Consider the following 120,920-nt stretch of genomic DNA (forward strand, 5'->3'; position numbering starts at 1 on the left):
CAGGGAACTGACAGGATCAGAAACATACTTTTGGAAGATTAATCAGTCCATCTTAGGAGGAATGACTCAGATATGGGAGAAACTAGAAACTTTAGTTTGAAGTAAGTGGAAGAAGCAACTGGAAAATCCAGCTGGATGCCAGCAGACAGTGCCCTTTGGGTGGCAGAAACTTTTTTGTTTGCATGTTTGTTTGAGACAGGTTCTCACTATGTTGCCCAGGCTAGCCTCAAACTCCTGGGCTCAAATGATCCTTCTGCCTCAATCTCCTGAGGAGCTGCTACTAGGGGTACATGTCACTGCACCTGACTTAAAGTGGTTTTCAAGGTCTAGATCTTCAAGATTCTAGATTCAAAGAGTTGATTGTGAATCAGCCAGCAGGACTGACCTTGGGCACTGACCAAGCAAAACTGCTAAACTGGACACATGACTTAGGTGCTACAAACCCAGTCAACTTTGTCCCTGTCCTGACATTTTTTTTTTTTTTTAAGAGAGAGAGAGAGAATTTTTTTAATATTTATTTTTTAGTTCTCGGTGGACACATCTTTGTTTGTACGTGGTGCTGAGGATCGAACCCGGGCCGCACGCATGCCAGGCGAGCGGGCTACCGCTTGAGCCACATCCCCAGCCCCTGATGGTTTTCTATAATCAAGGTCCCCTAGAATTCACAAGTGATTTTTTGTTCTGTTTTGTTTTTTGTTTTTGCAGTGCTGGGAATCAAACCCAGTGCCTGGTCCATATTGGGCACTCTACCACTGAATATCATATCACCAACTCCACAAGTGATTTTGGAGTGGTGTTTGGGCCCACATTGGAATGATACCTTATCATTTCTACACATAGGTATACCCTTCCTTTACAGTTTTGTTTTTGTTTGTTTGTTTATTCCAGCAGTGGGGACTGAACCTGGGGCGCTTTATCTTTACCACTGAACTACATCCTCAGCCCTTTTTAGTTTTTGAGACAAGATCTCACTAAATTGCCCAAGATGGCCTCAAACTTGGCAATTCTTCTGCCTCATTTTCTTGGCTGGAATTATAGTCATGTGCCACAATGCCAGGCCCCTTCCTTTACATTTCAATTTGCATTTCTTGAGTTATCTGAACATCCTTTAAAGGAAATTGGGTGATTTGGCTATACCAACTACCCACTGATGAAGTTCATGAGGCATGGAGGTGTGGAAGAAGTGAAATGAGAGAGCAAATGGGGAGAAGAGGCAGACATGGGTGCCTGGTCCTGGGGCAGAGGGACAGGGAAGACACCCAGGGGGTCTTAGTTCTAAGACTGCTAGGGCCCTAATGCCTGGGAAAATACATTATAACCTCTTTTCATGTATAAGGTGGATAAAATCCCTGCCTGCCTTTTTGGCTGAGTTGGCTTATCAGAAGAGTCCCGAGGATTCCTGTCACCTTAAATCAAGACACAATCTTGTGTTTATAATAGTCTGGCTTTCTCGGAAACCATAAAACTGACTGACAAAGTGGATTCATAGGAGTTAAGGAAAGTAAAGCACAGTCTTCCTCCCCCATCGTTTTATGCAACCAGGACACTAGGAGTCACCTGCTATACCCAGAGAAGAAAAATATGAGCTGCACCTGGTTTGGCCTATACAGACAGGGTAGGAAAAAAAGAATTGTGCTCAATTTTGTTTATGAGAGTTCTGGGGCCAGAGGCAGCTGGACTGAACTTTGTGGCCAAGGGTCTGGGTAAAGCACAGAATCCATTTCCCTGGTCTTTAACCCTACCCCTTTTATCATCATTTGGACATTTTCCCCATGACCTAAATTTGATTTAGGGAAATAACAGTTGCCCGTGACCCATCATAAGAGAATCAGATGAGAGGGACATCAGGGACCTATGTGACCTGCCTGTCATCACATGGAGAACCCAAATCTCCCAAACCCAGTGAAGGAAGTGTCTGCTGTCCTCTTTGTGCAGTGCTCTCTCTTCCACAATGAAGATTCTAAACTAACAACCTGAAGGGCAATCTAACATACAGGTGTGTTTCATTTGGCCTACATGGTATTTTAAAAGGTTTTTGTTTTGTTTATGGTACTGGGAATTGAACTAAGGGTTCTCTACCACTGAGCTACATCTCTATCCCTATTTATTTTTGAGAGTTTCTTGCTCAGTTGCCCCAGCTGGTCTCAGATTTGCAATCCTCCTGACTCAGCCTCCAGAGTCACTGGGATTACAGGTTTGTGCCACTATGCTCAGTTTAAAGTTTTTTTGTTACCAACATTTTAAAAAGTGGGAATTTTGCCAGGTATGGTGGCACACATCTGTAATCCTAGAGACCCTGGAGGCTGAGGCAGGAGGATCATAAGTTCAAAGCCAGCCTTGGCAACTTAGCTTACTTCTGTCTTGGCAAATAAAGGGCTGAGGGTGTAGCTTAGTGGTAGACTGCCCCAGGTTTCAATTCCTGATGCTGCAAAAATAACAATAAATAAATAAGTAAACAAAAATAAAAAGTAGGAACTTTAACTTAAATACCTGGATTTTGGGGCGTGTTTTGAAACTGAAGACCTGGCAATAGCAGGTCAGCATTCCAGCAGAGCACTGCTCTTCTTCCAATGGGGGCATGAATACTGCCACATTATGCTGAGCTCTTTTTTTGTGAGGGGTGATTACTAGGGATAGAACTGAGGGGCACTCAACCACTGAGCCCCAGCCCCAGCCCTTATTTAGAGACAAGATCTCACTGAATTGCTTAGCACCTCACCTTTGCTGAGGCTGGCTTTGAACTCAGGATTCTCGTGCCTCAGCCTCCAAGCTGCTAGGATTACAGGCATGTGCCACTGCACTTAGCAAGCTCATTTATATACAGTCTATCCTCTGTATTTATGGTTCCACATCAATAGATTCAATCAAGGCAGGATCAAAAATATTCAGGAAAAAACTATGCCTTTACTGAACATGTACAGGTTTTTTCCTTGTCATGATTCCCTAAACAACACAGTATAACAGCTATTTTATAGCATGTACATTGTATTAGGTTTTATAAATAGAGATGATTTGAAGAACATGGGAATTGTGCATAGGTTATATGCAAACACTATGCCATTTTATATCGGGTCTTGAGCATCCAGTGATTTTGGTATCCGGGAGAGTCTGGGAACAAATCCCCTACAAATACAATGGAAGACTATAACTACTTGGTCTTGCTGAAGATCTCCTCCTGGAATGTTTATTAGGCCACCTCTATACTGCCTTTATCCTAGAAATTACTATGTCAGCTTAGGATGGTACAGAGAAGTGGTTTCTCTGAGCTAGAAGTTTCTAAAGAAGTCAACCCTCAACCTCCTCCCACAAAGCTATTTCTGGTTTAGACCTGACTTCCCCATATTCATATTCCTGATTCCAAATCCTCTACTGGAAAGAGCATCCGTTCCACTGCGAACCAAGTGAACTGGATTCCCATCCAAGCTGTGCACCTAATGAATGGAGCCATTCTGAAATAGTTGAACTTGTCATTTCTGATCCTCAGCTTTCCCCATCTGTAAAATGGAGAAGCTGGACCACACAAGCATTGAGAGACTTCCGAGTTGAGATTTCGGACCTATGCAGATCACCCTAGGCAACTGGAGCATCTAGAAAGGGCGTCGCTCGCACTAGGGGACGCCAGAGATGCAGCCCAGCTCGAGTCAAGGGGCAGGGCCTGGCCTCGAGGCGGGGCGTCGGCAGGCGGGCCCCAGTGCCAGGTGGGGTTTGGTCCTCCCCGGGAGCCGTAGGCGGTGCATCTTGCTCCCGCCTGGGGCAGAGATCCTCCCTCGCCCAAGGTGGCGGTGGGAGTTGAGGGGATCTACTGCAGCGCCAGCCTCCTCTTCATTTCCGCGCCCTCGGGACCATGGCTACGCTGGCGGGTAAGGAAGGGCTACGCCGCCCCATCCTGCCGATCTCTCTGAAGCCTGGGCCCAAGGCGCCTGAGGGTAACCAGCAACCTCGGGGGGGGGGGGGGGTTCGGACTGATGAAATCCTCGTGGTTCCGAGGTTCTCAGGATGACTTGGGAGGTGGGCACAGCGCTCCCTGGGGACTTGGAGGTCTGGGGTTCCGGCAGTTGAGGGTTGGGGATCCCGGAAGACTGAGGACTAGGAGCGGCGGGCGGGTTGGGCAGCTTCCTGCAATGTGAAGTCCACGGAGGAAGGGATTCTGGCTATGCTAGGGGTCTAGCTGTTTTGTGGGCATTTGGCGGGGTCAGGTCACCAAATCAAAACCCTTCCCAAGGAAGTTAAGGGGCCAAGGGTTCCCTTGGAATGGGGACTTCGTGGAATATGAGGACAGGATCCTCTAGGTTTCAGTACAATTAGGAGAGGCAGAGTTATCCCGGGTTCTGGGTTTTCTGTGGAAAATGTGGGAGGGTATGACTTCCCCTCCAAGACCTAAGACTTCTAGAGGCTGCCTTGGTTCCTGGGATCTCTTGGATCCTAGAACTCTTTGCAGGAAATAGAGGTGTGTGAATTTCACAGACCAGGGGCAGAGACAGATTGGACCATTCTTCCTGGCTTCTCTGCTTCAGGCGGTGGGGAAAGCAACCCCCTGGGGTTCCAAGTCCTCCTTTGGACTCACCAAGTCTCTAGAAGGATGTGGCCAGACACCTCCTGGAAGGAAGAGTTGTCTAAGGGTAAAGGGTAGCATCAGAGTTGGGTTAGCTGATCCTGCATCCTCCTCTCAGCCACCTCACACATCACCCTGTAGCTTCCTGCCCTCTCGGCTTGCCCGTTGGCACCAGAAACCTTTTGTTGCCTGTTTCCCAGCTACCTGTGGGTGGCCCAGCCTCTGCAGTCTATGAGGGTTAGCTTCCAAAAGCTTCCTGGAGAGAATGGGGTGGTTGGGGGGACTGAATATCTGCCCCTGCTTCCTGGCTTTTGGCCTGTGGACAGTCACTTCCTCCATCCTGAATACAAGGACCAGGCCATCAGTGGGTCACTTCCTGACCATGGGAACATTGGATTTTCTCCTCATTGGTGATAATGGGCTTCTGGAGAAAGAGAGCTGGGGTAGAAATGCCTACTGTCCCTTCCTTTAATTTTTTTTTTTTTCTTTTAAATCTTCCAGAGTTCTTCAGCTTAAATAATTTCCAGTGACTTTTTAAAAACCATTATGTAATGTAGGTTCCTGATTTTGAACTTTGATTCTCAGAAACTTGTAAAAGATTTGAGCACAATAATTTTTGTTGTTGCTTTGTGGTGCTGGAGATTGAATCCAGGGCCTTGCTCATACAAGACATGCTCCACCACTGAACTACCCCCAGTGTGTGAGAGCAGTCTTTCCCCACCTCCAGATTGAACTCAGGGATGCTCTATCACTGAGCTACACCCACCAGGCCTTTGGGGTTTTGTTTGCTTTTTGTTGTTGTTAAATTTTGAGACAGGGTCTCACTAAATTGCTCAGGATGGTCTCCAACTTGCAGTCCTCCTGCCTCAGCCTCTCAAGTAGATAGGATTACAGTCATGCACCACTGCTCCTGGTTCCTGAGTATAGTATCTTTATCAGATTTCCTCTGAGAGAATCAAAAGGCTGTCTAGAGATTTTATGTATCAGTTTATATATTATTTTATTCATTCAAATAATATTTGTTAATATACTTCTTTGGCATACATTTGGTTAAGTGCCGAGGAATGTGGTGATGAATGGAAAGGATATAGTCCTTGTCTTTGTAATACTTCTATTCCTAGAAGTGGACAATAAATAACTATGGTAATAATTGAGATAAGTACAATAGTTGAGAAAAACAATTGAAATGAATTCTATACAAGTGCATCAGCGCCAGGAGCAGTGGCACACGCCTTATAGTCCCAGTGGCTCTGAAGGAAAAAAAAAACAAAACATGTCTGGGACATGGCTCAGTGACTTAGTGTCCCTGATACCAAAACATAAATTAATTAAATTAAATAAAGGGTGCATCAAAGCCTAGGGGTGTGAGTAGGGAAAACTTTAATTAAAGCAAGTATATGCTGACCCCTGAGGATAAGTAAAAGTCTGAAAAAGAAAGGGCCAAGAACATTCCAGGCAGCCAGAACAGCATGAAACACCCCTTAGATGAAACTGTACAAGATGTCTTTGAGGAGCTAGAAGAAGTCCAAAATGAATTTTTGGGGGAAGGAGCTGGGAATTGAACCTCAGGACTTCACACATGCCAAGCAAGAATTCTACCATTGGACTATAGCCTTAACCCTAAAAGTGACTTTTTTATGAGTGAGGAGACTAAGACCCTGAAATTATTTTTCAAAGTTCCATAAGCCAAATACATGATCAGAGTTCATATTTCCTGAACTTCATATAACTTCAGGTTTAGTGCTTCATCTTCTTGATATTACAAACAGCAGAATGAGGTTGCCTAGAGAGTCAGAGAGGAAGTGGGGTTTAAATTTTTACCTGTTACTCTGTTCAAACAATGCTCCAAGACACCTTAGATTCCTCTTGTGTAACAGGAGACTCAACAACAAAGAAATCAAATATTTACTGAGTGTCTGTGATGTCTACCAGACTGGGTTAGGCCAAATTTTACCTCATAAATTTTAACAAATGCCAGAGCCAGGAGAGACTTTTGAGATATTGTAGTCTCTTTGTTTTACATTTGAAGAAACTGAAGCTGTGGGGAAAATGGACTTGTCCAGGGTCACTCAACTAATGGTAGAGCCAGGACTAATATAGGTCTTCTCCAGTGCTCTTTATGCTGCTTGTGTTCAGTGCTGCTTGAGACATATGAATTCTGGCACATAGTATGCCCTTAATAAATATTTGTGAAAATTGTATAATATATGTTTTTTGCCTTTGAGAAATTCACTGTCGAGTTAAAGTAATTAAAAAAAAAAAAAAAAAAAAACAGACAAATCAAGACAAGGTATTGTAAGGCCGGTATGGGATAACATTATTGAGTTTCAAAAGTGAGGGAGAATTCAGTTCATATATTTATTCCACAAATATATATTGAGTATCTACTAGGTGCCAAGCACTTCTGACCCTGGGAGATACAGCTGGGAACAGATCCAGTCCCTATGGAATATGTGTTCTGGTGGGGAAAGTAAGTAGTTACAGAATATGTTTGATGCTTATATTTTTACAGTAGTAGAGATTGAGCCCAGCGGTTCTGTACCACTAAACTGTATCCCCACCCATTTATTTATTTATTTACTTACTTATTTAAAATTTTTTTTTAGTTGTAGATGAACATAATATTTTTATTTATTCATTTTTATGTGGTGCTGAGGATCAAACCCAGTGCCTCACACATGCGAGGTAGGTGCTCTACCACTGAGCTACCACCCCAGCCCCGTTTTCATTTATTTTTAAGATAAGGTCTCACTAAGTTGCTGAAGCTGGCCTTGAATTTGGGTTTCTCCTTCCTAGGCCTCCTGAGTAGGTTGGATTACAAGGCATGAGCCATCACACCCCGCCTTATGCTTGACATTTTTTTAAGAATAGCAAGGTATCCAGCGTGGCTCCAATTTCAATTAGGGAATAGTTCTCTTTTTTTTCTTTCTTTCCTTCCTTCCTTTGCTTCCCTTCCTCGCTCCCCAGTGCCTCAGTTATTCTGAGTACATGCTATATCCCCAACCCTATGAATCTGAGAAGTCAAATAGGTTTTAAAAAGTGGGAGGGAAGATAATTTAGTAAAGAAACTGTAAGAGTAGGATGAAAGGTAGTCAAGTTTCAGCCACCTCATTTGAATTGATATATGTGATAGAGTCAAGGATTAGGAGTTGGGGGAGTTGTAGGAAACAGAACGTAAGGCTGAAAGGGTGGGTAAAGTAACACTGTAGAGGGTTTAATGCCAGGCTGAGGACTGTGTAATTTTCCAGTCTGCATTAGACACCACAGGTTTAGTAAGGAAGTCATGATGTGGGCCTAGGGTACCAATCTGGAGATGGGTACAGTGGACCCTTAGGTACATTGTTAGTGGTAGCAGTAGAGAAGGTAACATAGGAGATGCCCCATGATATGGACAGGGCAGGGTAACTTGGATGGATCTGTATAGGATGGAGGGACCATAATATGATCCAAGAGAACTATAAAGTTTCAAAGCTCAAAGGGCTCTATTAGGCTTTCCATATTCGTAGTAGATTCTCTGGATCTTCTGGACACTGAGCTAATTCCCAGCTTAGGGCTGGCTTCTGATCTGGGAAGGAAACTTTAGAGGGCTAGGTTTAAGGGGCATACTAGGGAGGGGTAGGACAACATCCCCAGGCATCACTTTGGCATTTCAGTGAGAGGACCTAGAACTATAGTAGTCTTATGCAAGTCCATCTTCTTTCTTACCTTTGGCCTTTCTTATATGGTAGCAGGAATTACTCTTTTGTCTACCAATTTATATCCAATAATGGCTAAAACATGAAACCATTGCCTGCTTATATTAAAGTATTTATTGAACACCTTACCTTGTGTGATCTACTTTTAATTTGTTTGATCAAAAAAGAAAGTTTTTTTTTAAATTTTTTAGTTGTAGATGGACACAATACCTTTATTTTGTTTATTTTTTATGTGGTGCTGAGGATCGAACCCAGTGCCTCTCACATGCCCAGTGAGCACTCTGCCACTGAGCTACAACCTCATCCCCAGAAAAGAAAGTTTAATCTGTAAAGACATAGACTTTGGAGTCTAACTAATATTACTAATCCTTATCTCATGGGATCTTTGTATTCAATTAATTTATACTTGAATAGTGCTTAAAATATCATCTGGCACATAGTAAGGATTCAAAGTAGTTTTTAATCATGGACAACAGGTAGAGAAATGCTATATGAGAATGTACGAATTGAGCAAATAGTTTTATGATAAACAGATTCTTTGCAGGCCTTCCCCCAGATAAGAAAGTGCCTACTCATTCCTAGCAAAGTCCGCTTATGGTTAGAAGTAGGAGCCTGAAAGACACAGGAACTTCTGTCTCATTTGTCTCTCTGAGTATAGAGTTTGCCCTTCTCCTGACACCACTCTAACTTTTCATTTCTCTACATGTCCTTGTCCCTCAAGCCTGATAAATATTCACCAGGGCCTCAGTAGATCCTGGCCTAGTCTGTACCTTGCACATGTGCACACAGAAGAAGGTTGCCAGGCTGGGTACAGTGGTACATGCGTGTTATCCCAGCAACTCAGGAGGCTGAGATGGGAGGATCGTAAGTTTGAGGACAGCCTCAACAACTTCGTGAAACCCTGTCTCAAAATAAAAAATAAAAAGGGATGAGAATGTAGCTTGGTGGTAAAGTACCCCTGGGTTCAATCCCTAGTACACCTACCACCACACATACACACATAAAAGGTTCGTGGATTTGTTTTGAAAATATTCCCTTCAGATTTCAGAAGTTAGTCTGTTCCGTTCATTCTTTCCCTGACTAACCTCCTAGATATACATGCAAGAAGGAAGAGAAATAATTCACAGATTGGTCCAACCAAATGCCAAGCATTGTAGGGGGTGTTTTCACATCTATTACATTATTTCTTTTTAATTTGCTGGATAATCCCATAAGGTAGGTAGTATTATCCTCTTTTTCAAGATTAGGAGACAAGTTCAGAGAGGGTAGATAAATTATCTAAGGCAAAGGACACAGGTTTCAAACCCAGCTCTTACCTCCAGTTCTGCATAGTTTTTTTTTCTAATAAAGAGTTAAGGAAAGAAAAAAAAAAAAAAACAGGTAAACTAAGGAGTTAAGGGAAGAAGAAAACAGCAAGAATGAAACTTCTGAGAATCCCCATGTCTGTGCCTTAACCTGAAAAATGAAAGGCCCCTGGTTTGGTGTCACAGACTCAGAACTATAAGGAACTATTTGATTCTTCCTTTCATAAACAAAAAACTAAGTTCCAATAAACTTAGAAACTGAGTTTCTAATTATTTTTCCTGAGACACTCCCTTTAGTAATATTTGGTAAACTAGTGAGGATGAAAACCCTTTGGGATATAGGGGACAGAGTATCGTTAATCATTACTCTTAGCCTTTTTGGTAGTCACTTGATTAAAATGTGATCTTTTTCTTTTGGCTATTTACCAGAGCTGCTGCCCTACCCTTCTGTTTCCTGTTTTGTCCTGAAACAAGTGGGATTTATACACCTGACCTGCTAGTTCTCAGGGGGCCCAGCAGTTAACACACTTGTTGTTTTACGCTCTGCTGAATTGACTGGGTTTTGTTCCTGGTTCTCATTGTCTGCTGAAACATGAGAAGCTTTAAAGAATTTGCGCAAATGAAAGGACAGGATCTGAACGTGTTGGTTCAGGCTAGGCATTAGGGTCTTCGGAGCGCTCAGTGCTTGCGAATTTCTTACCACTTTGATGTCTGAAAAGGACTAGTTTGTAGAAACCCAGTTTAGACCAAGATAAAGGTGAGTGTTAAGCACTGGCTCTGAGCTGGGGCACCAAGCTGACCCTTCTACCAAATTGCTGTAGGGTCTTCAACAAGTCTTAACTTGTCTGAGGTTACAAAGGATAATACAAACACAACTGGCTATGGATCTGAGTTGCTGCAAGATCAGCTTTCACGGGCTGGGGATGTGGCTCAAGCGGTAGCGCGCTTACCTGGCATACGTGCGGCCCAGGTTCGATCCTCAGCACCACATACAAAACAAAGATGTTGTGTCCGCCAATAACTAAAAAATGAATATTAAAAAATTCTCTCTCTCTCTCTCTCTCTCTCTCTCACTCACTCTCTCTTTAAAAAAAAAAAAAAAAGATTAGCTTTCACTAGCTTTGTGATGGTTAGGCAACTTTCTTCTCCAAACCCATTTTTCTTTAAACAAAACAAAATACTGAAAGACTATATTAGATTAGATTTAATTTTTTTTTTAATTTTTGTAGTGCTGGGATCAAATCCAGGGTTGGGGATGCTAAGCTGCACTAAATGCCCAACTCCAAGATTAGATTATTTTAGAGGCTCTGCATCTTTTTTTTTTTAATTTTTTTTAGTTATACATGGACACAATATCTTTATTTGTTTATTTATTTTTATGTGGTGCTGAGTTCCAGCCCCAGCTCCTTTCCCCCTTCTTAAAAGCAACACAAGGTCTCTCACGTGTGAGGAGAGCACTCTACCACTGAGTCACAACCTCAGCCCTGAGGCTCTGCATCTTTACCATCCTGTCCTACTAGTGCCTACCCTAGTGAGTTCACAAAGCCATTTGCGGCAGTTGTTGTTTGTGTTGCACACTTACCACTTTTTTTTTTTTTTTTTTTTGTGGTGCTGGAGATTGAACCCAGGATGAGGCAAGCACTCTACCAACTGAGCTATATCCCCAGCCCCCACTACTACTACTACTATTACTACTACTACTATTATTATTGTACTGGAGATTGAACCCAGGGGCATTCTGCAATGAGCTAAATCCCTGGCTCTTTTCATTTTTTGTTTTGAGACAAGGTCTCACTAAGTTCTTCAGGGTCCTGCTTAATTGCTGAGGCTGGCCTCAAACTTGGGATCCTCCTGCCTCAACCTTCTAGTCTCTGATATTACAGTATATGCCACTTTTGGACACAATACCTTTATTTTATTTACTTATTTATTTATATGTGGTGCTGAGGATCAAACTCACTGCCTCACACGTGCCAGGAAAGCACTATACCACTGAGTTACAGCCCCAGCTCCTTTCCCCCTTCTTAAAAGCAACACATTATAATAATAATTGGAGGAACAACTTGCTGTTTATTAAACACGTAATAAAGACCCCTTATTGTTGGCGACTGCTGTGATATTTCATTGGGCTCCCTTACTGGACTCCAACAATCAGTAACTGTTGATAAGTCTGCAAATATAAGAGGTAAATACTATAGAGGGAGAGGGTGAACAACTTGGTAGAATGGGGTACTTTTCTAGAGGAAGAACTTCCTGCATAGACTCAATTCTGGATTGGTCTTTCATTGGACTTCGCAGAAAATCCCTAAGACTTCACACCATTATATTTCTCTTGCATTTCCTGGAATAGAGGTTGTAAGAGAATCAGGATTATTGACTTCTAAGATTGTAAGGGAGCTCAAGAAGCCAAAAGTATTGTTTTTAAATTTTTTTTTAGTTGTCAATGGCCCTTTATTTTCTTTATTTATATGTGGTGCTGAGAATCAAACCCAGTGCCTCACATATGCTATATCAATACTTTGCTGCTGAGCCCCAGCCCTTTTTGTTTGTTTTTTAAGAGCCTTCTCTTGAAAAAGGTCTGGGCTAAGAAGGCTGAGGGTTCTGGGTGAATATCCTTGCCCTGGTACTTTGTAATAGATAAGCAATGTGAATGCATCACAGAGAAACAAGCTTAGAACTTGCCACCCCTCTTGATTCAGCCACCCTAGTTGTTGGGATTACAGGCATGTGCCACTGTACCTGGCTAGATTATCTGGGAAATTACTTCTTTTGTTGTTGTTGTTCTTTGAGACAGGGGTTCCCTATATGGCCCACATTGGACTCAAATGATCTTCTGCCTCAGCCTTCTGCCTGCTGGGACTGTAGGTGCATGCTACTGTATCTGACTAGAAATTACTTTCATAGCTTGCAGTAGTATATAACCTTTCAGTTGGATTTGCCTTTAAGGAGTGTCTGTTCTGTACCAGCTCTACCCTAGGCCCTGGAGATAAGAAGATGTTGAAGTAGCAAGTCTTGCCCCTTAGAACTGGGAGTGAGGGAGTCAGGGAGAAAAGCTGAGCAAGGGTGATTGAAAGAGACAGAAAAATACAGGGTGAATTATATCTTATTTCACTATATAATCATCACAGATTTATGTTTTTGGGTGTTTTTTTTTTGTTTTTTGCAAAAAAAGTGGAATGCAACCATTATTCAAAGCTTTTTCTTTAAAAAAAAAATGTAGCTGGGCACAGTAGCACACACCTATAATCCCAATGACTTAGAGGTTGAGGCAGGAAGATAGCAACTTCAAGATCAGCCTCAGCAACTTGGACCCTCAGCAACCTAGTTACACCCATTGCAAAATAAAAGGACTGGAAATGTAGCTTGGTGGTAAAGCACCTCTGGGTTCAATCCCCAGCAACCCCCCCCCAAAAAAAATTGTGCCAGTATTACTTAAAAATTAGTTGTTATGGGGCTGGGGATGTGGCTCAAGTGGTAGCGCACTCGCCTGGCATGCGTGCGGCCTGGGTTCGATTCTCAGCACCACGTACAGACAAAGATGTTGTGTCCGCCGAGAACTAAAAAATAAAATATTAAAAAAAAAAATTAGTTGTTATTAAACTGTCTTTGGTATAAGATTAGGATGCATGGAATACTTATGAATATGCATTAAAATTGAATAATCCAAACTGATTATCACTTCTTCATGGCAGTTTAGCAAACACTTTTCTGGTCTGAAAAAACAAAAGGATAACACATTAGTTGTTACTGATTTATGCATTGTTGAGAAAATTTACTATAGTGTTGTGAAGTATACTTATAAAATGTAATCTGAGATTCTACACTGCTATCATTGGTTTCATTATCTGACAGCACCATCCTCAGCACCACTCCTTTAAGATGTGTTTACTATTAGTATATTGCACTGCTCTAAACCACGAGTCGGCTTATAGTGACCATGTGTGCACCAAGAATTCTAGGTTCACTGTAGTGTTTGAGAAGAAAAATGTGCCTCTATATGCTACTGGTGAATACATTGCTGCTCTGTTCTTTTTTTCTTTTTCTTTCTTTTTTTTTTTTTTTTTTTTAATATATATCAGGAATTGATCCCAGGGGTGCTTAACCACTGAGCCACATCTCCAGCCCTTTTTATTTTTTGAGAAAAGGCCGGTTAGGTTGCTTAGGGCTTGCTTATTTGCTGAGGCTGGTTTTGAACTTGTGGTCTTTCTGCCTTAGCCTCCTGAGTCACTGGGATTACAGGTGTGCAACCCCTGCACCAAGCCATTTTCTTTTAAGTAGCATGATGAACAGAATTATACTATGCAACAATTATGTGATAAAAGGTTATAAACCAATTCTGAAATGAAAAAAATATAACAGTGGGGCTGGGGTTGTGACTCAGTGGTAGAGCGCTTGCCTTGCATGTGTGGGGCACTGGGTTTGATCCTCAGCACCACATAAATAAATAAAATAATAAAAGTATTGTGCTCATCTACAACTAAAAAAAAAAAAAGTCTTAAAAAAAAAGTAATGCAGTGAAATACAGTAACTAAAGAACAAACAAGCCAGGTACTGTGCACAGACCTGTAATCCCAGTGATTTAGGAACCTGGCGCAGGAAGATCACAAGTTCGAGACCAGCCTCAGCAATTTAATGAGACCCTGTCTCAAAATAGGGCCTGGGGATGTAACTCAGTGGTAAAGTACCCCTGGGTTTAATTCCCAGCACCACAAACACACAAACACAGACACACACACACACAAATGATATAAAACAGGTGTAGACAAAATGGAACAAATACTGCCTGTCTTTGGGGGACAGTCAAGAAAGAAACCTAATTAAGGGCAAGAGATGGAGGAAAGTATGCTAAACATAATGAATAACTTGAGGTGTGAATGTCAGGGTGCAAGAACATTAATGTGTATGGCAGTAATACAAAACAGATGAAATATAACTAGAGCATTTCTTTGTAAGGGATGATGAGAAGTCAAGGTTTGGGGGAGCTTACCTTGTGAGAGCTATTCACTCCTTTAAGGACTGTAGTAGGCCAGGGGCCAGATGTGGTTCCCTTAGTCCTTTCAAGGTAACTATAGCCATCTTTATTGGAAGTGTGAGGAGCTTTTTGTTCTTGCCTCAGAGCCTTTGCAGCTACCCCTCCAGTGTTGTCCTTCCCTTCCCCTTTTTTGCCCAGTTAATTTATATTCATCTTTTAGAACTCAGTTTGGAAATTAGTTCTTCAAGGAATATTTTGCCTCAGCCCTGTTTTCCTAGTTATGAACTTGATAACTCCTTCATTCCACTTGCCCCAATTATAATTATATTATTGTTTAATATTTGCCCTGTGTCTAATCTCTCTCTTGTTTGATGCTCTTCCCCCAACACAGTGTTAGACGCATAGTTGGCCTACAGTAAATATTTGTTGAAAGAATGACTGAAGCATGTCCATTGAATTTAGCAATAAGTGGTTACTGTTGACCTTGGTGAGACAGCTTCAGAGAAATGGTGGGGGTGGAAACCAGATTGCAATAGATTGTGTAGTAAGTGGGAAATGAGGAAATGAGGGCATTGATATGTAGACAACTTTTTATAGGTGTGGCTATGAAGCAGATAAATCAAGGTGGTAGCTAGAGAAGAAAATGGGGTCCAGAATTGTTTTTGATGGGAAAGACTTGAGCTTATTTGACTGATAAAAAGGAGCCAGTGAAAAATGGGGGTGGTGGTGGAGATAACTGAAAGTTTGCATTTTCTAAGAGGTGAGATAGAATGGAATTCAGTAGTGCCAAGCTAAATAGTCCAGCCTTTGTTCTGTAGACATTGGGGAGTAGGACCTGGAATTGAGATAACTTGGAGTCTTGAGTGAGCCAGCTAATATTGTACAGTAGACAAGGAAAAGCAGCCAAAGATCTGCAGTAGGACCAGGGCAAGGAACAGGGACCAGCTAGAGAGGCATAAGGTGGAACCAGGTGGCTGTGGGGGGGGGGGGTCTATATTTTGTGTCCCTCGTGCTTAATACAGAACAGGTACTAAAATAAAGGGTAGATTGAATGATTTTGAGGTTTCTCAGGACTAGAGAAAACAGGGAAGTCTCTAGAGGGTGTGGCAACAACAAGCTGTCTTTAATATCCTCATAATGAAAGTCCTGATCCTCTTTAAATTTTGGAAGCAGTCAGAAGTTATTCAGAGCCAAAATGTTGAGTTGTTGAGTAAGTGGGTGGTCAGCTTAGACACTATTACTTTTGGGTTGAAATTTTAAAAAGGAGAAACAAGGTGTGGCTCCAAGTTAATGAGATTACTGGGAGTGGGGTAAGACATGCTCATAAACTGACTGGAAAAGTCTTTCCATGTAAGGTTCTAAAATGTTTCAAGAAGGTACTTCAGAAATTAGAAGATTCATTTGGATGCAGTGTTTATTAAAAACCCTTATAGCGGGGTGTGGTAGCACACCATAGTAATCCCAGGGACTTGGGGGGCTAAGGCAGAAGGGTGTAGCTCAGTGGTAAAGCACCCCTAGGTTCAATCCCAGTACAAAAAAAAAAAAAAAAAGAAAGAAAGAAAGAAAGAAAGAAAGAAAGAAAAAGAAACAGCCCTCTCACTGGGGCTAGGGGTCTAGCTTAATGGTAGAGCACTTGCCTAGTGTAAAGAACAGTAGAAAAGCTCTGTAAACTCAACAAGTCAAAACAATCCTTTACCTGTTCAGAGATTTTATTAGCAGGACTGTAGCGGCCAGTCGCAGAAGAGAAGGGGGGAGAGGGAGGGAGGGAGGGAGAGAGAGAGAGAGAGAGAGAGAGAAGAGGGGGAGAGAAGAGGGGGAGAGAGAGAAGAGAGGGAAAAGAGAGAGGAAGGGGGAGAGAGAGGCGGGGGAAGAGTAAGAGAGAGAGGGAGAGTAAAAGAGAGTGAGAGTAAGAGAGTGAACATGAACAGGGTGTTGATATTTATGGGCTTAACACAGGATGAGGAGGACCAAGGCGAGTGAGCTGTTACTTCTTCATTGGCCGAGAGTTCCTGCCACTTCAGGGATTGGAGGTGCGCCATTCAAAGTTTGCGCCATTCACAGGGATTGGAGATGACGGTTCGCTTGCCATTCAGTGCGTCATGGACCTGAGCTCCCGGAAGAGAAGCACTCTGGGCACCATCTTTACCAACACCTAGTGCCTGTGAATCCATGGCTTCAAGCCCCAGAACTGTGTGCATGCCCTTGTGTAAACACACACACACACACACACACACACACACACACACATCTCTCACTAATTAGTCATCTTGCTCAGTGTCTAATCTGACCTGAGTCTGATTCAAGTGAGTCTTTCAGATTTTCTACCCTGGATTTTTTAGAATGTTGGTGTACTCTCTAACTACTGCCATTCTGCCACTCAGAAAGTTTTGTCCTCTCTTAAGAGTCAGAGTTTTAGATCTTGGAAGAACTACTGGTAGGCATATGTATGTCCCATCACTAAGGAACTAAAGGAGAGGAGTGGATTTTAAAATTTGCCAACTTGTTTAACTGCTCTGGGTTACAAAGAGGACAACTGTCTGTACACTGACTGCCCCCAAATGGTGCTGAGCAATCTTGGAGTGCCTAGAGCTATGCTTTGTCTATTCATAGTCCCTGTGCCTGTGAAACAGGGTTCAGTGACCGTCATTGTTGGCAGTCTGGAGTCACCGTAAGAGAACAAAGCTGCATACACAGAGTGCACAAGAGAGTCTTGTAACAACCTTGTCCCTCTTTCTAGGGCCAAGTCAGGTACCACAGCTTGATCTCAGCTACCCACTTTATTTTAAAAAGTTGGTATCTGAGCTACATCAAGAATATTGTGTTTTGTTTGGGGTACCTCCCTTTCATAAGAACATGGATTACCTGTGCTTTTTGTCCATGCTGATCTTAGCCCACACAGCCCTGGGGTACCCTTTCTCAGCCTTTGGTAAATCTTCTCCATCTTTCAAGTCTCAGCTCATGTTTTCATTTTCTCTACAGAGACTTTCCTAGCCCCTTTTTCCAATGAACAGGAGTTAGTATGGTGAAGTGGAAAGAACAGATGCTTTCAGATAAGCCAGAACTACGAGTCTGAATGCTTGATCTGCTGTTTGGCCCATCATGCCCCCCGCCCCCCCTTGAACATCGATTCTCCCATCCATTAAATAAGGATGATACTATTTGTGACATAGGAAGGATTATTTTGAGGATTAAATGAGATTGGGTCTATGAAAGCACTTAGGAGAGTTCTTAGCAAATAAGAAACATTTATTACATGTTTATTCTTTTTATACCCAAACTTTTCTTTCAATGAACTTAAATAGTAATTCTACTTCTGAAATAATGTCCAAGTGAAAAGTTACATTGTGGAAGAGTTTGTCTTTTTCCAAAGGATTTTCTGCTTGAGGAACAGAGGCAATATTATCCAACAGTCTCTAACATAGAACTTTTTATCAGAAAGATCAGTGTTGTTGGTTGAATGAATAAGCTATTTGACTAATTGATAGAAAATTGGAGCAATAGTAAAAGGCAATAACATATTTAACCCAGAGAGGAATGGTTTCTGGGTATGAACCAGGAATAGTCATAAGACAGGCTGACACTGAAAGCAGGGAGACCCTCACATTTCTTATACTCAGAACTGTAAGTGAAGGCTTAAATTCTGGTTTTGTTTTTGTACAGAGAGAGAGAGTGTTTTACTGGAATTGAACACAGAGCACTCTAGCCCTGAGCTATATCCTCAACCTTTTCTTTTTTTTTTTTTTTTTTTTTTTGGTGCTGGGGCCTGGACTCAGGGGCTCTTGACCACTGAGCCACATCCCCAGCCCTATTTTGTATTTTATTTAGAGACAGGGTCTCACTGAGTTGCTTAGTACCTCACTTTTGCTGAGGCTGGCTTTGAACTTGCCATCCTCCTGTTTCAGTCTTCCAAGCCATTGGGATTATAGGATGTGATACTGCGACCAGCTTCTCCTCAACCCTTTTTATTTTTTATTTTGAGACAAGGTCTTGCTAAATTTCTGAGGCTGACCTCAAACTTGTGATCCATGTGCATCACTACACCTGGCAATCAGAGCTGCTTTTTTTTTTTTTTTTTTTTTTTTTTTTGATGTTGGGGATCAAACACAAGGCTAGGCAAATGCTCTTTCCCTGAGCTACATTTTCCAGTCAGAACCATTTTTATGAAATTATGTTTGAGGCCATGAGTTCCTTGTCCCTGAAGAAATGAGCTGAGAATTGCCAAGTGCTTTCCAGAGAGATTTTTTTTAAATATATTTATTTAGTTGTAGATGAGCACATAGTATCTTTATTTATTTTTATGTGGTGCTGGTGATTGAACACAGTGCCTTGTACATGTGAGGGAAGGACTTTACCACTGAGCTACAGCCTCAACCCCTACCAGAGAGATCTTATGGAGAGGAAACTGGATGTTGAGCCAAACCTTGGCTTAATCTTTCAGTATGAGATTCTGTTAACTCACTCTATTCTGCACGGTAGAAATCCTGTCTCTTTGTTTCCTGATACTTCAGGCCTTTGACCTTCTTGGTTTTATGTGTAGGTGAGGATGCCTGGAGGTGTCACGGCTGTGGGGACCATGTTGCTCCAAGTCAGAGGTTGTACAGGACTGTCAATGAAGCCTGGCACAGTTCTTGCTTCCGGTAAGTATGCTGTCCTCCTTTCTTTACTAGCATACAATGGGCTAGGCTCTGTTTTATTTACTGGAAAACAGAAAAACAAGCTTCTGACTTGAGAATTTGAATTTTTCCTGACAGGCAGGGGGGGCAGGGAGAGAAGTGTGCCAAAGAAGAACACCCCTGAAGCTAGTTAAAGTGGAAGAACCACAAATGAGCAGTTAGAGGTGGGGTTGGAGAATGAGAGGAGTCCTTCCCAGGGTTTCTCCCAGCACCCTCACCTTATGGATAAGGAACCTGAGACCCAGAAAGAACGACTTTCCCATGTCTGCACTACTGATTCTACAAGTGTCTCAATAGTTGTTTTTAGGGTTGGGGATATGGCTCAAGTAGTAACGTGCTCGCCCCGCATGTGCGGGGCGCTGGGTTCGATCCTCAGCGCTACATAAAAATAAAATAAAGATGTTGTGTCCACCAAAAACTGAAAAATAAATATTAAAAAAAAAAAAAAAGAGTTGTTTTTAGTGCCAATGGTGATACTGGCTCTTTTACATCACAGCATGCCTCCATAGGTTCCCACTTTTACGTGTGTGTGTGTGTGTGTGTGTGTGTGTGTGTGTGTGTACACATATATATCAGTTGTAGATGGACACAATACCTTTTTTTTATTTGTTTATTTTTATGTGGTGCTGAGGATCAAACCCATTGTCTCAAATGTGCTAAGCAAGCACTCTACCATTGAGCTACAGCTACAGCCCCGATTCCTAATTTTGTTAACTTCATTATAGCTTTTAGATTATTGCTTGAAGGCAGCCCAGTGTCTTGATAGTTACACACATTTTGAAGTCAGATTTGTATTTGTTCCTGCTTTTATTTTTTGTACTGGGTTTGAACCAGGGGTGCTTTCTTTACTATTTCTGAGCCATTGTGCTATATTCCCAGCCCTTCTTAATTTTGAGACAGGGTCACCCTAAGTTGCTCAAAGCCTCACTAAATTGCTGAGATTGGCCTCAAACTTGTGATACTCCTGCCTCAGGCATTCCAAGTCACTGAGATTACAGGTGTGCACCACCACACCCAGCTTGTTCCTGCTTTCTATGGCTCAGTTTCCACAATTAGAAAACAGGGTTAGACAGGCCCAGTGACACGTGCCTATAATCCCAGCAACTCAGGAGTTTAAGACAGGAGGATTTCTAGTTTGGGGCCAGTTTTAGCAATTTAGCAGGTCCTTAAGCAACTTAATAAGACCCTGTCTCAAAATTAAAATAAAATAAAAATTAAAAAGGAAAGAAGAAAAAAGAAAATAGGGGTGTTAGATTTATTGAATAAAATGATGTATACAAAGCACTCAGTACATAGTAGGCACTCCCTGAATGGTTCTTCCTTTTTCCCATCAGATTGGAATCCTCAAGGGTGAGAGTTAGTCTTTGTCTTCCCCAGAACCCTAAAATAGTGCCTGGCCCACAGTCATTCCACATTGTTGGAATGAGGAGCTGTCCTCTCTGGAGGCTGGGTGGGCATGTCTGGCCCTATGGTCTCAAGTGATAGGACTGTGCTCAGTCCTGAAAAAGATAGCCTGTAGACAGGCACCATGTGCTATAAATTCCAGCTCCCACACACTGCTCTTGTTGCAAAGCATCCCCTGTGTTGATGTCAAATAATTTAGTTGACCTTTAAGCACTTGCCTCCCTGCCAGGAACTACGTGGGGGGTTGGTCTGGAGAGGTCTGGCCTCTGAAAGAACTGGAGAGAATCCAGCGTTTTCCTGCCCTTTAGCTCTAACTCAGAGCTCTCATTTTCTTTGTGGTTCTGATTGCCTTAGTTCCTCCTCTCTTTACCCCAGGGATATCAATGTTAACTTCTCTGTGATGTTTAGTATGATAGGAGCAGAGTGTCAGAGCTTTGAGTTACCTTATATATAAAGCCTTTAGCCAGCTCCTTCATTTTATAGCTGAGGCTTATAAGCAGCATCAGAACTCAGTGAGTTCCCATACTAGGTCTTATCTGGGCATCTAACCCACATTGGTCAAATTTATTTCTGCTGTTTTCCTATTTGTGTGAATGTTTTCTATTCAAAATAAGCAAGACAGGGTAGAATAAACTAATCATTGAAATTCTGGATTTTTCTGGGGCCAAAGGACTTTAAAACTTAGTGGGACCACCTACTATATTAATATAACCTTTTCATATCAAAGATGAAACCAAAAGGATGGGCTCAGTATCACTCAGACAGGCCATGGACGACAAGATCTGGACTTAGAACTGAGGTCTTGGCTCATTTATAGGTCTAGTCAGATGTTATCCTTGTTTGAGAACTCCTTGTGTATGTGTGAGAGAGAAAAACATACATACAAATGCATGTACATAAAAAGTAACGCATATTTGGGCTGGGGTTGTAGCTCAGTGGTAAAGTGCTTGCCAGACATGTGTGAGAGGAACTGGGTTTGATCCTCAGCACCACATAAAAAAAAAATAAAATAAAATAAAGGTATTGTGTCCATCTACAACTAAAAATATTTTTTAAAAAAGTAACACATATTAGCACAATGGATAATCGTATAAGAACATAGGCTACAGAATAAAACTGTCTGGTTTTAAATTCTGGCTTTGCAAGTTATTAACTGGCCTTGCATGGGTGACTTCCCTAAGCTTCAGGTACCTCATCTATAAAATGAGGATAAGAATGTTACTCATCCCATGTACTTGTTAGGAAGGATTAAATGTGATGATCTATCTAAAGTGCCTAGCAGATGATCTGTCACATAGAAAGCTCTTAATAATCAGTACTTGCCACTTCATATTATGTTATAAGTGTGTTGTCTACATACATGTGTATTTTTACATTTATTTCCCTCTCTCCCATGTGTTTCTCTGTGTATGTATGGTAGTGATCAAACCCCTGGCTATGTGTTTGTGTGTATGGGTGTGGGTGTGGGTGTGGGTGTGTGGGTGTGTGGTGATTGTGCTGGAGATCAAACCCCTGATCTTGCATATGCAAGGCAAACACTTTACCCCGTCCCTATTGCCCCTATTTCTCTCTCTCTCTCTCTCTCTCTCTCTTCTCCCAGGGATTGAACCCAGGGTGCTTAATCACTAAGCCACATCCCCAGTCCTTTTTATTTTTTATTTTGAGACAGGGTCTTGCTAGGTTGCTTAGGGCTTGCTAAGTTGCTGAGGCTGACTTTGAACTTGCCATCCTCCTTTGCCACTGGGATTACAGGTGTACACCAATACACCCGGCTTCCTATTTCTCTTACTACACATTCATTGGTTACCTGATGTGTAGCCACAGGAAATAAGGGCAATTTTGAACTACCTTGGTACATTAAACCAAAAATCATGATTGTGGGGGGAAGTAAAGCATATAGGTTTAGTCTCCTAGAGTTGCCACTCATCTTGAAGACAGAGCCAGCTCTGTCCAAGGAATATATCTCCCAACTCCTGAGCTTTCCCATGGTAAATTCAATGACATGGTGCCCTCCAATATAGTCTGATAGTTTGCTCTGGGGAGAGTGACTATGTTATGGAGTCAGTTTGACTTTTGCCCAGATTGTTTCATTTATAGGTCTAGTATATAGTCTGATAGTTTGCTCTGGGGAGAGTGACTATGTTATGGAGTCAGTTTGACTTTTGCCCAGATTGTTTCATTTATAGGTCTAGTCAGATGTTATCCTTGTTTTGAGAACTCCTTGTGTATGTGTGAGAGAGAAAAATTGGGGGAAATATCTTTAGAATTGAGAATAACTATGTGTGTCTAACCCCAGAGGTAATTGAATTATAATAAACATGGACATCAACTTAAGTGATATCTTTTTTAGTACTGGGGATTGAACTCAGGGGCACTTTACTAGTGAGTTATATCCTCAGTTCTTTTTAAAATTTTTAAGTTTGAGATAGTCTCACTAAATTGCCGAGGCTCCTGCTGAGTTGCTGAGAACTGGCCTCAAACTTATGATCCGCCTGCCTCAGCCTCCCAAATTGCTGGAATTACTGGAATTACAGGTATGTGCCACTGTGCCTGGCTGTGAGTGATCTTTTAAGATCTCTTCCACCCCATTTGCCTGTGCTTTTGATGAACTTGTGTCTGAGTACAGGCCTGCTGGAATCGAGAATTTCCCTCTGTGCTACTTAGAGAAATTTATTGTTCTTTCTCTCAACTGTGGTCTGACCCAGATTGCCTACTGTTACAATAAAAGGAATTACTTTTCTTCTTCCCTTCCCAGACACCTTTGTTTTCCTAGTCACTGGGTGGGGCTGGATTTTGAATGGAGAAATTGCTGGAGTTGGTCTAAATTCCTCTCCTCACCTCCCTCTTATACTATCCCATCCCCCTATCTGCAGCCATATCTGTAATCCTGCCTCTGACAGCCTTCCTTCAGATCCTCAGGTGTCTCGCACAATAGGAAGCCACTTAAGGCTGGAACCAGGGACTGTACAGTAGAGGCCAGCTGAGGAAACTTCCGAAAATAGCCCAGTTGGCAATTGTGCTGGTGTAGTTGGGCACCTCGCCAGGATCCTTCCCATCTCCTGAACACATAGCTGACCAGCCCTCCTTCCTCTCCCCCACTTTCCCAACAGGTCTGTTTAAACTCTGAGTGACTCTGACTTCCTTTCCTTGAACAATGCCATTGATTCTCAGTCATACTCTCTGAAGCTCTCTGGGCCTGGCTCCCACTCTCAGGGAAGGCCCGGAAAGCAACCAGAGTGTACATCATGGCCCAGGTTAAAATGTGGAGTTTTGAATAGCTTTTAGCAAGTTGGCAAGCTAAAGAAACTTGACAAGTTTTCTGATCATTTTCTTTTCCCCTTCATCAGGGGTGTTTGGCCAAGGAGCAGGGATACTACTGGGTCTCTATTGTTTAACCTGGTTCCTACAGTATTATCCAAGGAAAATCCAATTCTTAAGGCTCCTGGGAACTGTCAAGGCCTCATTTCTCAGGATCATGAGCACAGACTATGTGTGCTTTCTCTTGTAAGAAATGATTAGTATTGTTTATGCTCTGGAAAAGGGCTAATGTTGATAGAAGAATTTGATCACTTTATCAGGCAACAAACTATTTCTGCTAAATTTGTAACTACAGGAAGGCCAGTGTGTAATTGGCTGGCAGACAAGGTATTTTTCATGTTGCTTATGTTACATTCATTTTCCCACCTTCACCTCCATCTAAACAGATTTAATGGAATTATAATAATAGAAATCATTTATTGAGTCTTTTGTGTCGGACATTGTCCTTTACATTTCACAGTTATGGTTTCATTTAATTCTTTTTTTAAAAATATTTTTTAATTGTAGATCGACATAATATCTTTATTTATTTTTATGTGGTGCTGAGGATTGAACACAGTGCCTCATACGTGTAAGGCACGGGCTCTACCACTGAGCTACAGCCCCAGCCCTTATTTATTCTTAAGACAACCCAATAAAAACGGTGGACTTGAGTCTGACTTCCATTCTTTCTACCCTGAAACAAAGTCTTATCTATTTTAAAAATGGACAAGCTGTGTTTGGTGACACATACCTGTAATCCCTATGACTCTGGAGGCTAAGGTCCAAGGATCCTAAATTTAAAACCAGCTTCAGCAATTTAGCAAGGCCCTAAGCAACTTAGTGAGACCCTATCTCAAATACAAAAATAAAAAGGGCTGGAGATTTGGCTTAGTGGTTAAGTGCCCCTGGGTTTAATCCCTTGTATTTTTTTAAATTAATTTTTTTAAATTTATATATGACAGCAGAATGCATTATAATTCTTATTACACATATAGAGCATAATTTGTCATATCTCTGGTTGTATACAAAGTATACCCAATTGTCTTCATACATGTACTTTGGATAATAATGTTCATCACATTCCACCATCATTTCTAACCCCGTGCCCCGTCCCTTCCCCTCCCACTCCACTGCTCTATCTAGAGTTCGTCTATTCCTCCCATGTTCCCTCTTCCTACCCCACTATGAATCAACCTCCTTATATCAGAGAAAACATTCAGCATTTGTTTTCTTGGGATTGGCTAACTTCACTTAGCATTATCTTCCCCACCGCCATCCATTTACCTGCAACTGCCAAGATTTTATTCTCTTTTATTGCTGAGTAATATTCCATTGTGTATAAATGCCACATTTTTTTTTTTTTTATCCTGGACAAATAGCTGAAATCTACATCTACTGAAGGGCATCTAGGTTGGTTCCACAGTTTAGCTATTGTGAATTGTGCTGCTAAAATCATTGATGTGGCTGTGTCCCTGTAGTATTCTGTTTTTAGGTCCTTTAGGTATAGACCGGGGAGAGGGATAGCTGGGTCAAATGGTGGGTGGTTCCATTCCCAATTTTCCAAGAAATCGCCATACTGCTTTCCATATTGACTGCATCAATATGCAGTCCCACCAGCAGTGTATTAGAGTACCTTTTCCCCACATCCTCACCAAACTTATTGTTGTTTGTATTCATAATAGCTGCCATTCTGACTGCAATGAGATGAAATCTTAGAGTAGTTTTGATTTGCATTAATTCCTGGTATCTTAAAAAAAAAAAAAAAGAAGTAAGGCTGGGCACAGTGGTACATGCCTATAATTCTAGTGACTTGGGAAGCTGAGACAGGAGGATCATGTATTTGAGGCCAACCATGGCAATATAGTGAGATCTTATCTCAAAATAAAAAATATGTACTAAAGTTTTCTATTTAATTAATGCAAATTAGTTGTTTCATATTGATTTTATTTTTTTTTAAATTTTTTAGTTGTAGTTGGACATAATACCTTTATTTTTATTTGTTTTTATTTTTTTTAATGTGATGCTCAGGATCAAACCCAGAGCCTCACACATGCTAGGCAAGCACTTTACCACTGAGCCACAACCTCAGCCCCTGATTCTATTTTTTGACTTGGCATATCTTTTAAAAACAGAAATCAGATGGTGTTATACATAAAAAAGATAAAAATAAAAAAATGGTTGTGTAAATCAGTGGTAGAGGACTTCTGGGTTTAATCCCCAGTACCACCCCAAAATAAAAATAAATAAATAAATAAATGGGGGGGAATGAATGAGAGTTGCTTGCTTAAAGTTATAGAGCTAGTAAATAGTTTATTTGGAATTTGAACCTAGGCATTCTGACTCCTTGCTTTCAAGTCCTGGCATTCCTTTTTTTTTTTTTTTGGCGGGGTGGGGCTACTGAGGATTGAACCCAGGGGTACTTTACCACTGAGCCATATTCCCAGTCCCCCTTTTTAATTTTGAGACAGGGTCCTGCTAAGTTGCTTAGGACCTCACTAAGTTGCTGAATCTGGTCTTTTGCCATCCTCCTGCCTCAGCCTCCCGAAATCACTGGGATTACAAGCATGCACCACCACATTTGGTGAGTTTTGGCATTCCTGAATATGGACATGCATTTAACTTCACTGAGGTTATTTCCTCAGCCTGCCTGCCATCCACTAATAGTGTTAGATAATATTGAAGGGCATTTGTTCAAAGTGAATTCTAAAGTATCAACCAAAGTGCTGTTAACCCTCTCTGATTAATATTGTGTTCCTGATGTGGGAACCCTGCCCTCTGCTGTTGTACTGTTGTCATTACATTTATTGGTCTGAGCCTTTGATTCTGGCAGTGGCCTTCTCCAGAAAGTGTTGCTTGTTTGTTCAGTTTATTTCTAAGGAAACAGTAACATTAAGGCTGGCTGTTGCCATGGTGGAATGGAACCAACAGAGAAAGGAAGGCTAGACATCTGAGTTTTCGTAATATTGACTTCCATTCTGTCTCCATTCTGTCTGACTTCCATTCTTTCTCCCCTGAAGCAAAGTTCCTTAGTAATGTTGCAGAGGATGACCTCATCAGTTTGTCCACTGGCCACTCTTCAGTCTTCCTCCTATATGACTTCACAAATTGTACTAGAGGCACAAGGTGAGCATTCCTAATCCAAAATGCTCTAAATCTAAAGCTTTTTAATTGCCAACATGATATCACTAGTAGAAAATTCCATACCCAATTTCATACGACTGGTCATCGTCAAGATGCAGACACACTAAAAATATTGTATAAAACTACCTGCAGGCTTTGTTATAAGGGTGAAACATAAGCGAATTTCATGTTTCAACTCAGTTCACATACCCCAAATACCCATCATGCATGTGCAAATGGTCAAATACAAAATGCTTCTGCTCCCAAGTGTTTTAGATAAGCAACACTCAATCTGGAATAGTTGAAAAAAGTGAATCAAAGTCAGGCTGCTTGAGCTTACATCCCAGCTTCACTTACCAGCCACCTGAACATGAGTCAGCAGTGTAATCTCTCTTTGCCGCAGTTTGCTCATCTGTGAAAGGGGAAATATTTTCTGCCTCCAAATGATGTAGATTAAATTCAATCATCTATCTATTCACAGTCTAAGGTCATGGTTAGGACTTGATAGATATTAGCATTTGTCATAGTGTCTCTCCCTCTTAAAATATTCTCTTCCCTTGACTTCCAGAACATTACGCACTTCTTGTTTTCTCCCATCTCTTTAGTAATTCCAGTTTGCTTATCCTCCTTTGATATTACTCTTCCTTCAGGTGCACTCTGTTTTCTCCCTAGAAGTTCTTCTGAACACCCATTGCTTTCACTGTCTTTCGTACACAGATGACCCTGAAAGCAATATCTCCAGCCCCAGCCCTTCTATAGAGCTTTAGACCCATATGTCTGTCTTGACTGTCAATCTGTCATGTCCATTTTAATGTTTTCTGGGCAGCTTAGACTTAGCTGGACTTATGACCATCCCCCTAAAACTGGCTGTTTGTCCACTGTAACCTATCTCATTGAATGGTACTACCATTGCCTAAGCTAGAGACCTAGGACTCCTTAATATTGCTTATCTTTTATCCTCCATAGCCAAGTATATCAGTTTCCTCTCTACATTAGTCAGTTAGTCACTTCTTTATTTAGGCACTAGTGGTTGAATCCAGGGCACTTAACCACTAAGCTACATCCCCAGTCCTTTTTTATATTTTTACTTGAGACAGGATCTCACTAATTTGCTGAGGGGCTTGCCAAGTTACTGAGGCTGGCCTCAAAGTTGTGATCCTCCTGTCTCAGCCACCTGAATCCTTGGAAGTACAAGTATGCACCTACCTCACCTGGATGGTTAGTTTTTAGGGATTGGGTGTTGATTTGTTGCCCAAGCTGGCCTTGAATTCCTGGGCTCAAGTGATTCTCTTTACTCAACCTCTCAGGTAGCAGGGACTGTAGGTGCATGCCATCACACCCTGCTCAGATTACATTTTGGATGTGTTCGCTCTTTTTCATTTCTCTCACCAGCAGCCTGATCCAGGCTACCGTCATCTCTTACTGGAACAGCTGTAAGAAATTATCTACCCTCCAATCTCCCACAGTCACTCTGCACGTCCCAACCCTTTCTCTCCAGCACAGTTATAGTGAGCAATCTTATAAAACAAAAAGTATTTTAAAAATATGGCTACATCACATCTGTGTTGTATCCTTCCTATGTACTTTCACAGCTTTCTGGTGTTCTTAGATAAAAACCAAAATCCTTAACACCCCCCTCCAGTGGAACCATCATCATCTGGCATGTCCTCTGCTTCACTTCTCTTTTTCAAAGGATCCAAAACCCCCTCCCCTGCTAATGAGAGCTATGTTCACACTGTGCCCTCAGCCTCTTTTTGCCACCTCACCCACTTTTTGCCTAATTAACTCCTACTCATTGTTCAGATCTTTACCTGAATGGCTCAGGGAAAGAGCTATAGCTCACCCCTGAAGAGTAGGTCGGCTCCCCTGTCTGTTTCCATAGACTTTTCCTTTGAAAAGCCTTTTGTCATTTTCATTTTACCTTTATTCCTGTAATCAACTTCTTCATGACATCTTGTGACCTTTTAGTCAAAGATCACAGGGCTTTGGGGGTGTGGAGAGCACTGGGGATTGAACCCAGGGCTTCACACGTGCTAGGCAAGTATTACAATCTCAATTACCATAGGGCTTTTTGCCCCTCATTGTGTCACCAGGGACATATCATTGGTATGGGAGGGAAAATTTGTTGAATGAGTTGCCAGAAGTGGCTAAGAGGTGTGATGTAAGTGGGGCCTTTTCTTACCCTTCCACTTCCCCACATTCTTCCCTTCGTAGCTACCATGGCTGCAGTTCCTGTAAATGGCAGGGAGGAAACATTTCCAGAAACTGAGTTGTTTTGAAAAGTTGCCTGTAAACAGGGATTGAGGTGAGAAGAGAAGGCTTGTCTTCTGCCTTTAAAGGAACTGTCCTACCATCAGGAGAAACAAGCTGGAGAGGCTGACCCCCAAGTCCTCCTCTCCAGCAGCAGGTCCTGGGACTGTACTTCTCTCTAGGTATAATCCAGACCCTGGGTACCTAGTATCTCTGGAGAGAAAGGCAGTGGCGGGACAGTGAGTCCAGCTCACCTCTCTCAGACTGATTGCTCTGAAATATGAAAAATCCCAATTCTGGCGGTAAGTTGTCTTATTTTTTTTTTTAAATTTTCTCTTTGCAGGGTAGCATTAGTCATAGTAAGTAAGTACAGATTAGAAAAATTGACTACTTGCATATTTTCTCTTATTTATACTATAGCTGATTTATAATGGGGAGAGGGATGAATAGCTTGTCAATTCCCTAAGAAACTTGTAAATGAAATTTCCCCTCTGTGAGTCAAACTAATGAGATCTATATAAAATAAAAGTATATCATGTGGCAGTTAAGAGCACAGACTCTAGAACCAGATTGCTTGAGCAGGTTACTTACCCTCTTTGTTTTATCTATAAAATAGAGATATTAACTATGCCCTAACTCCTACTGTTGTAGTGAGGGGTAAAGGAGTGAAGTCATGTATAGCACTGGTTGTAAGGCCTTATACAGAGTGAGTGCTCTTAAGTGTTAGCCATTTGATATTAGCTGCTAAAGAGGCACATGTCTCCCAGAACTGAACTGTATGTGAGTTAGTGATCATTCCACCTGTCTAAAGGTGGAAAAGTAAGGTTTTTGTTTTTTCCTAGTGAAATTTAGCTTAAAACCCAGCATAATAATTAGTAAGCAGCCACTACCAAAACAGTAACTGGCCAACAGTGAAACAAACAGCAGTAAAACAAAGAGAAAAGCCAGTGAGACAAAACTAGTAATGTGTCTAAATAAAGATGCTAAATCTGGTCACCAGAAAGGGCTTCTTTGTTATAGGCAGGGCTAGTTTGGCTGACTCACCACTGCTCAGGATAAAACCTCTTCATGGCTGCGCATTTCCCTCTAAATCCATAGTTCATGTTCACAGAGCAACAAGCAATCCCAGGTTCCTGGAATTTGGGGGCTTTTGAGACAGGATCTCACTATTTTGCCCAGACTGGTCTTGAACTCTTGGATGCAAGTGATTCTCCCGCCTCATCCTTCTGAATAAGTAGGGCTACAGGTATGCTCACTGCCATGCCTGACTGTGAGATTCTGAATAACAGGAAAGATCTGGAAGCAGGGCCTGGGTGGATGGTGCTTTAATGTCATTTGTCAAATCCTAAGTTGGTAAAGTTAGAACAGAACCATCTCAGCATGTCTGTACCTATCTGGGCATTGTGAATTCCTATTTCTAGACCTAAGAGCCAAGAAAAACAGTCTCAGATTAGGATCATTCACCCAAGGTACCAGCCTTGAAGTGGTCTCTGGGTGGTCAGCTAGACAACCTTCTCTAACCATCTTCCCTGCCACCATTGCTTCTTTCGGCATTGACCCTATTAAGTGTGGTTTTTGCTCACCTAAATCCTTCCTTTTACGGAGAAAGAAATTGATGCCCAGAGAGGTTTAATGGCTTGACTAAGATCACACAACAAGATTATTGTTAACTAGGGCAAATTCTCAGGTCTTCTCTGCAGGGCTCTTCTAGAATTGTCTAGGGATTTGTTGAGATGTCCAAAGGATTTTTTCCCCCGTGCATCCAGAAGAGCAATGTTCATGTGAATGCAGCATTTGATACTGAATAACAGACATTACATTTTCTTTCCTTCCTTCCTCCTTCCCTTCCTTCCATCCTCCTTTCCTTCCTTCTTGTACTGTTAATCAAACCCAGGGTCCCATACATTATTGTCGGGCAACCACTTTACTACTGGACCACATTCCCAGCTTCTACATTTTCTAATATTAGTATTATGAAGCAGCAGTGGGTGGTTGTCTACAGGGATTGCAATCCCATTCTAAGAGATTACAGCCCTTACAGACAAATCTCAGCTGTTAAAATGACCAGGTCAGCAAGGGATGTGGCCTCAAGACAAAGGCATATCTGCTATTAGGAAACACTAGTTGGGGCAACCTACTTGAGAGGCTGAAGCAGGATGAACGCAAGTTTAAGGACAGCCTCAGGAATTTAGGGAAACCCCATCTAAAAATTAAACTTAAAAGGGGTTAGGGTTGTGGCTCAGAGGTAGAGCGCTCACCTAGCACATGTGAAGCACTGGGTTCAATTCTCAGCACCACATATAAATAAATAAAACAAAGTCATTGTGTCCATCTATAACTTAAATAAATAAATAAATAAACGAATAAATAAAAATAAACTTAAAAAAGGGCTGGGCATGGTGGCACATACCTGTAATCCCAGCTGCTTGGGAGACTGAAGTAGGAGGATCTCAAGTTCAAAGCCAGCCTCAGCAAAAGTGAGGTGCTAAGCAACTCAGTGAGACCCTGTCTCTAAATAAAATTCAAAGTAGGGTTGGGGATGTGGCTCAGTAGTTGAGTGCCCCTGAGTTCAATCCAGTACCAAAAATAAAAACTTAAAAAAGGGAGCTGGGGCTGGGGCTCAGAGGGAGAGTACTTGTCTAGCACATGTGAGGCACTGGGTTCGATCCTCAGTACCACATAAAAATAAATAAATAAAGGTTTTGTGTTCATCTGCAACTAAAAAAATATTTTAAAAAAAGGAGGGCGCCAGGCACCAATGGTACACACCTATAATCCCTGTGATTTGGGAGACTGAGCAACAGGATCAAGTTTAAAACCAGGCTCAATAACTTAGCAAGGCCCATAACAACTTAGCAAGACCCCATTGCAAAATAAAAATATAAAGGACTGAAGAGGATGTAGGTCAGCGGTATAGTGCCCTGGCATGACATTAAAAAGTCATGAAACCTGTCTCTAAAAAGTAAACCGCCAGGGTGCACACCTGTAATCCCAGTAGCTCTGGAGGCTGAGACTGGAGGATCACAAATTTGAGGCCAACCTCAGCAAATTAGCAAGGCCCTAAACAATTTAGGGAGATCTGTTTCAAAATAAAAAACAAAAAGGGCTGGGGATGTAGCTCAGTGGTAAAGTACCACTGGGTTCAAGTAAACATTTAACTGGCCAGCAGACTTAATGAGAACGTATACACAATTAACCATAGACGTAAGGCATAAATGCCTGCCCATTCAGGCAGTCAAATTGGCAACCGAAAACCAGCATTCTCTTTGGTGTCTTGGACTTTGTATTTTGTATATTGGGAGTCTCTACCTGTTAATACCTCTGAGAACTCTGCATGTGGGCAACTCTTTAGCCAGAATCACTGTCCTTTGGTGATCTACCCTTGCTGTCTGCCACCATACCAGGCTCTTCTCTATCCCTGCTCACATGTGCCCTGCATTACAGCATATGGTTATACTGTGTTATGTGAGCATACCAGGCTCTTTTATGCCCCAGTGCATTTGCACATGTTGTTCCTTCAGGCTGGGAGCCTCTTGTCTGCTTGGCAATCAGCCTGTTGTTGTCAGCTGATACATCCTCTCTTCTGTGGAGGAACCCCACCCCCACCCCGGCCAAGTCACCCTTACTCCTCCCCACCAATCAGAGGATAGTTTTTCTTTCTCTTGTTATCTTCCTCATACCACAGTTATATCCCTGTTGGTATTTGTTTACATGTTCAGCAGCGCTCTTAGAGTATAAAATTTCCAAGGGTGGAGCCATACCTAATTCATCTTTGTATCCCAGAGCTTAGCAGAGTGCATAGAATATAGCAGGCATTCAGAGTGTTTGCTGGGTGACTGGTGCATTTGTCAAGTAACTCTTAGGGCACTGCAATAAAGCCCTTCCAGTGAGCACCCTCACCATCTCTTTGCTCTGCAGTATTCTCTCAAGCAAGATCTTTTCTTTTGAAGTAGCCAGTGGAATAAGACCTGAATGTTAAACCATCAAAGCCAGGGCCTCAAGGGACAACATGCTTTCTGCAACTATAGCAGCCCACTTTGCTATTTTGCCTTGTTTTTTCTCCACTGCCTGCCCCCAAGGCTAAAATCCCTCTCTCCCCACCCCAGGAGGCGCTAAAGGGCCACTAACAAATTTTCATTCTTTGTGCTTATCACCATTATCAAGAAAATCCTGAGTACTGTAAGCAAGACTTGATCAGACTTGAATTAAGGTTATTTCCTTTTGTGTCTCAATCATAATTCTCGTCATGCTTTCCTGACTACACTTGGTCATGCTTATGATCAGATCAGAGGATGCTCCATTTCACTCTGTCAGTAGCACTGACTTGTAGAAGCAGAGACCATTTGAAAATTGGCTAATGTGTGTTTGTTTTGAATTTGTTTTGTTCCAGAGATAACTTTTCTTGGGCTGATTCTATCCTCATCACCTTTTCATAGCATACACTGAGCACCACTGCAGTGTTTCTGAGGAAGGAGGGAGGCAGCTGTGATGGGGTTACAAATGAGTAAGAACAGCCTCAGTGAGCTGAGGCTTAACAACATGACAATTGACAAACTTCTTTATTTATTAAGCAGCATTCAAAATAAAGATGAACAGCCTGTCTGTGCATCCATTTCCTCATTTGTAACAAGGGAATAATAGTGATCTATTCTGCCTGCCTTGAAGGGTTATTATGAGAGTAAAATAAAATCAAGAGAGAAAGCACTTATAAAGGAATGAAGCTTTGGCTTTCAATCTTCAGTGTGCATCACAAATACTAGGATTTGTTTAAAATACAAGTTCTTAGCTCCAATCTCAATGACTCTGATTCTGTATGCCTAGGAAGAAGCCCAGGAAAACTTCATTTTCTTTTTTCTATTTTTCCTTTCTTTTTCCCACTTGGTACTGGGGATTGAACCCAGGGGCACTTTACCTCTGACCTACATCCTCATTTCTTTTTTTTTTTTTTTTAATATTTATTTTTTAGTTTTCGGCGAACATAACATCGTTGTTTGTATGTGGTGCTGAGGATTGAACCCGGGCCGCGCTACCGCTTGAGCCACATCCCCAGCCCCTCATTTCTTATTAAGACAGGGGTGTTTTATTTATTTTGAGACAGGGTCTCTTTAAGTTGCTGAGCATCACAACATGTCTGAGGACTAGCCTTAAACTTGTGATCCTCCTGTCTTTGGCTTTCCAAGTTGTTGGGATTAGAGGTGTGCATCAACAGCACCCATTTTCAACAAGCTGCTCAGAGAAATCCAGCGCAGTCATTCTTTCAGCTATCTGTCCATAAATACTACTGTAAATCAAACAACAAGTATTAAATAGGTGTTTGAGAGAGCTTTGAGTGTTTTGGACCTGGAATCCAAAGACTTGATTAAATTCCAGCTCTGCCAATTCCTCCACCTATGACTTTGAACAACACTGTTTCTGTGATCCTTAGTTCCCTCATAGGTCAAAAAAGCAATGACAACCCTGACCGGGCACAGAGGCCCATGCCTGTAATCCCAGAGGCTTGGGAGGCTGAGGCAGGAGGATCTTGAGTTCAAAGTCAGCCTCAGCAAAAGCGAGGCACTGAGCAACTCAGTGAGACCTGTCTCTAAATAAAATTCAAAATAGGGCTGGGGATGTGGCCCAGTGTTCTAGCGCCCCTGAGTTTAATCCCCGGTACCTCCCCGCTCCCCCCAAAAAGCAATGACAACCAACCTCCTAGGGTTATGAGAATTAAATGAGAGCATGTGTGAGCAAGCCCATCTGAGTGCCTGGCTTGTGAAACTGAGTCAGTGTTTTCTAGAATGAAAGCTAAATATTCACCACTTTTGGAATTGGATGTCATGTTAATAACCACCAGGCAAGTCATCTACCTTAATAAGATATCATGGAAAGAAAAAAGAATTGATATGGTATCTATGTAGTCCAGTTCCTTGTTTCACAGCCCATGAACTTCAAATTAGGAAACACAAGATATATGACAGTACCCAATCAAATGATTCTTAGACCACGGAAATTATTTCCCCATATACTGAAGAAAGGGAATGGAAAATATTGACACAATGATGAAACCACTGTTAGTAACTTTGGAGAAATTGTGGAGAATGGGAGCAACACCCCAAAGAATAATTACTGTTTGTTCTACACCAGCTATATATCATGCACTGGAGATCTATTAATGCAATTAAAATGGAGACAACTAACTGGCCAATTTTCAAAAATGGAAGAAAAAGAGATTCTGCAAAAAAATAAATTTGTAATCCTTTCCTTTTGACTCAGTAAAATTCTGGGCAGGTGATGGAATAGGTGGGCTGAGAGCACTTAGTAAAGGAGCTGATCACTTAGGACTCAGCAATAGTAAATTAGCAATGACTAGTTAGATTTAACTTCATGTTTTTACTATCTTAGTAGTCATGAAATCCACTCATGGATTTCCAAAGCATTTGATGTGCTTTCTCGTGATATCCTGATGGTAAGAATTATGGGCAGGAAATCTAGAAAATTCTAATGTAAGAACTTAACATACCCAGAATTTGAACCTCTATATTATATACAGGCAGGATTCCCAAACGTATCACTAGGGCTCATATTAGGAAAGAGCTTGGGATTTTCGATCAGCAAATCCTGCAGTCCTGCTTTTATCCTCAATCTTGCCCTATCTAGCCCTGTTCACCTGGATAAATTACTTAACATCTCTGGACTTCTCTTGCCCTTCCTATTCTGTATGTACCCTCAAGAGGTTGTTGGAGAGACTAAACCTTGAATTGAAAATGCTTTTTTTTTTTTTTTTTCTTCACTGCTAGGGATTGATTCCAGGGGCCCTTTGCCACTGAGCCACACCCCCATCTTTCTTGTGTTTCATTTTGAGATGTTCTCCCTAAGTTGTTTTGGCTGCTCTTGAACTTGTGATCCTCCTGCCTCAGCCTCCTGAGTTACTTACATTACAAATGTGCCCTGAAAATGCTTTATAAATATTAATCATCACTCTTATAGTATTGTAGTCACTCATAAGAGGGGCCCAGAATCATGTTTATTTATTGGGCATTTCTGGATACCTGGTGTGGGCCAGGCCTGTGCTGGGGACCAAGAATACCTAGCACCTGCCCTCGTGTAATTTCATCTATTAGTAGAAACTAGGTATGGTGGCACATGCCTGTGATCCCAGCAACTTGGGAGGCTTAGGCAGATCACAAGTTCAAGGCCAGTCTCTGGCAACTTAGAAATCCTCAGCAACTTGGCAAGAACCTGTCTCAAAATAAAAATTTAAACTGTCTGGGGACATAGCTCAGTGGTAAAATGCCCCTGGGTTTAATCCCCAGTACCACACACACACACATAAAGTGACCTGGCATTAAATATGGATGCAGAAACTTTTCTGTGTGTGATAGGCTTAGGGACATGTCAAAGGAATCCTTCTGAGAGGAAAATGAGTGTTCTTTTGTAGTTGGTCTACAAAAAGAGAAGATAGCCTCCAACTGGAGATTTAAGATATTGCAGAAGGAACTAAGAGCATACAGGTTTGGGGAGTTTCCAGGGAGAGCCAAAGCGGCAGTTCTGGTGGGGAGACGAAAGCAGTAGTCCTGGGGTCTTGAGTGCAGTGCACCTAGCAGGTTTTACTGTTGGACATGAGCCCTAGGAAAAGAGCATGACGTGCTTGTTATAAATCATGGGACTTCTTTATGTTGCTATTCATTTATGATTTTTAAAAAGCATCATTTCAGTGTAAGCAACTGCAAGCAGTATCCAAAAAGTAGAAAATGCATGTAGTCTCATCCCTGTTTCTTGTCTCACTACCCAACAGGAGAAACTGATAACCATATGGTAAGAATCTTTCAGGTAGTCTCTGAGGGTTATATGCATAAACATTTTTTAAACAATGGTGGTCACTATATACTGTACACTGTCTTTGAAACTTGAATTTTTACTATCTTACCCAGGACAATTTCTATTTTAATATCTAGGAGCTAGGCACAGTGGCATATAACTGTTATCCTGGCTAACTGGGAGGCTGAAACAGGAAGATTTTAAGTTCTAAGACAGTCTAAGCAACTTAGCAAGACCCTGTCTCAAGATTAAAAATAATAATAATAATAATATATTTTTTATAACTTTATTTTATTTTTTTTTAATATGGTGTTGAAGATCGAACCCAGTGCCTCACACATGCTAGGCAAAATGCTCTACCATTGAACTACAACTCTAGCCCCAAGATAAAATTTTTTAAAAAGGGGTTGGGGGTATCACTCAGTTGTAGAGTGCTTGCTTGTCTAGCATTCCAGAGGCCCTGGATTCAACCTTTAGTACCTGGGGGGAAAAAACAAACCCTAGGTGCTACCTCATTATTTGTAACAGCTGCACACTGTTTCACTGTATTTTAGCCCACCCCCACTGGTGGACACATGGACTATTTCTAATCTGTGTGTTTGTGTGTGGTGCTGGGGCCTCAGATGTGTGAACTCTACCACTGAGATATATCCTAGTGGCAAATTATTCCTAATCTTTTAGCATTGAGCAGCTGTAGGAATATTTCTCTAGGCAAAATTTCTAGCAGTGGAATTGCTGGGAGGCTTATTTTAGAAAGACAGCTGCTACCGTAGTGTAAAGTAAATTGGAAGAGAGGAGGAGCAGAAACAGGAATGATGGTCAGTAGAAGGAGGGGCCATGCTTATCAGTCAGGATTCAGAGGCTCCAGAGTCCTTGGGATCTACCTTCCCTGGTTAAAATCCTCCTAGCCAGTAGAGGGCCTCATACAAACACAGTTCCCTGGGCTTTGGATTGTTTAACCAGAGTTGTCTTCCAAATAGAAGGAGGTGATTCATTCATTCACTACTACTCACCAGAGCATTCAGTGAGGGCTATTGGCTTTGAAGCTGTTGTTCTCCAGGCTGTGGCAGTTACAGACACCTTGAAACCCCATGTCCCAACTGGTTCTGAGTAGTCAGTTGCTCAGCTCCTTGCCAGGCTTCCAACTTGTGAAATGTGCAGGAGATTAGCACCTCTCCTGTCATTTTATCCCGACCATAACTGCCAGTCCAAGGATCCTTGCAGTTGCCTCTGGCATTGGTAACTGCTGAATCCTCTGCCAGCTGCTCTGGGGACCTGCAAGAACAGCTTTTCCTCTGGGACCAGTTTCCAAGGACAGCATGGGGGAAATTATGTCCTCCATTATAACTTATCACTTCCCAGTACTGGGTGATTTGGACCTTTTGAATTTGGCCATAAGGAACCATACACTTGGGTCTGAGCAGAAAATGTCTTTTTTTTTTTTTTTAAAGAGAGAGAGAGAGAGAAAGAGAGAGAGAATTTTAATATTTATTTTTTAGTTTTCGGCGGACACAACATCTTTCTTTGTATGTGGTGCTGAGGATCAAACCTGGGCCGCACGCATGCCAGGCGAGCGCGCTACCACTTGAGCCACATCCCCAGCCCTGAGCAGAAAATATCTTATCACATCTGATGGTCAGTCCTCCTGAAGCCTGGATTTACAGAGGTCAAATCAGTTCCACCTAGGAGGGTCTTCACTTTTAGTTCAGGACACTAGAAGTTGGCTACCCTTCTTGAAGGGGGAGGCAGTTTTGTGGCACTGAGAAGTCCTCTCACCAGTTCCCCACCCACCCACCCGCTGCATCCTTTATAAGGGGAGTGGGGGAAGAGAAAGCCTGCATCCTCCTGCTTGCATTCCTAGACACCGACTCACTGCGCCCGCCGCCACTGGAACAGCAGAGCTGTGTGAAATGTCAAGAGGAGTTATGCTCATGGGTTCCCTGGCCTCAAGTCTCTTTGTGGCGTGCATTTTCTTCCTTCTACATTCTCTTCATCAGATGGAAATCAGAGGGTGCAATTAAAAGATGATTTGCTAGTTCCAGTCTTAATTTAGGGGCCCTCGTTGCCTGATCGAATTACAGGGGAACATAATATATTTTTGGTGAGAAGTAGTTGGCTCTGTAGCTAGAAGAAAGTGTTTCTGGCTCTTCAGCTGTGTAGTTCTTGCAGTATCCTGTGTGTTGTCCCCACCCTTCCACCCCTCCCTCCTCTGTCTCTCTTGTGTGGCCCCAAAGTCAGGATCCTGATCCTTGCAGGGCCAGCCCAAGAGGTTCAACTCAACTTTAGACCCAAAGAAAACAGGGAGCCCTTCACAACCTCACGGGGCTGAAAACTACTGAAGCTGAAAGCTATTTAGAGACCTAATCAAGGCCCAGACAGAGACAGGGACTTGCTAAAGGCCACATAGCTAGCCTATGGTAGTTGTAACAATAGTCCTAATGATATTAACAGCTAACATTTATCAACCCTTAATGTGTTCCAGACTTGGTGCCAAGGGCTTACATGCAGCACATTGTCGCATTCAAACCCAGACAGTCTGGCTGTGAGCCCAGGCTGTGCTCCAGTACAGCATGGTAGAGCACAGTCTATACTGTCTAGGTTCAAATCCTGGCTTCACTTCTCAATTATACAGCTAGATGACCTCAGGCAAATGATTTAATCTTTCTGCACCCCAGTTCCTTTATCTTTAAAAAAAAAAAAAAAGAAAGAAAGAAAGAAAAGAAAAGTGGGGCCGGGATCACAGCTCTTCCAAACAGTGTGGATTAAAATCCATTCGTATATACAGGTAGGTACTGCAAGCAGTGCCTGGTGCAGGTTGGGCACCCATTCAGTGGGCACTGCCTCTGGGGCTGGATATGGTGTCTAAGTTCTGCACAAATGCCAGAAGCTGCTCTTTGTTATTAAAGGCAGTGAGCAGAGTGGTTGAACTCTGTAGCTTTAGAACACAAACTGGTGGGCAAATGTTTACTTACTGCCTGAAATTTTTATATTTTTAAATGGTTGCAAGGAGAGAAAAAGACTATTTCGTGACACATGAAAATTATATGAAATTGATTTCACTGTCCACAAATAAAGTTTTATTGGAATATAGCCTTGTCCATTTGTGTATATTTCATATATGGCAGCTTTGATACTATAATGGTATAGTTGAGTAGTAGTGACAGAATCTGTATGTCCCAAAACCTAAAGTATCTGTACTCTGGCCCCTTACAGAAAATGTTTTCTGACCCCTGCTCTAGAAGCATACTTTACTGGGTTTGAAATCCAGCCTCACCCTTACCACTTACCAGCTGTTTTGTCTTTAGGCTAATAACTGAAATCTCAAGTTTCCTCATCTGTTAAGTGGGTTATAACCTCTGCCTTATACAGTGACAATTTAAATATGATAGGTAATAGAAGGATAGTGCTTAACACAGGGCCTGAAATATACTAAATGCTCAATAAATACAGGATACAAACCCAGTATCTGTCTATCCATCTCTTTTTCCCTTTCTCTCTCACTCCAGCAATGAGACTGAACCAAGGACACTTCACTGCTTAGCAATAGTAACCACATCCTTAGCCCTTTTTACTTTTTATTTTAAAGCATTCTTGCTAAGTTGCCCAAGCTGGCCTTGAATTTGTGATCCTCCTGCCTTAGCCTCCCCAGTAGCTGGAATTACAGGTGTATGCCATCATGCCCAGCTCCAGTCTCTCTCACCACACTCATTATTATTCCTGTGCCTAATTGGAGGAATGGGAAAAGACTTTCTTGTAACCCAAAGATTTTTCTTACTACCACCTTTGTCACAGACTTTCCTGCCATGTTTCACAATGACAGACAGCAGCTGCAAGGCAACTCTGGATATTTCCAGTGGAGAGGGGTATGTGCTTAATGGGAGACAGCCTGTGTCACTGCTTCAAGTCCAATAGTGAAGTCTGGGCATTCCTGTCTCTTCCAGCAGCCTTTTTTCTCACAGCCCTGCAGGCCAGAGGGATAAGGGGCTTTCTCCATTGAATGCTCAGGTTTCACCAGCCTCACAGCAGGACTCTTCAAGGGGACTCCCATCCCAGATATCTAGGCCTATCATCCCCAAAGGCACCCTAGGCTTTCTCCATCAGCCTCATTTTATAGGTTTTAATGGTTAAGGGACTTCACTTATCCCTTAACCATTGCTTCTGCCAGTGTGGTACGTTTAGACACAGTGGAAGAAGCACCACTGGCCGCTGAGGCCAAGTGATGGCATTCTGGGAATGAATGAGAGGGCACAAGTGACCTGGCTCCAAATACAGTCAGTGGGCTTTGAAAGAGATGTTTCCCCTGAAGGGGAGGAATGAAGCATGGTGTTTGAGAGATGCAGCTCTGGGGTCACAGTGGCCAACATATAAATCCCAGTCCCCTAGTGACTGGCTTTTTGGCCTTGTGTAAGTTACCTAATCTCCCTTTACCTCACTTTTTTTTTTTTTTTTTTCAGTACTAGGGATTAAACATTGAACCCAGAGGCGTTTTACCACTGAGCTCTATCCTCAGCCTTTTTAAATTTTTTATTTTGAAACTGGGTCTTGCTAAGTTGCTGAGGGTCTCATTGAATTGCTGAGGCTGGCCTCAAACTTGTAATCCTCCTGCCTCAGCCTCCCGAGTCATTGGGATTACAAGTATGCGCCACCACGCCTGGTTTGTACCTCACTTTCCTAGTTTATAAAGTGGGGTTAATTCCTATCTCAGAGAAATAAGAGTATGCTTACAGTGCTTGCCACATAGAATCACATTAGGTTTTGATTAATACTCTGGGCCTTGTTTCCTCATCTGTAGCAAAGCCCTGACCCAGAATGGAAGTGGCAGCTCCCATGGGCCAGCTTTTGGGGATGTCCCAGACCAGTCTGAGGAAAAGGGTAAATGGGGGACAGAGTAGAAGCCATCCTAGAGCTGAGGATTTCTCTCTGGAGCTGTCTATCCTGCAGAGGTTCCCCCTTTCTGGGGGAATGGCTCTGCCTGGAGGTGGCATCCCGTGCATCACCTCTGAGCAGAGTTACTGTCTTAGGTAGTTCTTCAGGCTGGGGACATTGGAGTCAGATGCATTGACCCTCTCCTACACTGTCCTTCTCTGAGCTCTGGGATGGACGCTCTCGGCCAGCCCTAGTTATTGTCTGCAGCGCCTGCCTGCAGCCTCGCTCCAGCCCAGCTCCACCCCTTGCTGCAAGGTCTGTTTCCTAACAGCTGCTCCAACCACACACCTCGATTCTGCAAGAGCCCCTCCTCTTCCTCCCTCCCTCCCTCCCTCATTCGGGGGTGGGACTGAAGAAGAAAGCTAACTTGACAGCAGCGCTTCTTTCTTAGCTAGTCACCAACCCCTGCCCAAGAATGCCTGTATGTGTATAACCTCTGCAGAGAGGTGGTTGTCTGGGAGTCCCAAGGGGCCATCTGAGCTTCCGAGAACTCGGGAGGAGCCGTCCCAGCCATGAACCCCTGCGGGAATTTGGTGGGGGCCAAGTGGCCTGGAGTCCTCACCCTCCTCCTGCTGCTCCGGAGGGAGAGGTGAGCGTGCAGGGCAGCTCGCCCCTAGCCAGAGGAACCGGGACCTGTCATGGTGGCCGTCTGCAGCTGGCCTGAGGCACTCCCAGACGGGTTTGCAGCTGAGCCTGTTAGTCTTGTGGGAAGAAGATGGGGAGTTATTTGTCCGTCCCAGCTTACTTCACCTCCAGAGACCCTTTTCGGTGAGTTGGTCTCCGAGTTCTCTTTCTCATCTTCTCTCCTGGCCCCCTGTCCTGAGAGGAGGGCAGAAGGCTTCCTGAATCTGCTTCTCTGACTTCACTTATCCCTTAACCATTGCTTCTGCCAGGCAGAACCTGCCTGGTAAAGGGGACCCAACTTGTCCTGGAAATGGTGAGGTGAGGGGTAAGCCCAGAAGGAGGCTTCTAGGGAGCTCCAGTTCTCTTCCTTCCCAGACACACCTAGAAGAGCCTCCAAAAGATACCGCTGACATGGCCTGCTCTTAGTGTTACTGTTTCCGGGGGAAGGGCACAAATAGGTGCTGTTCTTCCAGCTCTCACATGTCTTACCTGCAGGCCATGCTGCCTGCCCAAGAATTTGTCCCAACAAGCAGGACAGGCAGGTTTTGCCAAAGTGTGGAAGCTGGCAAGGCCTGGGTGTGGGTAGCCTGGTACACAGTGGGCACCCTGTAAATGTCTGTTCTCTTAATGGCAGGCACATATACCCCTGGCCTTGAAGGGCTTCTAAGCTCCTAGATGAGTATATTGCTGGGGAGAGGCTGGAGCAAGGATTCTTAGAATGGAGAAATTGGTTTTGGAGTGTTCTGAGCTATTGGGCCAGCCCCTACACTGCCCCCCCAACACACACCTAATCCTCAGGCCTAAGTATTTATGGGGCCTCTCTCTCTGGAGCTTTTCAGAGGGAGGTATGGAAACTTTCTTCTTCTGACTTGCCTTTCTTTGCACATTGCCCCACCCCACCTCCAATAGAAACTCCCCAAGGGGTTTCTGGCCCTCTGGGTCCCTTCTGAATGGAGCCATTCCTGACTGGGGTGGGGCTTGTTTTTATTCTGTGGGAAACTGCTGTTCTAAGGGCTTCCTCCCCCTCACCAACAGTCCTGGTTGACTTTTTCTTGTGGCTTCCCCAACCCAGCTCCATGCCCAGATATCACTGCTTCTGGGATACTTACTGTCAGGTGGCCAGGCCCTAAGCAGAAAGCAGTTACCATGTGGTTTCACTAAATGACTGATCTTGATAGAGTGGTGGGAAGCATCTGGACCAGGGGAGGGACCAGTCCTGGATGCTGACTATACTAGGCATCACAGGCATTTTATCCTTTAATCTCTCAAGCCTAAAGAGATTACGTATCCCCATTTTACAGATGAGGCAACCATTTTCAACAAAGGTAACATGCAGGGTCTTCCTCACCAGCTTTTTCTGAGTTTCTTATCTTTCATCCTTTGGGCTATCGCAGTGCCTTCTAACCTCATCTCCCCCAGGGGCCTTGTCAGGTTTGCTTTCCTCTCCCAGCAGAGAGCAGAAAAAGGGATGGTTTGCCTAGCATGTTGAAGAGATTCTTTTCTGAGGAGCCAGTAGGAGTTGATCTTGAGTTGGATTTTGCATGTGAAATCAATATGCCAAGTATTGCAGTACTCACTAGTTCAGTCCTCATTAATTCCTTTTACTCTTAATCCTGAAAGGCAGTTTGGGGAAAGGGTTGTTCCTTTAGGTGCCAAGACTAATATGCCCCTTTTACAGGGGTCAAGACATGACTTCTTAGGAGCTGGAGCTAGAGCAGGTGATGATGACCTCTTACCCTGGATCTTTGAGGGCCAGGCTACTGGTGCTTTTCCTTTGTCTCGTTCTGCCCCAGCCCCTTTAGAGAACCTGATGACCTCACCTCTACCCCCAAACTGGAGTCAAAGCAGTACTGAGTCACTGAGTACAGACCCTTCGCCCTCCCTTAAGTGAGAGGCCATGTTTCTGAAGCCACTTCTGAAGAGCACACAGGTCCAGAGGAGAGACCACCCACATCCTCTGCTCTTCCAGGTTTTAGGCTAACTCACTGGTTGGAAAGCTGCTTCTGCCATCAACCCCCTTCTTCAGACATCTTCAAGGACGTATCTCTGACTTAGTACCTGTCCCTTCCCTAGGCCTTAGTTTCCTCTTTGGCGTAATGTAAGGCTAGATTTCCTAGGCTCTTAAATAGGGCCCTTGCCAGAATCTAACAAATTAAGTCCTTGACCCTCATGTCTCTGGAGGAGTACAAAGTCCACAAGAGTTCAGGAGCTGTGGTTGCAAGGAAGGTGACGCAACCAGATTCCACGGGGACATGATCAGGCGTGACTGTGTGAGGGAGGGAAGAGGCAATGAAGAATGTCATTTCAGTGCCTTGTATATGCCTGCCTGGAAGGCCACACCACATCTTCCCTGCCCATGCCACTGCCATGAGGGGTATAGTACAATCGTAGGAGCACTCCCAAATTGGAATTTACAGAAATAAATTAGAAATGATCTTCCCCCACCCTTTTGCAGTGCTGGGGGTCGAACCCAAACTCTTGCATGTGCTAGGCAAATGTTCTACCATTAAGCCACATCCCACCCCAGTGAGTATCTGACCTCTTTAAAGAAATGTTTCTTTTTATAGAATTTTTCTTAATGTCCAACGTTTATTTGAGGAACTTGGCTTTACACATTATCTCTTGAAGGAAACAAGTGCATCTTTGTATTCTAAAGGACCCACATTTAAAAGCAAAAATTATTAACCCTGCCCAATTTAGCAGTAACCTTTGGCAGCTACCTTCAGTCCTCTAGGATTCTTTTTCTCTTCATCTGAAACATAAAAGAGTTGGATGAGGTCAGTGCTTCCCAACTCTGCAACTTACATAGCTCCTCAGAGACACACAAACTTCTTTCCATTTTTTCCCCCAAATAATGGAAGCCCTATCTTTAATTGCAGTACAGTTGCACAAATTACTTGAAACTATGGGCTTCTTGGGTTTTGGTTGGAACTTCATCAATGCATTATGGTAACACTTCTTGCTGATCAGAGGCTTGTTATGTGTTGGTTAATTTTTTTACAAAAGAATTATATTCCATAATAATTACACCTTACTTGGCTATTTCAATCCACAGAGTCTGCAGGAAGGAGGCATATACATAATAAAAGGATCTTTGGTGATAAAAGCCTTAGCTCTGGTGGACCTGAATCTCTTAGGCCCCTGTTATATCTGCCCTTCTGGGTCCTCAGGGGAGAATTGGGATTCCCACTCTTGGCACTTTCAAGCTATGACTAAGGGAGCTTTCCTTCCTCCTGTTCATCCCAGTCAGAACTCAGAGGCAAGAGGCTCAAAGAACTTTTGCCACAACTGGCAAGTTAAGGATGAGCATTCAGCTGGGCCTTCTCTAGGACATGGAAGGGCTTGTTCTTTAACCTGCACAAATCCACTATAATGATGACTGTTTGGTTCCTTTACTCCATAAGGTTGATAATTTACATGTAAACATTTGGTCTGAAGAATTTGGGTGTGTGTGTGAGGTCTGGGCCAATATCGAATCTCACTTGGCGGCTTCTGGCATAGCACCTTGCCTGCTTGTTCTAACACATCCAAGATATACAGTAACTATATCCTAATTATTAGGAATTGATTAGATTGATTGGTTTCTAATTGATTAGATTTTCCTTCTCTACTTACAGAAATCTGTTTGGTTCTGGATAAGAAGCAGATCTGTGTTTCCTAAGCATGGGAGGGAAATAAGTCTGTCAGCATTTTCCTGTAGTATTCTCAAATTGGGGAGGGAAGAAAACAGTTACTGGGCATCTGCTGTGAGTTAGGCATTGTGTGGGGTACTTATACATAATTCTAATAACCCCATGAGATTTTAGCAATGCCAATATTCTGTACAAATGAGGAGACTGAGGCACAGAGCCATGAAGTAACTGTCCTTAGGTGATATGTTGTAAATGAACATTTTGTGAAAAATCTCAGCTGATTATGTGTGTTGTTCTCTGATGATTCAGAAGGTCTCAGTTTGGATAGGAGCTGACCTGCTAAAGTGGCTATCAGAGTCTCATTCACTTTGTATCTGTTTAGGCCCTCTGTAATGTTTTGAAAAAGAAGTTTGGCAGGTTGTTTTTAAGTGCAGCCTCAGTGTGTGGGCTTCTGGGTGATCTCCCTGCATTTAAGGATTTTAGCTCTTATTTTCTTACTGTTCAGGAGACTAGAGACCAATGCCTCAGCCCTGGCTTCTGACCCCAGCTTTAATACCTCCCATGTGAGTGCCCTTGGATCTGCAGCCATGGCACATTTTGGCTTCCACTTTAAACTTTCAAAAATTGAAAACTGGAAAAATGCTTTGGCTTTGGAAAAACCTATGGTGATTATGGGCTCTAAGAATCTGAGGTGAGACATTTTTTAGTAGTGCCTTATATTTCCAGAATGTGTTTTTGATTTTTTGTTTTTTCCTAAAGGACAGAGATAACTGCTGGAAAACAGAAAACTGGAATAAATGAAGGAAAAAAATGAATTGTGCCATTTAAATTTAACATTCACTGTTTAGCTAAAAGAGAATAATCCCAAATAGTTAATACTTGAAGGGACTTGAACTATCACAGAATTGTCACAGATCAGAATTTTGAAGCCTAGCTGTTGAGACATGCTGTATCATTCAGATGATGTACAGAGGAGACTGCTTCCTCACCAAGTACCCATAGGTTCAGGTTCCAACTTTATTGTTTAAGGGTTGGGCAACTTTGCATGGTGACTTGACTTAGACTTTGGTTTTCAGTCTTCTGGTCTGAAAACAAGAATGATCCTAGCCAGATGCTATAGCACATGCCTATAATCCCAGAGACTCTGGAGGCTGAGGCAGAAGGATCATAAGGTCAAGTCCAGCCCACACAACTTGGAGGGAACTTGTCTCAAAAAAATAAAGCCAGGTATGGGGCTGTAATCCAAGCAACTCATGAAGCTAAGGCAGGAGGATCATAAGTTCAAGGCCAGTTTGGTCAGTTTAGTGAAGCCCTATCTCAAAAATTTTAAAAAGGGCTGGATGAGGTGGCACACTTGTAATACTAGCAGCTAAAGAAGCTGAGACAGGAGAATTGCGAGTTCAAAGCCAGCCCCAGCAATGGTGAGGCCCTAAGCAACTCAGTAAGACTCTGTCTCTAAATAAAACACAAAATAGGGCTGGGGATGTGGCTCAGTGGTGGAGTGCTTCAGAGTTCAATCCCTAGTACCCCCAAAAAAAATTTTTTTAAAGGGGATCGGGGTATAGCTTAGTAGTAAAGCACCTTTGACTTCAATCCCCATACCATACACACACACACAAAAGAATAATTCTTCCACCTTGCAGAGTTATAGTCAGGATTAAAGATAATTTAAGGAAAGTATCCTATACCATGGCTGGAATTTGACTGGCATTCAAAGAATAGCAGATATCGTTAATGCCTAAGCTAGAACACTAAAGTTTCCAGTGGCCTAAGAACCCAGTTGCCTTCTGTAGCAAAACAGAGCTGTGGACCCATAACCAGTCTTCCTATCAGCTGTTCACCTTCCTGTTCTTCAGAGACACCTGTGGTGATTACTTTGGTCTTGTATCTGGCTGTACCCTTCAAGGGCTTTCCTTGACATAGATGTGTGATTGCTGATGTCGCTCTCCAACCAGGTGTTCTTCCCAGCAGACTGGTGTGACGGTCTCCTGCATGCCTGCACTCGTTCCTCTCCTAGCTCCCTCTCCTGGGCCTGGCCAGGGCTACTTGGAGTGAACAAAAGCAGGATATTGGCAATAGAAAGGAGGGTGTGTTCTGGTGCTCCCATGCCCTGTGGCGCACATACCATTGCAAGGGCGTAACAGCCCAAGCCTGCAGTTGGGTGCAAAAGTGTCTGTACCAGCTTTTCTCCACTGCAGATAGGAGAAAGGCAGGGCCTGGTGACAGGAATTATGGAACCTTTATGCTCCTACCTGGACTACTGGTTCTTGCCACTCCCCCATTTTCAGTTTGGAAACATTTGCTACTCTGCTGGGCCATTGGCATAGATACTAAATAATTAGGACACTGTTACTGCTTTCAGAGAGCTAACAGTATGGTGAAGGAGAAAGGTCTCTAGACCTCCTTAGCTCATGAGCTTTAAGTCAGTAGGTAGGAGGCAAGAAGGAAGCCCCTCCTTATAGTGGGGCCCTCTGCTAAGTACCTGAAGGTCAGAACCACATTTAATCCACACTGCTACCCTGAAGGTGATGATGTTACCATTTCACAACTGAGAAGTGAAAGAGCTAGCTCAAGATCACTTAGGAGGTGGATGCTAATTCCGAGTTTAGAACCTCAGGTCAGCTGGGGAAAAAATGCTGATATGCACAGAGTTGGGATCTGGGAGACAGTGTATCTCCTCATTTCACAGTTGGGGGAACCTACAGAGGGAAAGGGGCTTGTGGCACCCAAGAACTTGAACCCAGATCTCTCTCCTAATGAACTATTCATCCAACAAGTGTCTTACATTAAATTTGAGCCCCTTGCCCAGAACAGGGTCTTCTCTTCTTCCTTTGTCTTCACTGCACAATTATAAACAATATGCACACTCTCCATACCATACCCAGCTCTCAAGATCCTGAAATTCAGCATCCACTGGACAAGACTATGAAGTAGGAATAGTTATCAGTGTCTTTTGAGCAGAAGGAATTGTACACTTCTGGAAGATAAGGGGATTTTCAGGGTCCTGCTTCTTTAGACCTCCTTAGCTTGGCAGCTTTTCACAGCTGTTTTAACTCATTCCTGTTTCCTATCTCTACTTCCTGCAGTGCTTGGAAGTAGTAGCATCACTGTAATCTCTTACCTATATCATTATCATCTTTTTTTAATATTTATTTTTTAGTTTTAAGTTGGCACAATGACTTTATTTTATATTTATGTGGTGCTGAGGATTGAACCCAGTGCCTCATGCATGCTAGGCGAGTGCTCTACCACTGAGCCACAACCCCAACCCCTCATTATCATCTTTAATTAAAGTTAATATTTGTTGAGTTCCTGCTGTATTAGGCCTTTTATATAAGCTATCTATACATTTAATACATAGTATTTCATTAAATTTCCTAGCAGTCCATTCTACAGATAAGAAAATTGGATCAAAGAAGTGATCTTCCCAAGATGACATAAATTGTAAGTGGCAGGATCAGAATTTAAACCAAGAGGCAGCCCACACTGCCTCTTAGAAGAGAGGATGTGGCCAGTGTAGGTAATGTAAGGCCTTGAGGATAAGAATAGGGTGTCTACATAAAGAGAAGGGAGACCAATAGAGTAGAGGAACAGGATCAAGAGGGAGGGAAGAGGGGAGGACTTGGGGAAATTCTGGGAAAAAAATTTTATGTCCGTGTACAAATATGCCACAATTAATTCTGCTTTTATTTATTTACATAAAATTATAATGCTCTAATTAAAATACTACTAATAAAAGGAAGATCAGTAGAGCAGTGGATCAGAGACAGACAGGAAGAAAAGGAAATGGGAGGTACTTTAGAATGAGATCACTCAAATTACATAATGCGTGAGGCTGTGGGCTGTGGTTGTGGCTCAGTGGCAGAGTGTTTGCCTGGTATGTGTAAGGCACTGGATTCGATCCTTAGCACCACATTAACAACAACAAAAAAATAGAATAAAGGCATGTTTATCTACAACTACAAAAAAAATTATGTAATGTGCTTGTAGAACAAATATGTCACAGTGAATCCTACTAATATGTTTAATTGTAATAGACCAATAAAAATCATTTTAAAAAAATTGGGAGTTTAACCATGCATAGTGGCATGTACTTATAATCCCAGCTACTTGGGATGCCAAGGCAGGAGGATCCCTTGAGCCCAGGAATTTGAGGAAATATTGAACAATATAGTGAGATAGCAAGACCCCATATTCCTCCTTAAAAAAAAAAAAAAACAGTTGAAAATAAATACTTCTCCCTTCTTATCAATATTAACTTTTTGGAAGCATCAAGATCAGTTGCCCTGGGTCTGGGACTGTGGCTCAAGCGGTAGCGTGCTCGCCTGGCATGCGAGAGGCCCAGGTTCGATCCTCAGCACAAACAAAGATGTTGTGTCCGCCGAAAACTAAAAAATTAAAAAAAAAAAAAAAAAAAGATCAGTTGCCTTATAGAATAACCCACATTAAGGATTTGCCGGACGAGCTTCTTTATGCTTAACATGTTTTTTGGCAAGAACATTTTATCATAATGCTGTTGGTAATGGGTAGGTTTTTGTTTCTTGTTTTTTTATTTTTTGTTTTTGTGGTGCTGGGTATTGAACCCAAGGCACTGTGCCTGCAAGGCAAGCAATCTACCAACTGAGCTATATCCCCAGCCCATGGGTAGGTTTTGAAGAGTGAAAATGATTGAACTTCTTTGGCCTATTGAAATATCTGTCTAGATCTAAGGTTCTTAACTAGAGTCATGAATTGGCTTCAGGGAATCCTTGATACACACACACTCCACACCAAATTATATGCACATTTTCCTTATATGTTCATTTTTCTGGGGGGAGGTTTCTTGGCTCTTTTTAGAATCTCAGAAGGCTCCAAGACCCAAAGAGTCTGCTTACAGAGGCAGGCAGTGCAGAGCTAGCTCTGGGAGCCTCATTCACTCTGAACCAGCTTCCTTTGGGGAGATGGCACTAAGCTATAACTTTCCCACTTCCTTTCTCTGAATCAAAGAGAGGACTGTTGAACCTGGGAGCCAGGAACAACCTGTGTGTATGGTGGCAGGGATCTAAGGGCATTTCTGTTCTTGTCTTGCCTCAACAGGTGTTCAGAATGCCAGGATTCCCTCACCAACTGGTACTACGAGAAGGATGGGAAGCTTTATTGCCACAAGGACTACTGGAGAAAGTTTGGGGAGTTCTGCCATGGGTGCTCCCTGCTAATGACAGGACCTGTCATGGTGAGTGGGTCCCTGCATCTCTGCCCTTCTTGGTCATCGCAGTCTATTGACAGTGCTTCTAGTTCCTCATGGTCATTCATTTTTGGACTTCCCATCAGTCAGGGTCTCCCCTTTATTCATTCTACCAACAGGTGTCTATTGTGAACTTATTAACAGCTATGATTCTTTCCTCAAAGATTTAACAGTCCAGTATTGGGAGTGGGTGGATAGACAATGGAGGAGACACAGTACAGTGGAATAAGGACCTTAAATGGAAGTATTACGGATTGATAGGAAGATACACCTAGGTTGTTTTCAGGGATCAGAAAGGGAGAACCTAGAATGAGTTGGCTGAAAGATTCTGTCTCCCTTACCTGCTCTAGACAGAAGGCTTTAAGTATAGCCTAGACTTGCCAACCCTGTGTTGAAGGAATGAGCCTTTGTAATGCATGTGATTGTTTCTAGGAATGCATTCTCATGACTGAGATCAATATATACATATACACGCGCGCGCACACACACACATTTATTTATTTGTTGTTTATTTTAACCTTGAGGAGTGACAGGAGGCACCAATATGATACTTCTTTTGGAAGCTCTATGTCAAGGATTAAAAGGCTGGATTTAATTCTTTATTAGAAAGAGTAGATTTTTTACTGGGGTTTATAGAGCTCTGACTTGAAGTCACTCACCTATCCCTCCAATAACAGTGATGACTCACTTTTTCTCTCTGTACCCTTCTCCCTACCTGATCACAGGTGGCTGGGGAATTCAAGTACCATCCAGAGTGTTTTGCTTGTATGAGCTGCAAGGTGATCATTGAGGATGGGGATGCATATGCCCTGGTACAGCATGCCACACTCTACTGGTAAGATGGTGGCCCTGTGTCTGTTCTCCCCTACAATGTGGCCAGGAAAGAGGTGCCTGTGGCAGCATGAATTGGGTAGAAAGACTGTTGCTGGTCAGAGCACCAGATTCCTATCATAGCAAAGCTGTGAAACAGCTCTGTTGTCCATAAGCAGAACCATTAACATCTCTGTGCCCTCTGTCCTTATCTACCATCTAATCTCACTCTACCCTGAGATCCTCCCAGAGTAAAGATACTCTCCAAGGAAGATCTCAGACCATTAAAGGCAAAGGCTCCTTAGAGCTCACCTGTCTCACCATATCCGATTACCTTGATTGACAAAAGAAGTGTGTGTGGTGGGGGCTGAGGGAGACAGGACCTGGAGCAAAGTACTTAAAAAAAAAAAAAATCAAAAGCAGAGCAAGAAAATAAAGATCATCTAACCCCTAGGTGAGGGTTTTTCCTAGTACACCACCCATTGCATATCCACTTCACTACCCGCAATGCCAGCCCACCCCAGAGAATCCAGTTTCCTCTATCTGATAGCCATCAAGAATAATGACATAGGGTGATGATGACACTGTAGATAGTATTGGTTAAAGCCACCTGGACCAGTATTGAGGGAACTTCCGGTGGGAGGTCTGGGGGGCCTTCAGGAGCTCAGCCCCCTTTGTGTTCTCTCTCCAGTGGAAAATGCCACAATGAGGTGGTGTTGGCACCCATGTTTGAGAGGCTCTCCACAGAATCTGTTCAGGACCAGCTGCCCTACTCTGTCACGCTCATCTCCATGCCAGCTACCACCGAGGGCAGGCGGGGCTTCTCCGTGTCTGTAGAAAGTGCTTGCTCCAACTATGCCACCACCGTGCAAGTAAAAGAGTGAGTATGTTAAGGAACTCTTCAGTGCAGTCCACAGATGTGCCTGAAAGAGCTCAGAACTCCAGAGTCTTATGCAAAGCTCCCTTAATCCTCATCTCCCATCTTTTCCTGGAGCTCACTATATAGTAAGCACACCTGGCCCTTGGCACTTACCGAGTTCTTTTTAACCTAGACTGCTTCCTATCAGATGCTTAGAGCCAGAGTCTCTCATTTTCAGGTGTCAGATTTTAGATCATGTTTGTTCTTCAAAATTATCTGACTCAATTAATGTATATTAGTTTGATTATCATCTATTCTCCTGACTAGAATGTAACATCCAGAGGAAATTGATTTGTCTTATTCAATACTACATGCCCATGGACTGGAAAAGTGACTAGCATTGGCAGGCATTCTTTTATTATTGTTTTGTTGTTTGAGTAAATGAATGAATGAAGAAAGGAAAAAAATGAGATCCGTGGCCCGAAGAGGATAAGACTCCATCCTAGGTCCAGGCCAAGGAAAAGATAAGGGTCATGTTCATGCAATACCAGTAATCAGATACCACTGCCATTACCCTGTAAATATTGCTTATATGTGTTGGGCATGACATCAGAGCTTACAACATAGGTGAGAAGTATTAGGGTTGACGAAATCAGGACCAAGTAAGCTTTGTTTTTCAGTCTCATTAGAAAAAAAAAAAGAGGGGGAGCCAGACATGATGGTGCACTCTGAAATCCCAGTGTCTTCGGAGGCTTAGGAGGATCAGAAGTTTGAGGCCAACCTTGGCAACATAAGACCCTGTCCCAAAAATTTTAAAAAGGTATGGGATATAGTTTAGTAATAGACTGCCCCTGGTTTCAATCCCCAGTACTTCAAATAAAAAAGAGGGGAGGGAATTGTATTCAGGGCAGAGGAAGAAAAGCATCTCTACAGAGCGGGGAGCTTATGGTTTTGTCTGTTGTTGATTGACAGTAACCAGAGAAAGGACTATTAAGCATGGAGGACACCTGTAATCCCAGCAACTCAGAAGGTTGAGGCAGGAGGATCACAAGTTCAAAGCCAGCCTCAGCAACTTATCCAGACTCTGTCTCAAATTTAAAAATTAAGAGCTGGGGGTATACCAAAAAGCATACACAAAAAACAAGAGAGAGACTAGAAAGCCTGGATTATGAAGATCCAGCAGGTTCATTGAGGGATTTAATCAACAAGGTGAAGTGACCAGGTTGACCTTTTAGAAGGATCACTGGTATGGAGGTTACATGGGAGAAGGAAAGAGTCTAGAGACATAGAGACCAGTTAGGAGGCTGTTGCAGTGATCCAGGTAAGATGTGTTGGTAACTATGGTGATGGAGAGAAGGCAGGATTCTCAGAAATGGGCAGGGGGTGGGGGGAGGGAGGGAGGGAATGAGGGAACTCCAGAGAGGAAGGTGATGTCCAAGTTTCTGGTTTAGACCACTAGGTGAGTGCCAATGCTCTTCACTGAGGTGGAACATCCTGCAAAGGATGTTACCTTTCTGTTGAGGGGAGGGGTGCCTGGGCCACGTGGATCAGTGGGACCTGGGGTCTGGTGAACCTTCTCTGCTCAAGCATAATTAGTCTGGTGAGTTTTTAGGATATCTTCATCCTGCTTCAACTCCTGTCTGGCTTAGGGTCAACCGGATGCACATCAGTCCCAACAACCGCAATGCCATCCACCCTGGGGACCGCATCCTGGAGATCAATGGCACCCCTGTCCGCACACTCCAAGTGGAGGAGGTATAGCATGTCTTGTCTGTCTTGTGGGGGTGGGACATGGAACAGACCCTCTCAGAAGATTAGTCTGTAGCCATTTCTTTGTCTTGGCACTGAGCCTGTGGCCACTAGTGACCTCCTTTGTCACTAGCAGGTTCTTAGGGCAGCAGATGACAGAGCTGCCAGAATGTCAGGCAGAGGTTACTCTGAGGCTGCTGGTATCTGGAGACCACCATTAGCCAAATGGAGTATTGGCCACAATGCTTGGCTCATCTGGGATGGCAGTGGATAGCTTGGGATGGGGCAGCCTGTGGGAGCCAGCCTTACACTGCTCTTGGCCATAGGTGGAAGATGCAATTAGCCAAACAAGCCAGACACTTCAGCTGTTGATTGAACATGACCCCGTCTCCCAGCGCCTGGACCAGCTGCGGTTAGATGCCCGGCTTTCTCCCCACATACAGAATGATGGACATTCTCATACCCTCAGCACTCTGGACACCAAGGACAATCTGGAGGGGACACTGAGGAGACGCTCCCTGAGGTGCCACCTCCCACCCCAGCTCTTTTCTGTCCTGTGTTTCAACCTCCGAAGCTGAGCTGACTTTTGAAGTCCAGCAACATTAGAAGGAAACCATCTGGCCAGGAACAGGCTATGAGGGCTTATATTGACCCAGCTACCCTATGGGAATCACTTTTTATAGCCAAGGTCTATGCAGACCCAGCTGCTTGCCGGGTTTTCTTAGAAACAAAAGTTAGGCTCTCTCCACTGAATTCCTGAGCTAGAAAAGAAGTAATGATGTTAAACACTAAAGGGCAACATGGAGGAAGTATGGGGCTCAGAACTGGGAGCAGGCACAGGTAGGATTGAATAAGTATATATAATGAGCCAGGCACAGTAATTCATGCCTATAATACCAGTGACTCAGGAGGCTGAAGCAGGAGGATCACAAGTTACAAGCCAACCTGGGCAACTTAGTGATACCCTGTCTCAAAAATAAAGTAAAAAGGGATGGGGGTATAAGTCAATGGTAGAGGACCCTATGTTCAATCCTCAGAACTGCCAAAAAAAAAAAAAAGAAAGAAAGAAAAATATACTATATATTAGGACTTTAAAAATGATAAAGCAAAGCAAGAGGTGAAGTCAAGTTGTTTTAGTTTGAGGAACCAATCACCCCATACCTCAGAGTCTGCCACATCTGTAGAAGGGAGCAATCACCTATGTGCAAGCCCCAAGTGGGAGGCTTATGGAAGAGGAGTCAGTTATCTCACATTTATATTAGGATTAAATGTGGAAAGGGACAGATTTGTACAGTGTTGGTTGGCCTAGGGTCAGCACTCAGTAAATGTGAAATATTATTAGGATCTTTAGAAATCCAGTTCTTTAGCCCCTGGTCAAACAGGCAGAGTTAGTCAGGGCCCTCTTGGCTGGCCTCTGTTGGAAACAGAGGATTCTTCCCACAGGTTGTTCCCATTACTCCTGGCTGACTTGGCATCAGTCAGCATGATGAAGTTAGTAGAGGCAGAGCACCAAAGGCAGAGAAGATCTATAAATGCATAACGTGGAAAAGGCAAGATATGGGGGCCTGGAGATCAGCTTAGATACCTTGAGGGCCATCATACAGGAGAGAGGGAATGAAGGAAAGAAGATCCAGCAGGTCCATTATGTGCTCTTGTGGGCATGTTCAGTGGGAAGCAAAACAAAAGAGCAAGAACAAGCAAGCCCGTGTGGCAGGACAAGCCAAGAGCCACTCAACCTCAGTCCTCTCTGGGTATCCCAGTAAAGCAGGAGTATACCCCAGAAAGAAGTTTGCAGGGTTTCTGTTCACCTAGTGCTATGATCTTCAGCCTCCTTGTCCTTTCTTCAGTAAATCAAAGTAACAGTCATCAATCATTACTGCTCCCAGATAATTTTGAATGGTAATATGCTGTCACTATAACCTGATTAGTAACTTGAATCAAGCAGATATGGGAGGTAGTCTATATGTAATATGTTGGACATTATAAATTAATATAATCTAGTTAATTCTTCCAGGTAGGAAGTACTCAGAGTTCCCCCTACCACCTTTTTTTCCCCTCCCACTCTGTCTCTCTCTCTGTCACACACACACACACACACACACACACACACCCAGACCCAGTTTTGGGAATTGAATCCAGAGCCTCATGCATGCTAGACAGGTATTCTACCACTGAATTACATCCCTAGCTTCCGTATTTCCCATTTTGAATTTATTATGCTTAAATAAACTTCTGGTGTCTGCAACTCAAAAATAGCATCTGTCGATATAAGCGCCCCTGCTCCCCAGTAATAATATCTGAACTACAGATATTGGAACAAATGGATTTACCTGAGGTTTTTACCTTGAGGGTATTCTGACTGGTCTCTGAGGACTATCTCTTCTACCCTCATTTTTCCTCATCCTCAGGCGCAGTAATAGCATCTCTAAGTCCCCTGGCCCAAGCTCCCCCAAGGAGCCCCTGCTGCTCAGCCGAGACATCAGCCGCTCAGAATCCCTCCGCTGTTCTAGCAGCTACTCACAGCAGATCTTCCGACCATGTGACCTGATCCATGGGGAGGTCCTGGGAAAGGGCTTCTTTGGGCAGGCCATCAAGGTGAGCATAGACAGCAGCTTCTGCATTTTTCTGCCCCCCACCTCTCTTGCCTTCTTTTGAGGAGTCCACACTCCACACTGTGCAGGACATCAGGCCTCCTTGGCTGCAGGTGATGATATAAGGGTTGCCTTCCCCACCCTGCCCTAGCCATCTAAAGGCAATGTCACTTCTATAGTGAGCTTGTAGCTCAGGAGACCAGGGTTGGGATGAACTTTTCTGTCAGTGGGGGTGTATAAAGTACCCACAGGCTCCAGTGCTGGTCATGCTGCAAGGAAGAGATGGGGGAATGGCTCCTGCCACCCTGTTTACCTGGTGAACAGCCCAGGGACTAACTTCTTTCTCTTTCTGTCCTCCTCCTCTGCTGAAAGCTGGGAGGGGGGGTCAGGTAAGCCATGTGTCTCAGCTTGTGGGGCAGCGGGACTGGAGAGTTCACCCCACCCACCCTGTTCCTTGGTGCATGTCTGTGGCACTGACCCTCCTGCCCCACCAGACTTCTGTTCACCCAAGTGACTCACTCCAGTACCAGATGACCAGAGCCCCTGCTTGGCTTGGCAGTGTCCCCTCCTGCCTCCTTCCCTACTTTCCTTCTCTGGATTCTTGCCTCTCCTCTGCGCATGCCCAGCTCTCCAGGGAAGAGGGTATACTTCCCTCAGAGTCCCCTGTTGTCCCATGCTGTGTCCTCCACATGTGGACTCTGTTGGTCTTATGTGGCTCAGTGTATCTTCCAAGGGATGGGACAGCCAGTTGCTTAGTTTTTGTTTTTTTGTGGTGCTGGGGATTGAACCCAGGGCCTTGTGCATGCCAGGCAAGCACTCTATCATTGAGCTATACCACAGCTGTAGATTTCCACAAACAGTTCTCCAGAACTGCCTCTGGTTTCTGCATAATTAATAGTCATCTTCTCTGTAGGTAACACACAAAGCTACAGGCAAAGTGATGGTCATGAAGGAGTTAATTCGATGTGATGAGGAGACACAGAAGACTTTCCTGACTGAGGTAAGAAAGTAGGGTTGGAGCTGCCACTGAGCCTATAGTCTAAACCACTACGGGGAATGAGGCAGGAGGATTCCTTGAACCCAGAGTTCAGGGCCAACCTCAGCACTGTGGTGAGACCCTCTCTTTTTAAAAAAGAAAGAGCCAGGCATGGTGGCTCACACCTGTAATCCCAGTGGCTCGGGAGGCTGAGACAGAAGAATCGTGAGTTCAAAGCCAGCCTCAGCCACAGCAAGACTAAGCAATTCAGTGAGATGCTATCTCTAAATAAAATACAAAATAGGGTTGGGGATGGGGCTCAGTGGCCAAGTACCCCTGAGTTCAATACCCAGTACCAAAAAAAAAAAAAAAAAAAGCAGGGGGGGGGACTGGGGGATGTAGCTCAGAGGTTAAGTGCCCCTGAGTTCAATCCCTGGTGCCAAAAAAGAAAGGCTTAGGGGAGGGAGGGAGGGAGAGAGAAAGAGAGTGGAGTAGGGGGTGGGATTTTAGTGTCACCATTGGAAGAGGGTTAGTGGTTTCAAGAGAAAATTTAGTTTGGAATCACTGTCTTAAAGACTGAGCAGCACTAGAGGAATATCTCTATCCCCTCTAAATTATAGCATAATTTATTTGTTCAATGAAAACTTATTTAAAAACAGCACAAAGCCAAGCATCATGGCACATGCCTGTAATCCCAATGACTCAGACTGAGGCAGGAGGATTGCAAGTTTGAGCTGGCCTCTGGCAATTTAGCAAGACCCTGTCAAAATAAAAAAAAAGGCGGGGGGTGGCTGGAGTTATGGCTCAGCGGTAGAGCGCTTGCCACACATGTGCTAGGCCCTGGTTCAATCCTCAGCACCCCATAAAAATAAATAAATAAAATGAACATATTGTGTCCATCTTCAATTAAAAAAAAAAGAAAAGAAAAGGAAAGGACTGGGGATATAGCTTAGTGTTAAAGCCCCCACCCCCACCCCTAGGTTCAAGCCCCGGTACTAAAAAAATAAACAAGCTGGGTACAAGGAATGTGATAACAAACAAGATGTGGTTCAGAGAAACTCTCAGACTATGAGAATGATGGATTAAAAAAGCAGACCAATTTAATTCCCCACTTGGTGCTACTGTCACCAACTGAACATCCTATAGGGCGCCTAGAATAGGACTCCCAGAAAACTGACACCCCTTGATAATCTATAGTTTTTACCATCCCTCCCACATTCCTCCATGGAGGAGCTTCAGTTGGGAACGCCTGTATTCTAGGTGCTACTCCCCAGGCCTTTGTTTCACTCTTGGGCCCTTCCACTCCAATTCACCAGCAAAGTTCCTAGAAAGGCAAGATCCCAAGGGCCAAGCCTATAAGGCCGTCCCCATCCACATAGTGGTGTTCTTCCTCTCCCTGATCCTAGTGCCTGGCCACATCATATAAGATAGGAGAGGGGCTGGGATTGTGGCTCAGCAATAGAGCGCTCGCCTAACACAGGTGGGACTGGGTTCAATCCTCAGCACCACATAAAAGTAAAGGCATTGTGTTGTATCCACCTACACCTAAAAATAAATAAATAAATATTTAAAAAAAAAAAAAAAGGATAGGAGGCAGGAGAGGCAGTTCATGCTTGCTGAGCTGACTCCCTGGCAGGTGGAGGGAAGAGGACTTGGTGAAAAGTTAGCCATCCACCCTCTGGCCTTCTCCTACCCTCACCCAGGTGAAAGTGATGCGCAGCCTAGACCACCCCAACGTGCTCAAGTTCATTGGTGTGCTGTACAAGGACAAGAAGCTGAACCTGCTGACAGAATACATTGAGGGGGGTACACTGAAGGACTTTCTGCGCAGTGTGGTGAGCATACTGCCCCATAGTCACCAAGAGCCTTGGCAGGCTGTTCAGAGTGACACCTGTGTCCCCAAAGTTCATGTTGGGGGGAACAAGCACAGACAGGGAGGCTGCACTGGCATATGCATACCATGCTGACCCATGGGGCCTGCACCACTTGTGGCCACAGCCTCTGACTGGCATTCCCCCACCCTGCAGGACCCATTCCCCTGGCAGCAGAAGGTCAGATTTGCAAAAGGCATCGCCTCCGGAATGGTGAGTCCAATCTAAAACTCTGCCATCACAGGAGTAGGGAGAAGTGTGAAGATTCTGGACTGCTCTCGAAGACAGATACCCCATCCTGTACATATTGTGTAGGCTGGGTCATTAAAGAGCTGTTAAGTTTCTCTCTCAGTGCCAATGAAATTGCTTCTGGCCAACTGTTCTCACCCCAAATCCTTTTCTCAAAGGATTCCAAATCTCTAAGGATAAATGGGGAATGGACCAGGTAAACTACAGAGGCAAACCATAGCACAAGATGGTCTGGTCTTGCTATCACAGAGGTGTTCAAGTGCTGAGAGCCCTTGAAGCAAGCAGAGACCTCACTGCCTAGGAAATCAGAAGTAAGAAATGAGTTCCCAATGAGTTCTGAAGGATGGGCTAGAATTAGATAAAAGTGCACATTAGCAGAGAAGCCCAAAGATTTAGGTGATGACAGCAGCAAAAACCTGGGAGGATAAAGGAAGAAACTGTATATTCCCTGGAATTAATGATCCAATCTTAGCAGTATTTACAGTTGGCAAGTTCGAAGTGCTTCGTATGTGCCAGGCACTAAGCTGAGGGATTAACACATGTGAACATGTTTATTCTTCACAAACCTCCATTTCCAGATATGAAGCTGAGGCTAAATTTTTAGAGACAGGGCTGGAGTCCTGGGATGGTTAGTCTGACCCATCCACATCTGAGATTTTAACCACTGCTCTTTACATGAGGTCCATGAAGGCAGAATTAGTTTGAAACAGTAGATTAGAGTTCCTATGTTTCAAAAGATAAATAGATTTTTGTAAAATATTTATTTTTTAGTTATAGGTGGACACAATATCTTTATTTTATTTTTATGTGGTACTGAGGATCGAACCCAGTGCCTCACACATGCTAGCCGGTCACTGTGGCTCTGAGCCACAACCCCAGCCCAAGACAAATAGATTTTTAAGCACTTTTTAAGTAATGTTTCATTACCAGAGCCTCATCTTTTCCAAGGTGAGTCTGGAATGGTCCGTAGATTGGGATAGAATTGGGAGAGTCTCAGAAGGGATTGTTGGAGAGGGACAGTAAAGCATTTCAGATTTCTAAATTAAGGTACCAAAAATAAATTAATTAATAAATTAAGGTACCAACAGAGGGACATGATGGAGTCTAAATGGAGAAACTGTTTGACAGTGAGAGAATAGGAGTTGGGGAAAGAGTCAGGGTAACTTGAGATACCTGACGTCGCAGTGATGGTCAGGGAAAATCTGGGATTGGGAAGACCTTGCATTGGTGCCTCCTGAGACTGATCTGCTAGCAGAACCTTCCACCATCTCCTGGTAGGAAACTATTTCTTTGAGGCAGCAGGTTAGGGATGGGCTGTTGGTCACCTAGTCATCTGCAGAAAAGGAGCAGCTGGAGTTGTGGGACAGAAAAAGCATCCATGTAATGGGTAGAAAGATGGCTTTGAGAATGGCTGACACTGAGGAGGCTAGAAGGGAAAAAACAGATATACAAAGGTCTTAGGAGCAGGGAACATGGAAAAAGTGCCTACAGCCTTTGAGCAAGGCAGGCAACCAGATCATGAGCTCCAGTTTTGAGTGTGTTGCCCCAGGTGGGAACAGTTCTAGGAGGCTAGAGGCTGGAAGCAGCATTGCAGGGGCCTGGAGAAGGAGCAGTGGCTCTTTTTGCATTTGCAAGGGAAGAGAAGGAAAAAAGAAGTGATAAGAACCAAGGTGGAGCCCTGGAGAGGGAAAATAGCTAACAGGAACTTGTTTAAAAACATTTAGATTGAAGAGGGAGAAGAGGGTGGGATGGGGATATGACTCAGTGGGAGAGCACTTGCCTAGCATGTCTGAAGCACTGGTTTCCACCATCAGTATGGGGGAGGGGGAATGGGTGAAGTTAAAGTATAGGTCGAGTAAGGAGAGTAGAGTCTCAGGGGAAAGGTGTCATGAACATAGAGCTAGTTAGACCAGGAAGGAGGTCACTTCTTCTTTATCACAGGCAGGAAAGGATCCAAAATGGCTGAAATCAAGAGATTCAAGGTACGGGGAAAGGAGGGAGCTTACATCTGAAGGTATTCATTTCAGATGGCCTTGATCTAAGTAAAATGGGTAGAGGTGATAGGGAGCTGCAAGGGCCATGACCCCATGGCCCAATGGAATTGAGGATTTAAAGAGAGAGCAATGAGGTCTTAGACCAGCTTTGTTAGTGAATGGTGAACAAAAAGATGGGCAGGAGATGGCAGCAGGGAGGGAGAGGAAACCCAGGCAGCCTTTGTCTTCCAGTTGGTGTTGGAACAAGAAGTAGCTGTGGTGGGGGCTTGAGTCCACTGTCCAGGTTAGGTTCTGAAGCTAGGCAGGGTTGCCCTGGGAATAGAGCAGTTTCCAGAATCAGAGTGTGGTTGGTTTACTGGCCTTTGACTGGTGTTTCTGTTCTAGGCCTATTTGCACTCCATGTGCATCATCCACCGGGATCTGAATTCACACAACTGCCTCATCAAGTTGGTATGTCCCTCACTCTGGGCCTGGCTGGAGCCTCCCTAGGGCCAGCCCTCCTGAATTCCACGTCACCAAGGAAGCTGAGCATGGGTTCTGACTTCAGGCTAGAGGTGTTGCCTGAGGGCTCCTTATCTTGCCCTTCCTGCTGCTTACAAGGCACTCCTGTCTTGTGGAAGTTCCCAGACACATGCAGATACAATGTGACCTCTTTGAATTCTTTTAACTAGAAGGGACCTCATGGCTGGGAGAGGTGGCTCAGTAATAGAGCTCTTACAAGGTACTGGGGTTGACCCTTAACACTATAAAAAGTTGGAGGGACCTTAGAAGTTCTTTAATAGCATATAGAACCCTGATGATTTACCATTTTTTGCCCCTGTAAAACAGCTCATTGCTAACCCTGTTTTATAGCATTTGAACCTGAAACCTCAATCTGAGGCTACAGAGCTAATAAATTTACAGTGACCAGTTTGAGGCTAGCATTCCTCCCACAACCCCTCAACTGTGGTTGTTACACTATTGTTACTCCTATTGACTTGCAATCTGGCTTCCCTGGTGTCCACCAACCGGGTGTCCACCAACCGGCCCTAGCCCCCACTCTCTGGACCCACACCAAACATTCTTAATCCCTTCTTGCATGACTGCCCTGTAGCTATCTCACCAAGTCACCCCCACTGACTGCCTCCACCTTATCATTTTCTCTCTTATCCTGGTTCTAGCAACTACCTCAAATCTTTGTTGGAAAAAGGCAGAACAGGAAAAAACAAAACAAATCCCTGTCCCACCTTTAAATTCCATTCTACAGGTTCCAGAGTCCTATTCCTCCAGGGTTGCTGTGGTTCTATTGTAAACCTTTTCTTGAGCTGGGAATCTGCCAACAGCATACACCAGACTGATAGAAATACAAACGCACAGCCACATCTATTTCTACTGTGACTCTCCTTTGCTGTGTACCTTTGCTCCCTTTCTCTTGCCTATGCCCACACCCCACAGCCAGGTTTGAGAACATCCCCCACCAAGTCCTGACCTGGTCCTTGTCCAACCAGGACAAGACTGTGGTAGTAGCAGACTTTGGGCTGTCGCGGCTTATAGTGGAAGAGAGGAAAAGGCCCCCAGTAGAGAAGGCCACCACCAAGAAACGCACCTTGCGCAAGAATGACCGCAAAAAACGCTACACAGTGGTGGGAAACCCTTACTGGATGGCTCCTGAGATGCTGAATGGTGAGTCCTGAAACCCTGAAGGGAATGCCCCTGAGTGAAAACAAGCCACATCTCTTAGCTGAGCCCCGAGAACTTCTGGGGAGGCCTGAGAAGTGTAGGGCCAGACATCCAGAGCTGGGGGCTTGATGATTTTTAACCTTGAGCAGGCCAGAGCTTATAAACTCCTTCCTCCCTGAGCTCATGAGTGGGCGCTGATTATTGTGCTTGACATAGGGTAAAGTCTGGTTTCACAAAAGACTGGCTTTTGCACCCCAAGGGTGGCTGAGAACTCAGTGTATTCATTGCCCAACCTCAGCTTTTCCTCTCTCCAGGCTGAGAACTGAAGTATGGTGCCCCCTGGTGGATAATACTCAAACCAGCCCAGGCATTCTTGAAAGGCACAGAATTGAAAGGCCTGATGCAATTCTTTTCAGAGTCTGAGGCCCAGAGAAGTTCAGTGGCTTGCCGTGGATCACACAGCTGGCTGAAAGCAGAATCTAAATGAATGTGGGTGCAATTCTTTTCCCCTGTACTATGCAGTTGCATCTGGGCAGTGCTGTATAAAGTCTCTCCAAGGCAGGCCACTCAAAACTGAGTAGAAATGATTTTCAAATGGAACCCATATTGGGCAGCCTTTGGGGCATCCCCCAGAACCTGTTCTATAGTCCTGGTTTTTGTCTCTGGGTTGGCTTAACCTTACACCCAGTGCAGAGCAGGTAAGAGATGTAAACTTAACAGCCTCCTCTCCTCTATTCCCCAAGGAAAGAGCTACGATGAGACAGTGGATGTCTTCTCTTTTGGGATCGTTCTCTGCGAGGTGAGCTTTGGCACAGAGACCAGGTCTGAGGCAGCAGGCCTAGCAGCCCTGCCTCATTTCATGTTTGAGGGCCTTTCCTCCTAGAGATGAATAGCTCACCATAAAATCAATGTGATATAAAGTTTTAGTATTTGTAATGCATTCCACATTTGAGTCTCATTGGTCCTATGAGAGGACTAAGGAGGTTGTTTCAGGTGAAGAAATGGAGGCTCAGAAAGGGGCAGTGGGTAGTTCTTAGTCACATGGAAGTAAGGGGCAGATGCTCAATTGACATCAGAATTCCAGTAGGAAGCCAGGTGTGGTGACACACACCTGAAATCACAGTGATTTAGCAGCTGAGGCAGAAGGATCACAAATTTGAGGCCTCGGAAGCTTAGCATGACCCTGTCTCAAAAGTGTTTAAGAAGGCTAGGGATATAGCTCAGTGGTAGAGCACCCCTAAGTTCAATACCCAGTACTGGTTTTGAAAATTTTTTAAAAATTACCAGTAGGAAAGGCAAAGGATTGTTCATGTGTTGTTAGTTTTTAGGCCAACTGTAGCCTTTTCCAATTCCCCTCTGTTCGTTGTTCCCCAGGACCTAAACCTATCAACTGGAAGTACCAACCCTGTGATAGGAACTACTGGATACAGACTGAATCTTAGAAAGATTCCTGCCTTTAGCAATTTAGCAGTCATTCAGCAACAGAGCTCAGTATATCTCAAAGCACTCAGTCAACAACCTGCTTAGTCCTCTCATAGAACCAATGAGACATTTGAAGGCTTCTGTCATTTCCACAAAGTTGTGAGTGGGAAGGAAAGGAGAGACTAAGAGTGTTTAGAACAATGAAGGAAAGTTCATTGTTTTTTTTTTTTTCATTCTTTTTTTTTTTTTTTTTTTTTTTTGAGTCTGATCTGCAACTTTATTGGATCATCTGGACACAAAATCATTACAGTTGTTGTTTTAGTAATTTTCTTTGTGCAGTGGTGCATAGCTTTAATCCCAGCTATTCAAGAGGAAAAGACAGGAGAATCCCAAGTTCCAGGCTAGCCTGGGAAACTTAGCAAGACCCCATCTCAAAATAAAAATTTTTTAAAAAAATTGCTGAGGATGTAGCTAAGTGGTAAAGAACTTGCCTAGCAAGTGGAAGGTCCTGGGTTCATTCAATCCCCAGTACTACCCAAAAAAAAAAAAAAAAGGATTCTTCTTTAATAGATGTCAATTGAGCATCTGCTGAGTACAAAGGATTAAACTGGTGCCAGAGTTTCAGACATGAATCAAACCTAGCCCCTCACCTCACAGAGCCTTGACTCTAAACACAGCCATAAGAGGAACAGGCAGGGCAAGTTGGGATGAGTGGAAGTTGGGAGCCTTTAGGTGCCAATTTAGAATATTGTCCTTCTGCTGTCTTCCATACCCTCCTTAGTAACCAGATTCTCCATGGAAAGAGAGGTCTGGATTAGCAAATTCTAGAGAGATGAAAACAAGCAGCTCTCTAACCTAGTTTTTACCACTCCTTCTTTTGTGCATCCTTCTGTTCGCACTCCAGCATCCCTTTCCCCTGCCATATAGCTGCCTTCTATAGTCCTTTCTAACCAGCTATTTTATCAACAGATCATTGGGCAAGTGTATGCAGATCCTGATTGCCTGCCTCGTACACTGGACTTTGGCCTGAACGTGAAGCTTTTCTGGGAGAAGTTTGTCCCCACAGACTGCCCCCCAGCCTTCTTTCCCCTGGCTGCTATCTGCTGCAAACTGGAGCCTGAGAGCAGGTTGGTATCCTACCCCTTTCTCCCAGCTTATAGGGTCTTGGGATGCTTCTTCAGCCTTAAGTCGCCTCCAAGATCTTCTCAGGCACAAGGGGCAGCAGAAGCATTGAGCTCAAGAATGCAGCTGTCAAACCCTGAAGCTACCTGACAACTCTGACATATACCAGGTTTGAGGGGAGAGAGACAAAGGCATAGTATCAAGTGAGCTGGTTGAGACACAGAGACACAGCTATTAAAGGAAAATTTTCTGGATTTTTTTTTTTTATTCTGAATTACACCTCTAGTGCTGTTTTTTATTTTATTTTGGGACAGAGTCTCAACTAAGTTACCCAGACTGACCTTGAACTTGCAATCCTCCTGCTTCAGCTTCCCAAGTAGCTAGAACTACAGGCATGTGCTACCAAGTCTGACCTAAATCAAAGTTTAAAAGAAGAAATGTGGGGCTGGAGGTATAGCTCAGTGGTAGAGCCCTTGTCTAGATATGGCAGCCCTGGGTTCAATCCCCAATGCTACAAAAAAAATTTAAAGTGTTAGAGTTGTAGGTCAGTTATTAAGATTGCTCACCTAGCATACGTGAGGCTCTAAGTTTGATTCCTCAACACACCCCACCAATTTTTAAAAATAATAATAGAAGAAAATTCACCTAAGCCATTCTAATACAAGTGACTTCATGCTTTTATATTTCCCTGTCCATAAATATGCATTTTTTCATAGTAAATAAGATTTTTTATTTTGCTCTGCATTTTCCTACTTACTACCTAGTCTTCTTCTTTATCACTTTTGTTGGCAACATGAAATACTATTAAGAGACTGAACGTATTATAATCTATATAATGTAAATGTTCAGGTTTTTCCAGTTCCTCATTATAATAGGTACTAAACTGGGAGTGTAGCTCAGTGTTAGAGCGCTTGCCTAGCATGCTTCAGGCCCTGGATTCAATCTCCACCACCCCCGGCAAAAAACAAAACAAAACAGTAGGTACTAACTACAATGAGCAACTTTATGTATTAATTTTTCTTTTCTTTTGTTTATTTTTTTATTTACTAGTACCAGGGATTGAACCCAGGAGCATTTAACCACTGAACCACATGACCAACCTGTTTTTTATTTATTTTTTATGTGGAGACAAGGTCTCACTAAGTTGCTTAGGGCCTTACTAAATTGCTATGGCTGGCTTTAAACTTGCCTCCTGAGCCACTAGAATTACAGGCATGTGCCACTGTGCCTTGCCCATTTATTCTTTTTAAAAGTCTTAAATTGGACATATAATCCTAGCAACTTAAAGGGCTGAGGCAGGAGGATCACGAGTTTTGAGGCCAGTCTCAATAACCTAGTGACACCCTGTCTCAAAAAATAAAAAGGGCTGGGGTAGGGTGGGGCTGGAGATATAGCTCTGTTGGTAGAGAGTGCTTGCCTTGCATGCACAAGGCCCTGAGTTCAATCCCCAGCACCCCGCCCCCCAAAAAGGGGGAGGCTCTGGGGGCTGGGGTTGTAACTCAGCAATAGAGCACTTGCCTAACACGTGTGAGGCACTGGGTTTGATTCTTAGCACCACATACAAATAAATAAAATAAAGGTCCATCGACAACTAGATAAAATATTTAAAGAAAAAAAAAGGCTGGGGATTAGCTTGTAACTCAGTGGTACAGCACTTTCCTAGTATGCAAGGCTCTGGGTTCAATCCCTAGTACCATGTACAAAAAATTAAAATTGCCTTAATTCTTCTTAAAATTGCCTTAATTCTTCTCAGGTGATGGCTTTCAGTATTACCAAAGTTAGCCCACATCTTTTTTTTTAATATTTATTTTTTTAGTTGTAGTTGGACACAATACTTTTATTTATTTATTTATTTTTATGTGGTGCTAAGGATCGAACCCATGGACTTGCCGTGCAAGGTGAGTGCTCTACCCCTGAGCCACAACCCAGCTCTAGCCAATGTCTTTTTTAAGTTCATGCATTAGAAAACTAGAATCCTTATTGTTTTCTTGCTATCAAATATCAAAAATCATGGGGCTTTCCAGGCACAGTGGCACACACCTATGATCCCAGCGGCTCAGGACTGAGACAGGTGGATCTCAAGTTCAAAACCAGCCTCAGCAAAAGCGAGGCATTAAGCAACTCAGAAACCCTATCTCTAAATAAAATACAAAATAGGGCTGGAGATGTGGCTCAGTGGTCAAATGCCCCTGAGTTCAATCCCCGGTACAAAAAAAAAAAATCATGGGGCTTGCCAGATATGGTGGCATATGCCTATAATCCCAGTGACTCAGGAGGCTGAGGCGGAGGATCATAAGTTCCAAGCCAGCCTCAGAAATTTAGTGAAACCTTGTTTCAAAAATAAAGTTAAAAGGCCTGGGGATGTAGCTCAATGACAAAGCACCCTAGATTCAATCCCCTGTACCTCAAAAAAAAAAAAAAAAAGTCATAATCATAGTGCTGAGAATGTAGCCCAGTGGTAGAGTACTTGCATAGTATGTGTGAGATTCTGTGTTTAATCCCCAGCACCACACACACAAAAATAAACAAACAAACATTTATTATGTTGGACCAAGGATTTTTGGGTATTCCAGGCACACATTTCTACCACAGAGTCATATCCTCAGTCCTTCTAGTTCTTTTATAGTCCAAAAGACAGCAATCCTTCAATAACAACAGTGTTAACAACTTTAAAAAAAATTGTGGGGGCTGGGGTTATGGCTCAGCGGCAGAGTGTTCTAGCACGTGCAAATCCCTAGGTTCGATCCTCAGCCCCACGTAAAAATAAATAAATAAAGGTATTGTGTCCAACTATAACTGAAAAATAAATATTAAAAAAATTGTGGAACTACACAATATTTGTTTGCTAATATCCGTTCTGAGTCATTGTAAATGCCTGTTTATATTCCAAAATATATATATTAAGTGCCTACCATGTGCTAGGTGCAATTCTAAGTGCTTGAATTGCAGCGCTGAAAAAAAAACAAAGGTGTCTACCCTCATGGAGTATTCTAACAAGGAGATTGGGGCTGAGGATGTTGCTTAGTGGTAAACACATGCCTCCCAAGGGGAGTTCATAAACAGTAGAATATAAACTATATTGAATATTTAGAAGGTGACAAATGTTGTGAAGAAAAAGTCAATCCAAGTAAAGAAGATTGTTTAGGGTACAAATTTTAGTTTTAAACATGGATTGCTGTCTTCTGGACTATAAAAGAACTGGAAGGGCTGAGGATATGGCTCTGTGGTAGAATGAGTGCCTGAAACACCCCAAATCCCTGGTCCAACATGATAAATGTTTTTTGGGGAGGCCTTGCTAAGTTACACAAAGAAAGTTTTTTGGTTTGGGGGGCCAAGATTGAACCCAGAGATGCTTAACCACTAAGCAACATCCCTAGCCCTTTTATTTTTTAGAGATGATCTCAACTTTGCTAAGTTGCTGAGGTTGATCTCAAAGTTGCAATCCTCCTGCCTCAGCCTCCTGAGTCACTGGGATTATAGGCATGTACCAGTGCACCCAGCTGGGCCCACCTTCTCACAGTGTTATCTTTAACCTTTACAGTAATCCTGTGAGGGAACAGTAATATATTATGCCCATTTCTCATGGAGGCATAAGGAGGTTAAAGGATTTGCCTGAGGTAATAACCAGGAAGTGACTGAGCCTCTGCCTGGATTCCTTTCATACCACCCCATGGTCCTACTGATTTCCATCTGCCTTTAATTCACCCCATTTTTTTCTAGACCAGCATTCTCAAAACTGGAGGATTCCTTTGAGGCCCTTTCCCTATATCTGGGAGAGCTGGCCATCCCACTGCCTGCAGAGCTGGAGGAGCTGGACCACACTGTGAGCATGCAGTACGGCCTGACCCGGGATTCACCCCCCTAGCCCCAGCCCAGCCCCCTGCAGGGGGGCGTTCCACAGCCAGCACTGCCCCTCTGCGCCCTGTCCCTGCTGTGAGCAGGGCTATCTGGGCTTCCTGTGGATTGGTGGCTTGTTTAGAAGCAGAATGAGCCATCTCTACTACCTCCCCAGGAGGCGAGCAGGCGCACACCAGGAAAACACATCTCTCTAGGTTTTGGGGCCTGGTTACTGTCTATAAGTCTAACACTCGCCTGAAAGCTGTGAAGAAGAAAAAGCCTGGACTCTGGGCCAGGAGGAATCTGTTACTCGGGACCCCTTGGGAACTCCCTGGCAGTGGGATTCCAGGAGGCTCTTGCTTACACTAATTGACATGACTTGGACCTGCTGGGCAGGATCCCAGGGTGAACCTGCCTATGGGCTCTGAAGTCTCTGGACCAGCTGGGTTGAGGAAGGACTTCAAGTAGGAGTGTGGATGAGAGGAAGACTGGTGGCCAAGTGGCACTTGAAGGGTATAAAATGAAAGTGATATTCCCCATTTCCACTCCATGTTCTGAGTAGGGTGTGAAGAGTCCTATAGTGTATGATGGAACTGACCAAGAATCTAAAGAGGGTTAATTCATACTATCTGCCATCGGGTGGCTCTAGCCAGCTTAGGAACCATATCAATGTGTGAGGTTCTTCCACTTTGTGTTCTCAAAGTATACTACTAGAGACTGGCCAAGAAATTCTGGGTGGCATCCTTTTCTCAACAAGCAGTCACCAAGAGCACAGAAACTGACTGGGGGCTAGAGAGAAATAGGTTCTGTCCTTTATAAAACCCATATCCTGGCTTCAGTCACTCATAACTCATACTCTGGTGGGTTCCTCAGTCAAAAGCCCAAGACATTTTACCTAGAACTAGATGAGTTCTGGAGGATTGTATGGCTTTGTCACAGGCCTAAGATCTGAGGCGGGGGTTGGGGGTGGGTGTCTCACAGACTCTTGGCCCCACCCTTATTATAACCACTGCTCACCCATCAACATTCCTATTCCAAATAGCAACTTGGATTGGGATGAGGTGGTGGCAGAATCTCAGATCTAAGACACTGAGACAGCTCCCTGAGCTTGGCCATCTGGCTTCTACCTCCCTTGTAGGCTGGCCCAGCTCATAGCTCCTGACTATGCCTCCTGAGCCACACTCCAGGGCCATGGGCACTGGAAAGCCCTGGAGGTACCCTCCACCTTGGTTCCCAGACCTCAAGGGATTCTACAGCACAACTAGATTTGCCTCTCCTAAGTGTCTGTGAGCTTGCACCATATTTAACAAATTGGGAATGGGTTTGGGGTATAAATGCAATGTGTGGTGGTTGTATTGGGGGTGGGGGGGTGTGATACAGAAGAGTGGTTGCTGTTAATATTATCTTGTTGTATCTATTGGGTGATATGTGAAATAATGTACATAGACTGGATGAGTTGGGGGATGTCATTTCTGGCCAGAGTTTAGACTATACTTCTGTGTAGAGTTTGCAGGTTTGCTGTAGGGTTGAGTCCTGGACTTCCAGCAGCAACGTGGTTCAGCGTTGTATGGTTGGTTGTGCTTTATCTGTCCCCAGCAAGTTTGGGAGTGGTGGGCCATTGAGACTAAATAAATAAATTAAGCAGTTAACATAACTGACAATACTGAGAGTGAAAAAGTGACTTGGGGCCTGACTCGGAGACATAAGTGTGGAATGTCTTCTGGCCACCTTTCCATCCCGGCCATATGACTCCCCATAGCAGGGGGTTTTCACACTCCCAAAACTAGTCCCCATCTCCTGAGGCAGACCTCAGCCTGCTCCAGAGAATGTGCACATCTTACCTGAGGCAGCCCCTTTTGGGAAATAGGGCTATGACCTCATCTTGGCTCCACAAACTACTGTGCTGGCTCCTACCTGCCAGCCAAGTCCTCAGGAGCCCTCTACTCCTACCTCTTAATATATGAACACATACAGCCTGGGTTTCCTGGCTTTGTTTCCACAGGGCTATGTACCATCTTAGTGATGGGGAGAAACACATGCATTTATCCCACCCTGTGTGTAAGAAGTGCGTCTGGTCCTGAGGGATGTTATGGAAGACTGACCATGGGGCAAGTTGATGCTGCCTGTTTAATGGGCATAATATAAATCCATAAACCCAAAGATATAAAGGTAATTTTTCCTTTGTACTCCCCATAGCTTGAGGAATCCAATGTAAGGGCAAAAATTTGTTCCTTGAAAAAACTGATGATCTGAGGTGACCATTTCTGACAGAACTGTAGAACAATATCTGGGCATGGGCAGAGGACACCCTTGGGTATACCTAGAGCCTGAGCACCTATTGCTAAAATCCCCTGCCAGAAGTCCAAAAAACATTCCTGTGTTATAGCTTTCGATATAGAGCCCTAGGATTCAACCACAGACAGCTTCCTCCACCAAAGTCTGCTCCTGGCAGCCCAAAGATCCATCCTTCTCAACCATACCCATTCCTCTTTTGGTTGTCACAGTATTACCACCCATCCATTTGTCTAGTCCCTGACAAGGACAGTATGGATGTTCATTTTAATTCTCTTCATTTCAAACATCACTGAAGGGGGAGTGGTTGGCAGTGACCAACTTCCTTCCTGAGACAACCATACATCCATCCTTCCCACAGCTTCAACTTGAAAGATTCCTGGTGATGACAACAGGACACAGAAGGTGCAATTTCCAACCATTTAACTGTTGCTGCCTTTCACATACAGGCTAGAGTGAGTGAAAAGAAGGGCAATGTTCACACACAGTTGTTGACAAAGTAACCTACAATACCCCACAAAAGCTTGGCAACATGGAGTCTTGTTTTTATATAAGTCAAATACACAGCGATTTCCCATACTTTATACACAGGTGTCAGAATGAGGTATATAAAACATGTATACAGAGAAACCCTTTTATAGAAAAGTAGAAACCAGTAATGTTCTCTTCCCCAACATCATTAATACCAAGGGACTCCTGCGGGAGCTCCCCCTGAGGTCTAGGTGCCCTCAGCAAATGGCTCCAGGGAGCAGTCAGCTGAAGGAAATGGGCCCCATTCACCCACCTCTCCACACGGGGCAGTGGAAGGAAGCTCTGTGGCTAGGGAGGATTGCCAAGTCCTCCAAGTGTGACATCAGGGTTTGGAGGGCCTGCTGAGCAGGAGCACAGTGCAGTGGAAAAATGTTGTACTCGGGAAGTTCAGCTCTATTGGCCACAGAGTGGCCTTGAGCAAGTCACTTTCTCTCTGGGCCCATGTCTAAGAGACTTGGAGAATCTTAAAAGTCCTTTCCAATGTTCTATGATTGTTTTACAAGTTAGGGTTTGTGACCCTAACCCCACTGCTGCACAGGAAGGTGCTGGCCTGGAGACTACAAAGCTACCTGCAAACCAAAGTGCACTGCAGGGACAAGCCCTGAAGTGCTGTTACCTTGCCTCTGAGTTCAGTCAAAAGCAGCTCACCAGACCCCACTGTAAATAATTCCCACAAGTTAGCTAGCTACTCTCCTACCTGCACAAAATGAAGAGAGGTCACTGTTTACCCCAGAAGAGAGATGGTCTGGGGCCCCCCAGATCCACCTCTGCCTCTGGGGCCTAAGGCAGGAGCAGATCATTCTTTATCCTCTTCCTAAGTGGAATGTTTAGTGCAATTCTTCCCTTCCTTTCCTTACGAAACAGGAAGAGTCCCTGGGCCCAGACCTGGCCCATGGTTGTCAAGGCACATCACTGCCAGCAAGCTGGAGCACACCCAGCAGGCCCAGGCCAAGATCCTGTTCTCAGCCCAAAGTTCTGACTTTTGTACAAACTCACTTCCGGTTCTCAAAGGTCAGTAGGGAGTTCCATCCCAAATACTTAAATGCCTCCTCTTGACCTTCTTGGCCTGAACTATGAATAACAGTTTATGCCACTCAAGCTCATGGAGAACAAACAGAAAGGCAGAGGCTGATGCTGTCTTATATAGTTAAAGCACAGAGGAGCCTGGGGGAGCTCCCTATGCTCCCAGTCCAGTTTTAGGGGCACAGAAAATATGTGGAAGCCCTTGTCAGCAGCACCACTCTGGGAGCCATGCTACTGTCCCCATCCACAGGCAAAATCTTGCTCTAAGGGATGAAGAATGAGCACTGATAGGACTCTACTCAGTCTCCCCCACAGCCCTACCTGCTTCTATCATGAGGATTCACCCAAAAAAAAAAAAAAGTGGGGTTAGGTTTTAACCACAACACAAAATGTCGATCCTCCCAGCTGTAGGAGGGCGGGCTGTCCTGCACCAGTGTCTATATGTGTTCCTGCCCACTGGAGGGGCTCAGGCCCCAGGGGTGCCAGCCTGGCCCATGAGGGGAGTGCTGCCTTCTGGCAGATCAACAGGAGTCTGGCTGCTGTGGACCACAACGGTCTTCTCATCCACAATCTCACAGGTGGGGTTGGTGAAGGCAGACAAGGGCAGAGTGATTCGCTGCATCTCCCTCTCACACACTTTCTGCTCGTGCTGTTCTTTCAAGTCCTTCCCCCTGGCAAGAAAAGAAGGAAGTGATCAGGCTATGCCTACTTCATGATTTCACTCAATTAGATAGCATCCCCAAGGCCCAAACAAGAGCAGTCATTCACCCTGGCCACAAAAAAAAAAAAAAAAAAAAAAAAAAAAAAATCATTGGTTGAACCAGGCTAATGCTAACCTAGGTCTAAGACTACCTTAAACTCACCAAGAAGCTCCTGAACATCTGGATTTCTTCTTCCCCATCTGTAAAATGGGGGTAATAACAGTATGAGCCTCACAAAGTGGCAGGGGGTCCAGAGGAAATAATATAGAGGAAAGGGTCTTAAAAGCAAGATAATGTTTTGTTCTTTTGGTCCAGGGTTCCAACAGATTCAGAGAACTAACCCAGTTTCATCCCTTATCCTTAAAGTTGTCCATAAAATGGATCTGACCATCCTGCTAAGAGACAGAATTCTTGTCTTAAAAGTCCTGGAAGGCGTGAGCACAGGCTGTCAGTGGACCATTCCCAACCCATGCAAGGGACCAAAAGGGCTCTGAGGGATGTTCAGGTCAAAAAGAAACTAGAATGATTATCTGACCTCCCAGAGGTTTTTTTTTTTTTTTTTTAAAGAGAGAGTGAGAGAGGGGGGGAGAGAGAGAGTTTTTAATATTTATTTTTTATTTTTTTAGTTCTCGGCGGACACAACATCTTTGTTTGTATGTGGTGCTGAGGATCGAACCCGGGCCGCACGCACACCAGGCGAGCGCGCTACCGCTTGAGCCACATCCCCAGCCCCCAGAGTTTTTATATATCTTTGAATTTTCATGGTGCTCAGTGACAGTCAGGCCATGGTATTGCCATTTAACTCATGGGGAGTGCTCACTCCAAGCTAAGCACTTTATATATACTATCTTTCTTTATTCTCAGCTCAACCCTAAAAGTTAGATCTTATTCACTTTATAGATAATTAAATGGCCCAGAGAAGTTAAAGAACACTCCAAAAATGTAGAATCTGTGGACTAGAGCTTTGCTTCCTCATCTGTCTCAAACCATCATAATTAACATGAAATCATTTGAAAATACTAAAACTGATGTAAAAATTCACAGGATATTATGATTTGCCCTGAATATGACTTGACTGAGAATCTGTGGGCTCTGACTGCTCAGAGAAATTCTGACCTGATCAAGGTCATCCCCTAAGAAACAAACCCTGTTTTCTGACTGCACATATAGGGCCCTTAGCACTGTATTTGGCCACACTCCAGTGCTGACCACAGGGCTTGGTGAATGCCCAGCACACTGCCCACCAGAACCAAGACCCAGGACCCAAGTTGGCATCCTTGTCCAAAGCCAGCAACTTGGGCTCAGTCATCAGAGGAAATCCTCTGAGAAGGAGCCTTGAAATAAATGGCTGATGGTTGACATGGTAAAATAACACAGGAACTTGTTGCAGATTTCCTCAGGGACATGGCCATGATCAAATGGATTAACTATCCACCTTGATGTGAAGTGTAATGGAACAGCCAGAGACTGGATAATAATATTGCCAGGGAGGGGTTGGAGGAAGAAGAGCTTGCACAGTTGCCTAACAACTGTCTATAAATCATCCATTTCTCTTTACTTTTGTTCTAATATCGGCTAAGCCAAGCTACATGACACTTGGCAAAACAGCCTCTCTGAGCTTTGCTTCTTCATCTGTCTCAAACCAACATAATTAACATGAAATCATTTGAAAATACTAAAACTGATGTAAAAACTCAGGATTTTATGATTTGCCCTGAATATGACTTGACTCACCAAGCAATGTTATCTTAACTTGGTTTCCCAAGAAAACTCTCCCACTGACCAGCCAAGGCATGTATTGTTTATGTGACCTCAATAATCCCCTCCTCTCTGGGCCTTAATTTTGTCATCGGTAAAATAAGGAGTTGGATTTGATAATCTCCAGGGACCCTGACACTCTAGGCTCCCTCACATGAAATATGCTCTGATTCCCTGTCATTGTAAGGTCATAGGAAGCAGATTTGTGAGCTCCTCCTGAGTCACCCAGGGTGGCTGGGGGTGACCATGTATCTGCGTGTGCAAGCCAAGGCTACTGCCCCGTTCTTCTCATTAGCCTTGTACTGAACACCATCAACTTCCACAACAGAAAGTCTCCCAGAACACCCAAAGGGAAAATAGAGGGACACTATTTATGAGAAGATGGTTATCTGGACCAAGTGCTCCCCCCATTCATGTCCTAAAATTCAGTGGACATTTCATCAGTTATGGGCTGCCACCACACAGAAGGAAATACCTACCTCCATAATAAAACAAAAAGCCACATTCTTCAAGCCTGCCCATGTAGGAAGAAATACGGATTTTTATTTCCTGGGGCCATATCAAAATAGAGAATGAACCTAGGAGCTAGGAGCACTTTGCCACTGAGCTATACCCCCAGTCCTTTTAATTTTTGAGACACAATCTAGCTAAATTGCTGAGGCTAGCCTCAAACTTTGAATCTTCCTGCCTCAGCCTCCTGAGTCACTGGGATTACAGGTGTGTGTCATTGCACCCAGCACAGTAGGGAAAAATTTGGAAGGTCTGGGTTTAATTTCAGTAAGGAAGCCCCCAAGCCTGTAGAAAACCAAAAGGCAATTTACAAAAAGAAATGAGCTAGGCATGATCGCACACTCCTGTAATCCCAGCTACTCAGAGGATGAAAAGGGAGGCTCACCAGTTCAAGGCCAAGCTGGGCAACATAGCCATAACCATCACCCCCCCACCAAAAAAAAAGCCTGTAATCCTAGCAATTGTGGAGGCTGAGGCAGGAGGATAGCAAATTCAAGGCCAGCCTCAGCAATTTAATGAGAACTGTCTCAAAATAAAAAACAAGAAGGGCTGGGGATATAGCTCAGTGGTAGAGCACCCCGGGGTTCAATCTCTAGTTTTCAGAAAGCACACACAAACAAACCAAATGGATTATTGCAAGTATATTTTTCCAAGGTCTAAATTTCAAAATCTAAGGGGCTGGAAGAAGAAGGAAAGCCAGGAACTCCTAAATTCCCAAATACCTAACAAGATACCAAGAAATGACCTTTCCATCATCCAGGATGAGAAGAGCTGCCTATGCACTTACTGGATGCCACACACTTTATATATGCACCATCTTTTAACTTCCAACCTTGAAAGATAATGTTATCCCCGTTTTCTAGATTAATAAACTGAGGCTTTGGAGTCTGACTCCAGAGAGCCCTGCTTCTCAACTCCCTCCTTTACCAAGCATATGGCTGTGAGCTGCTGCTGTCAGGCGGTATCATACACAAATCATCAGGGGACAAAAAAAAAAAAAAAAAAAATCAATTTGTGTTAATGAGGCAGAGCTGAACTGGAAGAGCAACCAAGGATAAAGGAAGCAGATGCTAGGACTAGTCTGGATTAGTCTCATACATTTAGAAGCCTTGGAAGCACACCCGACCCCACGTACCTGCTGTAAATGCTGCTTATGAGTTCTGGTGATGGAGTGGCTACCTCTAGCTCCCTTGGGAGACCAGAGAAATGCCACCAGACCTGCTGCACTAACCATTAGGAAGCCCAGCCCCCTCTCACTTGGTAGGGATGGGGGACAGGCAGGCTGTTGTCTGGCAGCCAAGAAAGAACAAAAGGCTTATTCACTGACTCAGCTCCTCTCCCAAGGGGATGGAGTGGTGTTGGCTTACTGTTTTTCCCTCCCCTTTTTATCAGAAAATAAGAGCTCCCTTTGGAGCTAATACAGACACTACACTTGGAGCAGGGACAGGGAGCTGCCCAGTAGGAGACTGGCCATCTGAACCTTCTAGCCTAGACGACCAAGACAAAGACTCAGCCAGGCTGAGTTCCTATCAACCCCCACCTGCAGCCTTTCTTCCCCAGAGAGGAAGCCTGGTGCCTGGCCACCCTTTCCAGCTAGCGGAAAGCTCCATCCCATTAGCAAAGCCCCATGGCCTTTGGCAGAGTTCAAGGCTTGCAGTAATTACCAACTGCTCCAGAATTGATGGCAAGCTGGGCTGCCCAGAGAGAGCAGGTGTGGATGAAGCTTCTGCTTGCCTTTCCCAGGATTATGGAAGCACCACAGACCTCCTTCAGGCAAAGCAGGTTTCTTCAATTATTGCTGTGAACTGCTGCTATTTATTTCCCAATCAGAAGCAATGCTACACCACCCCGGTGCTCAAGGTAACTATAGGTTATGAACACCAACTATACTCCCAAACTACACTAATTCCATCCCACAACAATCATATTAGTATTGTTTATGATCTCTGTTTAGGGATGTGAAGGCAAATGCAGCAAGGTTAAATCATCTGTTCAAGTTAACAGCAGAAATGGGATTTGAACAAGCACTGCCTATAGCCACCATCAGACTGTACTGTCATTTTAGGTAATATTAGAGGAGAGAGGATCATTATATCTAATTCCTTGCCCCATTTTACAGATTAGTAAACTGAAGCCTAGAGATGGTAAATAACTTGTCTAATATCACATTCAGAATTGGAGGGAGTTCCAGAACTAGATCTTGTTTCTTTTGACTTCTAAACCCAGCTGTTTTCTGGAAAGTCTCTCCTTTTCCTACTGCCCTTTGCAATTCAAAGCAAATTTATATGAAGCTACTAGGCTTTGATGGACTTTTTGGAAATACTAATAATCTTTAGGCATACGTTAATGGTTATATAGCTTAGAAATGGTACTTAACTATTCTAGGTCTCAACTTTTTGCTGTAAAACAGTGTAATAGTGCTTCTAAGGTGGTCTTGAGGCTTAGACAAGATAATCAGTGAAGAATATACAGTAGGGCCTTTGTTATTAAGAAAGCAAGAAGTGGGGGGGGGGGGTCTGGGGTTGTGGCTCAGCAGTGGAGCGCTCGCCTAGCACCTGCGAGGCCCTGGGTTCGATCCTCAGCACCACATAAAAATAAATAAAATAAAGGTATTGTGTCCAACCAACTACAACTAAAAAATAAATAAATATTTTTTTTAAAAAAAGAAAGAAAGCATGAAGGGCTGGGGATATAGCTCGGTTGGTAGAGTGCTTGCCTTGGGTTCAATCCCCAGCAGCACCACAAAAAAAGAAAGTAAGAAAGAAAAAGAAAAAGTAAGAAAGCTTAAAACAGCCAGGCATAGTGGTGCACATCTGTAATCCTAGCAATTTGGGAGGTTAAGGCAGGAGAATCACAAGTTCAAGACCAGCTTCAGCATCTTAGCAAGACCATAAGCCCGTCTCAAAATATAAAAAGGGCTGAGGATGTAGCTCAGAGGTAAAGTTCCTTTGAGTGCAAGTCCCCTCCAAAAAAAAAACAAACAAAAAGCATGAAATAGGTTTGGGATGTAGCTCAGTGGTAGAATGCCTGCCTTGCATGTGTGAAGCCATGGATTTGATCCCTAGCAAACACACACGCACACAAAAAAGCAGGGGGAGAAAAGCAGAAAATAAATGTTGCCTGCCATTGTGATTATTATCTGATTGGTATACTACTACTTATGTGTAATACTTAATGATAATCGTGGGAACAGAGGGGGATGTATCCCTATTTAATAGACAGTATATCAAGGTTCAGACGTCACCTGCACCAACAGTCAACCAACATCTCTTTCCAGGACACTCCATTTTCTCTCACTTGGGGAGAGATGAAAGCTGAGAGCTTGTTTCTAGCCCACACGTGATTTCCTGTTGTACAATCTGTTCTCAGAGCATATTTGCTAAGGAAAGGAGTGGTCTGGTGGTTAGTGACGAGAAATCTGGTGACTTGGTACCTTCCCCCTCAGTTTATAAGAAAGTAAATTCTAAGCCACAAGGCAGTCCCATGACAGCCTAAAAGAACAAATCTAGGAGGGAAAAGAAAAAGCTGGTAACCTCATTGGACACCAGAACTGAGCCTGGAATTAAGGACATTTAGTTAGTTCAAAACCCAAAAGGCCTGGAAACTGTCACAGACTGGAAGAGAGCCAAATGCTATCCAGTAGTGAAGGACGGAGGAAATATTTCAAGAGTTAAATTCAGCTAACATGATTTAGGTCTGATTATGAATTTTAAGGGCAGGGTCACTAACTCATTTCCTCTAACTTTCTGAAATGAACAAGTAGGTGTCTCTGAACCTGCCATGTCAACCATCCCACTATGGACTACAACCTCAATCTGGGAGTCAGGATGCCCCCTCAGGTCAATACTTCCCCTCTCTGGACCTCTGCTTCCTGAAACACAGAAAATCAGAGAAGGAACAGGGCTTGTAGAATAGCAGTCAAGTACCCATATTTTATAGAAAAGAAAAATAGTTATTGTTTACTGACCATTTACTATGTACCATTCACTAAACTAAGTAGTCAAATGCCTTAGCCCCACAGCAGGGCTCTGGAGTAGAAAACAGAAGCAAAAGCAACTGCCCAGTCACACAGATAACTTTTTTTCTTTTTTTGGTGGCACTGGGAATTGAATCTAGGGATGCCTTACCTCTAGCTACATCCCATCTTATATATATATATATATATATATATATATATATATTTTTTTTTTTTTTTTTTTTTTTTTTTTTGTATTGGGTATTGAACCCACAGGCACTTAACCACCCCAGCCCTTTTTTTATTTTTCGAGACAGGGTCTCACTAAGTTGCTTAGTACCTTGCTAAGTTGCTGTGGCTGGCTTTCAACTTGCAATCCTCCTGCATCAGCCTCCCAAGTTGCTGGGATTACAGGCATGTGCCATCACACCTGGCACCATCTTTTTATATTTTTTATTTTCAGACAGGGTCTCATTAAGTTGCTGAGGCTGGCCTTGAACTTGCAATCCTCCTGCCTCAGCCTCCCAAGTCACTGAGACTGCAGGCATGTGCCACTCCTCCACTGCCCCCATCTCACATAGATAGCTATTAGTGGAAGGGCAAGACTTCCCTCCATCAAATGCTAGGTGTGAAACCTCAGGCAAGGTACCTATTCTCTCTCGCATCAATTTCCTCATCTGTGAACTGGAGATAATAACAGCATTTACCTCCTAAGAGTGACTGTGAGAAGTGAATTAAAGCAGTGTTTGAAACAGTTGAGCAGATGGTAAGTGTTTGCTACCACTGTGATTATTACCCAACACTTCCCCTTTTCATCTGTAAAATGATGAGGTTGATTGTAACACCTCTAAGGACAGCTAAGATTTATATAATGCTGAGTGAATCCACTGGCGCTAGGGCCTCAGACACGGCTCTCAACACTAGAAAATGTGGGCCACTTGTCACTTCCCTATCAGGGAGACTCCTCAAACCCTCTGGAAATATCACAGACCCTAGAGGCTGGAAGTCAAATCCCCTGATTTTGCTCAAGAACAGCAAATAATTTTCCAGAGTCATCCAGTGCTATAAAAATGATTAGGACTCTTCTCATCACGGACCATTGATTTTTCAGAGCCTTTCACACCACCTCAGGAGACTTTTTTTTTTTTTTTTGAGAGAGAGAGAGAGAATTTTAATATTTATTTTTTTTAGTTTTCTCCAGACACAACATCTTTGTTTGTATGTGGTGCTGAGGATCGAACCCAGGCCGCACGTATGCCAGGCGAGTGCGCTACTGCTTGAGCCACATCCCCAGCCCAAATCTCAGGAGACTTTAAAAATTAGCATTCCTTTTCCTGATGCCCTAGTATGAGCTTCTAGGTAGCCCCTTTTACTTTCTCATACATTGTGAGAAGCAGCAAACAGACTCTTTCCAACTCACTTTTTCCTTCCTACCCTAAAGGATAAATTAAATTAAAGGATAAATTTAAAAATTTCTAAAAATCTGCAAAAACAGGGCTGGGATCCATTTCTAGTTGCAGAATTTTATAATTCACAAAAAGAATTAAGCCTCCAGGTCCCTGTATTGAGTATCCAGCCTGATTTCTGTAGCACCTCTCACTTCTATGCCAGGTGTTTGGGTTAGACAACAAAGAATCTGCTATCAAAAGAGCAGGATTTAAAGCCAGGTCCTGCCACTCCCAGACAATGTGACATTCATTTCACATCTCTGACAAAGACTTCCTAATCTGTAAAATGAGGAACAAGAAACTCTATTTCACAATGCTTTGGGCTAAGGAGTAAAGGCACCAAAGGAAAGGGTTTTTCAAGATGACCTGGTAAACTAAAACACATCTCTACATCTTGAACTGGTCTTCCTTCATTCAACACCTTGATTCATTTTGGGTAAGAAAGCCAAAGAAGTTTGGTTTGATTTTGTGTCCCTTCACCCCTTTCTTCCCAAGAGAACTCCAAAGTAGCTACTAACCTCTTGTAGGTGTAGCCCAAGACGATGCCAGCTCCAATGGCAATGATGATCACCATCATGGTAATGCCCAGCACATAGCCTGCCAAGGACACGATACAAGGTCCTATTAGCCACATTCCAGAAAAATCAGCAAATGGCATCTCAATGAATTCCAACCATGGCAGTTGGATGGGGAAGCCATACCCAGAGTTCCCAGGTCCTTTTTCTCCTTTGAGTTCATCCGGACCCGCTGGCTGATCCCAATAACTGGCTGCACAGCTGCTGCCTCACTCCGAGCAGGCAGGGCATTGGCAGGAGGGAATGCCTGTACCTCATCTTCACCTGGCACTTCAGATGTCTCAGGCTCTGTTGTGGAATCTGGGGGTGCTTGGGAAGTGGCCTCTGAAAGTGAGGTGGGAAATAGCTCTCATCAGAGACTCCCCTGAGTGAATTCCGCAGTGAATCTGGGAAAGACCCAGCTCAGTTGCCATCCTCTCCAGGGATTCCCCCCACCTCCACTCCAAGAGGTAATCCATTACTCCTCCAAGAAGCTCATATTTATTGAGCACACACCTTGTGCAAAACCCTGTGATAAAATGCTTTACTTTGATTATCCCATTAAATCTAGAGAACTCTCTTGCTGCCTCAGGAGCAACAAGACTGCTTTCCTGGAGTCTTAGAAACTGGGATTCAAGCCGAGTGTGGCGGCACACGCCTGTAATCCCAGCAATTCCGGAGGTTGAGGCAGGAAGATCGCAAGTTCGAGGCCAGCCTCAGCAATTTGGCAAGGCCCTACGCAATTTAGCAAGACCCTGTCTCAAAATAAAATGGGCTGGGGGTGAGTTCAGTAGTAGAGCGTCCCTGGGTTCAGTCCCCAGTTCGAAAAAAGAAAGAAAGAAACTAATTCAAATCTGAACCCACATTGCCTTTAGTATGTGACTGAACTACTCTTCGGTTCATCTCTCTCAAATAAATAGCTTCTTCTCAGGGAGGATGTGAGCAGTGTGCCCAGCACAACGCATACTCTCCTCAGTAAACATACTAGCAGGGGAACACCAAGAGCCACCCCTCGCGGCTCTCAGAAGGACAGGGCTCGCCTCCCACTGTTGTTTACGAGGGCTCGCAGAGGATGAGCTCACGCCGAACGGTGGCTACTGCCAATAGGCTTTGAGCCCCGCGGCCTGGAGACAGCCCTGACCAATCAAGACCGCGCAGGGGCGGAGCGGGAGCGGTCGCGTCGTGCGACCGCACGTGCGCAGCGGGTGTAACCACAGCTCAGCTTCATCCGAGTGCGCCGGGATTCCAGGGTCCCGGGTTGCAGTGCGGGTACCTGGGCAGCGCACATCCTCGCAAGGCCGCTTCTCAGGGGCTCCGGTCTCGCCGCTGACATAGCACCAGGGTCCCCTCGGATCCCGATCTGGGTTCCGACAGTAGTTGTGGTTGCCGGATCCTGAAGGGGGAGAGAAGGCACCATGGGCTGGCGCCAGGATCGCGGCCACCGCCCACCAGTCCCGGTCCCCCACCCACGGCGGACACTCACCCAAGTCCGGGGCTGACTTAAGGCGGCCCTGCGCGTCCAGCCAGTTGAGACAACGGAGGCCTGGTGCAGGCGAGGGCTGGTCCTCCCGGTACAGGTGGCCGTTGTCCCAGAAGCAGCCTGGGAGGAAGAGGAAACCCCCAGACCCTGAAAGGGGCAGCCCACGGAAAGAAGGCTCTGGGCGTGGCAGGCAGGGGAGCCAAGGCCCACCCCGGCGGTGCCCATGTGAGATGGAGGTGCTTTGGCCCTTCTGTATCTTCCTCTTATCGCGTGGAAAACCCCGATGGATTTGAAGGGTTGTAGTGAGACCCGAAGTGAAGGGAGAGCGCGCTCAAATAAAGCCCATAGCCGGTGCCTATCCCTCTCTTCTTTTTTTTTTTTTTTTTTTTTTTTTTTGTTTGTTTGTTTTTTGTTTTGGTTTTGGTAAATGGAAAGCTCTGCAGAGCAAGGGGTTGTTACTTTTGAACTTGTGGCCTCTCCGTGGAAGGAGGAGTCCTGGCTTAGGGTCTCTGAGGAGATGGCAGGAGTTTGGGGTCAGTTGTCTGCCAGACCTGAAAATCATGCCTGTGTTGGAGTGTCCACGTTACATAAACTCTAGTGTTCCTTCCTCCACGGATAAGGCCACCTTCTGCCAGTTCAAACAGGCAACACTCCCTCCCAAGAGAATTCTGCAAAAACCTTGATTCAGTCAGGCAAAAGATTCAGGAGAGCCTCAAACGGTGGGAACCTGCCTCATCGCTGCCCTGGATGTGACTCCCAAACTCCCACTCCCCTCAGCTGGAGAGCTACAGGAGGAAGCTAGGAAAGAAGGGCCAGTGTGCTGGACACATCATGCAAATGGCTTAAAAAGAGCAGAACTTAAGGAGTAGGGGGATGAACTTCCAGACTCCTTCCACTCCTGGGTAAGGAAAGGGAAAGAGAAAGTCACTTGTCTTTGTTCTTAATGATAAAGATGGAGCTGCAAGTCCCTGGCAAGAAAAGGAAGGGGGGGGGGCTTTCATAGGACAGCAAAAATCAGCTAAAAGCTTCCTTTCCTGTCATCTTGGCCATGTTTGAGAAATGGGGGTTTACCCATTCCACCTCATTAAGTCACTACAGAAAGGAAATATTGTAATCTCACCTCCAGATCCATGGGCTGCTGCTAGGAGTATGTTGCTGAGAAGGAATGTTTGTATCCAGACCGACAGCATCCTCGCCTCCTCCATTCTGCAGGTGATTGAACTACCAGTGTCCGACTGGGGTCCCTTGGCAGCGGTTTTGCCTCCCAGTTTCAGCCTTGCAGTCAGACCTGCCCTTGTTATGCTCTTCTGGTAAACAGCCTCTCTTTAGAACTGGGAGCTTCCCAGCTAGCTTGCTGCAGCGAGGTGTTTTTCAGCTGAAAGGCGCCCCCTGGGTCCTAAGCCTCCTATGCCATGCAAGATCACTAACCCTGAGCCAGGAGAGGAACTCAGCCAAGTGAAGAAAGGAAGAGAGGTTCAGGTTATGTTTAGCATCAGATCATTTTGAGACCTGCATGGCTGCATCCCCAGGGCTTTTCATCTCTTCTATTTCTATTTGTGTGAGTACAGAACGAATAATTCTGTCAGGAGACATCATGGCGGGGGTGTGGATTAGAAGCACTAAAGCATAGAACAGTTTAGGGAGGGAATACTAGCTATACAACCAGAATTCAAGACCATATTAGGGGTCAAAAATGAGAGTATCAGGGAAGACATGACTTTTTACCAGTTTTTGAAAAAAGACCATTGCATTTATACATGTTTATGAACACAGACACTTTAACATTTAAACAATGTAACTTCGCCAGAGTCACATGAATAATATTCCTTTGATTACATTTGAGATTTGGGCTGTCCGTATATAGTAGGGATATAGAAGGGGTATCTTCAGTTGAAAATGTTGTGCAAACATTGGAAAATTTGCTCAGTTATATTGTGATAGTCTTCCCTTTCCTGCAGAGGAAGTTGAGTGACATCTTTGTTCCCCCACCACAACCCTGTGGGAAATCCATTTGCAGTGATTTATATCTACCACCAAACTTCATCACATCCATATGACTTAGGCCTTTTGGAGTTAGGTAAAAGAGTCCTCTTCCTGTTTGGCTCACAGTTGAAATTCCCAGGCAGCCTCAGTAAACTGAGAGATAGAGCAGAGTGATTTGCCAAGACTACCTTGTGACTTCAGGCAAATCCCAAAATAGAAAGGGAAGACTCTTTCAATCTTGCAAGAAGTAATTTATGGAGGAGAAAAAGAACTTTACTAAGTTTTAAAAGTTGTTATTAAGATAAAAAGCTAGAAGAAGGGCCGGGGTTGTGGCTCAACAGTAGAGCACTCACCTAGCATGTGCAAGGCCCTGGGTTCAATTCTCAGCACCACATAAAAATAAATAAATAAAATAAAGATATTGTGCCCAACTACAACTAAAAAATATTTTTTTTTAAAAAAAGATAGCTAGTGTGAATCACAAGTAATCTCAAGTGAATTTGAGTTCACTTTAATCAGATTTCAGACATGAAAGGATAGATGCATTTAGTTTACTCTTCAAAGCCATTTGCTGACAGTTTTAGATTCCTTCAATCATCTAATAGTATTGCTTTGTTTTTGCAATCATTCTATGACCTCACACAAGCTTCTGATCCTGTGTTCTACTCGGTCTACACTGGCACTTACGCCACAAAAATCTGTAAATTCATTCACACATACACACATATGCCAAAATTTTAGAATTTAACAATTCTAACATAGGTGTCTTTTCAGCACTTTTATTAATTTTACAAACATTTGTGAGAACGCACTGTATGCTACATAGAGTTCTAATTACTGGGACTGTATCTATAAAGAAAACATTTGAGGGGCTGAGGTTGTAGCTCAGTATCAGCGCTTGCCTAGCATGTGTGAGGCACTAGGTTCAATTCTCAGCACTGCATATAAATAAATGAATAAAATAAAGGTCCATCAACATCTTAAAAAATATTCTTTTTTTAAAGATATTTTTTAGTTGTTGATGGATCTTTATTTTTTAATATTTGTATAGTGCTGAGAATCGAACCCAGTGCCTCATGTATGCTAGGCTTTACCACTGAGCCACAACCCCAGCCCCTTAAAAAATATTCTTAAAAAAAGAAAGAAAAATATTTGAGGGCTGGGTTGTGGTTCAGTGGTAAAGTGCTTACCTAGCACATGTGAGGCACTAGGTTTGATCCTCAGCACCTCATAAAAATAAACAAAGGTATTGTGTCCATCTACAACTAAAACTAAAATAAAAAATTTAAAAAAGAGAAAACATTTGAAATATCTGTCCTCATGGAGTTTATATTCTAGTGAGGAGAGACAACTAATAAATTTTTTAAATGTCAAGTAGTATAAAGGATTTTGAGAAAAAGTAAAACAGGGTAAGAAAGTTTACATTAGGGGCAGGGATGTGACTCAGTTGTAGAAACTTTGCCTGGCTTGCACAAGCCCCTGGGTTTTATCCCCCCAGTCCAAAAAAAAAAAAAAAAAAAAAAGAAAAGAAAGAAAGAAAGAAAGAAAGAAAACCACCAAGAAACTTTATACTTGGGCTGGGGATGTGGCTCAAGCAGTAGCGCGCTCGCCTGGCATGCAGGTTCGATCCTCAGCACCATATACAAACAAATATGTTGTGTCTGCCGAAAACTAAAAAAAAAAAAAAAAAACTAAAAAATAAATAAATAAATATTAAAATTCTCTCTCTTTCTCTCTTAAAAAAAAAAATTAAAAAAAAGAAACTTTATACTATTTTCAGAGAGCCAATGGGATATTTAAGTAGGAAAAGGCTGAAGGAACACATTCTTTGCACAATTTTCCTTGTAAATCCTATGTTACACTTATACTACTGCAAGAGATATATGTATTTTTTTAATATCTTTATTTCATTTATTTTTATGTGGTGCTGAGGATCAAACCCAGGGCCTCACACGTGCTAGGTGGGCACTCTACCGCTGAGCCACAATCCCAGCCCCTATATGTATATTTTGTTTAATTACATAAAATATATATAGTCTTGAGGACTAGGGGTATAGCTCAATGATCGAGCACATGCTAAGCATGCATAAGGTCCTGGGTTCAATCCCCAGCACCAAAATGTGTGTGTATAGCCTTGAGAAAAATGAGATTATAGTTTGCAGAGTAGCAGGGCTTCTTTGAGGATAATCCCTCAGTACCTAATCTATTGTCTTTGTATGCATTGAGTGCTTAATTATTCATGTCTGATGAAATGTTCCTCCTTAGACTCTGAATAGCTACTTCTGCTAGATTGTGTTTTCCCCTCTGATTATGGTAAACACAGGCCATGGTAAACATAGGTAAACATAGGTCATTGTTTGTACCATTTTTGATTATCTACTGTGCCCATGTGAAGGTGCCAATATTTGTACCTCAAAAGAAAGTCCAAGGCTTTCTTACCTGTAGCTATCATAAAATTTTTCTATTTAAAAAAACAACTGTGGGGATGGGGATGTGGCTCAAGAGGTAGCGCGCTGGCCTGGAATGCGTGCGGCCCGGGTTCGATCCTCAGCACCACATACAAACAAAAGATGTTGTGCCCCCCCCCCATAACTAAAAAATAAAATATTAAAAAAAAAAATTCTCTCTCTCTCTCTCTACCTCCCTCTCTCTCTCTCTTTAAAAAAAAATAAAAATAAAAAATAAATAAATAAAATAAAAAAACAACTGTTTTATCCAGGTGCAGTGATGCACCCCTGTAATCCTAGTGACTGGGGAGTCTGAGGCAGGAGGATTGCAAGTTCAAAGCCAGCCTCAGCAATTTAGCATGACTCTATCTTGAAATTTAAAAAATAAAAAGATCTGGGGATGTAGCTCAATGGCAAAGGACCCTGGGTTTAACCCCCCAGTACCCAATAAATAAATAAATAAAAATTTAAAACTGCTGTTTTGAGCTGGGCACAGTGACACACACATATAGGTCCAGGTACTCAGGAGGCTGAGGCAGGAGGATGACAAGTGAACGTGTTCAAGACCAACCTAGGAAACATAGTGAAATCTCAGCTTAAAAAAAATAAAAGCTGGGCTGGGGTTGTGGGTCAGCGGTAGAATGCTCGTCTCACATGCGCCGGACCCTAGGTTCGATCCTCAGCACATTTAAAAAACAATTGAGTGAAATGGAGGTATTGTGTCCAACTATAAAAAATAAATATTAAAAAAAGCTATTTTCCCTAACTTATGTATTATCATATTCAGCAAAATTATATTTTGTGCTATGTGTCCTATCAGGAAGAACATTGCCTAGAAAATATATAAGACAAATCAGAAGGAGACTTCTTTTTAGCTTATTCATCTCTGTTTTGTCTCCCCTGTAACTAATTTATCAGCATGATTTGATTTTTTCAGAAATAAAGGACTTGTTTCACAGCCCTTCAAAGGCATATTCTAATAGATTCAGTACCTTCCTTCCTCAAGGAAATAAGATTTACTTCAGTAATAGTCTTTCATCATCATTGATGATGCTTTCATCTTTTTTTTTCAGATCCACATTTGGACTTTGCTTCATGTGTTGCTGCAGTTAGGCCATAAAATATGGCCTATTACTCAAAACATCAGATTTCTTTTGAAAATATTAATATGATACAGCACGACTCAAATACTTATTTTAGATTGTTTATATCCCTGAAAACAACATTGTGAAATAGAATACTCATATTTTACTAAATATTTCGGAGATGTTTGACTCTTGGTTTCATATTAAATGAGTGCTAATCCAGAGACTAAGCTGTGCTATTAAATCAGGAAATAACCTCCAGAGTGTTTCCCAAAATGATGGGCAGTTCATTTTGATAACAGGCTATGTTAGGTGGGGAGCTAAAATACGAAGTCATAAAGCTGTTAAAAGGCTTAAGAATCATTTTTGTCAGCAAAAGAGTGCCAAGGTGTTGATAAAAATCTTTGGAGTAAGACCTATTGAGTTGGCTCTGGCTATTCTCTTCATATGATATGCTACTGGGGGTTGAATTTAGGGGTACTCGCCCACTGAGCCACATCCCCAGCCTTATTTTGTATTTAATTTAGAGACAAGGTCTCACTGAGTTGCTTAGCATCTTTCAGTTGCTGAGGCTGGCTTTGAACTCGAGATCCTCCTGCCTCAGAGGAGGCAGCCTCCAGAGCTGCTGGGATTACAGACATGTACCAACGCACCCAGCTCATAGTCATTTATTTTTATTTTATTTTATTTTTTTAGTTAGATGGACACAATATTTTTTATTTTGTTTATTTATTTTTAAATGCTGAGGATTGAACCCAGTGACTCCACATGTATGAGGCAAGCACTCTGCCACTGAGTCACAACCCCAGCCTGCAGCTCATTTTTAACAAATGTTTACAAAAAAGAGAAAAGTAGAGTAAGGAAAAAGAGTCTAATGAGCCTACAGAGAACAGAATTTTTTAAGGGTAATCAACAGAAAAGCCAAGAAGGCTCGTTGATTACAGATTACTTTCATAAACAAGACATTTTTCACAGTGGGAACTGAGAAGCCAAAAAAGCAAAAAGCTTTGGAACATCACATCAGTGATTTTTGAGGGATAAAGGGAAGAGTATATTGCTGAATCAGAGTGGATTTTGACTTTGATACCAGCTTTAGAAAACAGCTCTCTTTCAAAACAGGTGCACAGCTGTAATCTGAGCAACTCAGGAGGCTGAGGCAGGAAGGTTGCAAGTTTGTGACCAGCTTGGGCAATGTAGAGAGACCCTGTCTCAAAATAAAAATAAGAAGAGTAGGAGATATAACTCATGGTAAAGCACCCCTGCCCCTTCCTTCAACCCCCAGTACAAAGGAGTAAGGGAGGAGGGAAAGAAAGAGAACTTTGGGAAGACCTAAGTTCTAGTTTTAATACAACAGCATGATCTTAAGTTAATTACCATTTGTGATTCCATTTCCTTGGTCTGTTCTTTTACTGGTTAAGAGTACAGGTATAGATAGCACATGCAAGGCCCTGGGTTCTATCCCTAGCACCACTGGGTAGAGTGGGAAGACAGGTGCCAGGGTCAGAGTTCAAAACTCAGCTCTGTCACATACTAGATGTGACATTTTAGGGAGGATACTAAACTCTATGACTTCATTTTGTCACATGGAGGGAAAGAGAAAAAAAAATCACCAAAATCGTTGGATGTTGATATTCATTGAGCTTGAATAAATATTAGCTGTTATTATAAAGAATTTGTGTACCTCTAACTTAAGCATACTCGGTATATTTTCTACCTTCAAAAAATTCAGTCTTAGGGCTGGGAATATATCTCAGTTGGGTATAGTGCTTGCCTTGCATGCACAAGGCCCTGGGTTTGATCCCAAGCATAATAATAATAATTATTATTATTATTATTATTATTATTATTATTATTATTATTATTATTATTATTCAGTCTTGGAGCTGGTGTAATGGCACATGCCTATAGTCCCAGTGGCTCAGGGGGGCTGAGATGGGAAGATCTTGAGTCCAAAGCCAGCCTCAGCAATGGCAAGGCACTTAGAAACTCAGTGAGTCTCTGTTTCTAAGTAAAATACAAAAAAAAAAAAAAAAAGACTGGGGATGTGGTTCAGTGGTTAAGTGCCCCTGGGTTCAATCCCTGGTACCAAAAAAAAAAAAAAAATAGAAAGAAATTCACAGGCTTGTCAGGCATGGGGGCACTCACCTATAATTCCAGTTAGAGAGGAAGCTGAAGCAAGCCAAAAGTTAGAGAACAACCTGGGCAATTTAGTGAGACCCTAGATTCAAGGTGATACAAGCCTGTAATCCCAAAGACTCTGGAGCCCGAGGCAGGAAGATTGAAAGTTCAAGGCCAGTTTCAGCAATTTAGCAAGGCCTTAAGCAACTTAGCAAGACCTGTCTCAAAATAAAAAAGAACTGGATATGCAGCTCAGTGATTAAGTGCCACTGAGTTCAATCCCCAATAACAAAAGAAAAACATACACACACACACACACACACACACACGCAAAAAAAAAAAAAAAAAAAAAACCAAACAAACAAAAAAACACTTAGTTCAATAGCAGAGTACTACCTAGCATGTGCAAGGCCCTGGGTTAAACCCCAAGTACTGAAAAAGAAAGAAAGAAAGAAAGAAAAAAGGAAGAAAGGAAGGAAGGAAGGAAGGAAGGAAGGAAGGAAGGAAGGAAATTCAGCAGGCTGGTTATAAAGGCTAACATACAAGAAAATAAAAATTGCATAGAACATTATATAAGAGTTAAAGAGTATGATTCAGACAATAAAGACTATTCATTCAGTGAATATCATCTACTCTTCATCAGGCAGTTCCTGTTCTCAAGAAGCTCACAATCTTGTATTAGATATGGTAGAGAGCTGAAAACACAGCCACAGTTAAGGATTTGTACTGGGGCTTTGGGAACTTATTAGGAGGTGAGAAAAAGCTTATTCAAAAAAAGTAAAATGTGAAGGTGGGAAGAAATTAGTGTTCATAGCCCATCAAATGATATGCAGAAGCCTGGAAATGTAAGCTATCATTTTGGCTAGTTGGGTATTCGGGATCACAGTTAAAATGAGACCAAAGATCAAAAACATGAAGCCAAAGAGGTAAATGCTCACTGGCCATATTATAGAAGTTCTCAAACATACTAAGGATGTGGCTCAGTGGTAGAGCCTTGCCTGGCATATGTAAGACCCTGAATTTGATATCCAGTACTAAAAAAAAAAAAAAAAAAAAAAAAAAAAAAAAAAAAATCCTGAATGTGTTATTTAGTGTAGACTTTATCTTAATGGGAATAAGGAGCCATTAGTTTTATTCAAGAGAATGACAGTTGCTGGGCATAGTGGTGCATGTCTGTGATCCCAAGTTCAAAGTCAGAGTTAGCAATTTAATGAGGCCCTAAGCAACTTGTCTCAAAAAAAAAAAAAAAAGTCTGGGAATGCTCAGTGGTAAAGAACCCATAGGTTCAATCCCCAGTACCCCCCCCCCAAAAAAAAATTCAAGAGTCAGACTTACATTTTAACAAAGGTTCTTCTGGCCACGGAAGCTTAGAGGAATCCATGACAAAATGCCAGGAGAGTAACAGAGGCTTTTGCAATGATCTAAGTGAAAGGGAATAGTGACCTGAACTCAGAATTGAGTCAGTCCACCTGGGTTTGAATTCTGCTCTGCCACTCAGTACCTATGTGACTTTATGCAAATTATTTTACTATGCCTGTTTCCTGATCTGATAATTGGAGGTGATAATAAAATTTACCTTAGAGGCTTATTGTGAGGATTATATCAGAACTCCACTGGCTAGTACACAGTAAAATGCTCCGAAAATGCAGGCAGTCAAGCTGGAGAGGGGCAAAATAGGAACAAGAATAGCTGAACTTTGTGACTGAGAGGAGGTTAGGAGTGGGTAGGAGAAACTAAGGAATTGGGTTCTAGTTTGGGAGCTTAGGACATGGTGGTGGCATTCACTGAGATAAGAAAAAGGAGGAAAAACAAGTTTGGGAAAACCTATGAAAGTGTTGCTGGAGGAGAATATGGAGAGTCAGAGAAGCTAAGGAAAGACGGTTTCAAGAAGGAGGGCATGGTCAGCATTGTTAAATGCGACAAGAAAAGTCCAGTAAAATAAGAGTTAAAAAGAATCCATTAATTTTAACAAGAAGGCCATTGATGAACTCCTCAGGAGGGATTCTGATAGAAGAGGGGACTAAAATGTTTAGATTAAGCAAGGAAAAGGAGATGATGAAGGGAGATGATGAGAACAGACAACCTCAAGAAGTTAAGGAAGGATGTGGACAGGGCTGACATTGACTCAATACACTAATTTGATCTACTGCCTACAGCATTCTGAGTGGTTGTACTTCCATTCTGATTGGTCGGTAGCCACATCAGGGAGCTTGAGAATAGAACAGAACACAGGGATGGTGATGCATGCCTGTAATCCCAGTGACTCGGAAAGCTGAGGCAGGAATTAAAAAGACCCTATCTCAAAATAAAAAATAAAAAGGACCATGGATATAGCTCTGTGATAAAGCATCCCTGGGTTCAATCCTCAATACAAATAAGTAAAATAAAAAGAAAGGAACTGATTTGGCAACAAATAATGAATTTGGTCTTTGTGATTTTGAATTTAACATAGGATATGGTATGCATGTACAAATGCTCAGCAAGCAATTGGATATGGATTATTAGTGGACAGAAAAATCAGAGTAAGACTCAGATGAGTGGAAATGGAGTAAAGGTAATAAATGTACTAAAATAAAGGCAGGCTAGCAGGAGGGCACAAAGAAACTTTGGTTCTGATGAACTTATTGAGAATGTGTTAATCTGGGGTGGGAAATAGGTTTCAAAATAGAGGTAAGAAACTAGGCCTCAAATTCAGACTTCATAGCTTATAAAGGACATTTACAATAATCAGTGTGTTCAATTATGGAGTCCAGAAGTTCTAAGCTATCAGAGAAAAGGAACAGAAAAGGTAAGTCCTAGTTTAGAGCCAAAGCAATTGATTTTGACCAGATGCTAGGCAGTGGCATGTCATTTTAGGCTCTGTGGATCAACTTTAGGAATGCAACATTTTTGTTCTAATCTTTAACTATCTTCAGAATGTAATGATGGTCATTGTGTATTACAGATGCATCAGGTTCTGATTAAGGTGTTTGGCATAAATAACTTTAAATTTATCATAAATTGTTGTAGTTAGCATTTTGTATTTATGAGAACAATATGTAAAGTAGATGTTCATCTATTAAATAGGAGCTAGATGGGAGAACAAGGTAGCTGAGAACATATCTTTGCTCTCTGTGCATAATTTTGGCATTTCATTCTATTTTTAACCATTTATTCTTTCAGCTAATCTGAACACCTTCTATGTCAGGAACTGCTTTTCTTTTTATCATTTCTGGCCATCCCATTTTGTTCTGTCATGTGGACTCTCCTCGTTGAAAAATTTTTTTACTCATTTCTTCCCACAATTGGCTCCATCTCATCTCTTTTTTTTTAATTTTAATATTTATTTTTTAGTTTTCGGCGGACACAACATCTTTGTTGTATGTGATGCTGAGGATCGAACCCGGGCTGCACGCATGCCAGGCGAGCGCACTACCACTTAAGCCACATCCCCAGTCCCTCCATCTCATCTCTTTTTAATATATGTTCTTTTGGGGCTGGGGTTGTAGCACGTGTGAGACACCAGGTTAGAATCCTCAGCACCACATATAAATAAATAAAAAAACAAAGGTACATCAACAACTAAAAATATTTTTTAAAAAGAGATACTCTTTAAATAATTTGTATGTCAAAAATATTAATAAATATTATATTCTTCATATATATGCCTCACACATATTAAGAATATCTGCTGTTATTCCTTTATGGCAGTGGAATGGAGATAGAAAAAAAGAATTCCAAACAAAGTCATAGAGTGTGACTGGAAGAAAATGTAAGGGCAAGAGAAATCAGCATCTTATTATGAGTCCCAATCATAGGATATGATTATTGCTGTCCTTCTCAACCTCTGTGACTCCTGGTTAACAGAAATGAGCAACATTATGGGAAGATGACATAAGTGAAATCACATTGGCCCCAGAATGGCAAACCCTGAGTTCAATAATAGGAGCTTAAGTACCAACTTCAAACACTCAGTGTGTTACTCTGAGATCCCAAGGATATTTCTACCTGGAGCTTTCTTCTATACTTACCTTAATGGCTCAGTTGGAAGTCAGCCATCACTGCTAAGTGTTCTTGAGTTTTATGCAGCATTGGCAGCAGCTTCCCTATTATCCTGACATTAGAAATAGAAATTCTGCCCAGTTGCAGCCAGGATGTTGCCACCGAGCCAATAGTTCAGCATTTCTACTTTCCAGGATCTTGTCCTCTCTGACACTGAGTAGCCTAGTTTGTTACCTTCATAAGTCATCATGTTGATGAGAGAACCTCCCCATTCCTCGAATGATGCTACCAACTGCCAGCAATCTACTTTTACATGTGTGTATGTGTGGGGTGCTGGGGATTAAATCCAGGGCCTTGCACATGCTAGGCAAGTGCTCTATCCACTGAGCTACACCTTTAGCCCAGCAATCTGCTTTTTGCTCTGTTTCTGCTTTTTTGGATATAATATTACTACAATAGGAGAATATACTCCAATGAACATTAAATTATTAACATATATAAGACATGTATGTAAAGAGATGCCTCACACTTACATGCCTCACTTTAATAATAAAGCTTCTGCTATTATTATTACTGACATATCTAGAAACAGAAGCTAAAGCTTAGCTAAGTCTTTAATGGGCTCTGTTATGCTGAGTGGCTTATCAAATTTATCTTGATATAGGGTTTATAATGCCTAGTTTTCAGGCTGAGGATATAGCTCAGAGTAGAGAACTTGCCTAACATAAATAAGGTCCAGGGTTTGATCCCTAGTGCTTCAACACTGAAAAAAAAAGAAAGAAAGAAAGAAAGAAAGAAAGAAAGAAAGAAAGAAAAATACTTGGTTATTTGGTTGCCAGTCAATTTTGTGGTCATTGCCAGCTTAGAATTTTCAATGAAATATTTTCACTTTATTGTTTTTACTTGTTAGGACCTTAATCCCTTCTCTTACCTTAATCGCTTCTCTGACTTCCTTAAGAGATTCTACTGCTAAGGACATTGGGATAGATAATCCAACAATCTGCATAGAATGATGTATATTTTATACAGCCACCCAATGATTACCAAACATTAGCTTAACTTGGAACAGTAATAAATGTTGAACTCTAAGTATGTGATAGATACGGTTCTAAGTGCTTTATATATATTATATATACATAAATATTCTTCATAAAAACTCTGTGTAAGCACTGTTATTATCCTTTTTTTTTTTTTTTTTTGTACTGAGAATTAAACCCAGGGAAGCTTTACCACTGAGCTACATCCCCAGACCTTTTTATGTTTATTTTGAGAGAGGATCTTGTTATGTTGCTGAGGATCTTGTTAAGTTGCTGAGGCTGGTATAGAACTTGCCATCATCCTGCCTCAGTCTCCAGAGTTCCTGGAATTATAGTTGTGTTTCATTTTACTGGGCTGAAGAAAATAACATCTTCTGAGATGAGGCAGAGGAAAACTTCCAAGGTGCCAATAACTTTTATGTTAGATATTTAAAAATCAAACAGAATTGAATGAGGTAGACAGAGGTCACAAAAATTTCTGGGCAGAAGGAACAGCATGTGTATAGGTGCTTAAATATGGAATTGCTGGGCAGTATGTGTTCCGGTAATGGCTTGAGGTTTAGTATGCCTTTGGGAATTGAGGGTAAGGTGGTAACTGAGTAGTGACAAATCACTCTGTAAGGGGAGGGCACACAAGCCTTAGATGTCATTAAGACATTAAGACACAGACACATTTTAAAACAAAAAAATTAATAAATTTAAGCAAATTTAACAAGAAAAAAACTTATTTTATTGAGATATAATTCACATACCATAAAATCCGCCATCTTATAAAGTGTACCATTCAGCAGTTTTTCATGTATGCACAAGGTGGTGCAACCATCACCATTATCTAATTGCAAAACATTTTCATAACCACAAAAAGAAACCTAGCAGCCACTCATCATTCTCCCCTCTCCCCAGTCCTGTGGCAACCACTGATCTACCTTTTATTTCTATGGATTTGCCTATTCTAGACCTTTAATATAAATGAAATCATACTATATTTAAACTTTTGTGTCTGGATTCATTTACTAGGCATGATGTTTTCAGGATTCACCTAAATTGTAGCAGATACCAACTTTTCATTCCTTTTTATAGAATAATATCCCTGTGTATGAATGTACCATGTTTTGTTTATCCAGTCATCAGTTAACAAACATTTGGGTTGTTTACACCTTTTGGCTAGTATGAAAAATGTTGCTATGAACATTCACATACCAGCTTTTAAAAAAATCTGTGACATAATTTTTTTCAAAATACTTTTACTCAGGGCATATATGTGCTTTTCATTTGATATATATTTTGAGTTCTTTTAGGAATAGGATTGCAGGGTATTATATTTTACGTTAAATTTATTTTAGGTCATGGTTTCAGAGGTTTTATTACGAATTTTGACCCCAAACTGGGTCTTTTTTCCCTCTTGGAATTGTGAAACCAATAAGACAAATAAGTGCCAACTGAACAATAAAGAAGAATTTTTGTTTTTTTCTATCCGAGGGATTGAGCCCAGGGATACTGTGCCACTGAGATAAATCCCCTTTTAATTTTATTTATTTTGAGACAGGGTCTTGCTAAACTACCCAAGCTGGCCTCCAACTTACTATCCAGCTTCAGCCCCACTTCCAGAGGGATTACCTTTGTAAGTCACCAAGCCTGGCTAAGGAAGGTTTATTCTTGGACAAGTATAGAAGCATGGAGAAAGGCTCACAGGTCAACTTCTCAACTCATTGATGGTCAGGAAACTATAGATATAGGGTAAAATAAGAGAGAGGGAGAGGCTAGATTTTCATGTATTCTCTAGGAATGGGTGGAGATTTTTCTAGGAATTTGGAGTCCACCTCTATTTTCTTTTTCTTTTTTAGTTGTAGGAGAACACAATACCTTTATTTTATTTATTTATTTGTGGAGCTGAGGATCGAGTCCAGTGCCTCACACATGCTAGGCAAGTGCTGTACCGCTGAGCCTCGACTCCCAGCTCCATCACCTCTTTTCTTTTATATTTTATTCCAGTTGTCCTCATGACAATCATCAGTGCAGGGTGAAAGGAGTATGTGTCATTTAGCATGTAAATGAAATTGTAATGAAATCATCTGTCTGATGTTCACTCTGGCATCTATTTTTGATGGAACTTCTGGATTTTCAGGCATCCTCAAAAATAAGCAAGATTAGTGTGGGGCTAGAAATTCAGCTAGTTCACCTATACAGTATAAGATCAGGACAGTGTAGCAGTTTCAGTCCATGGTCAGCTGGCTCTGTTGCTTTTGGGCCTATGACTGAAGCATGTAGAGAAAAGATGCTCACCTCATGGCCACAGGGAAAGAAAGAGGTCAGGTACACATATCCTCCAGACACCCCCCAGTGACCTAATTTCCTTCTACTAGGCCCTACCTCCTAGAGGTTCCATCACTTCCTAATAGTATCACAGCTAGTGATCAGGCCTTCAAAATATGGCCTTCTGGGTGTGATGGTGCATATCTGTAATCCCAGCAACCTCAGGAGGCTGAGGTAGGAGGATTGCAAGTTCAAGAGCAGCCTTAGCAACTTAGAGGGGCCTAAGCAACTTAATGAGATCATTTCTCAAAGTGAAAAACAGAAAGGGCTGGGGATGTGGCTCAGTGGTTAAGTGCCCCTGGGTTCAATCACCAGTTCCAAAAATATATGTGTGTGTGTGTGTGTGTGTGTGTATATGTATAGTCTTTAAGAAACATTCAAGATCCAAATCATAATATATGTTTGAGGGACTGTAAAACTTTTTAACAAGTAGTTGTACTAGTTTATATTCACATCAGCAATATATGAGGGGTCTAATTTCCCCATATCCTTGCCAACAGTTGTTACTTTCCCTTTTCTTATTATTTCTATCTTAGTGTGAAGTCTAATTGTAAATTTGTTTTTGTTTTGTTTTGCAGTCCTGAGGATCCAACCCAAGGCCCTGTATATGCTAGGAAAGTTCTTTACCACCAAGTTTACAACCCCCTTGCTCTCTTGCCATAGTTTTGCTTTTTGTTTTGAGACAAGGTCTGGCTATGTTGCATAGGCTGGTCTCAAACTTGTGATCTTTCTGCCTCAGCCTCCTGAGTAGCCAGGATTAATTATGCACTACACTACCTGGCTTTTATTGTAATTTTGATTTCCATTTTCCTAATGAATAATAAAAAGATGCTATGCATCTTTTCTTCCTCTTCTTTTGTTTTTTAGGTCTGGGAATTGAACCCAGGGGTGCTACATCCCCATTCCTTCCTTTTTTTATTATTATTTATTTTGAGACAAGGTCTTACTAAGTTGCTGAGAGTCTCACTAAATTGCTGAGACTGGCCTCAAATTTGCAAACCTTTTGGCTCAGCCTCCCAAGTCACTGGGATTACAGGTATGCACGATCAAACCCAAAACTGTACATATTTTCATTGTGCTTGCTGTATATCTTCTTTGAAGAAATACTTATTGAACTCCTTTGCCCATTTTTTAAGTGGATTACTTGTCTTTCTGTTGTTGAATTGTGGTTCTTTATATATTCAGTATACTAGACCCTTATTAGGTATAAGATTGATAAATATTTTTTTCCCCAGCTATGAGTTCTGTTTCACTATCTTGATATGCTTCTACACAAAAATTTTAAATCTTGAACTCCACTTTGTCTGTTTTTTCTTTGTTTGTGCTTTTGGTTTCACATTTTGCATGTGGATATCCAGTATCCTAGCACCATTTGTTGAAAGATTATCCTTTCCCCACGTGCTAGGCAAACATTTTACACTGAGTCACAGCCCCAGCCCCTTCACTTTTTTTAATCATATATTTCCATATGGATCATTTGCATAATCAGCATACTTGTCATTTAAAATAATTACTGTGTTGCAATTGGTTTTACTAGGCTCTTATTTCACCTGAGCTGGTTTCTAGAAAGTCCTTCCTTCCTTCCTTCCTTCCTTCCTTCCTTCCTTCCTTCCTTCCTTCCCTCCTTCCTTCACCAGAATTGAATTCAAGGGTACTTAACCTCTGAGCCACATCCCCAGACCTTTTTATATTTCATTTAAAGACAGAGTCTTGGGGGCTGGGGATGTGGCTCAAGCAGTAGCACGCTTGCCTGGCATGCGTGCGGCCCGGGTTCGATCCTCAGCACCACATACAGACAAAGATGTTGTGTGCGCCAAATGCTAAAAAATAAATATTTAAAAAAAATTCTCTCTTCCCTCTCTCTCCTCTCTCTCACTCTTTCTTTAAAAAAAAAAAAAAAGAGTGGCACCAGCTTTATAATCTAAATATAAATAAATTAATAAAATAAAGGTCCATCAACACTATGTTTTATTATAAATTACTATCTCTGAGACATCATACTGATGAAGAGACACATGAGAAAGAACCTGTCTTTTGAACCTCATTCATGCTACACAAGCATTTATAAATGCTGTTTCCATATTTAGTTGCTTGTCTTTAAAAAGGAGGAGCTTCCAGAGATTATGGGCCTTGGTCAAAAGTACCTAGTGACCTCACAGTGCTACTAGGAACAGAATTCATCCCCCATTCCCACTAGTTTCATTCCTGTCATAATTACCAAACATTCCTTTTTATTTTTTTTAATGTTTTTAATTGTAGATGGACACAATACCTTTATTTTATTTATTTATTTTTATGTGTGCTAAGAATCAAACCAAGTCCCTCACACATGCTAGACAAGCACTCTACCACTGAGCTACAACTACAGCCACAAACATTCCTTATTTATTGAGCAACAAAAAGGAGAATGTATAACTCAGTATATTCCCCAAGGGAGGTTTTGAGTTTCTTCCTTTTTTTTTTTTTTTTTTTTTTGAGAAGTCAAATTGATTTATCTCTTTTTCACTTTAGGTTCTGTATACATTTCACAATAGTCCTTGGTAGATTTCTTTAAAAAAAAAAAAAAAAACTCTTTAGTCTTTGCAACTATTGAACATCATTATGGAATAAATTAAATTACATTTGCGCAAGATGGAATTAAATTCTATACATCGAATGGTGAATGAGGTTTGAAAGTACAAGGTTTAGGATTGATTTCATTAATTTACATTTAAGTTTTCAATTTTCATAGCTTCTTGTTACTCCCAAGGCACACGCAGCTAAAGAAAATTAGTGTACACACGCCACGGAAAGGGGAGAGTCAGGGGCCCTAGATATTTAAACCTGAGAGGTGCCTTGGTACTTCAGTAAATATTTTTTTGGTCATGATAAGATATATACATAGGGGCTGGAGTTGCAGCTCAGTGGTAGAGTGTTCACCTAGCACATGTGAGGCACTGGATTCAATTCTCGGCACCACAAAAAATAAATTTAAAAAAATAATAGCAGATGGAGTAAAAAAGTTTTTTAAAAAGATGTATATATATATATATATATATATATATATATATATATATATATATACACATACATATACACACACACACCCCATATATATATATATATATATATATATATATATATATATACATATATATATATATATATAAAATTTACCATCATAACCAATTTTAAGTGCATATTTATTAGTGTTAAGTACATTCACATTGCTATGCAACCAATTTCCAGAATTCCTTTCATCTCACCAAGTTAAAACTCAATATTCATTAAGCAACTATTCCTCATTCCTCCTACTCCAGACCCTAGCAATTCTACTTTCTGACTCTATGGATTTGACTACTGTAGGTACCTCATTTAAGTGAAATCATTCAGTATTTGTATTTTGTGACTGGTGTATTTCACTTAGCATAAAGTCCTCAAGGTTATCCATTTTGTAGCAAATGTCAGAATTTCCTTCCTTCTTAAAACTGAAATATCGCATTTTGTTTATTTATCCATCAATGGATATTCAAATTGCTTCTTTTTGGATATTGTAAATAATGCTTCTGTGAACATTATATACAGATAACCTCTTTGACACCCTGTGTTAAGTTCCTTTTATAGTAATGCAAAAAAAATTTTTTTAAAAAGTTCCTTTTATATAGTAGAATTGCTGGATTATATGGCAATTCTATTTTTAATTTTTGGAGAAACTGCTATACCATTTCCATAGTAGCTAACCATTTTATATAGCCACAAGATTCCAATTTCTCCACAACCTCTCCATTACTCATTATTTGTTATTTCCTTCCTTCCTCTCTCCCTCTCTTCCTCTTTCTTTCAGTAGTAGCAATTCAGCCAAGTGTGGTGACACACCACTGTAATCCCAGCTACTTGAGATGCTAAGGTAGAAGTATCAAATTTGGGCAGTTTAGTTCAACCCTTTCTCAAAATAAAAAATAAAAAGGACTGGGGGTGCAGCTCAATGATAGCATATCCCTAGTTTCAATCCCCAGTACCAAAACCAAAATGACAATGAAAGCAGTAGCAATGTTAATTAGGTATGTAGTGCTGCAATGAATCTGTTTCTAAATAAGCATGAATCATAACACATATCATATTTTGTGTACAGATCTTTTTAAAAATTATGTTCGTTTTTTGTTCTTTGTGGTATGGGAGATCTTATTTATTTTGATATAGGGTCTAACTAAGTTATTTAAGGTCATGCTACATTGGGGAGGCTAGCCTCAAATTTGTGATTTTCCTCCCTCAGCCTGAGTTGCTGAGATTATAGATTCATGACTGACTGACTCTACTTGTTATTGATGTTCTTTCCCTTGAACAATTGATATGCTTTCATTTTGAATGCTGTTAGAAGTTTTATTGGACACAATATTCTTTGTCTAACTTTAGAAAATATATGTTTATTTTTTAGTTGTAGTTGGACACAATACCTTTATTTCACTTATTATTTTTATGTGGTGCTGAGGATCGAACCCAGGGTCTTGCATGTGTGAGGTGAGTGCTATACCGCTGAGCCACAACCCCAGCCCTGTCTAACCGTTTTTTTTTTTTTTTTTTTTAATTGATAGAATCAGTGTTTTCTGGCCTCAAACTCTATTCTTTTATTTGTCCCTTTTAGAGTCACAATAACCTGACACATATGCTCACTTTGACCTAAGTGCCTAGATCTCCACTCACCAATTCTCCTAGTTCATCACTATACCATGAGTTTTGGGACTTTAGCAAGCTTCTTAATTACTCTATACATAATACCTAACCTAGCATGTAGTTGATTGATGACTAAAGCTGGACATGGTACACACACCTATAATGCCAATGATTCAGGAGGCTGAGGCAGGATGATCAAGTTCAAGGCCAGCCTAGTCACTTTATTTTTTTAAAATATTTTTTAGTGTTGATGGACCTTTATTTTATTAATTTATTTATATGCAGTGCTGAGAATTGAACCCGTGACTCACACATGTGAGGCAAGCTCTCTACCACTGAGCCACAACCCCAGCCCCCAGCCTAGTCACTTTAGACCTATTTCAAAAATTTTAAAAAGTTGTTGGGTGTGGTGGCACATGCCTATAATCCCAGAGGCTTGGAAGGCTGAGGCAGGAGTTCAAAGCCAGCCTCAGCAATTTAGTGAGGCCCTAAGCAGCTCAGCAAAAGTCTCTAAATAAAATGTAAAAAGGGCTGGAGATGTGGTTCAATGGTTAAGCGCCCCTAGGTTCAATCCTTGGTACTGCTATATAAATAATTAATCAGTTAATTAACTAACTGAATGGATGAACTCCATCTGGCTTTCCATTCATCCGAACCTCACAATCAGCCATTTTAGCAATGCACTTGGTTCTGTATATCTTAAATGAGAAAAAAATTACCTGGATACATTGAGAAAAAGCCCTATCATTCACCCCTTTGTCTAGCTGAAGTTTTTCTAGCTCCCTCTACTGGCCAGATGCATACAGGTGTCTTTGTGGCACAGGCCAGAGCCAAAGCCAAGTTCTTCGAAGGGAAAAAAAGAACCTTAGTCAGTCCAAGCAGGTTTTAGGAGGAAAAGAACAGCTTGTTGAAAACAGTTCTGGGAAATGTAGCTTCCTGTGTAAGGGGCAGGGAAGGTGGACCCACTGTCAGCTAAAGACAGGAGGACAAAGATGGGTACTGTAGCCTTGGTCTGTAGCACTGTAAGACCAGAAGAATTCTGACACATAATGACCCATAAATGAGCTGTCATTATATAGGGACAAAACCCTATATTGAGAATGGAGATGGGTTCCTCTGTTCCCTTTAAGACAAAGCAGCCTTGAATCAGACATAGTTGCCATGCAGGCAGAGTAGTAGCAGAGTTTTGTTTGGGGCTCCTGTGAAAATTGAGGCAAGGGTGATGGTAAATATAAATGAGAATATCTTCAGAGTTCATGGTCTTGTATTAGATACATGATTTCACCCCCTAACTCTTAAGCCATTAACAACTCTGTGATGCTCTGGGTGGAGGTTTTGCTGGGGCCTTCTTCTCCAGCCCTCTTTACAGCCTTCTTTAATAAATTCTCCACACCTACTCACAACTTAGATCACATTTCTCAGTTGTTTATATATTTGTCTTTTCCACAACACAGTTTCCCAGAAAGTGGACTGTGGCAGAATTAATCTTTCCATATTCCAACCAGTTACTGTCATCAAGTACAGGGCTAACAATGGTTGGATGCAGGGCTGGGATGTGGCTCAAGCGGTAGCGCGCTCGCCTGGCATGCGTGCGGCCCATGTTCAATCCTCAGCACCACATACAAACAACGATGTTGTGTCCGCAGAAAAAACTAAAAAATAAATATTAAAATTCTCTCTCTCTCTTTGAAAAAAAAAAAAAGATGGTTGGATGCCAAGGACAAAGCCCTGTCTTTCCTCTCTAATCCCAAACCCCAAGTGCCAGTATGATTCCACTTAATGTGAACATGGAAAAATAAACTTTTGTATCCTTCAGGAGACAGGGGTAAGCATGTGATCTTCCCTAAGATACAAGAAAGGGAACTGAATCCAGAAGAACCCCAGTGCAAGAATATTACTATTGGACTTCAGCAATTAAATGATCATCATTAAGAAATATTTGTTTAATACCCATTTATGATTTCTTTTTTTAAAAAAGCCTCTCTGGAACAGAAGGGAACATCTTTAACTTGATTTTTAAAAATCCTATAAAGGGGTTGAGGTTGTGGCTCAGTGGTAAAGCACTTGCCTAGCATGTGTGAGGCACTGGGTTCGAACCTCAGCACCACATAAAAATAAATAAATAAAATAAAGGTATTGTGTCCATCTACAACTAAAACAAATTTCTTAAATACCTATAAAAACCTGCAGTTAATATTATACTTAATGTATACACTTTCTCACTAAAACCAGGAACAAGGCAAGGATATGCCTTCTTACTACTCCTTTTCACCATTGTACTGAAAGTCCCAGTTAATGCAATAAGACTTAATGCAATAAGACAAGAAGAGAAATAAAAATATACGAATTGGGAAGGGAGAACTCAAACTGTCTTTGTTCATATATGACACAATTATTACTGTAGAAAATCCAAAAGAACTGACAGGAAAACTTCTGGAACTAATAAGCAATTATATAGCAAGGTTATAGGATACATAGTTAATATACAAAACTCAACTACTGTCTTACCAGCAGTCAACTAGTAGAATTTGAAATTAAAAACACCACTTACATTAGCTCTCTCAAATGAAATACTAAGGCATAAATCTAACAGAATATCTGCATTTAAGATAGGTATTAAGTAAGACTGTAAAACTCTGATGAAAAAAATCAAAGAACTAAATAAATGAAGATATAAGGTATTATATGTTCATGGATAGGAGGACTCAGTATTATTAAGATGTTAGTTCTTCCCAACTTGATCTATGGATTCAAAGCAATCTTTTTGTGTTGTTTTGTTTTGTGTTTGTTTTTAGGTTTTGGGGATTTTGGTTTGGTGTTTTTGTTTGTTTGTTTGTTTGTTTTAAATTATTTTAAAATATTTTTTAGTTGTAAATGGACACAATACCTTTATTTTATTTATTTTTACGTGGTGCTGAGGATAGAACCCATTGCCTCATATGCGTTCTACCACTGAGCCACAATCCCAGCCCAACAATTGTCTTTTCAATAAGTTGGCCATCCACATTAAAAAATAATAATAATAATAATAATCTAGCCAGCTATGGTGGCACAAGCCTACAATCCCAGCAACTTGCAAGGCTAAGACAGGACAATCACAAATTTGAGGCCAGCATTGGCAACTTAGTAAAACACTGTCTCAAAATAAAATAAAAGGGGTTGGGTGTAGCTCAGTATAAATTACTACTGGGTTAAATCTCCAGTGTTACAAAAAGAAGGTAGGGAGAGAGGAAGGAAGGGAATAAGGAAAGATTGAGGATTTCATGAAAATTAAAATTTGCTTGTTCTGTGAAAGACAATGTCCAAAGAACGAGTAGATGAACCAGAATGGAAGACAATATTTGCAAAAGACACTTCTGATAAAGGGCCGTTACCCAAAATAGAACTCTTAAAACTCAACAATAAGCAAACAACCATCTTAAAAAATTGGCCAAAAATGCTGGGTGCAATGGTGCACACCTGTAATCCCAGCTACTTGGGCAGCCGAGACAAGAGAATTGAAAGTTTAAGTCCAGCCTCAGCAATTTAGCAAGGTCCAGTCTCCAAATAAACATAAAAAGGGCTGGGGGTGTAACTCAGTGGTAAATCACCCTGGGTTCAAATCTCAGAACAACAACAACAAGAAAAAATTGGCCAAGACCTTCACAGACACCTAACCAAGGAAAATATACATATGACAAATAAGCATATAAAAAGATGCTCTATCAGGGCATGGTGGTGCATGCCTGTAATCCCAGCAACTTGGGAGTCTAAGGCAGGAAGATTGCAAGTTCAAAGCCAGCCTCAGCAATATGGCAAGGCCCAGTCTCAAAATTAAAAAAAAAAAAAAAAAAAAGGAGCTAGGGCGCTGGGGATGTGGCTCAATGGTTAAGTGCCCCTGGGTTCTACCCCTAATGCCCACCCCACAAAATGCTCCACATCATATTCATCAGAAAAATGCAAATTAAAACAATGAAATATTACTACAAACCTATTAGTATAGCCAAAATCTTGAAACCTGATAACACCAATACCACCAAAAGCAGGTGAGAGTGTGGAACACAAAAAACTTTTATTCATTGATGGTACGAATACACAATTGCTGGTACAGCCTCTTTTAGAAGACAGTTTGGTGGCTTCTTAAAAACCTAGATATATGATCTAGAAATCATGCTCCTTATTATTTATACAAAGGAGATGAAAACATATGTCCACCCAACCACCTACACATGGATGTTTATAGCAGTTTTGTTCATAATTGCCAAAACTTGGAAGCAATCAAGATGTCCTTTGTAAGGTGAGTGACTAAATATACCATGGTACATGGAAACAATAGAATATTATTTGCTGCTAAAAGAAATGAAAAGCCATGAGATCACATGGAAGAACCTTAAGTGCATATTACTAAGTGAAAGAAGCCAATCTGAAAAAGATTCAGGGCTGGGGATACAGCTCAGTAATAGAGTGCTTGCCTAGCACACACAAGGTCCTGGATTCAACACCCAGCATGGGGGCAGGAAGGGAGGCTACAGTGACTGCTAACAGTGGGGAATGAATAGGCAGAACATAGATGATTTTTAGAGCAGTGAAAATATTCTGTATTTTACTATAATGATGCCCATAGAATGTACAATGCCAAGAGTGAACCCTAATGTCAACTAGAGACTTTGGATGATAATGTGTCAGTGTAGGTTCATCAGTTGTAACAAATACATCACTCCAGTGGGAGATGTCGATAACAGGGGAAGCTGGGCATGTGTAAGGACAGGGGCAATATGGGAAATCTGTCACTTTCTTTTTTTTTTTTTTTTTTTTCTTACTGGGATTGAATCCAGGGATTGCTTTACCACTGAATCCTTTTTATTTTGAGACAGGGTCTCACTAACTTGACCTCAAACTTGTCATTCTCCTGCCTCAGCCTTTCGGGTAGCTGGAATTATAGTTGTGCACCTCTATTCCTGGACTTTCCTCAGTTTTTCTATAAATCTAAAACAACAACAGTTGTTTTTATTATTATTATTATTATTATTATTATTATTATTATTATTATTATTTTGTGTGTGTGGTGCTGGGGATTGAACCCAGGGCCTTGTACATGCGAGGCAAGCACTCTACCAACTGAGCTATATTCCCAGCCCCCCTTCTATGCTGGGAGCTGGAGACAATCCTGCATTCTAATAGGGAAGGCAGACTATAAACAGATATAATATGTCCAAGGCACTAAATGCTAAGAAGAAAAATAAACCAGGAAAAAGGGACAGGGCAGGAATGTGATATTTTAAATTTGGTGGCCAGAGAAACCTTTTCTACTGAAGCGAGGATTAAGCCCTGTGGCTATCTGCAAAGAGTATAACAGGCAGAGGAACTGGAGAGTGCAAAGGCCCTGAGGCAGGAGCATGCTGGGTTGTGGGAGGAACAGCAAGACAACCAATGTGGCTCAAGCTGGGTAAGCAAAAAAGAGAGAATAATAAGACAAAGATAAGAGAGGGAATCAAGGGCTGGGGATGTGGCTCAAGCGGTAGCGCACTCGCTTGGCATGCGTGCGGCCCGGGTTCAATCCTCAGCACCACATACAAACAAAGATGTTGTGTCCGCCGAGAACTAAAAAAATAAAAAAATATTAAAATTAAAAAAAAAAAAAAGAGAGAGGGAATCAAGAGCGAGGTCATAAGGAGCCTTATATACCTTGGCAAAGACTTTGGATTTCTCCTTGAGTGAGAATGAAAACCATGGAGGCTTTGGAGCCCAAAGTAATGTAAGCCAATTTAGGTCTGAAAATCTCACTCTGGCTGCAGCGTTGAGGCTGGTCAGGGGGAGGTAAGGGTAGAGAAAGGAGATCAGATAAAGGATATTTGCAAGAGAGAGGTGATATGGCTTGTATGGTATAGTTGTAAAAGTGAGAAGACAGTTGACTTGGAGATATAGTCTAAAGGTACAGACAGGAGGGTCTGCTGACAGTGTGACAGGAAAGGGCCAAAACTACCTCCAAGGTTTTTAGCTTGCATCACTGGAAGAATGGAGTTGCCCTTTACTAAAATGAGGAATAGGAGAAAAGCAGATCTGAGGGAACAATCACCAGTTGTTTTAGATCTTTCAAGTGAAGAAATACCTATTTGAAGTCAGGCATGGTGGTGCACCTGTAATCACAGCTATACAGGCTGAAGCAGGGAGGATCAGAAGTTCAAGGCCAGCCTGGCCTTGAACTGTGTCTCAAAATATAAAAAGGGGCCAGGGGTTGTGGTTCAGTGGTGGAGCGCTTGCCTTGCATGCATGAGGCCCTGGGTTCGATCCTCAGTGCCACATAAAAATAAACAAAAATAAAGATATTGTGTTCACATACAACTAAATTTTTTTTAAATAAATAAAAATAAAAAGGGCTGGGGATGTAGTTCAGTTCCTGTGTTTAATCCCCAATAAAATACACATACACAAAAAGAAAGCAATAAGCCAGGTGTGGTGATGCACGCCTGTCATCCCAGCAGCTTGGGAGCTGAAGGCAGGAGGATCGTGAGTTCAAAGCCAACCTCAGCAAAAGTGAGGTGCTAAGCAACTCAGTGAGACCCTATCTCTAAATAAAAAAATAGGGCTAGGGATGTGGCTCAGTGGCCCCTGATTTCAATCCTCAGTACAAAAAAAAAAGAGAAAGAAATCCCTATTTCATCTCTCTCTCTCTTTCTTTTTTTGGTACTGCAGGGGCGCTTCACTACTGAACTATACCCCCCCAACCCTTTTTATTTTCTATTTCAAGATAGGTTTTCATTAAGTTGCTGAAAGTCTCCCTAAATTGTTGAGATTAACCTTGAACTTGTGATCCTCCTGCCTCAGCCTCCAGAGCTGCTGGGATTACAGCATGTGCCACTGCACCCAGCCCTATTTCATCTCTTGAATGGAGGTGTCCTTTTGAAATAATAGTAGATATGACTCTTCTAAGGAATAATAAACATTTACATATGCTTTGGAGTTATTAATATTCCCATACATTTTTTCTTTTTTAAATAATTATTTTTTAATTTTAAGTAGACACAATATCTTTTATTTTTAATTTTTATGTGGAGCTGAAAAACGAACCCAGTGCCTCACGCATATTAGGCGAGCACACCACCACTTGAACCACATCCCCAGCACCCCCATACATGTTTTCTATTCAACATCACCCAACTAAGGTAATTTGTATTCTTTCCATTTTACAGAGAGGGAGGGAAGCTAGAGATTCAGAAATGTTCTGCACAAAAGAACAAGTTTCTGGATGCTACCATATATAGAGAGACAACAGCCAATTTTGAATAATAGCAGCAATCAATAAAAAGACCACCATTACCTCAAGTTTGTCAGTTAGGAAGACCACCAACTCCCCATCCCTGTCCCCAGCCCTGACTGCAGAGAGGAACAAGTGGGGAATTGGTAGACAGATCACATTTCCCACTGTCTGCTTTCTGCTACTATAATGAATATTTGAGCTTATCAACTTATAAAGGAAAAAAAAAGTTCATTTAGGCTCGTAGTTTTAGAGGTTTCAGTCTGTGTTTGGTCGCATTGCTTGGGTCTGTGGCAGCATATCATGGTAGAAACACATGGCAGAACATATCAGCTCATCTCATGACAGAAAGTGAAAGAGGAGAAGAAGGGGCCTAGGCCCCCACTATCCCCTTCAATGGCATGCTCCCAATGATCTACAGACCTCCTTCTAGACCCTACCTCTTAAAGGCTCCACCAACCTCCCAATAGTGATAATCTGAGGATCAAGCCTTTTCTTTCTCTCTCTCTCTCTCTCTCTCTCTCTCTCTCTTTTTTTTTTTTTTTTTTTTTTGGATGGTGCTGGGGATCAAACCCAGGACCTTTCACATACTAGACACATGCTTTGCCACTGAGCTAAACCCCAGTCCTGGGACCAAATCTTTTGGGACCAGGCCTTTTGGAGGACATTCCAGATCCAAACTATAACACCCACCTTCTATTCAAGCTCTCCAGGGGCCTGGCCAAGTCTTGCTTCCCCAGAAACAGGTATAATCTAAGAGTTCTGAAGGGAAGTTTGAGATGATATTTAAAAATAAGTATTAGGGAACTAGGCATAGTGGTACATACTTGTAATCCCAGCGACTCAAGAGGCAGGAGGATCATAAATTCAAAGCTAGCCTCTGTAATTGATGGAGGCCCTATGCAACTTACAGAAATCCTGTCTCAAAATAAAATATAAAAAGGGCTGAGGATGTGGCTCAGTGGTTAAGGGCCTCTGGGTTCAATCCCAGGTACTAAAATAAAAAGTATTAGAGCTGGGGGATGTAGCTTAATGGTAGTATGCTTGCCTAGCATGTACAGGGCCTTTGGTTTGATACCCAGCATTACAAAAGAAAAAAAATATTTTTATATATGTAAACATTCAAAATAAATCTTAAATACCAAATGGAAATGATGCTTATGAGACTTTGTTTTGCTTTGTTTTTAGTGATGCTATAGTTCAAATCCAGAGCCTTGTGCATATTAAGCAAGTGCTGTAGAATTAAGTTACATTTCCAACCCCATTTAATTTTAATATTTATTTATTTAAAATACATATATTTAGTTGTAGATGGACACAATACCTTTATTTTATTTATTTTTATGTGGTGCTAATGATGTAACCCAGTGCCTCACAGGTGCCAGGCAAGCACTCTACCACTGAGCCACAACCTAAGCCCCCCATTTCATTTTTTAAAATGGCTACGTATTAGCAAGCCATTTAGGCTACTTCCACATTTTGCAAACATTATTGTGTATTATGCTGTTTAGCATCGCTTTGTTGGATAGCTTCCTGCCAGTAGAATTACTACTTTAAAGGAGGTGGATATTTTTAAAAATATTTTTTCTAGTTGTTGATGCACCTTTACTTATTTATTTATATGTGGTGCTGAGAATCAAACCCAGTGCCTCACACATACTAGGCAAGTGCTCTACCACTGAGCCATAACCCCAGTCCCAATGCGGTGGATATTTTTAAGATTGATAAATTCTAACAAATTCTTTTCCAAAAAGTTCTACTATCAGCATAAGAGTGACCCTTGAAAGTAAGATATTCAGACTCTAAATCTTGGGATTTTCATTCTGTGCTAAATCTGTGAGCCTCCATTTTCTTATCTGTGAAATGGAGATGACTGTACTTATCTTGGTCATGAGATTCAGAGGTGTTTGCTAAGAAAAAAAAAAGTCTCATTATTACAATGAGATGAGATAAAGATTGTTATCTGAAAAGCTGACTGTAGGATTCCTCTTGGGAAACTGTCTTTGCTCAGGAAATGCCTTAATAGTATGTTCTGATATGAAAAGAAAAATGGATTCTTGTTCTTCCTTTTCTCTACTCCAGATAGTTCAGAGTTAGAGATAAGTACTCTGCAAAATATAGTGAGAAGAATTTTGATTCTTGGGGATCAGGTGGGGTAAACCCAGGGATGAAGGAAATAAGGGAGCCAATAAAGTAAGGAAGCAGCAGGGGTGAGTGAGAATGACCAGCTACCCAAAGGGACTCTGAAGAACAGTCTAGCCAGGAGATATTCCCTAGTACAGGAATGATGGAAGGACTAGAACATTCGGTGTCTATACTGGCTATGAGTTAAACCTCTCCCTTTGACACCTCAAATTTGGGTACACACTGATTTCAGAGAAAATAAAGAAAAAGTTATGTGTGTTCCATGTCAGAGCTGATGCCAATAGAAAAAAAGTGACCATATATAAATGTGAGAGGGAATTCTACTAAAGAAAGAAATTAGAAAAAAAAGGAGTCCTTGAACTCCTTGGAATATTAGAGGAGACACCTTCCTCCCTTTGTGGGATGAGCCACACCATTCTATGAAATTAGTATTGAGAAGGATGATCCCATAAAGGGGAGGTCAGGAGGGCAGAAGCTCAGACTGCTGATATTAAATAGTAGTTTGAGGAAATGTGAAAGCCACAAGGATTGTGACTTCCACAGATGAGGCCTAATTGGGGTTCCCAGATGCTTCTTATTTATTTACATAGTTAAAAGCATTTATAAATACTTTCAGGCTGGGCATGGTGGCAAACACCTATAATCCTAGCAACTCAGGAGGTTGAGGCAGGAGGATTGCAAGTTAGAGGCTAGCCTCAACAACTAAGTAACTTAGCAAGGCCCTGTCTCAAAAAATAAAAAGGGCTGGGGATGTGGCTCAGTGGTTAAGCGCCCCTGGGTTCAATCCCTGGTACCCATCCCCCAAAGTTTTCAGGACCTGGTGTGGGATGAGACCTGGGAAGGGGCCCCAAATAGCTAATGCCCTCTTATCCTGGGTTCCACCTCTCTCCAGTGACCTAGCCTAATCTTTGCTCCTGGACTCTGGTCCTGGCTTTACAAAGAAGTTCTGAGGGGCAGGGCTGTGTTTTTGTGAAATACAACCTTGAATTAAGGCAGATAATATCATTTTTTCTGTGTATCTATGTTCATTCTTTTATACAGTAGGTGCTAACTCAAAGTGGCCCACACTTTATAACATGGTCTACCCTGCCCAGCCCTTCACAGTCTTATGACTAGCTAATTTTTTCCAGAAGCTCCTACAATTTGGCATGGCTCTTTCTCCCTTGGTGGAATGTTTTTTTCACTTTAAATGTCAGCTGGGCATTTGAACTTCAAGGGCAAGTTTGTCCTTCCTCTGTAAGTTCCCCTTCACCTCCCTAACCATGCCTACATATCCAAGTCCTAAGCATGCTCCAGGGTCCTACTGTAAAGCCACCAACCTCTCAGTCCTGGGTGGCATCTCAACTTTCACCAGAACATTAATTTTCCCACACTTCACATCACTTTCTTTCTTGAATTATAGACATTTATTTTTGTATATGTCTCATATCCTGTACTATTTTTTAATGCCAAAGCTCCTTGAAATTGGGCATTAAGTCTCAGCACATAGTAGCCTCTCAGGAAAGAATATCTGAACCAGCACAATAGCACATGTCTATAATTCCAGTGACTTCCAAAGGCTAAGGCAAGAGGATCACAAGTTCAAGGCCAGCCTAGGCAACCTAGTGTGACTCTGCCTCAAAAGAAAGACTTTTTAAATGGGCTGGGGAGGTAGCTCAATGATAGGTGCCCCTGTGTTCAATCCTCAGTACTAGAAGAAATTTTTTTAAAAAAATCTATTGAATGAATTAGTGGCTGCTAAGTGCCAGGTACCATTCTAGGTAATGGGAATAGAGAGATGAATTACATTTGCATGAACCCCATGTGCAAAGAAATGTGGTGTCTTGTGGGGAGAGAGATCCATAATAAGATAATGCAGGGGCTGGGGATATAGCTCAGTGGTAGAGCACTTGTCTTGCATGCACAAAGCCCCCGGGCTCAATCTCCAGCACCACATACATACATACATGTACACATAAACAAACAAACAAACAAATAAATGAATGATGCAAAATTGGAAATAAATGCAGAACAGAACAGTGAGGTGGCACAGAGGAGTCATTCTGGATTTGAGTCTTGGCTATGCCCTTCATAGCCATGTGACACTAGCAGTCACTTGACTTCTCTGGGTCTCAGAATAAAATAGTACCTATTTCATAGAGTTATTGATGTATATAAGGCCCTGGCACCATACTTGGCCCATAGTGAGCTGATACATGCCAGCTATCTTGCAGGGGTGGACAGGGAAAGCTCTTGAATAAACAAGGGGCAATCTGATCTGAGCTTCTGAATCAGAGTTGCCCAGGTAGACATGAGAAGAACTTTAAGGGGAGGAAACTGCATGAGTAAGAAAATAGTTTATCATCACCCAAAGAATAGCTTTACAAAAAATTAAAAACAACTGGGGTTGCTGCTTAGTGGTACAGTGCTTGTCTAGCATGTGTGAGGCACTGGGTTTGATTTTCAGCATCGCATATAAATAAATAAAATAAAGGTCCATCGACAGTTAAAAAAAAATTATTTAAAAAAATTAAATACAGGCTCTACTGCTCAGGGAGTTTGTGCTCCTTGACATAGGCACCAAAATATTCAGCAGGCTCAAGGCAAAGCTATGATTCAAAAGGAGAGAATACCAGAAGAGAATGACCTTGGGCTGTGGTTGTAGCTCAGTGGTAGAGTGCTTGCCTACCATGTGTAAGGCACCGGGTTCATGAGTGAGGCACTGGGTCCTATCCTCAGCACCACATAAAAATAAATAAATAAATAAAGGTATTGTATCCATCTACAACTGAGAGAGAGAGAGAGAGAGAGAGAGAGAGAGAGAGAGAGAGAATGAATCAATAATATATAGTCTCAAGACTGCCACAGGCTTTGACCTCTGCCTGGTATAGACTGGCTATGGGCTAGGTACCAGTTTTCGGAGAGCAGTGCACTCCTCCATGAAGGAAAAAGTTATTTTCCTGGTGTAACCATTCACATTGATACAAAGAAGCTTTATTCAGAGGCTCCTACCTCAGCCCAACCCTGTCCTCATAGCAAACTTGTTTTGTTAGGATGGATTAGTCTCTTAGATAAATATTTGACATTTCCTTTCACAGCAGTTTAATAAGAGATACAGATGCAGACATTAATCATTCTGCCCTCCCCCTCCCATGTCATACCATCTTATAGGCACCATCTACTCCTGGAGAAGTGCAGGGGAGGGCGAACAGCCATGGGAGAGGGGAGAGGTGGGATGTGTGAGGACTAGAATTTGGAGGCCTTGCTGCCAGGTGCTCAATAGCCAGGCATGATTAAGTAAACTGGAGAGAATCTCACTAGCCTCTTTCCTTCAAGGGCCTGGAGGGATTTGCAAGATTCTGGTGATAGCTTTCTAAGTTTTAGGTACCTATAGGGTGCATGCTAACCATTGTCATTCAAAGTAGGGAGAGGGTGTCGCTGTGAAATTTCCTCCTGCAAAGGGAAGGAGCTATCAAATTCTGAACTTACTTCCTAAACTGGCAGCCTCCATTTTTCTCTGCTGCCTTAGAGAACAACCATTTTAGGAATTACAGAAAGCAGAGGTAGGTAAGCACCCAGAAAGAACCAGACAGACATTACAGGCATTCAGTCAGTAGCTCATTTACTGAGCCCTCCTTCCCTCCCTCCTTCTGCCAGCTCCTTGCTTACCCTCTTCCCTCTGTCCCCGCCCTCAAAAAGACATTAATGAAAACAAAGTGAGACAGTGTGGTGGTGCATGCCTGTAATCCTCACTATTCAGGATGCTGAGGCAGGTGAATCACAGGTTGGAGGCCAGTCTGGGTCATTTAGTGAGACCTTGTCTAAAAATTTAAAAATAAATAAATGGCCAGGCATGGGGTACACACCTGTCATCCCAGCAACTTGGGAGGCTGAGACAGGAGGATCACAAATTTGAGGTTAGCCTCAGAAATTTAGCAAGGCCCTGAGCAACTTAGCGAGATCCTGTCTCAAAATAAAAAATTAAAGTGGCTGGGGGACTGGGGTTTTGGCTCAGTGGTAGAGCGCATGATTAGCATGTTCGAGGCCCTGGGTTTGATCCTCAGCACCACATATAAATAAATAAATAAAATAAAGGCATGTGTCAACTATAACTACAAAATATTAAAAAAAAAAAAGTGGCTGGGGATGTGGCTCAGTGGCAAAGCACCTCTGGATTCTATCCTCAGTTTCAAAAATAAATAAATAAACATGCAAAACAAACAAATAAGGCCAAGGATATAGTTTAGTGAGCGATAGAGCACCCCTAGGTTAAACACCCAGTATGGGGGAAAAAAAAACCCAAACCAGAAAACAGTGTAGAAAGTCAACTGGGCAGGCAGTTTAGTTCTGAACACACTAGACGCTTTTTGTGTGTGGGCTTTGGAGTTCCTTAGAATGCCCTTGGCTGGGGGACATGGCATTGCACTCTGCGTGGATCAATGAATAGACTGGCAGACCAAGAAATCACAAGCTCTAGGTGTCAGATCAATTTAACTCACATAAACTGTGAGCCTGCGGGAGCCTGGAACCCGAGTCTGAGTGAAGCCCAAGATCTAAAACCAGGGGAGGGCCTACAGAAGCAGCAGAGAAGCCCGGTTTGTGGATGGTTTGCACACAGTAGCCTATGGACCAGATCCAACCCTCCTACACTCTGTGAGCCAAGAACAGTTTTTACAGTTTTCATGTAATAGTTGAAAAAAATCAAAAGGATAATATTTTGTACCATATAAAAATTCTATGAAATTCAGTTTTCAGTATCCATCAATGAAATTTTACCAGAACATAGTCACATCCATTCACTTATGTATTATCTGTGCCTGGCTGCTCTTGCACCACAACTGCAGAGTTGAGTACCTGTGTCAGAGCCAAAGATGTTTACTTTCTAGCTCTTTACAGAAAGTTTGCTGGGTTGGGGATGTGGCTCAGTGGTACAGCACTTGCCTGTCATGCATGAGGCCCTGCGTTTGATCCCAAGCACTACAAAGAAAAAAAAAAAAAACAACTTTGCTGACTCCTGCTCTTTTTCACTCTTTCCATAACAATGAGGATGTGATTGGCTTAAAGAGAAAGTGTAGGTGAAACAAAATGGAGCTTACAAGTGTTTCCAAATATGCTTTAACAAGTATCAGCTCATTTGCCCTCACAACATGAGGAGTGAGGATAAGAACTGTCATTTTCTATGGAGGAAACAAAGGCATTTGCCAAAATGGTGGAGTTAGAAAGTGGTGGTGTCAGGGCCTGCACCAGGCTGGTTGTCTCCTGAGGCCACCCATGAGCCAGGGCACAGTGATGATGACCTGGAGAAGTGGACACGCAGTACTGCAGATCAGTAGTTGATCTAAGAAAGGCTGTGAAAAAGGTAAGACTTAGACACTTAAAGCCTTCCATGGAATATATACAATGTTTAGGGTTGGGAATCTAATGATATTTTCTGAGGATGAGAGGAGTTGTGCATGAGAACTCCAGTTAGCTAGGACAGTTGGGGACAAACCATGGCAGTCCCCTGTGAAGGGTGGCAGTGAAGAAAGACCCTACACCTGGACTGCTGGGCTCAGATTCTCACTGAGCTGCCTATAGCTGTGTTTGGGGAAAGTTGCTTAGTTATAAAAATAGTGTCTACCTTGGTGGGCAAATGTAAACACACATAAAGAAGGGGGCCTGATACCCTTCACTCGACTATGTGTGTCATTATTATGGTTATTGTTATTAGGAACACTTTATTGTTATAAGCTTATCAAAAAGGCCTGATACATAAAAAATAAAAATACAAGTGGAGACCTGTGCTTGGGAATACCAAGTGGGAAGCATGGGGAAAAATCCAGAGGAAGCGAGCTTATGTGCAGTTGGTTTTGGGGTTCCCCAAGGCCACCAAGAGAAGGAATGAAGAGGGCCAAAGTAAAGACTTAAATTTATTCACCCTTGGGGAGCCTGGCTTTGTACCCAGCTCCTGATACATATTATTAAGCTTTACTCTTTTCTGTCATCTCCACTTTAGACAAAGAAGCCCAGGCTTGGAGTATAGCTAGAATTGTAAAAAGTACCTCAAAAAAGTATATCCTGAGACTGGCCACAGCCCCACCTGCTAGGCCCCGGGTCCCATCTACTCTTAGCTATCAGTGGCCATATTTCTCTGTAGATAATGTTCACCAGGTTCCCTTATACAACTGGGCCTCCCTTACCTGTACAGGGACAGAGATGGTAGTCACTGCCACATAAGGTGAGTGCTATGCCCCAGTCTTGGTGTATTCTTGGCCCAGGCCCTTGAGCAGAGGCAAGTTTGCCTTCATTTCACTGTGACTCAGGAATGCTTGGGGTAGAGTCCAAGTTACCCCAGAGGGTCAGTCTTAAGGATGAAAATCTTGCTTACTAACACAGGGTTTCTGGGCTCTTCCTCTAACCCTCGGTGGCTTTTTTCTGCTGCATTGCTCAGACCCTCTTTCTTGGGATGTGGCAGAATAAGAGCCTCTTCCGTGCTGAGAATAGCATGGGTACTTACATGTGCATTAAGGAACTATCACTGGGATCTTGGGAATACAGTCTCTGGAGTCAAGACAGACCTGAGTTTGAATCCTGGCTCTGCCACTTACTATGTGACCCAAAGGAAATGTTTCCATCTCTTGGAGTCTGTTTATCATCTGGAAGGTGATGCTGAGAGTTAGGTACAAAGTCTGTTTGCCCATGAAAATGGTATCTGATAGTCTTCCCAGCTTGTCTTACTGATGAAGAAACAGGCTCAGGGATTTGCCCAAGGTTGATAGTGAGCAGATGGAACTGAGAAGCCAAAACTCAGGTTCTCTACTCTAGACCATGTGCAAAACTCATTACCCTTTACGCATCCATGTTCTGCCCAGCTTTTCTTCCTGTGTCATGGAGAGGTTGGGAGGAATGGGCACCTCTACTTGCTGCTTAAGCCTCCAGGTGAGTCATGTTTTGGAAAGGGCTTGCTGCTTACTTTACTCTTCCTCTCCTGCCATGACAGATACTCCTTTTTAACTATAGTCCCTACCAGGGGTGTCCAGAAGGCAGGACTAAGAATGTCTTCTGAAGGAGTTGAGACCAGCCCAGTCAAATCCCTGGCTCAAGG

At 42.5% G+C, this 120,920-nt stretch overlaps 2 protein-coding genes and 1 non-coding gene across 5 annotated transcripts; 1 reads left to right on the forward strand and 2 right to left on the reverse strand.

Annotated features, from left to right (window-relative positions):
• The first annotated feature begins 3,742 nt into the window (after positions 1 to 3,742).
• Positions 3,743 to 72,266, forward strand: Limk2 (LIM domain kinase 2). Of its 2 annotated transcripts, XM_076838013.2 has the most exons (16): positions 3,743 to 3,860; positions 19,061 to 19,160; positions 51,326 to 51,461; positions 52,199 to 52,308; positions 52,975 to 53,163; positions 54,792 to 54,897; positions 55,218 to 55,414; positions 57,300 to 57,486; positions 58,396 to 58,482; positions 60,162 to 60,293; positions 60,486 to 60,542; positions 62,957 to 63,022; positions 64,060 to 64,234; positions 64,975 to 65,030; positions 66,623 to 66,780; positions 70,496 to 72,266. In XM_076838013.2, the coding sequence occupies exons 1-16, from the start codon at positions 3,845 to 3,847 to the stop codon at positions 70,638 to 70,640; spliced, it is 1,917 nt and encodes a 638-aa protein (XP_076694128.1). In that variant the 5' UTR covers positions 3,743 to 3,844; the 3' UTR covers positions 70,641 to 72,266. The 2 variants fall into 2 exon arrangements, with proteins under 2 accessions (XP_076694128.1, XP_076694137.1); XM_076838022.2 differs by lacking the exons at positions 3,743 to 3,860; positions 19,061 to 19,160 and adding an exon at positions 42,350 to 42,761.
• Positions 58,250 to 58,321, reverse strand: Trnaa-ggc (transfer RNA alanine (anticodon GGC)). Its single transcript has one exon. It is a non-coding gene; the product is annotated as a tRNA-Ala (tRNA).
• A 1,044-nt stretch (positions 72,267 to 73,310) lies between the features above and the next one.
• On the reverse strand, positions 73,311 to 86,198 carry Pik3ip1 (phosphoinositide-3-kinase interacting protein 1). Of its 2 annotated transcripts, XM_076865585.1 has the most exons (7): positions 85,985 to 86,198; positions 84,868 to 84,984; positions 84,658 to 84,777; positions 83,532 to 83,729; positions 83,349 to 83,427; positions 75,322 to 75,359; positions 75,032 to 75,129 (listed from the first exon to the last, which is right to left on the reverse strand). In XM_076865585.1, the coding sequence occupies exons 1-7, from the start codon at positions 86,067 to 86,069 to the stop codon at positions 75,116 to 75,118; spliced, it is 651 nt and encodes a 216-aa protein (XP_076721700.1). In that variant the 5' UTR covers positions 86,070 to 86,198; the 3' UTR covers positions 75,032 to 75,115. The 2 variants fall into 2 exon arrangements, with proteins under 2 accessions (XP_076721692.1, XP_076721700.1); XM_076865577.2 differs by lacking the exon at positions 75,322 to 75,359 and having other exon boundaries at positions 73,311 to 75,129.
• Between the last annotated feature and the right edge of the window lie 34,722 nt (positions 86,199 to 120,920).

Source organism: Callospermophilus lateralis, chromosome 1 (assembly GCF_048772815.1).
Source record: "Callospermophilus lateralis isolate mCalLat2 chromosome 1, mCalLat2.hap1, whole genome shotgun sequence".
Classification (NCBI taxonomy): domain Eukaryota; kingdom Metazoa; phylum Chordata; class Mammalia; order Rodentia; family Sciuridae; genus Callospermophilus; species Callospermophilus lateralis.

Bases quoted from the DNA above. Each gene is read 5' to 3' on its own strand.
- Limk2 (XM_076838013.2), top strand. The intron at 52,309-52,974 runs GTAAGATGGTGG...TTCTCTCTCCAG, and splicing joins CAGCATGCCACACTCTACTG to TGGAAAATGCCACAATGAGG. The intron at 65,031-66,622 runs GTGAGCTTTGGC...TTTTATCAACAG, and splicing joins TTGGGATCGTTCTCTGCGAG to ATCATTGGGCAAGTGTATGC.
- Pik3ip1 (XM_076865577.2), bottom strand. From the start codon at position 86,069: ATGGAGGAGGCGAGGATGCTGTCGGTCTGGATACAAACATTCCTTCTC. The intron at 84,985-85,984 runs GTGAGATTACAA...TCTTCCTCCCAG, and splicing joins AGCAGCCCATGGATCTGGAG to GCTGCTTCTGGGACAACGGC. The intron at 75,130-83,348 runs GTTAGTAGCTAC...TTTTCTTGCCAG, and splicing joins TTGGGCTACACCTACAAGAG to GGGGAAGGACTTGAAAGAAC.